This window comes from Herpailurus yagouaroundi, unplaced genomic scaffold (genome assembly GCF_014898765.1).
Source record: "Herpailurus yagouaroundi ecotype Mexico unplaced genomic scaffold, PumYag 199, whole genome shotgun sequence".
Lineage (NCBI taxonomy): Eukaryota > Metazoa > Chordata > Mammalia > Carnivora > Felidae > Herpailurus > Herpailurus yagouaroundi.
Window position 1 is genome coordinate 19,269,648 of NW_024412430.1, and position 142,803 is coordinate 19,412,450.

Here is a 142,803-nt window from a genome sequence, read left to right on the forward strand (position 1 = left end):
GACTTTGAGGCCGGACTGGAGCCCTCTTCACTTACACGTCCCCCTGGCAGGCTGGGTCCTGGGGCGCTAGGGGGTGTGAGTGGAACATCCCACTCACGTGGGAGCCGGGGAAACGGAACCAGCATCTACACCCCACGAGTCACGAACTCCCCAGCCCTCCAGCCTCTCCGTATGGTGGGAGGGGGACACCGAGGTTCTGGGCGCCTGCAGCACGGTCTGCAGCCCTGTCCTCTGTCCTGAGCGTGTCACCAGGGCGAGGAGATGACCCCCTCCCACGTGTGCCCGAGCAGCGAGGCTGCAGGCGCCCGGGCCTCCCCGCCTCGTCCCCCCAAGGCATCCCGTGGAGACCCTGCTACGAGAAGGCCCCGCTCACAGAAGTGCCCCAGCCACTTGCCCTGGGCTCCGTCTACTTCAAGGACAACACCTGCTGACTCCAGGAGGAAGGACATGTAAGCTGGACGTCACGTCCAGCCTCCTTTCCCCGGAATGCGCGTGGCGTCCAACACGTGTGAGGGGACGCCGTTTACTCAGGACAGATGCTGTGGCCCAGCGTCCGGGCCCTGGGACCCTCCTGTGGCCCGCGAGGGAGCTCCGGGCAGGTGTCTGCCCAACCATGGCCTTCCTGATTCTACACGCCTGGTGTCACGATCTTTGCGAGCACTGGGACGGCTGCAGGGCCCACCAGAGCCCCCACCCGAGTCCCTGAGGCCCGAGACCGTGCGTTTCCAGGCAGCTCCCAGAGGGGGCAGAGGCCACTGGCCGAGTCCCTTGCCTCCCCCCGACCCGGGTGGGGGTGACCCAGCAGCCTCTCCAGTCCGTGGGCTGCAGGCCCGTTAGAAGGCACGCGGAAAAGCCTCCGCGACCGTCAGCAGCTATTACCGTGGTTGCCTCACTTATGATACAGAGGGTGAGTGTCCCTAATCCGGATGCAGAGAGTTCTGTAGACGTGGGGACCTGATTCCTGTGCCAATGTTACGGTTAAGCCGTGCGTGAACCGGAACCTGCCTGATTCTCAGTCGTCCGAGATCTGAGGGACCTTGCTCTGTGCACCGGCCACGCACTGCCGTGCGTCACCTCGCCGGGTCTTTGTGGGACGTGGTCGAGGTGGGGGCGCGCCTCCGGGGCGCTCAGGGGAAGGGGCTTGGAGATGGGACGTGCAGGTGGTGCCGGGTTGGTGCGTCTGTGCCGTGGGTCCCGTCCCCGGCAGAGGGCGCCGACATGCGTTCTGTCCCGGTGGCGCAGGGCTGGCGGCGGCCGCGACCAGGCCACATGCAAAAGGCCTCTGTCCTCACACGGCCTCGCGTTCGGCGGCAGCCTAGTCCCCGCTAGGTGGGAGAGGACGCTCCCACGCCCCGTGGGCGCCCAACACACGCTCACACGCGTGCCCACGCCCACAGCCCACACTCGTACATGCCACACGCACTAGGAGTTCTACACAGTGCCAGTGACGACACACTCTTGTCCCTAAACTCTTCCGGGTGCGAATCCCAGCCAGTGGCGTCCCCAGACTGCCGATGACGAGTACGTAAGCTGCAGATGGGTGCACGGCCATCCCCCACGCGTTCACAGGCTCCGTGCCAGTTCTGAGAAACTTCAAGAGCACGTTCTCAATGGTCCCGGCGCTTCAGGCTCCCCACAGGCCCAGCCGGCATCCCCAGTGCTCACGCGCTCTGGTCTCTGGGTGGCCATGGCAGGTGGGAAGCGCCCCAGGATGCAGGGTGACAGGAGGGGCAGGGCAGGAGCGAGTCCCTCAGCGTGACCGGCTCTGCCTGCACTTGGGTCTGGCACCCCAAACAGGGCCATGCGTCGGACGTGCATGTGTCGGGTGCAGCGTTTTGTCTGGCGTGTTCGGACTTCGGTTCATATGTGACCTACATTTCATTTCATGACTGTTGCAGACGGTGGTTTACAGCCTGGCCTGGCGAGGGCCTGACTCTTGCCTCCTGTGCTGCACGGTGGGCTCCACGCGGACCCCCCGCGCGGCTGCAGGCACCCAGCTGAGCCGCCTCGGGAACCGCCTGATGCCCGTGGGGCTCCACCCTGCGAGCACTCCCGGCTATACTGCCCTGCACAAATCAGGGTCTCTTCGGGGGGCTCTGTTATGATACCACCCACCTCCTCCACCCTCACCTTGTGCAGGTCCAGCCCTTGGGCCTGTGTCTTGATCCCCGAAGGCACACGTGGGCTCCCATTGTGGCCCCGGTGGCAATCAGTGGGGTGTACCCAATATTCCCAGGGCTTAGTCTTCCCGGCTCTGGGAGGGAGGGCTTACTTCCCAGCCCTTGTTATCGGCCAATACACCCTGGGCAGAGGGGATGACGCGAGTCGGTTCACGGCGATGGTTTAACTGTCTCCCGAGTCCCTCCAGAGCTGTCTCTCCTCCGGCGGCGATGTGGGTCCCCTCCTCCCTCGGTCCTCCCTGTGTCCCCTCCCTCGGTCCCCCTCGTGTCTCCCTGATAGCCGGGAGCATCCACGGTGCAGGTCCCAGTCTGAGGCAGGAGAAGACCAGTGTCCCAACTCCAGGACAGCCAGGCACAGAGCAAATTCTCCCTTCCTTTGCCTTTTCTTGTCCTTTCTTTTCTCTTCTCTTCTTTTCTTGGTTCTTTTTCAGGCATTCAACTGATTAGATGCGGCCCACCCCCCCTGGGGAGGACAATCTGCTTTACTGAGCCCACTAATTTAAATGCTAATCTCCTGAAACACCCTCTCGGAGACACCTGGAATCACATTTAATCTGGGCTCCCTGTGGGTGGTCAAGTTGACACATAAAATGAACCGTCACCAGGATTTGTCTTTCCTTCCATAGCTTCGTCTTGGGGTGCCTGGGGTCTCCCGCGGGAGGCTGGGGCTGGGGATGCTGCTGCCACACGGGACGGGGAGGGCTGCCCAACGTGCAGCCAGCCCCCCGCCCCCCTCTGTCCCCTTACGTACTTTGTGTTTCTATTAAGGGCAACTCCTGTACACAGTTAGGGAAAGTTAAATCGGAGTGATAAGCTCGCCTCCCCGGAGCGGTCGGGAGCAATCGCCTTGTACACTCTGGACAGGTCTTCCCGTCTCTGCTCGTCGGAACCGACAGCACTTTGGAAAGGATTTCTGCACCGCCCCCCACCCCCGTGTTTAGACTGTCGCCCCATTACTTTCTCTCCTGATCGTGCTTTTAACGATCAGAGCGTGCCTTCCTCAGAGTCTCCTGTTCTTATCGGGTGGATGGTTCGACCCTCCCTCGGTTCTTAGGAGGCCGGCACCCTCCAGCTCTCACTCAGAGGCTTTCAGTTCATTAGGTTTAGAAGGAAAGGGGCTTTTCGATCCTTCGGCAACGCCACCCCCTTTCCTCAGCTGTCACTGTTGGCTTGGAAATCAGAAAAATAATCAAAGCGCTTTATTTTGAAATCTGAAAACACTACTCTCTGTCAATCATCTCAAACTCTGGCTTGGGGTCCGCGGAGAAGAAGAAGCAGCGTCGCAGAGACAGGACCGCTGTGGCTGGACTAGACGCGCAGGGACCGGAGGACCGCTAGGGAGCCGGCCAGCCCTGCACCACGTGCTCTGGACGAGGCACCCCCTCAGGGAGTCCTGGGACGTTGCTGTTGGCTGCAGGGGAGGGGGGCAGTGAGTGCGTGCCCCCAAAGGACAACCGGATTCCTGCATGAGCATGGGGCGCACTCCCGGGACAGGGAGGCCCTGGCAGTGAACCTGAGACTGCCTGGCCTTTGGGGCGGGAAGTGAATCACATCTTCACGGTCCCCACATTTCCAGCTGGAGGTCGGGTGAACCTGGGAACATAAACCGCCTCCCTCCTTAAGCAGATTCACTTACAAAAGGAATGAATGCTCTCCTGGTGGAGAAAAACGTCCTGGAGCCTCCAAGTACCAGTTAATACGGTGTGCATTATCTACTGAATGCATATTAATGATGCATTCATGCATATTAATATGCATTCAACAGAAGTGGTACCAGGAGGTTATGTTTGCACCAACCAAAGAATACAGACACTCAGTCTTTTGAATTTGCTCCGGTGAAAGCCTCCTGGGATATACTAGCTTTTGGGGTTTTATTCCCCTCATGCACTGATTGAACTGGTCGCTCACGGGGGCTGGGTTTGGGTGGTTGCTTGCGTTCTTTAGACGATATTAGCTGTTTCACGGGGAAGATGCCCGTGAAAGCCCCAGCCCCTCGCCCCGGTGAGCAGGAGTCCGGACACAGGCACCATCCACAGAGGAATACACAGATATATCACGGTACGGTGCCCCCTGCAGGGTAAACACTGGGTGTGGCCAGGACGGGGTGAGCTCCAAGTGCTTGACAACATAGATGGGAACCTTGCACACGAACCTGAGCCCGAGCAGCTAGGCAGCAAGTACAAGCCGGGTGACTCCATTCATGCTCAGTCAAGGGAAACTGAGCACTGTTAGGAGTTGGGGTCGGGGTGACGCAGGTGCGGTCATGTAGCCAGGTGGGGGCGACCTTCTACGTCTGCTGCTGGTGTCTGCTCTCGTCCGGGGGCTGAAGACGTGGGACGAGCACGTGGTGAGACCCAACCAGCCCCGCACTTAGGAACCATGCTACATTGGTGCACGTTGAGTCTTAGAGTTAAGAATAAGAGGAGTGAGGGTGGGCTCTGTCGGATGAGCAGATCAGAAGACCCCCCCCCCGCCCCGGGGGGGGTCTGTAGCAGGGAGAGGCCTTCTCCCTCCGCCCAGATGCCACCTTCCTCTGCCCAGTCATGCTCTGGGCTGTGTATCCTTTCTGCACGCGCAAGTGACAAGCTTGGGGACAGGCGGGGACGGCCGGCGCAGACTGAGGTGGTATCCCTGAGTGCCCCCAATGTGGGCTCATGGCTTTGAGGTCACCAACAAAGGGGGAGAGAAAAAGAATATGTCTGTTGTTGTTGTTTCCAACAGTATGAGTCTGTCGGAAGGATCCTGTCCGGACAGGATTGTCTAGAACAACAAGCACTCCCGAGCGCATCTTGTCGCTTGAAGTGGAAAATCCAGGGTTCTCCTAGAATGTATGTAACGGGGGCGCCTGGGGGGCTCAGTCAGTTGAACATCCGACTTCAGTTCAGGTCATGATCTCATGGGTCATGGATTCAAGCCCCGCGTCGGGCTCAGCGCCGACAGCTCGGAGCCTGGAGCCCGCTTGGGATTCTGTGTCTCCCTCTCTCTCTGCCCCTCCCCTGCTCCCACTCGGTCTTTTTCTCTCTCTCTCAAAAATGACTAAACATTTAAAATAATTAGAATGTATGCAGCAAGACAAAGGGAACAGCGTGTAAGGAGGCAGAGGTGTGAGGGGCGGCCCTGGTCCCACGGCTCTAGGAGGAGAGACCCCGGAGGGAAAGACAGCTGCGAGCCTCCCAGAGCCCGGGAAACAGGCTTCCAGCCGCAAACGTTTTGGGGGTTATATTCCCGGATTTGCTATTATTATCCGTGGTAAGGGGTAGTGACAGTGGTAGCAGCAGTGGTTTAGTTCAGGCAAAAGTGATCCTCTGAATCTCCCTCTCAGAAACCCTTAAAAAAAGAACCATCCTCCCCCGATAAAAGAGGACAAACCAATTCAAAACTCTCACTTCCTCATTCCTGTGCCGAATCGCAAGTGCCCTTAAGGAAAGAAAAAGACCACTGAGACACCCAGACCTATTTTAAGAACAGCAGGTATTTCTTCGTGGGTGCTCTGACTTATTTGTAGGTCAGACATGGGATCGCAGGCTCGCAAAGCCCTCCCCACCTGGCGCTCTCTCTGCACGGTGGCTGAGAAAAAGCAGCCGCAGGTCTAGGCAGAGAAGGCCGTTTTGTCCTTCTTGTGATGAAATGCCAAGAATTGACTAATTTATAGCATCTATGTTGATATTATACACAGAGGCCAAGATTGGAGCTTAGCCCGGTCTTTTCTGGAAACGATTCCTTTGAAATCAGGAGGTCCACTTAAGGAAAATAAATGTTTTACGTGTTCCCTAGTGATATGAATCACCACTGCTCTGTATGGCTTTCTTTGCCGAGACTTCATTGGAAGCCTCGGACGGGAGTTCCGTTCCCATCCAGAGTGTGATGGTGTGTGAGTCCCCTCCGAGAACCGTGGGATTTCACAGACATTCAAATCCGGGGATTCCCCACGAGAAGTCATTGCAGTTTTGGAGGTTGAATTGACCGTCTGGATCATCTGGTCCATCAGCTAGCTGTACGGGGACCAGGTCACCTGGCCCAGGAGCCACGGGGCAAGACCCCTCTAGAAGTGAGGTCACCGGGGGGGAGTCCCAGGGCTTTGCACCAGGGTTGACAACTGCTCTGATTGTTGCCGCCCCCCACATGCGCACGCTGCGTTTCCACAAACGTGTTTGCACCTGGCAACATTTACCAAAGCTAAAGAGAGTTGAGAACCACTGACCTCTGGGAGGTCTTTCTTTTACAACTGAGAAAACGGGGGGACATGCCAATCAGGGGGTCCCAAACAGACAGGTGAGCGGAGCGTCCATAGCAGTCAAACATCGGAGCCAAACGCTTTGAATAAGTGGTAATCGAATTCAACCCCGTGGAAAAGCCCGTACGGCAGAGTAAAGTCTTCGGGTTGGTTATCACGAATGTTCTCAAGGGGGTTGGAGGATATAAACTATCCATAAAGCAGGAAAGGCTTTAATAATAGAAAATAGAAAAATAACCAGAGGACTTTGAACTTTGTCAAACAACCATTAGCAGTCAAGAGGCTCCATACGAAAACAGACGCGACAAGAGAGTGAATTCGCGAACGGATCAGGCGCTCACAAGGACAAAGAAACGAAAATCGAAGACGAAAGTGGCCCCCCGGGGGAGAGCTCCTATCTCGGCTCATATTTGCCGAGATTCCTGGAGACGAGAAAGAGTCTCGGGGGATACAGCCAATTAGGGAAGAGAAAAGCATTGTGAGAATGTTCTCCGTTCTCTGCAGGGCTGGCCTCGCAGCCATAGAGGTGAATGCGAAAACTCACGCCAGAAATCTAAAATTTTAGTTTTTCTTTGCCGGGAATGGCATTAAATCACAAGCACGCCACAACAGGTCAGGAAGGACTGTGAAGGCACGTGTTCGACTTTGGAAGCGTTGAGCACGCTGTCGCCCGGCTGTCTAACAAGGGTCGCACATTTCACATCGCACGGGGTCCTGTAGGCGAGGAATGCCTGGCAAATTCCTAGCAGCAGGCATTTTAACATCCTTGCTTTGGAATTTCAAAGGTAAAGAGGGCTTGCTGAGGTTTCCAGAGAGAGAGAGACAAGAGTCCGTTTACAAGAAATGGACGTGTTGGCCGAGCGGGGTAAGCATCCTGTCACTGACCGTGGTCAGGAGCGCTGAGCGCTTTGGGTGTGGGTGCGGGGGGGCCTGCAGGGCTTGGGTGTGGGCGGCTGGTTGTGAAATCCTCCCCCCGCCCCCGGGGCGTCTCCTTACAGAACCGGCGGGGCAGGGCCGGCTCTGGAGCCAGGCCAGGCTCCTGGGACGTGCGTGCAGGACCGTCCGTCCGGTAGGGCTGCTGGTCGTGTGCCCAGCCTGGGGACACGCTGGGACACAGCATCCCACTGCTCCAGCGCCTGGATGCCACGGCTCAGCAGGAACCGGGAGGATGGAGGGGTACAGGGTGGCGGGGCTGTGACGGACGCAGCCGGGACTGGAGGACACTCGGGCTGCCCTGGGACACCAGGTTTCCCGTGGTAGAGGAAGGCCAGGACAGCTCTGGGTGCCCCGGATTTGCACGCGGGGGGACAGCACCTGTGCGCACACACGTATTCAGACATACATCTGTAGATACACAGGCACAGACAGACACAAACACACACAGACAGGCAGACACACACAGCAATGGGAACTTTCCTCTGGCTCGTCAACTACAGAGGTACGCAACTTGCTTTGGTCAACATGAGGAGTTGGTGAAGGACCCAGGGAGTCCGGACGCTGCTGTCGGCTTCTCCCCTGGATGCCCTCGCGCGGACGCTGAGGAGCAAAGCCGGCCTTGCCATCCAGAAGGAGGGGCACGCGGCAACGGAGTCGGGGCACCCAGTCACGGAGTCGGGGCACCCAGCGGGCAGGGGAGAGCTGGCTGGCTGCTAGGTGCCCGCGCACGGTGCTCATGCGGCACCTGCTCCCTGCATGTGTCCAGGGAGGGAACAGAACACGACTCCCACCCTCGTAGGATGTACAGCCTGACGTCCACCACACACGCACCTCAGCTTGGATGGCACATCACCGTCCAGGACCTGCGGAGCCGAGGGAATGTCAAGGACTGGACGGCAGCAGTGGAAGGCGGGGAGGCTCCGGTGGGCTGGCTTCTCGGGCTGGGGGAGCACAGCCAGGGAGGGAGCCAGGGCGGGCAGATGGGGCGTCTTCACTGGGCGGGCATGCAGGATGGCTCCACGCCAAAGACCCCAGGGACACGTGGGGTGACGGGACCGTGAACGGGTTTCTACACCGCAGGAATTCTGTGCAATTTGAGTATGCTTTCTGGGTCTTCAGTAGGGCACTATGATCTACAGAGGTCTCCGTGAGTACGCAGCCACGGGACATTGGCTTGTCCGCTGAGCAGAACCGGTCCGGAAATACCGACGTGAGCAAGTGGCCGAGGCAGGGACGTTCTGGCAAGTGCAGGTGACAGCTGGGAGACAGGATGGGAGTGTCCCGCTGCTAAGGCACACAGAGCTGATCCCCCCTGCCAGGTCAATGGGGGCGGAGCGGGAAACCACCGCTGGCAGAGGTGAGTCCCTCACCCGCCTGCTCACAGCTCTCGGTTGGACTCCTGGAGAAACCCAAGTGTAGGGAGCGCCCCTGGACCTACGGTCAGGAGGAAAGGAAAAGTGGCCTCGTAAGGGGAAAGCAATCCTTTCTAACACAAGCCTTGCTAACTCTAACACAGAGGCTAACACATTGACTGTGAAGGGTCGATGTCTGTGTGCAAAACGGAAAGCCACATGGTGGTCTTCGAGTCTAACTTTCAAATGCCTGGAACCACCCACGTGGTGAAGGAGGTCGCAAAGGACGACTCGCTCTGGTGGAGCGAGTTTTGCTCACGTCTCGTGGGTGGGCGGACTTGTTCTTGGACCAGAGGCTCGACGTGCACAATGAAGTCTCCAAGTCTGGTCACTTAGAAACAGAAACTAATGTGCATTGATCGCCCACTCCATGAAGGCTGTTCTGCCCTTGTGGGAGCAGGTGAACCAGGTCTGCCTTAAAAGTCTGCCCTTCCTGGGGCGCCTGGGGGGCTCAGTTGGTCCAGCGTCCGACTTCTGCTCACGTCACGATCTCACTGTTCGTGGGTTCGAGCCCCGCGTCGGGCTGTGTGCTGACGGCTCAGAGCCTGGAGCCTGCTTCGGATTTTGTGCCTTCCTCTCTCTCTCTCTCTCTGCCCCTCCCCTACTTGTGCTCTCTCTCTCTCTCTCTCTCTCTCTCTCAAAAATAAATAATAAACATTAAAAGAACAAGGCCTGCCCTTCCTCTCCACCTGCCTCGGCTGGACACAGGAGCTCTAACTGCTATCCCTCATGCTGCAGAAACTATGGTGAGGCGGGAGGCACTATCCAGGACACGAGCTAAAGTCCTGCACCGAACCTCCCCGTGCATGGACGGGGACTTTGCTGGGAAGCATGAGGGTTGGAACTCGGCTCTTGAGTGGGTGGCTTGGAACACACCCCGGCGGTGTGCCCGGCAACAGGCAGAGGTGCCGACAAAACACATTTGGGGTCTGCGTGCCTCCCTCCAAGTGGTGCGTCCGTGACTTGTCAGCTGGAGGGGAGAAAAAAAACATAGATTTCAGCAACCTTGACCTTTCTCGCGTGTTTCCCTGGGTGTGTCGGGGCTGGATCAACCTTGACTTCGCTTCTTGTCCGGGAATCCAGAGAAGGCAGGAGCGGGCCTTGTAGTAGGATTCCTGAGGGGCCCTTCCAGCTCAAACACGCGGCTCCCCACGACAAGTGAGCACGCTTCAAGGTCAGGCTGGTGGGAGCGAACGCGTGCCAGGCAGACTGTAACAGGAGGACATAAAGAAACCTTTCCCATTCCCTTGACCGGCCAGCACCTCATGGCGCGGATTAGAAATCGCTTCCCCGAATAGAGTCGCCAGCTGCCAGCCACTTCCTTTGAAAATAAATCACTGACTACATCTTTTTACACCTGTCGAGATGTGATTTCCAGTAGCGCATCCAGTTGGCGGCTCTCATGCGCCTGTGAAAATAGGCAGAACCTAGATGCGTGGCCGGGCCTGGCGAGCTCCTGCCTGGGCGCAGACTGCCCCCTGGTGGGCGCTCGGGGAGGGACACAGCGAGCCCGTGGTCAGGCCAGGTCTGAAAGGGCTACCCCCAAGAAATGAGCCCCCTGGGTGGGTTGGGGGGGGGTTGTGGGAACCCGCTCCACAAGCCACGGGCAGGCCGTGGGCTCCTGTTTCCACGTCCGGCCCTCCCTCCGGGGTGGGACTCGCCCTCACTCCAGCCAAGCACCACCTGCGACGCTCCTGCAGAGATGCTTCTGGGCCCTCTCTGGGCTCCAGAAACTTCCTGCTGGTTTTTTCTTCTCTCTTCTGTAGTTCTCTGCCTCTCTGTCTCTGTCTCTGCCTCTCTCTCTCTCTCTCCCACACACGGAGGACTGAATCCCAGGACGGAAAATCCCCACATTAAACCTACCTGTCAGCCCTCCCAGGGTAGGGTCACACTGGCCTTTGACCTCCAGCGCCTTTGGGCCATACCCCCCTGGGAGGGGCCGGCTGATAGCAGGGGCCTGCATGTTGGGGTTAGAACCAATGACCTCGGGTTTCGGGGGGGCCTTGCAGGGCCAGAGAGCAAAGCCAGAACATGCCACCCGCGTGGGACACGATTGCCCCACAGACCTGGCTGGACACACCCTGTGGAGAGATGGCGATGACCGCCAGGGAGCTGCGGCGTGTGGGGACACGGCCGTGGGAGGAGCTGACTGTCTGGCCTGTCGTTCGTTGTTCCTTCTTCCAGGTGGGCGGGGACCTCAGGAAACACCTTCCAGGGCCTTCTCCTGTCCGCTCCCGCCTTGACGGCCCGTGCCGACCACCCCCGGGTAAGTGCAGCAAGGTTAGGCATCACCGTCTGGGCACATTCGCGCCCGGGGCCTGGCTCCCGCGCGGGCCTCCCCTCTGCCCGGTGGTGGCTCCGTGTCTCCACGTGGGCAGCTGGTCCTGCCGCTAGAAGCCCGTGGTGTGGGGCAGACCTGGAGAAGCAGGGGCAGCACCCTGGATGCTAGCAGAGCCCCCTCCTTGTCCGGGCCACTGTGGCACCGGCCTCCACTCTCAGCGGCGCCTGCTGTCCCCGGGTCCCCGAGGGAGGGCCGCAGGCTGTGAGAGGGGCGCCTGGCTTGTTAAAGCCAGACGCCAGAAAGTCAGCGCCTTAGAGGGCCCGCAGTACTCAGTCCTGGAAGCACGGGGCCTGGGGCGTCCTGGGGGGCAGGACCGACGTGCCCCGCCAGACTCTTTGAGCAACAGCTCCTGGTAAAAGTGATCTGTTTACACACACGCTGAACCGGAGATTGCCCGAGTTCGAACGTTCGTCAGAGACGAGCATTCCTGAGCCGAGAGGCCACCGTGGAGGGGTGAAGGGCGCAGAGGGGCAGAACATACAGGCATGTGCTGCCCGTGCTGTGACCTGCCAGGGCCCCGCACACCCCCGGGGGGCATGTGCAGCGGCCGGCAACCCCGGCCTGTGCCAGCCCCGAGGCACACGAGGGTAATCCAGGAAGACTTGGGTGGGGCAGACTGGCAGAGGGGGGACTATACTTGCTGGGGGTGGGGGGGGGGGGGGGGTCCTGGGCCAGCAAACGTCCCATCACACAGCACTGTGCCTGAGCCGGCCCTGAGCGGGGCACTGGGACACAGGGGTGGGCGGCATCCTTTGTGGTGTGGGTGGGGTGCTGCCCCCCCACACTTGACCCTGACCCTGACCCTTCCAGACTCGGGGGCTCTGTAGGGACAGTGTCCTTTCTTCCGTTTGCTCAGGCTTCTGGAAGCCCCCAAGCGTGGGAAAGAGCAGGAGGGGACAGATCAGATCCCCTCAGTGGCCAACGGTGGTGTCCTGGGTACAACCGGGCAACAGCTCTCAGGATCCAAATGCAAGTGGCTTCTGCCCTGCTGCTGTGCACACAGGAGCGGGTGTCTGTCACCAAGGGAGCATGTGTGTCGGGACTGGACAGAAGGAAGGTGCCCAGCAGTGTCCCCGCAGGGGCTCTGGGGCCGGCAGGGCCCAGCAGGGCCCAGCAGGGCGGCAATGGCCAGACAGGCACAACCCTGTGTCCCTCGGGACCATCCCGGCCTCTCGCAGGAGGCCCAGCTTAGGCCACGAAGCTCCTCTTTTTGGGCACTTCCTGTTCGCCTTTGCCCACACGACCTCCACCCAAGTCCACCCTTCTCCTCCGCCTTCCCCCTCCTGGCTCCTCCTGGCCCCTCTCTCTCTCCCTCTCTCTTTCTCTCTACTCAGGCTCTTGCTATCCTATTGGCCGTTGGCAGAGACGATTCACCAGAAAGCTAGCAAGTATAGTCCTCAGTGCCCAGGGTTCGAATGGGCTCCCCCAAGACCCTGGAAGAGGATCTAACAACACAGTCACATTGTTTACATAAAATGCCCCAAAGGAAGAGACCGTATCTGCGGTCTCTCAAGACAGCTGTCTCCTTCCCTCCGCGTTCCTCGGGGAGGACTGCTAAGATTCTGGGACGGAAAGCTGTGCTGGGGCTGTGGACAGCTCCGGGGATGCGTCTACCTGGCCTCCTGTGTCTCCAGAGCATTCTTCGGCTCCCTCCAGCTGGACCACCACCCACTTTACTGAGCGTCCGGCTTGAGATGGGAAGGTGGCGGGAGATGATAGATAGATAGACAGATAGATGATGGATACATAGATAATAATAAATAGATGATAGATATATAGATAGTAGATGATAGATGGCTAGATGAATAGATGACTGGTGATACATGAGACAGATAATAGATGATGGACAGATGACTGATGATAGAAGGTGGCGTGTCCCCCTGTGCCAGCTCTGGGGATGCGGATGTGCAGGAGGAAAAGAGCGGGCGCGGGCCCATGGAAGCTGCGTCGCGGGGGAGCGGGGAGACCACCCGTCTGGAGGAGGGTCCCCCTGGCGGCCACGCGCCTGCACAGCAAAGGTTACGCAATCAGAGGTGCGCGCTGCTGTGGCTTTTCCTTGTCGACGGAAATCCCACAGGATGGAATTTGCCAGAATCGCCGTTTTCTGGAGCCAAACCTGTAGCCATCCCGCAGTCAGGACCGTCTGCCGGTGGCGTCGCACGTTTTGCGTCTCGCGACACACCGGGCCCCGCTTTGGCTCCGTGCGCGCCTCGGCCGGAGGCGGCAACGGTGGTCCTGATGAAGTGTGCTTTCTCGGAGCCGGCTGGGCACATCGCGTGTGTGAGCTGCAGACCCGCGGGCTGAATCCGGCGCGGCCCGGGGGGAAAGCCTCCGAAGATATTTAGTTCCCCGCTCAAGGGAGTCAGTCATCCGAGGTTTCCAGGACGTCCCTGGTATCTGTGTAAGGGAATGGCTTCGGGCGCAAACTACCCTGGGCTCTGTTCACTGCTGGGCACCCCCCACGCCAGCTGGGGACACAGGTTCTGGTTGTGGCGTTCGAGGCTGGGCTCTCCTGGATTCTTCTCCCGAGCAAGGCCTGGATCCCACGTGCTCCTCTGCGTCATCCTGGGCCGATCACTGAGCCACTGTGGACGCGCCGGGTCTGCTGGCGACCACCCCATGAGCCATCCTGAGAACACTGGGTCGACACCACTTGGCCTCGAACAGAGGAACCCAACCTTCTGGAACTCGGGTCTGGCTCTGATCCTCATCTTCCGGTCCCAGGTCCCCAGTGGTTCCGTGTTTCCCGGGTCACACAGGGTGGTGAGTCACAGACCTACCTCCCGGTGCACCAAGAGACACTGTCAATGCCCGTGGCCCTGGGCCCCTCCCAGACCGGTGGAGCTGAGCTCTGGGAATAGAGGCAGGGCACCTGCAGTTTTAAGGCTCCGTTGAAGACTCTACAGGGCAGAGGTGCCCGGGTGGCTCCATCGGTTAAGCGTCTGACTCTTGATGTCAGCCTAGGTCGTGATCTCACGATTCGTGGGATCGAGCCCCTCCGTCGGGCTCTGCGCTGACGTTGCAGGGTCTGCTTGGGATTCTCTCTCTCCCTCTCTCTCTGCCCACCTCCCCCCCCCCCCCCGACTCCTGCTCTCTGTCAAAATAAGTAAATGTACATCTAAAAAACTCTATGGTGCAGTCAGGCCTAAGGAACAGGGGTGTTAGATCAAGAAAGCTGAGTCAGCCTCTTTTCCGAGTCATGGCCTTTCATTTGTGAAATGAGAGATTAATGATGACAGCTGTCTCAGAAGTTGGTTGTTTTTAGACTTAAACTAGAAGGTACGCCTGAAAGCATTTGCCACCTGTGAAAAGTACCGATGGAGTATCTATGACAGAGCCCTGCGTCCCAAGTTAGTGTCCCAGGCCAGCTCGCACATTTGCCCGCGCGGACAACGCTCAGGCGTTCACGCCTCATTCGGCGTTCTTACCGCGAAGCCCTCTGTGCGCTGGTCTGTCAGTGCCCAGAGGTGCCGTAGGGCATCATTGCTTAGGCGTTTGCCCTTCTGATCCTTGAGGGCTGACCTTGATGTTTTCCAAAAGCCAGAAGCGGGGGGAGGGGAGACGAGAACACCCACGGAGTCCAACGCCACTCTCGAGTGCCATGGACGGACGCGGTGTCTACCTGCTTTCTCTCCCGGCGACGCTTCCGAGAGCCACCCAGTGGCCTATGCTGTGTGCCCAGGCCGGGGAGGCATCCCTTCCTGTCCACCAGCAGTGCGGGGCGTTGCTTCTAAGACCCACTGTGGCCCCAGGGGCCCACGTGAGGGAAAACATATCTGTCGTGAAGTCCGCTCTGCCGGTTGGTCTGGTTTCTCAGGGGCGGGAGGACTGATAGTCGTTGCAAACATCCAATTCCACGGAGAAAATGCCGGCAGGTCTGCAGAGAACGGGCCCCTGTTCTCGGGCCTCTGTGCTGGGCACCCGGCCGGCGTCCCGGGAGCCAGAGTGGGGGCAGGAGAAGCAGGCCTTTCATCGCAGACTGAAAAGGGACGAGCCAGACGTTGGGGGTTGTGCGGGACGGGGGCTCACTTGGGGGGCGGGAGGGGAGACCCCTTCTGCATACCTGGGACCAGTGACCGAGTGGGTTAATAACAGAAAGTGATTTTCGTGCTAAAAGGAGCATTAGGAGCCCAAGAAACTCAGGAACAAAAAGATGCCAGTTTATCACAGTCGCACCCACACGGTCCTGGGGGGACGTTGCAAAACGACGCGGGCCCCACTGGCCGACTCTGGGCCCTGTATTTGCAGACAGAGATAGAGAGAAGTGGGGGCTCCAGATGGACTGACTCCCCCACCCTACATCAGAAAGCAGCCGTGGGAGACCACCGCTCGTGCACAAGAGCGCCCAGGAAAGACCTGGAGGCAGACTATTATGGAATGGGGCGGCGGGGGGGGGGTATCTTACTCGCTTTTAAGGGAAGAGAGTCCCAGAGCGAACACGGGTCTAGGTGTTTTGGTGGCAGAAATAAAGTCAATTAAAAAGGCTACGTGTTCCCCCCAGGCTTTCACTGGGCACTGCTTTTCTTCGGGGGGAATCTCCCCGGCGTGATCCTGCCCATCCCGGGGCTGGTGTCCACTGGTGGTGAGGCTGTGGCCTCCCTTCCACCTCCCCTCGGCCCCACGTCAGGAGGGAAAGGACTCCCAGCAGCTAGTCCCAAGCAGGGAGTGTTTACAGCACTGCATTCCGGCACATTCTGGCATCCTCAACGGCCTCTGGAAATTCACAATGTCCTCTGATACAGACACCGGCCGGCTCTTTATCGTGGTGAACGAGGAAGAGTCGTTTACGGACAATTTGTGTTTTTCCCTCACTGGCCCACCGTTTAACGATAGTCGTGGAAAACTGAGTCATCTCCAGACCTCAAAGGCTGCAGAGGCATCATGTCTTATGACTCATGGCTTTGGTAAAATAACGCCTAGCTAAAAAAATAGCTCCCGGAACCTTCCCGGCTGAGTGGCATGTGGGCAGAGAGCGTCACCTGCTGAGCTGACGCCCCGCCAGGGGGCGATGACCAGCAGCCCCCGGCCAGTGAGACGGACTTGAGACCAGCACAGACGGGTGGGCTCGGCGCAGGGTGTGCTGGGAGCCCGGGCGATCTTACTGGATTGGGTGGTGGCGTCTCCAGAAAAGTGTGCTTTTCCCTCTGGGCGAGTTTTGCAAAACTCCAAAATAATAAGAGCTCTATGTAACGAAACACCACGTTATGTGGCCTGGGCCCTCCAGGTGATCAAGATTTTCTTTTCTGGGAAGGGGTGATTGATTATGTGTGTTCTGGGCTGCGTGTGTGTGTGTGTGTGTGTGTGTGTGTGTGGAGAGAGAGAGAGACAACATGGTGTGTAAACAACCAACATTAGAGATCAGGACGGGGCTGGTTCTTCAGCTAATAACTCGGATAATTGAGCTCAAGGACACGCGCTGAGGGTCCCCGTGCGATGCCTCCGTTGTGCAGTCTCCCAGCGTGTGCGAAGAACACCGGCCCCGTCTTGCTAACAGACACTGAGCACAACAGTGGGTCTGTGGTCAAAGGAGTCGGGAAAATGCCGAGCCGGCCAGAACGTGTGAAAAGGTCTTTGTGGCAAAGTCCTCGAAGTCTGAGTGGGCCACCGGGCCCCGGGCCCCGGGCCCCTTACGCGGGGAGGGCTGAGCTGGGCGTCCCAGCTGTTCCATCAGGGAAAGTTCTGGTCGCACAGCACAGGCTCACAGGTGCAGGAAGCCCCATGGGGGTGCTTCCTCGGCCTCTCTGGGGGCGCGCAGGGGGGCAGGAGGGGGCAGGGCTGGGGCCTCACCTCCGCCTGGCTCACGTCGCCTGAGGAAGCGCGGTGACTCAGGGGGACCCGCTGCCCCCGAAGCAGCGACGGGTTCCGCAACTGCCGACGGGCCTGTGTCTACGCGCTCACGGGTGTCGGCGCGGGAGGGCGGGCGAGCCTCATCTGAGTTTCGGGCCCCACCGTGGTTGGTGCCGGGGACCAGCTGTCTGTTTTGTTCTCTGTTGCCACGTCTTGGGCACGTACTGCTTCCGGAGCAGCAGGCCCCGGGCCGTTTGGCAGTCCGTCCTTCCGCTCTCGTGGCCGTCCTGCTCCCAGGGCCACCAAGGGAGTGTGAGGCCAGCCCACCCAGGCCCCCCAACCTCTGCCTGCCGGAGCACGGGACCGTCGGTGGGACCGGGGGGAAGGCTGGTGGCCAGGAGAGGCCTAGACGAAAAGAGCCGCCGGCGCATCCCGAGGCAGGACAACTGCCCCACGCTGGCGGCGAAGGGGTCACGTGGGGTGCGCTTCAGTGTGCGGTGTGTGTGCGTGTACACGCGAGCGGTGTGCAGGCGTGTATATGGTGGGCACCCGTGTGCCCGTGGACATGTGAGCGGCGTGTAGGCGTGTATGTGGTGTGTGTGCAAGGTGTGTGCACGTGTACATGTGAGCGGTGTGCAGGTGTGTACGTGGCATGCATGTGTGTGCAAGCGGTGTGCACATGTACACGTGAGCGGTGTGCAGGCGTGTATATGGTGGGCACACGTGTGCCCGTGGACATGTGAGCGGCGTGTAGGTGTGTATGTGGTGTGTGTGTGCAAGTGTGTGCACGTGTACACGCGAGCGGTGTGTAGGCGTGTACGTGATGCACGAGTGTGTATATGTGGTGTGTGCATGTGAGCGGTGTCTAGGTGTGTGCGTGTGCATGTGCGTGTGTACACTTGAGCGGTATGTAGGCGTGTACACGGCGTGCATGTGCACATAGGAGGTGCGTGCTGTGTACATGTGAGCAGTGTGTGGACACGTACGTGGTGTGCACGTGCATGTATGAGGCACGTGTAACGTGAGCTGTGTGTAGGTGTGTACATGGTGTGCACGGGCACGTATGAGTGTGCACACATGTGAGCAGCGTGTAGGCGTGTATGTGGTGTGCATGCTTGTGTACGGGAGTGTGTGAGCGTGTGGCACCCTGGAGAAAACGGGGAGATGAGGGCTCCGGAATCCCCTCCTCGGCTCCCCCGGTGCTCCCTAAGCAATCTTCACAAAGACAGAGCTTGTGACCCCGGAGCGCTGCTTTGGCACCCGCCGGGACTTCTGGGTCAGGGTCAGGCCCTCTTCCGTCAGGGTCAGGCCCTCCGTGTGTGGAACCCACAAGCACAGTCACGGCTGGCCAGGGCCCCATTGGCAGGCATCTGCAGCTCAAGCTCACGGACCCGTCCGAGGATTCTGTGTGTGTCCATCCTTCCGGGACGCAACTGGGAACTTCACAAGAAAACGCACACACACACACAGTTGCTGTTTAACAGTTTATTTGAGAGTGCATCCTACCACATTCCAGTAACATCCACGAAAAGAATCATCAAACCAATTTAAAACTTTTATTTAAAAAAAAAAAATCACAGTTAAAAAGTCCAGTGACAAAAAGCAGTTCTTGAGATGGAGGAAGAATACTGATGATCTGGTCGAGTGTGCTCTGCGGGGCGACGGGGCCCCAGAGCCCAGCAGGCACCTCCACGCGTGCAGATCCAGACGGAGCGGCGGCCGCCGGGCAGGGGACGAAGTGAAGTCGCCACCAAGGCTGGTGACAGCCCGTGTGGGGACACGCTCAGAGGAGCAACGAGTAATCGTTTCCGGAAACCTCAGTCCCGCCGTGGGGGAACGCGGTGTCCACGGCATCAGCAGACAAATGGTTCTGGCCAGAACAGGCTGTCTGTCCTCCGTCCGTGAGGCCCCTCTGTTCCCGCTAAACAAGGGCCCCCAGGTAAAGGCACAGGGAGTGCGCGTGACCCTGTGGCAGGGCAGACGCGCGGTGAGTAGTCCTTCCCCTCCAGACTTAGCTCACGTCGCCGAGCCTTCCACGTGCGGCCCCGCGACAGACACGCTCCGGCACCTGAAGGGTACCCGCAGCTCAGCGCCGGGGCCTCTGGTCCAGACGTCACCCCGCGTCATCCAGCCCATGGCAGCTGATCCTAACAGTGACTCGTGTAAGCCCAAACCCTGCTCGGGGGTTCACTATGCCTAGGGAACTAGCAGAGAATTCCTCGTCTCGCACCTTCAACCCAAAGTCACACTCAGGCATACTTGTGGTGAGGGGCAGGGTCTGCGGCTTTATCAGGAATTAACACACTCTTAGGAGGCTCGCGTTTAGAGGGCCTTGGCCACCGGCTTGTCCCCCCCTGCAGTGAACACAGAAAGGGCTGGGGAACTCCGGTGACACCCTCTCTCTGGCGGAGGGGAGCTCGGACCTCACTCAGGAGATGAGGACCCGTGGCGTCCTGCTGTCTGTCCGTGCTCAGGCCCGCGGTGACAGACGTCACGGCCCTCCACCGCCTGCACGACTTTTATTTACTAGTCCCCCGAAAGCACGGTCTTGGGAGAGCATGCGGGAGAGAGGCTGTTTCAGGGGAAAGGAAGCCAAGCCGGTCCGTGCCGAGAGCCCCCTTGTCCACGCCGGTGTGCGTCTTCCGTCTGAGATCACACAGAGCAAATGCCGTCTCCAAACTTTTTACCCCCTTTAACTGGCTACGTGCTTGGATTGTGTTTTTTCAGCGTCAAAGGACTTGTGTCACCAGGGCAGCTTTTCGGTGGCAGGACCGGTTGGAGCCAAGTTCTGGAGGCAGCCAGCTCCCCTCTGCTCCCCTTCCCTCCACCGCAGACGGCAAGGCCAGCCGCACCCCTGGCCGCGGAGAATGGCACACTGGACGCCTCCAGGCTGCCAGACCTGCCGATGCAGAAACAGATCCTGAACGTAACCTGCCACGAAATCACACCGCGCAGACGAGAAACACAAAGGGATCCTTCCCCGGGCCCTCTGACCCTGCTGTCCTTCTTCCCGGGCTCTCCCGGGAGGGGCTGCTTTGTGGAGGGTGTGTTCTGGGACAGGCTTTGGGGACAACGGTCACAGGCGTGCTCCACACAAGGCCGGCTCCCCTGGCAGCAGACGCAGGTGGAAACTCTCGAAATCCACGCACTGGGCTGGCTTTGCTGTGACCCCTCGTCTGCTCCCAAGGCGGCCACGGAGGGCGTGGGGCCGTTAGTTGACCACGTCGTAGTAATAATTGCGTAGACGCAGTTCCACGGCTGCGAATCCGGGCCTGCTCTCCACCCTGGAAAGGGAAGACGCACATTATTGTCCGTCCACGCGCTGTGGCAAAAGCCCCTCCGGCAGGTGGAGTGGAGGTGGCTGCGCCCCCTGCTGGTTCCTCTAGAGCCTGCGCGTCCCTGCTCCCCGCGCGCCCGGGGACCAGGAGCCCCTGGAGGAATACAGTCAGGCCCACGTGGCCTGCAGGACCCGATCCCCAGGTGACTCGTGTCCACCTTCAAGTTGGAGACGTTTTGCACGGGGAGCCGAGATCTTTCGCCCCCAGTTCAGAGACCTGTGATCCAGCAAAATAGGGCGTGCCTAAAAATACTTAGTGGGTCAATGGGCTGAAGACCTATATTTCAAGTTGGACTCATAATCTTGCTAAAAATGGACACGATTTAAGCTCTCCCCCTGCCCCCATCAGATGGCTCTGGGCTTTCTGGGACCGTGGGATGATATGGGTTCATATTAAACTCAAAGCCAAAGACGCGGGCACTGACGGTCACAAACCCACAAGACGAACTTCTCTGTCACTGCTGAGGGTGGGAAATGACCTCAGTTTGTAACTTCTCCTCTGCTTTCTCCAATATGACAAACGTGTAGAGACGCCTCCGCTTTCTCCAATATGACAGGATCAGCCGGAAGCAAGTAGTTCTCAAAACTCTTGAGAATCTATCCCCGTGTGGAACTGATTTTGCTTGCATCGCAAGATTTTTGGCTATAATGCCAGCGGGTAAGTTTGCCCGGTAAGGGAAACAGAGCTTGAGGTTAAACGGGGTGAAGTGTCCACATTGAAACTGTCACTTGCTCCAGGTCCGACAGGGGCCGGGGGGCAGGCTCACGGGGACCCAGAATCACTCTCCACTGTAGGGAGAGCGGTTTCTACAGAACCGAAACGGGTTTTGTCAAACGGCATCAACATCAATGGTTTCGCTTGCAGCTTTTAAGAGCCAGGAAAAACCATAATGACCTGCTGGGACTTATCAGCAGTCTGTGGTCATGGCTGGGGACACAGGCCATCTCGGGCTTCATGGTGGGGGTCATGCCTCTGGCCACCAGGCTGTGTTCAAGATGGGGTGGTGGCCCAGCCCGGGTGCAGGAGCATGTGTGAGACCTGTGTCTAGACAGACAGACAGCCTCCCTCCTCCTACGGTCTAAGAGCACAACCTCATCACCTTTGCAAAACAGAACATTCCGCTGCAAGTATGGGGGCCCAGATGCACAGAGCCCCCTTTGAATCTTTCTCTGGGGGTTTCATCCACCCAGCAGCCGGGCACCAAGCGAAGGAAGCGAGGCAGGGCTACAGGCTGGCCCTCCGCAGACACCTGCTCAGGCTGTAGATGTCTCCTCTACACTGTGGGAGAGGCCGCCCCGGGAGTAAGGATGATGTGGGGCTTCAGCGAGTGTGGCCAAGCGTCCTGTACGTGTGCCAGCTTCCCATCTGTCCCCGCCTGCCCGCATCTGCTTCCCCAGGCCTCAGGGTGCTTTCTGTACTCGGGCCCTCGTGCCTGGGGCCCCTCTTTCCTCGTGGCCTGCGCCCCTGCCCCTCATCCTGCCGTCCAGAACTCCACTCCCTAACAGAGGCCACGGTGGACCTCTAGCAGAAAGATGGTCCCACAACCTCCCACGGGGGCCGCACGGCACCTATCAAATATGCAACCACATGCTCACATGGGGTGGATTTGTGGCTTGTCTGCCTCGCGACAGCCCGTGCTCCCCCCAGCCCAGAGTAGTAACCACCCCGGAAAGTGTCAGCTGGTGTGTATGTGGAGGGGGGTCATAGGTGTGTCAGTGATAAGTGTCCAAGCGTGTACAAATATATACAAGTGTCCTCTCTACCTACCCATCTCTATCCATCTGTCATGTACTGATTGACTCATTTTCTATCAGTCATCCTTGTCCATCATCAATCAATCTGTCCATCCCTCCAACATCCATCCATCCATCTAGATCCTTCTATCACATATGTATGTATATATGTATGTATCTATCCGTATATCATCTATGTATCTATCATCTATCTATTTATCTATCTATCTGTCTATCTATCTATCTATCTATCTACAAGTCTATCAGCCACACTGGTGAAGGTAGCTGACTGTTTAGAACAGAGGAAAGAATGGAAACAAAAAAGCCTCAAAAAGCCTGGAGAATGTACAGGGCTCGTTTGTATTCACTTCACCGACTCCACCAAGTTCTGGAAGCTCCGTGAGCCTTGTGCCTCACCTGCTCCTTCTATGAGTAAGCACCCACACGCATGTGTCCCCTGTGTGGTCCCCCTGGGCCGTGTCCTCAGCCCTGAAAGGCCATCGGACTCCTCCCCTTCTGCGAACACACAACAGAATGCACTAATTTCGTGGCTTACCTGCAGCCTGTTCGCCCCTCTCTTCAACTGCAGGCTCCAGCAGGGGCTGGGCTTTCCCTGAGGCTTGCTGACCCCCTGCCTGGTGCTGGGATGGAGGCTTGCACACGGCACCTCCAGTGGGGAGAGTGGCCACGTGAACACCTGGGTGCTCAGGGGAGGGGGGCGCTCAGAGGAGGGGGCTGTCAGGGGAGGAGACCCTCAGGGGAGGGGACTCTCAGGGGAGAGGAATCTTAGGGGAGGGGGACTCTGGAGGGGGCGCTCAGAGGAGGGGGCTCTCAGGGGAGGGGACTCTCAGGGGAGGGGGTGCTCAAGGGAGGGGGCTCTTAGGGGAGGGAGGCTCTGGAGGGAGCTCTCAGGGGAGGGGGCTCTCAGGGGAGGGGGCTCTCAGGGGAGAGGAATCTCAGGGGAGGGGACTCTTCGGGGAGGGGGCTCTCAGGGGAGGGGGCACTCAGAGGGAATGGACTTGGCCCTGAGCACAGCCGGGACCAGGGACAAGGATGGTCTGGGCAATGTCGCCCTGTTGCTCGTGTTTGCTGATCTTTAAGCAGCACTTGGGGCTCCATCTAGATCATTCCCGACCTCAGACATCCTAAATGTCCCAGACTTTTCTCCATTAGGCCGCCGCCCTGTTTTTCAGCGTGAAGAGCCCCAACTTCTCCCGATTCACCAGGCCTTTCCCCTCTGGCATCTCTACGTACAGGACCTGCAAGGAGTCTGTGAAACCCTTCTAGCTGAAGCCCCCAGCCCCGCTCCCCGTGTGTCCTCCCTGGGTTCCACAGTGCACCAAGGCTCCCAGAGTGACCTCTGCAGGTACCTCTCTGAGCACCCCAGCCCCCTCTGCAAAGCGGGAGGGCTGGGGAGGGATGTCCGCCTACTCAGGGTTCGGTTCTCCACCCCAGACACACCATGGAGCCCAGGGGACAGCCAGGTGAACAGAGATGCTGGCGGCCGGGGGCAGGTGTCTCCCCGGGGGGTAGCCAGACCCGCTCCTGGAGCCACGCCCAAGGAAACGTTGCCTTTCCGTTCAGTGGTGCATCATGGGACTGCTGACATTCAGACTGAGCCTCTGATCATCGCCTGCCCCCACCCCCACCCCCTGCCCTGTTTCAAGTCACTGCTAGAAACACTCCAACCTTCAGAAACACAGCTTTGTTGGAAAAGCAATCAAAGACCGATGAGGAGTCATTTCTAATTTCAGGCTGTGGGCGGTCGTCACTCCCGTCACTCGGCTGATACTGGGGCTGGTTCCGGGCGACATGGGTCTCACCAGAGAGCACGCGGGGATCGGAGTGACGGGGACGAGACATCCCTGCGCGTCGGCCTCACACAGACCCTCCTGAAACCTCTAGGTGAGCACGGACACTGGGGGGGTCGAGCCCTCCGAGAGAACAGGACTCCCTTTGTCACGGCTCCGGTGAGTTCCCAGGACAACTGTCTCCCTGCACGTCCTCCCTCCGTGGACCAAGCCGGCAGAGACCGTGCGAGTGGCTGTACGTGTGCAGGTGTCCAGTGGGGACAGAGTGTCGCCTGCCCCTGATGCCCGGGTCACAGGAGCCACGCGCCCAGTGCTGAGGGGACCCCGGAGCCAAGCTGGTCGTCCGCCTGCCTCGCTCACCCCGCTAGGCACATCCCCTAAGCCCGCACCCGTCCTGATCCCTCCCGCCCACCCCCGCACTCCTTACTGGCGACACACAGGACAACCGACAGAAATAAAGGTGTCAGCATTAGCAAATGCCACAGTGCTCACTTCAACCATCGCCCTGCGAGTTTATCTGAATTTGAGGCTTTTCCATTTGTCTCAGAATCACTTAAAGGGTGCTCTTCCCCGAGGAAGTGAACGCTTCCACAGGAAGGCCCAGGCAGGAGGGAGAGCACATCTGGGAAATGCCCCCTTCTACCAAGTGCCCTCCCCAGGGCTGCGCCTGACCCGAGGCCTCGGACTGTGGCCGGTGGTCACCTGACCCAGCGTCCCCGGGATGGAGAGGTCGCTGAGGCCAGAGGCTGGGACGAGTGCATGGAGGAAGGCCGCAGTGAGCTCATTTCCGACCTGGGCGTCAGCTCCCAGCGGATCCTCGCAGCCTGTGGGGTCCCCATGGCCCAGCGGGGTGCGCCGGACGCCAGGACAAGCCTGCGCCGTTCCCAGCGGCCTCATCGGGCCTCCGCCAGAGGCCCTTCCCCTGCATGGTGTCCGCAGCGGCAGGCTGGGAGACCTCCGCCCTCTCCCTTCGGGGCCGCCCCTGGGTCACTTCCAGAGAACGACGGCATTCCTTCCACTCCCAACGTGGCTGTGGCGGACGATGCTCCCGGGAGGTAGAGAACCCCAGGTGGCATCTGAAAGCACTTGGAACATCCCTCAACATCAGCCGGGTATCTGGGAGCAGGTCTGACCCTGAGGTGGTAAAGCCCGTGGCAGGTACGTGAGCTCCTCTGCATCGTGGACCCGCATCGTGTCTGGGCTGCGAGGGCTCCCAGGCACATGCCAGGGCCAGAGACACGGGGGCCACGGCTCGCGGTTTCCCCACGACCCACTCACAGGCCGCCCCTGTGGGCAAGGTCAAGGGCCACTTCCTGATTCTCAGGCGTGATGCGCTTCTCTCCCTGCTGAGCTGCCTACAACGTCACCTGTGGTCCCCCAGGCAGGACGCAGGACGCACTCGGCAGACTCAGGCCACTTTGCAAGGTCTGAGTCACTTCCGGGGAAGGGCTCCCTCGGCCCATCCACCCGTGACCTGGACAACACCCATGGTCTTGCCGCACTATGAAGGTGGTCAGGAACCAGGCGAGTACAACATTGTCCCCACTGAGCCCCTCTGCCACCCACTGTGGCACGCGGCACCAGCCCAGACTCCCACCGACATCCTTCTGCGGTGACCACCCCCACCCCCAGCTGGTATTATCTACGTTTAAATTCTGACCCCCTGGATGACAGTAACTGCCTAAACTTACTCTTTAGATCGAAGAATACAAGTGCACGGTCCAGGAAGCAAGCCACCCCCACCGTGCTCTGTTCACAAGGGAGCAAGTCCCTAGTTGGGAGGCGGTGCTTCTTTTCGGTGCCTCCCATTTGCCCCAGGGCATTTGCACAAACCGCAGGGCAGGGCGTGCGAGTACTCACTCATACGTCCAGCACAGCTTCATCAGCTCGTACATCTCCCTCGGACATCCCGTGGGGCACCCCATTCTCTCTCCTTTCTCCAGCATGGCCGAAACCTCGCTTCCCTTCATGCCCTGAAACACGCAGAACATACCCGAGCTTGGTGAACATGGTGTTGACTACAACAAAACAGCAGGTAGGACCTACCCCCGCCCCAGAGAAACAGAAGTACACACTGTGCGATTTCACTTGGAAAAAGTACAAAAAACAGGAGCTCCTAACCCGGGATCTAGACATCAGACGGGGTGACCCTTGGGGGACAGCTTGTATGTGCAAGGGGAACCAGGGGGTGGGGGGTTCTGTTCTGTTTCATCGCCTGGGCTCTGGTTTCATGAGCACATCCCATTTGTGAAAATTCATCAAGCTGTGTTCCAGCACATGGGCCCTTTTTGAGATGTAGCCATTCGGATTAAAAAAACAAACAAAAAAACAACAACTAAAATATTTAACTGGACTGCAAATGTAGTTATGGAAATTGCCATCATTTCTATTTCAACTCTAATGAATGTTGATTTGGGTCTGTTTTATGCATACCACCAGGCGTAACGCGTCATGAAAAACACATACACTGTTCAGTTGTTATCAAATACTGCCTCTTCAACTTAGAACAAAACTGAGGTCCTGTTAATGGCTCACTGGCAAAAAGGTCGTGCAAGACTCAGAAAGGGTGCCCGGATTTTATGATTTTCCAAATGGGTCCCGTGGCAATAGCGTGTGGCTGATCTGTCTGATCTGTTGTGATGGCTCAGTGCAGCTGCGGCGGCTCACCCGGTACGGCTTCTGCCCGTAGGAGAACGCCTCCCACATCAACACGCCGAAGCTCCAGACGTCACTCTTGCTGGAGAACTTGTAGTAGTTGATGCACTCGGGGGCGTACCACTTGACCGGCCACTTCCCGTGGGTCTGGGCCTGCGGGCAAAGCAGACGGGGGCACTCCGTTAATGACAGGATCGCGGGCGCCCCCGTTCATGGCAGCAAAAGGCGGGAGCCCGCCTGGGGTCCACCGCCGGAGGAACGGATAAACAACATGTCGATATTCCTATGGTGGAAAGTCACTGGACCTTAAAAAGGAAGGGAATTCTAGCACATGTTACAACAGGGATGGACCCCGAGGACATTATCCTCAGTAAAACAAGCCCGGTCAAGTCACTAAGGTGCAAATACTGCGTGAAAGCACCCCCCTGAGGCCCCTAGAGGGCTCCCAGTCACAGACAGAAAGTGCAGTAACTGTGGCCAGGGCCTAATGAGGACCGAGTTTCAGTCTGGGAAGATGAGAATTCTGGACAGAGGTTGTAACCGCAGGGAATGTGCTTCACATTACACTTTGCGATGGTCAAATTTAGGTTATGTGTATTAACCACCGTTAAGAAAAACAAGAATAGGGCGCCTGGGTGGCTCAGTCAGTTAAGCTCAGGTCATGGTCTCGTGGTTCGTGAGTTCAAGCTCCCCGTCAGGGTCTGTGCTGACAGCTCAGAGCCTGGAACCTGCTTCAGATCCTGTCTGTCTCTCTCTCTTTCTCTCTGCCCCTCCCCTGCTCATGCTCTGTCTCTCTCAGAAAGGAAGGAAGGAAAGAACAAAGGAAGGAAGGAAGGAAAGAAAAAAAGAAAGAAGAAAAGACAATGACTCCCCAAATGCCGTGTGCATGTTTGCACGTATGTATTTGGTCTGGATCTTAAAACTATGACTAAATCTTACATTTTTAAGATTTAAATAAATATTAATTTTTTTACTGTTTATTTTTGTGACACAGAGAGAGAGAGAGCACGAGCAGGGGAGGGGCAGAGAGAGGGGGAGACACAGAATCCGAGGCAGGCTCCAGGCTCTGAGCTGTCAGCAAAGAGCCTGATGCGGGGCTCGAACCCACGAACAGGGAGATCATGACCTGAGCCGAAGTCAGACACTTAACTGACTGAACCACCCAAGCGCCCCTAGATTTAAGTACATAGTTTTAAGATTCAGACCGTATTTCTTGTACCTTTTTGTCTTTTTTCTCTCACCTCTTCCTGGGTGACTCATATTTCATGGAGCTTGTTGTAACATGCAAAGAGTCAAGCATCAAGATCCCATGGTCATGCTCCAAGAAATACTGGGCTGTAGCATCTTTAACTATCACTGTGTTTTTGTCCATGGTTTTAAGCCGACATTAATTATTTTGTTACAGATTGCAAATATTGCTTAAAATCTGTTTTAAACTTTTTTTAAAAAAAGATTTTATTTTTAAGTAATCTCTACACCCAACGTGGGGCTCGAACTCATAAGCCTGATATCAAGAGTTGCATGGTCCACTGACTAAGCCAGCCAGGCGCCCCCAAAATGCTCTAAACTTTCTAATTTCAAAAAGCAAGTGGTAGGGGCACTTGGGTGGCTCAGTCGGCTAAGCGTCCGACTTCGACTCAGGTCATGATCTCACGGCTCGTGAGTTCGAGCCATACATCGGGCTCTGTGCTGACAGCTCGGAGCCTGGAGCCTGCTTCGGATTCTGTGTCTCCCTCTCTCTCTGTCCCTCCCCTGCTTACACACTCTCTCTCTCTCAAAAATAATAAAAAAAAATAAAATAAAAAAGCAAGTGGTAGTAAACAGATCAGAATCGTGCCCCGCGAAACCCTTTACTCTAGGGCTTGGAGTCTGGCGCACGTAAGTTCTGCTACGTCCTGTGGACGGAACCGTCACAAGCACCCTTGTGGGGAGGGAGGTGGTGGGTTGAGAGGGGACAGCCCGGGAACATCGGCCTGAGAGCACAGATACCATGGCCCGTCTCTAAACGACACACTGATTACACTTCCATCTCAATCATGTTACGCATTATTTTTAGATTCTGACTTCAAACGTTGCGAACAATATACTCGTGTGTTATTTTGGTCTTAATTTTAATGTTGAGGTGATACAAAGGAAACCTTTGACAAATCCTATATACATCAAAAAGGTAAATCTCTCTCCACCAATTCCAAATCCTCATCCACGGAGACGGCCGTGTTTGGTAGTTTGTCCTGAATCTTTCCAGAAAAATCTACATACGAGTACAGAGAGGGAATATATACGTTTTTGGAGGTGGAAAAGCTAGGAGCGTATGTTTTGCACTTCATTTTTTAATGGTGCTGCTCAAGCACGTGTTGTAGATATATTTCCACATCAGCACGCGCAAATAGTCACTTTTAGAAGAGTTAATTGCATGCCTCCTATAAATCTAGTACGACTGATGTAACCAGCCTCCTACCGAGAGACCATGAGGCAGTTTCCTGATGTTTGCTATTACACGTCATTCTAGAACGAACATTACTGGCCGTGTGTATCTGTGCCCCGTGCAGGGCAGAGCTGCAGGATCAAAGGGCATTTGTGTTCGGCGCAAGGTCACGTTGTCACGCACAGATGTGCTTCCATTAGTATCATTTCTCTGTAACGTTGTTTAGCTCTCGATTCTGTTCCATTTCACCCTGTCTTCTCAAAGAAATGGTCCACGTCTCTGTCTTTTCAGGAGTGCGTGATCTCCGTGCCGCTTCTAAGATGCACGCTACGGTGACTGAGCCACACAGGTATTGCAAGATGTTTACCAGAGTAAGGTTACTTAGCACATCCTTCATCTGACAAAATTACCATTGCTTGTTGTTGTGGGGAGAACATGCGAGATCTATTCTTGTAGCAACTTCCACGTATATATATAGCATGGTCCTATAGGCTGCAGGCACCATACCAAACACAGACCCCCAGAATTTATTCCTCTGATAACTAAAAGTTTACATTCTGAGACTACCATCTTCTCATCTCCTCTACCCCTCAGTCCCGGACAACCAGAATCTACTGTTTCTGTGAGTTTGGCTTTTAAATTCCACATATAAGTGAAAGCATCCAGTATTTCTCTTTCTCTGTTTGGCTTATCACTCAGCATAATGCCCTCGAGGACCATCCGTGTTGTTGCAAATAGCAGATTTCCTCCTTTTGTTATGGTTGACGTATCCCATGTGGTTATCTGTATTTTAAACCAACACACACACACACACACAAACACACACACACCACATCACGTCTTCTTGATCCGTTCATCCATTGTTTGATATTTAGGTTGTTTCTTTATCTTGCCTATTGTATGTAATGACTGCAATAAATATGAGAGTGTGTAGATATCTCTGCTAGATGGTGATTTCATTTCTTTCAGATAAATGCACAAAAGTGAGATTGTTGGATCACATGGGAGTCCTATTCTTAATTTTTTAAGGGCTCCCCATGCTGTTTTCCATACTGGCTGCACCAACTGACATTCCTACCAACAGTGCAAGAGGGCTCCCTTTTCTCCACATCCTTACCAACACCTGTTATTTTTTATTTTTTTGATAATATTCATTCTGACAGGTGTAAGGTGGTATCTCAACGTGGTTCTGATTTGCATTTCCCTGATGATTTGTGATCCTTTAGATGTACCTGTTGGCCATTTGTATGTCCTCTTTGGTTACAGAAATACAGAAAAAGAATAGAAAATGTTTATTCAGGTCCTTTGTGCATTTTAAAATACGATTTTTGTTTTATTGTACTTTTTTGCTATTGATTGTATGAATTCCTTATAGATTTTCAATATTTATGCCTTGGTTTGCAAATATTTTCTCTCATTCCATTGGTTGACTTTCACTCTGTTGTTTCTTTTGTTGTACAGCAACTTTTTAAAAAAAATTTTTAATGTTTATTTACTTTTGAGACAGAGAGAGACAGAGCATGAACGGGGGAGGGTCAGAGAGAGACGGAGACACAGAATCTGAAGCAGGCTCCAGGCTTCGAGCTCAGCACAGAGCCCAACGCGGGGCTCAAACTCATGGACCTTGAGATCATGACCTGAGCTGAAGTCGGACGCTTAACCACTGGAGCTGCCCAGGCGCCCCTGTACAACTTTTTAAATTGACATAATCTCATAAGTTCATTTCTGTTTTCGTTGCTTGGACTTCTGCTGTCATATCCAAAAAATTCATTGCCAAGACCAATGTCAAGAAGCATTTTTCACATGTTTTCTTCTAGGACTTTTGTGGTTTCAGGTCTTATGTTTGAGTCCTTCATCCATTTTGAGTTAATTTTTGTGAGTGGTAATGATATAGGAGTCCAATTTCCTCCTTTTGCATGCGAACATCCAGTTTTACCAGCACCATTTATTACTGAAGAGACTGTCCTTTCCTGAGCACTCTTGGCTCCCTTGTCAAGTATTATTAGTTGGCTATTATTTTAGGGTTATTTCTGGGCTCTTGGTTCTGTCTCACTGGCCCATGTGTCTTTATTTACATCAGTACCATACTGCTTTGATCACTATAGTTTTGTAGTGTGGTTTGAAACCAGGGAGCATGATGACTGCAGCTTTGTTCTTTCTCAAGATTGCTTTGGCTACTTGGGGCCTTTTGGGTTCCATATGAATTTCAGAATTTTTTTTCTATCTCTGAAAAAAAAATGCCATTGGAATCCTGATAGGGATTTGCATTAAACATACAGATGGCTTTGAGTAGTATGGACAATATTAACTCTCAGTCCATGAGTGGAGGATATCTTTTCATTTTATTTGTCTTCTTCAATTTCTTTCCAGTATTTTACAGTTTTCAGTGTTTAGATCTTTTACTTCCTTATTTAAATTCATTCCTAAGCATTTTATCATTTTGATACAATGGTAAATGAGCTTTTATTTCTTTGTCAGACAGTGTATTGTTGGTGCATCGAGATGCAACCGATTTCTGCAAGTTGGTTTTGTATCTTGTACTTTACTGGATTGATTGATGGGTTGTAATGGTTTCTTGGTAGAATCTTTAGTGTTTTCTCTATGTAAGATCACATCAACTGCAAACAAAGACAATTCTATTCTACCTTTTAGGTATAGATGGCTTTTATTTATTTTCCTTGCCTGATCGCTCTGGCTAGGACTTCCAGTACTATGTTGAATAGGAGTGCTGTGAGCAGACACTCTTGTCTTGTTCCTGATCTTAGAGGGAAAGCTCTCAACCTTTTTCCATTGAGACTGATGTTAGCTGCGTGCCTGTGACATATGGCCTTCACTGTGTTGAGGCATATTCCTTCCATATCCACTTTGTTGAAAGTATCATGAAAGGACACCGAATTTTGTCAAATGCTTTTCCTGCATCTATTGAGATGACCAGAGGATTTTTAGCCTTCATTCTATTAATGCAGTATATCACATTTATTGTTTTGCAGATGTTAAACCACTCTTGCATCCAAGGATAATTACCACTTGCCCATGGTGTAGGATTCTTTCAGTGGGTTGTTGAACTCAGTTTGTGAGTATTTTACAGATAATTTCTGCGTGCGTGTTCATCAGGGACTTTGGCCTATAGTTTTGTTTGTGGCACCTTGGGATCAGGGTAATGATGGCCTTGTAAAATGAGTTTGAGAAGGACTGGTATTAATAGTTCTCCTTTAAATGTTTGGTAGAATTCACCTGTGACTACTGTTGGGTCCATTTGGCCTCAAGTATAGTTCAAGTCCAATGTTTCCTTATTGATTTTCTGCGTGGATTACCTATCCATCATTAAAAGTGGGGTATTAAAACCCCCTACTATTATTGTGCTGTTGTCTATTTGTCCCTCCAGGTCTGTTAGTATTTGTTTATTCAGGTTATATTCAGATGGTTCTCCAATGTCGCACGCATACATATTTAAAATTGTTGTATCCTCATAAAGAGTCAACTTCACCATTATCACGTGATGACCTTCTTTGTTTCTTGGTATGGTGTTTGGCCTAAAGTCCGTTCTGTCTGATACAGCTGCTTCTGCTACTTTTTGGTCTCCATTTTCATGGGGTCTCTTTCCCATCCCTTCACCTTGAGCTTATGTGTGTCCTTAAAGCTGAAGAGACTCTCTTGTAGGCAGCATGCAGTTGAGTCTTGTAGGTTTTTCAAATTTATTCTGTGACTCTATATTTTTGATTGGAGAATTTAATCCATTTACATTAAAAGAATTATTGACAGGTTAGGAACTTACGAATGCCATCTTACTTGTTTTCTGGCTGTTTGGTCGTTCTTTTCTTCCTCTCTTGTTGTCTTCCTTTGTGATTGGATGGTTTCTCGTCGCGGTATGCTTAGATTCTCTTCTGTCTTATGTGCACAACTCAGCTCTTTGTCATTATATTGAGGCTTACACAAAACATCTTAGAAATGTAACAGTGGGTTTTAAGGTGATAACGACTTCACTTTGATGGTACGCAACAATTCTGCCCTTCCTTCCCTCCCCATCATGTTTTACGTTTTTTGGTGTCATAAGTTACATCTTTTAATATTGTGCATCCACTAACAAATTGTTGTGGCTATAGCTATTTTTTTTTTTGAGAGGGAGGATGACACAGAGAGAGAAAGCATGAGTGAGGGAAGGGCAGAGGGAGAGGGTGAGAGTGTGTGAGTGAGGGAAGGGAAAAGAGAGGGAGAAAGAGAGACAGAGAGAGAATCTTAAGCAGGGCTTAAGATGCAGGGCTCGATCCCACGACCTGGGGAATCACGACCTGAGCTGAAATCAAGAGTGGGACGCTCAACGGACTGAGCTGCCCACGTACCCCTGGAACACAGACATTTGCATTTCAGATTCTCACTACCTGCTGCTTTGAATACTGGCTAAGTTCTTCCTACCTTGTAGTAGTTTTCATCAGCACGGAGCGCTTTGGAAAGTCCAAAATCACTGATCTTGGCATAGTGTTGAGTAACCAGCAAGACGTTTCTTGCCGCCAGATCTCTGTGCACAAAATTGCTCTCCTCCAGATACTTCATTCCCATAGAAACCTGATGAACCAGCTCTATGATGTTCTTATCCTTGACGTGCCTGAAAGTTACAGATGTGTCATGAGTGATAGCAGACTGTAGTTCAAGTATGTTCCTCAGGTAAGCAGAGGGGGTCCACGCATTGCCTATTGTCCGTCAGAGTAACAACTGGTGACAAAAACCTTGTTAATCTATGGCTGCCCAAAGCCGAGCACCATTGTCCTGGTCTCGAACCGGTATGCTTTTCAAGGTGTGCTTTGAACTGCGTGAGAAGTAGCACAATGGCATGGGCAGCCCCCACTCATGGAGGGCCAGGCTTCGGTTGGAACCCTTGTTCCAAAATGGGACAGGTAACAAAACCAACTGAGTCTCCATTTCTTACCTGTGGAGTGAGGTTAACGGCGCCTCCCTTCTCTGCAGATTAAAGACACAATCTGAGTAGAGTACAAACGCAATGTAGCCAACGGGACAAAGTAGTCGGTGGCTGTTCGTATGACTTATTCCATGTGAGTTCCTCCCTCTCAACAATGGCTGTAGATGAGCCCAGCAGGAATACCCCACCAACAGTTGTAACCCATTGATAGCAACAGATATTTTCAGAATTACTTGTAGGAATGTAGAGGTCAGCCAGACACATTAAGACATCACTATCTCCCCTTTAAAAATGTTGATTTTGGGGGTGCCTGGGTGGCTCCGTCAGTTAAGCGTCCACCTTTGGCTCAGGTCATGATCTCACAGTTTGTGGGTTCGAGCCCCGCGTTGGGCTCTGCACTGACAGCACGGAGCTTCCCTGGGATTCTCTCTCTCCACCTCCCCCGCCCCTCCCCCAATCACTTAAAGTAAATACACTTAAAAAAATAAAAATGAATGTTCAATATTTCTCTCACTAGGCAGGGCATGTTCTGCCAGCGAGGGGAGCCTGCTTCTATGGTGGATTCTATCACTGGGCAATTCGGAGTGAGCAAAGGACCATGAAGAAGACGAAATTGTTGGACTGGAGGTTTTCTTAGCACAACAAGTGCAAAAAGAACATTTGATCGGAAGACTACCACTCTTTTCCCTCCTCCCTCAAGGCCCCGTAAGGGTGGGCCAACACTGGGAAGGCGTGGGAGGAGACAAAGCCTCCCAGAGAAATCGGGCTATGACGTACACTGGGCTGGTGGGTTTTGCCCCAGCACAGTGTAAGCTTCCGGCCCACGCCAAGTTACCTGTTCTGCTGTAAATACTTGTTGAGCGGACCCAGTTCCGCCATCTCCATCACCAGCATCCAGGACTCGGCTTCACAGATGCCGATCATGCGCACGATGTAAGGGTTATCGAGCTGCTGCATGACGTTGGCTTCCGCTAATAACTCATCTTTAAGAGCGGGGTCGTTAGCCTCGTTCTTCAGAATCTTCACAGCCACCGTTTTCACGACTCTGCGAAAGAAATCGTAACACATAAGAAAGAAAGTTTTCAAAGTGGCCGGGGTTTAGGTAGTTGCCTTCCACGGGGCGTAACTGCTCTGCTAGAAATGGGGTTCTGGAAACAGCTGCAACCACATTCTCTCTGCTTTACAGACAAAGAGAGTCGCCCTTCATTAGTTAGAGGGGGGAGCTGAAGAACAGTCCGAGCAAGCAGAGCCTAAATATTATAGAATATGAGTAGCTTTCAAATAAACCTTACAAACCATGACATGCATGAGTTCCTATACCATCTACAGGTGATCTGTGATGTATGTGAATACAGTGTTCCTTTGATATATGTTTAAAATGCATTTCTGGATGCAGAATTGAAAAGCACACACTGTTCAAGCTCATTGTTTACAAAACACTTTTTAAAACTGGGCACCGATGCTTTTAAGCAAGCTTCAACAAGTTTGTAAAAAATTAACTGTTTTTCATTTTCTCATAACAACATCACATAGGTCACATTTGACCTCCTGAAAATATTCTGATATAATGGGCCTGAAATAAATGGGTGGAACTTAACTGTGGAGGATTTAGAAAACTGCATTTCTCTATGATACAATTCCCACACAGGAATTACACCTCGTTGGTTGAACCCCCAAGTGGGAGAATAAAAATAGGTCTGTCCCACAAAACAGGTAGAATAAGAGAATAACAGAGTAAGTCTAACATACATTCAGAAAGACACAGACACCTTCTGTGCAGATCTTAACAAGTGTTTCCACACTGAACACACACTGTAGTTCCTACACAAACACACCCCCAGCACCCCAAGAGCATGCCTCACCCTTCTGCAATCATGGACATATTTCCCTATGTTATTTCTAGATAGTTTTATCATTGTACCTTTCCACATTTCAGTCCACCATTCGTGTGGAACTGGGTTTGCCTACGACGTGAGGTAGGGATCAAAATGAAGAGCAAAAATCTCTTGATTCTTCCCAACCCGTCCTTTCTTAAGGAAGAAAAAACACCCACAGTCCCCTCAAGAAAAGAAAAGAGGAAGGAAGCCCCCAACTCATCTTATGAGGCCAGCATTACCCTGATGCCAAAACCAGGCAAAGAAATTCCAAGAAAATAAGCTACTGAAATCTCTCATGAACATAAATGCAAATATTCTAAGAGAAGTATTAGTAAATTAAATTCACTGAGTTATGAAAAAGGTAGAACGAGTATGTAATTCACAAACAAGATGTGTGTGTTCCACATCTTGTTGGTTTTAACATCTGAATGAGAGGTGGCTTTAACATTTGAAAATCAATCCGTGTATTTCACCATGTAAACACAATAAAGGAGAAAAACCATAAGGTCATCTCAGCAGAGGAAAACAAGTGCTCAGTAAACTGTAATATACATTCATGATTAAAAATAAATCTCTCAGAGAGTAAGAACTGATGGAAACTTTCCTAATCTGATAAAGAGCAGCTATAAACCTAATAGTGAGATATTTAAAGTATCCCCCTTCACAAAATCAAGAATGAGAAATGAGGTTACTTCCAGTTTTATTCAACATTGAGCCACAATTCTGGGCTAATACAACAAGGCAAGAAAGAAATATCAAAGCATAAGGATTAGATAGGATGAAATAAAACTGTCTTTATTCACAGATGACACATTTCGGGTCAAAGAATACACTGATAAATGACTAGAAATGATTTGAGGGGTAACGGATGAATTCAGTCAAGGATGTTGATGATCAAGTCAAGAGGTGAAACTGGTTCTATTTCCATATCCAAGCAACACTGGAGATTAGCAAATGAAATTCTAAAAACTATAGCATATATATTAACATCTAAAATACTAAATACCTCCAAATGAATCCAAGAAGAAATCCAAGACTGCTACAAAGGAAACTACACCCTACACAGAAACTACACCCTACACAGAAAACTACAACCCACACAGGAAGCTACACTCTATACAAGAAGCTATACTCTACACAGGAAACAACACCCTATAGAGGAAACTACACCCGACATAGAAACTACACCCAACACAGGAAACAACACCCTACACAGGAAACTACACTCTACACAGAAAATTACACTCTATATAGAAAATGAAACAACCCTACTTGAGAGAAACCTGAGAAGTCAAGAGCCACGTAAGTGGAAAAATGGGTTATGTTTATTGATTGGAAGACTCATTATTGTGAAGACATCATTTTGCCCTAAATTGACCTACATGGCCTCTCCTCTCCCCAAATCCTCTAGCTGAAATTACGTCTCTATAGTTATGCCTATGTTAATTCGTGTATTTGATTAAGCAAGGAATGTAAATGTCACAAACTAGTGAAGAAAATTTATGCCTTAATACAGGGTAATTTATATTCATTTCACAAATAACTGTGATATGCATACATGTATCTTCAAATGAGCATATCAGTCGATTACACACACCCAACAAAACGATATTGAAAGCAAGAGTTTCTGTGCGTGCTTTCGCACTTGAAGATTCTTGACGCTTGAATAATGTAGATCTACTTACGTAAGAAAAAACATTGATAAAATGTCTTCAATTTAAAATAATATCTAACAGCTAAACCCGATTATCAGTTAACACACTAATGCCAACACGCACGTTCAGAGATATGGTGTGTCTGGAAAGACCATACAGACCAGTATCTTTACTGCACCGTCTCTGTGGGACACCTTCTAAAGAGCAAGTCACGTACGGCGATCTCAGTGACCCAGCAATTCTGTTTATCGTATGACATGTGCTGTTATTTGAAAATGTAGGAAAAAGCAAATATCATTTCACTCATGATATTTGTAATCAGGAATTTTATGGGTAAGAGAAATAGGACACAATTTAACAAATAAGATAAAATAACTGAACACACACACACACACACTATTGTTAGTTAACAGTAGTGGTATCTGGGGGGCATAAATATGATGTTCTACTTTTATCACATTTTGCTTGTTTCTACCTTCTAATTCTCTAAAAGGCACGCTCACGCCACCCTAACTGACACAGGTAATTAGTATTTACGTAGTTCCCATACGCAATGGATGCTCGCATTGTCACTGTACCAGAAATGAACAAGAATGGACTTGCTAACAAAGACAGATTCAGCTGTGCCGGGTTGTATTTGTGTTTGGGATGTGCATTTACAGGTGGTGCCCAGAAGGTCCGCTCGCAGGAGGACGTGCGGGGTGGTGTTGCAGCCATGACTTACTTTTTCATCTGGTAGTAGCCCTTCTTCACAGTCCCGAAGTTACCAGAGCCCAGTTCGTTGTCCTCCAGGGTCAGCAGCTTGCGGTCCAGGTAGACTTCCTTGGGTCTGATCTCCTCGGGGTCCGCATACGGGCTTTCATACACCTCGGTGTCCATGGGCAAGGCCTCTCTCTGGGCGTCTGCAGGGCGGTCCAGAAAACACAAGCTTGGGGCCGGACCCCCGGTGACACTCCCATCATCTCCCGCCCCCGGCGTCCTGCCCCCCCCCACCTCCCCTTTCCAGACCTTGGTCACCTCGTGCGGTTACGGCGCCAGTGAGCACAGTCTCTCCCAGTTTGTTGGGGGGGCAGTGAAAAGCCCCTCTTCCCCGCCGGGCCCGACCCCATTCTTGCACGAATGTGCATAGAGAAAGGGTCTTTCAATGCCAGGGGCAAAGACGGAGGGAGGCCTTCCAACCGCATGTAAAAATTCTGACACGCCCTCTAATGAGGGGTGAGGTCTATGTCACGCCCCCTCGGCCCCCAGTGGCTTTTGTAACTGTGTCAACGTCAACCAACAGAATATATGGGAAGGGACGTCTGTATACACTCGGGCGAGGTTGTAAAGGACCAGGAACCATCTGCACTGTTGGCTGGAAACATGGCTCTCGAGCTTCAGACACCACGCGAGGCGTCGGGCCGTCCAGACGCTTTCCACGCTGTGAGCAAGCCCACGCCAGCCCACGCCAGCCCCCGCCAGGAGATGGCCCTGGAGGCCCCTGGACGAAGCAGGGGCGAGATGCCGGCCGGCCCCCGTGCTCCAGCCTCACCCCGGCCTCCCCCCTGCCCGGCGTGCCCAAACCCCTGACCCGCAGGAGACCCTTCGACAACCGTGGCCATTTTAAGCTGCTAAGTTTGGGGCTCGTTTCTGCAGCAATGCACGGACTGACCAAGCTCACCGATAAAAATATAACCCGGAGTCACACAGAGAACCCGGAAAGGGTTCCCACTTGTGACAACCAGTCTGGCCGAGGGCTACGGGCTTCACGGAGGGTGTGGTGCGCCCTCGTGAACTGGGCCCTCCTGTGGCCTCAGGTCCCCTGCACTTCCCTCAGTGCGGCTAGAATTCCAGCTACCCAGACATCCCTTCCATCCGGAGCAGCCCCGCGTCACCGCCCCTTCTGCGGAAGCGTGTTGGTGGTAGACGGACACACACCCTTCCAAGGACGTGGTCCTAGAGCCGTGAACTGGCGGTGTTACCGGACGAGCCCTTCTGGAGCAGCATGGAAGAACGCTTTCCGTGAGGCCGTGTCCCCGACAGGGAGGCCTTGGAGACCTCTTCATGCCCCAGAACACCATTGGCCCCAGGCAGGTGACACCCGCCACCGGCCACCGGCCAGCAGCGTCACCCACGCTGAGCCACCGCTAAGCCGGGCCGGCGCGACTGCGGTGTGGTGCGGTGAATGGCTGGCGACCCACGAGTGCGTTTCTCACCTCTGTCCGTGGGCCAGGGCCCGCGGTCCGGCTCGTACGGATTGAAGGTCACGGCGCTCTCTGGCCGGCTCCCTTGGGATGTGGAGGCCTGAAGCACACAGACGACAGCAGGTCACTTTCCTTCACGGGTGCTCTGTCGGACTGATCTGCACAGTTACTTGCAGTTTCAAAGAATCACATTTGAACTTACGCAGAGAAGACAAACGAAAGAATCAGGAAGAGAGACAAAAAAACCACGTGGCTTATCTCATTCTTCGGGCAGCTGTTTGGACCCCGCGAAGGCTAAACAGAGCTCGCGCAGGGGGTCCCCGCTCACAGACCCTTTTCAATCCTGTTTCCACCTATCAAAAGATCCCCTGGATTCGTCTTCCTGGCTCAACTCTTTCTTTTCACTTTTATGTCCTATTAAAGTTATTTAAGAAGAAACACTGAGGGGCGCCTGAGTGGCTCAGTCAGTTAAGTGTTCGACTTGAGCTCAGGTAACGATCTCACCACTCGTGAGTTCAAGCCCCGTGTCGGGCTCTGTGCTGACAGCTCAGGGCCTGGAGCTGCTTCGGATTCTGTGTCTCCCTCTCTCTCTGCCCCTCCCCATCTCAAAAATAAATAAACATTAAAAAAGAAGAAACCGGGAATATCTACTAGCTGCTTCCACGCCCTCCCTGACTCCAAAGCGTCTACACAGTCCTAGTTTCTGCCTGTATCTTACCCTCCACGGAGATCTAGCTACGTGTGGGGGAGATGCCAGAGTTGGGGCACCGGCCAGTGAGCTGTCGGTCCCATGGGGACGCGGCTGCCGCTGGCCAGAGCCCAGTGCTGCTAATAATGACAATAATCACAGACCCTGTGCAGGGGGGGGGGACCTGTTATCCGAACCCGAGGGAAAGGAAATCCGCCCAGTACCCCAAGCAGGTAACGGAAAACGGTTTGCTGGCCGTTATTAACGGCAACGACTCGTTATTTATTTGATGTGCGTTAATTTGCATTATGAAATAAGAGGGTGTGGGGACGATCTACTCCTTACGTCCCTATAAACTTTCCCTCCTGAAAGTCTCCATCTTGAGTCTTCCTGGCCACCTCCACCCTCTCAACTGAAAACAAGGGTCAATTGGTCAATTTGGTTCGTGGAAAAAAAAATCACAATTCAAACTCTTTTTTTGGTTTGTTTTGGTGTGACTTGAATAGGGGTTTACATACCCATGAACCTCATCGGCGCCCAAACACCGGCCACGAAGAAGTGAAATACTGCCAGATTTTGGAGAAATTTAAAGAAACGGAGACATCAAGCTTAATTTTACATTGCCACGTGTTTTGCGTCACACAATGCATCCTTACCCGCCCTCCTGACATCACAGGACCCAGAACCACAAGTACGATAATAGAGTCACAAGGCACCGTGGCCACGCCTCGGCCACTTGTCTCCAAAACCTTGACCTCCTTGTTCAGGCCGACTACCGAGCGCCACGGGCCCACTGCTCACAGTGGCAAAGGCCCAGGTGACCAGGCTACGGACGCCCGCTCTCACGTGTCAACCGGTGGGCCTGGCTCCACGTTCTCCTCTGACTACCTGAGCGTTCCCGCCGCACTCACAGGAGAGGCACCACGTGTCGAGGGTGCAAACGGTGTAAGGCACAGTCGTGCATTCGCTACACCCGGGCTTTGTCTTGCCCACCGCTGGTGCTCCATAAAAATGTGCCAAACACGTACCAACGAATGAATGAGTGAGTGAATGAGTGAGTGAGTGAGTGAATGAATGAATGAACGAAGATAATGCCTCAAAGCTGGGAGATGTGAAGAATGAGTCAGTGTGATTTAAAAACGATTTAGGGGTGCCTGGGTGGCTCCGTCGGTTGAGCATCCGACTTCGGCTCAGGTCATGATCTCACAGTCTGTGAGTTCGAGCCCTGCATTGGGCTCTGTGCTGATGGCTCGGGGCCTGGAGCCTGCTTCAGATTCTGTGTCTCCCTCTCTCTCTGCCCCTCCCCTGCTTGTACTCTCTCTCTCTCTCTTAAAAATAAACATTAAAAAAAATTTTTTAAAAAAGCTTCTTTTAGGTTTACATTTACTATCCTTTCAACGTCTCTGATCTTGACTGCAGGTGGGAAACTGAGATCCAAAGACAAAACTTTGACACGAGGACCCGCCGTCCTGGGCAAGGGGAGGGCACCAGCACCCCTTCTCCTGACCTTGAGACCTGCCCTGTGACCCTTAGAGCAGTATCCTGGGGCTATAACTGCTTCACCCTGAGCGAATGTTCTTCAGAGCAGTGGACTTCACAAATGAAAGGCAGAAGGCAGTGACCTGACAAGTGAATCCCATGGGGAAGGATTGGACAGCAGAGGTGGGGGTGCGTAAGTGACAGGGATGCCAGGGCACCAAGAGCAGGTGGGAACCACCAGTGACGGCCACAGTGACATTGGCAGGGTGGTGCTCACCCCCGGTCTGCCTCGGAGTAAGGACCGACCCGGGTTGGGGTCTCCCTTGGAAGGTCAGGCAGGCCCCCGTTTTCAGCCGAGGAGGCCACGTGGACCACCACTCTGTTACGAGCCTTCACGGCCTGACTGAGCCCCACAGGACACTCACTAACCACATCTGCTCCCTGGCTGGGCCCCCAGGTCCTCCTCATCCTCCCTGGGGGGGCAGGGGACGACACTCTGGAGAATGTTCTTTGGAAGAAATGGGAGATTTTCTGTCGTGTCAGTTACCAGGGCGGCAGTGACACTGTGACGAAAGTAAAGACGTGAAACGAGTTTCCTGTCTCCTGAAGTGTTCGAATACGCTACTTAGTAGGACAACGCCCAACACCCTCTGGGATCGAGGGTTCACAGCTGAAAAGAATTCAAAGACTTTGTACAGAATGGGCTCTGAGGCAGGATGCTAAGTTATAAAAGTATCGATGAGTATTACAACTTAACATTTTAATTTAGCGAAAAACATACTGCGGGCCTATTATATCATCTATCATTATTCTTTCTGATTTGTGTCGGTGGTTTATTCCGCCCTGATCAATATCAGCGCCCTGTCTGCATAGAGAACAAGGTGTAAACGAAATGTTGGCAGGTGCGTTTTCCCCGTGTTTGCGGACCTTCCAAACAGAGCTCAGGCCCGCCGGCCACCACTAGATGGCGCTAGGTCCCTGCGTGTTCTGCGTCCCAAAGACCAACTTGCGCCTTTTCTTCAAGTTTTACACACGGAGGTGAAAACAGGTCACTCCACAACAATAAAAATAAGACCAGATTAGGTCTGAAATTCGAATCCCCCATCTCTCACTGGCCGGGCTTGACCGCAAGGGTAATATTCTCTGGGAGCCGATGTGTAGCTGGGGATTCAGAAGTGAACAGACGAGTAAAAATACATTGTCCTCACAGCGCTGACAGGTAACCCAGCTTCCTGACCCGTGTGTCTGGAGCTGTGTCCTAACATCCATTTCTAGACCTTAATTTTTAGACTCCTTGACAGACATTTTGCAGTCAGGCACAGCAGTAATGAAGGTGGCCCCATATGTGTCACTGTTGCAGGGACTAAGAAGGGGCTGTAGGCCTCAGAGCCATCGCGGATGGGGCTCTGGTCTCTGGTGGCGTGACCGTGGTCCCAGTGGGGAGCAGGGACCCGCGGTGGAAGGCACACTTCCTCGGCCAGGGCACGGAACGATACCGAGTCTGCTTCAAATTCACGTCAACCGACACCTGAACCTCACGATTGATCCTCTCTCACCTTCGGAGCAGAGGTCCACAACGTGGCCCTTGACAGTGACGTGGAAACATGTTTTCTCAAGGGTCTGGGTCACTGCTTCAGCGTTACTGTGTAAGTGGGTATGACTCTACAACCCCTTTTTCCTTTCCTTCCCTCTTGCAACTCAGCCCCAGAGAACTGTGTATTTAAATACGAGACTTAAAAATACCCCCGTCACCAGTGCAGAGGTTGGCATGAAACACGGGTTTCAATGTGAAATTCTGGAACACGTTTCCACCGAGGTAAACGTCCATGCTGTGTGGCGCTTTGAGGGCACGCGCCTTGGTGACACAAGGCTGGGGTGCTGTCTTTTAAAATGCTGCTGTTCAGACTCTGCTGGTTCTCTGTTTGTGTGCTTAGCGAAGCACGACGAACATTCTGGTATCTGGTAGTGGTAGGGGCTTCGTTCATTTAAGGATTTCCAGTCTTCAAAGCAAGTGTGTGGAGGGGTGGGGAGAGGGTGAATCATACTTGCATTCATAATTTGACTTTGTTTCTGTGTTTAGGGGTGAAGATGTTCCTAGCCTCTAAGGAAAATTTTAAAATATCCCTGCTCCAAGTTTTTATTAGGACATCTCTAATATCTGATTAACAAGCTTTTTCAAGTCAAAACACACTTTTCATTAACCACCCACAGGCTAGAATTAATTCAACTTCTGACATGTACTTTTTGTGCCTGCATCATTAAAAACAACTCTGTATGTTGGTCAGATTAACAAACTCAAGAGCGTCATTTGCACCTTAGCTAACCAGACGGGGTATCTGACATAATTCCCCTAAATGCTTCCTCCTGACTGCTTCACGAATAGAAAATTCCTCTTCTATTTACAAAAACATAAATACCAGCTCTCCTAACATATTTCTGAATAGCGATTAAAATACATTTAATCCATAACTTAAATCACACAATGCTTCTTTATTGATATCTTTGGCATCTAGGGAAAATCAATGGATATTTCAAAAATGTTATAAATTTAAATAGGCAATAGCCTTTTTTTTTTTTGCCAGAGACGTATCTTCATAGTATTAATCAGATTAATTAGTTTCTTTTTTAAAAATGCTTATTTATTTTTGAGAAAGAGAGGGTGGGCAGGGGAGGGTCAGAGAGAGGGAGACACAGCATCTGAAGAGGCTCCAGGCTCTGAGTTGTCAGCACAGAGCCCGACTTGGGCTCGAACTCACAAACTGTGAGATCATGACCTGAGCTGAAGTAGAACGCTCAACCATCTGAGCCACCGGGCGCCCCAGATTAATTAGCTCCTAATCCTAATTCTAATTAGAAATTCTTTCTAATTTCCCTTTTTAAAACTATTATTAAATAAATTCAAGAGGTACAAATTTTAAAAGGCACGGCAGGGTTTACAACGAAACAGGAGTCTCCTTGACAGCCCTGTCTCGTACTCTCACAGCAACTGCTTTTACCGGTGTCGTTATTACTGTATTTCTTCCAGAACATTCTATATTCTATCAGCACATATTCGTCACTTGCAACTAACGCCGTATTTTGGAAACAACTGTAGATCTCAGCTGTCTCCCACAGTGTGAGTTTTATTGTAACTGGTTTCTTTCCCAGTGATAGACTTTTAAATGGTTTCCAGACTTTGTCAGTTATACGGTGCTGGAGTGAACGCCTTCACATGTACGTGGTTGTGCATACATGTAACAATATTACACACCTAGAGATAACATTGCAGGCAAGAAGTCACGTGTGCTTTTATTTCTGGTGGATGTTATGAAACGACCTTTTTTTTCAAGGCTGTATCGCTTCCAGCAAAGTGTAGAAGGGCTTATTAGCCTACTCCTACACCATGCCATCAAGCTTTTTACTTGGGTTCATTTCACAGACGGACATCACGGGGCACCAGAGGTTCAACTTGCGTATCTCTCGTTATGAAATGGAGCGACTTCCCCTATGTTTACATTTTCCTATGTTTTCCCTATAAGAGAAATACAAATATATTTGCTTTACTAACAACTGCCTGCTGACATCCTCTGCCGTTAGCCTGTTAGTTAAAACTCTCACTGACTTACAGAATTTCTATGTATTAAAGATCTTAGCCTTACACGTGTGTCATTACCAATACTTATTCCCAGTTTTTTATTTCCTTTGATGGTATTATGTTCCTTATCCATGCATGTGTTTATTTTTAGGTAGTCTTACAGATATTTTAGGTAGTCTTAGTGATATATATTAATAGTTTAAGAAGAGGAGACATGTTTGGGGTGCCTGGGTGGCTCCAACTTTTGGTTAAGCGTCCAACTCTTGGTTTCAGTTCAGGTCATAGTCTCCGATTTCGTGAGTTCGAGTCCTGAGTCGGGTTCTGCACTGACCGTCGGGCTCTGCACCAGAAACCAGAAACTGCTTGGCATTCTCTCTCTCTCTGTCTCTTCCCTCTTGCTCTCTCTCTCTCTCTCAAAATAAATTAATAAAAACTTAAAAAGAAAAAGAGGAGACACATTCCTTTAGTGTGAAGATCTTTTACGTCTTTTCTAGATCTCTCCGTATTCACCGTGAGTGACGAAGCTGGCTTCAGCCTGCTTGGGACAGGGAAGGGGTGGGGGTGAGTTGTCTCCTCCCAGGGCTGGGCTGCTGTTTCCTGGGGTGATGGCTTATTGATGTGTCAGTGTGGCTACTCGGAGCTGTAATCTTCATTATTGAATCAAATTATCATCTTGGTACTGCTGTGGAGGGACTCTGCGGATGTAATTGAAATCCCTAATTCGTTAATTTAAGATTATCATGGGTGGGCCTGGCTTAATCAGCTGAGAGTCCTTTGGGGAGAGTTGAGGCTTTGCCAAGAGAAAAAAAGAGAAAGGTGGAGGGCGGACTGACCCCCGGCTGCGGACGACAACTTTAAGCATCTCCGAAGAGTTCCGTCCTGCTCCTGAAGTTCCCTTCCTGACGGACGGTCTGCCCTACAGACACGGGACCCGCCTATACAGCCCCCATAATAGCATAAGGCGAGTCCTTGTGACAAACCTATGCTCGTATATGAGTGCACGCGTGTAGAGATGTGTGTGTATGTAAATATGTATGTACGTGTGTGTGTGTCTGTTTTGTACACAAATCTCCAGCTGGTCACACTCCCTTGGCTGAACCCTGCGTGGTGCACTTAGGAACCACGTAACAAAGATACGCATAGAACGCTGTCTGTCTACAGTGAAACCACCCATCCCCGGGGCTGCACGGGGGTTGGGGGGCTGTGTGTTGGCACATAGGGTTGGGCCACCATATAGGGAATCATAAATAAACAAATCATGGCAACCGGCCGTGTGGCCCACGTCTACAGGGGATCCCCCATGGCAGACAGGCAGGCCCTGTGCATGGAGGGGCCACGGAAGCCAGCAAGCAAGGGGTCTGGGCACCATGCATGCCACGCATCCTGCCCTGAGCTCTTCTACGCAGCTCTTGTGGGGGGCGGCATCCGATTACAAACTCCTGAATCTTGTGTTTGACCATCAAACCCTTGTAGCAAGGTCGCAAAGTTGACCTACATTGTAATTACAGCCTTGAAAAGCTTACGGCTTGTGATTATGAACACGCACCTTGAAGCAGAATCCGTTTTGCATCACCTCGGTTGATGGGTGCCATCTGGCCCCTTCAGCAGGAAACACTGCTGGACCCCGGGCCTGTGAGCCCCCAGGCGGAGCCCTCTCCCAAGGGAAGGGGCGAATGCCGAGGCCACGCGGGCCAGCAGGCGGCAGTGGGAGAGCTGTGCTGGGGAGCATGGGGGACGCTGACCTCTTCAGGGCCACAGCCTCAATCACATGCCGGTCCTGGGACCTTCTAGCAAACGCCAAGCGGTGTGGCAAAGTGGGCACTGGACACAGAGAATGTGTCACCTTGACAACCTGGTCCCCGACTCCTAAAATGCCACCCTTAGCAAAGGCAGCCTCGAATGTAGCACCCCCCCCCAAAGCACTGCCCCCTCCTAGCTGAGCCTTCCTGCGGGCTGACCCACGCTTCCCGGGCCCTTGACATTCAGAGAGCCATTCCATTTCATTCAGCTCATCAAACGTCACTCTCAACTCCCCTCTCTGGCCTGCCGTCAGCGCGACTGAGAACGCCTTCAGTAGGACGGCTCGCTTGGAACATTCCTCCTAAATGAAATCTCAGGACTTTCATGCTTTTTCGTTTCTGTAGTTTCCAGCAAGTACTGTAGCCAACTTGTATCCTGTGTTGATGCCCCACTGTATGTCTGGGAAAATGCCAATTGATGTGAACGTGGAAAGAATTAGTAATGAAAGAATTTTCTACCACCAATGATAAAAGCACAAAAACCAATCTATACATAATATATGTCTGTGTATCTATACACACACACACGCACACACACACACGCACATATATATATATGGAGACGATTCCTTATAAATGAAAATCATTAAAATAATTCGGCTCCTTTCCTCCTAATCCAACCACACAGCCAAATATAAAACCCCTTCCTCTGTCAACCTTACTGCCCCATAAAGAAAACAGGTATTTCTAATCCTCAAATGTCCACGTCTGTCTTCATGCACGTTCTACCTCCAGTTCCGTGCTGGAAGCCGACAGCCGTAACGCAGGTACTGTCGCACTTGGCGTCCACCAAATAAACCGTCCTAGGCGCTAAACCCTGGCATCCCTCCCGGCAGCGTGTGGTTTGTGCGAGCGGCTCCCATTCCTGCAACACAGGATTCTGGCAACAAAGTCACGCGGCTCGCTTTGAAACGATTTTCCGACACGAGCGAGGCTCCCACTTTCCCCGTCGACCCAAATGACTTTCAAGCGCACATTCAGCAGAGAGGGCACGCTCGCGGCGTGGACTTGGTGGCAGTGACCAGGACCCACAAGGAAAGCACAGGAGGCCCGGGAGGGGGCTGCCGACCGGGGCTGCACACGGCAGACAGGAGAGCAGAGCAGCGGGACGGGGGGGGGGGGGGGGTCAGGGCAGCACACGCGGGAGGCCAGCGGGCACCGGAGCGGGGGTGCCGCGTACGGGACAGTCCTACCACTCAGTCAAGGACCGCAAGCAGGGGACGCTTTAGCACCTTTCTGTGGCCAGGCTTTGGGAAGGAGTATGATTTGATTCTTGAGATAATTCCACCCGCTGACCATGTCTAGAAACCATAACGGCAAAGAGGAATAGTAAATGTTTCAGAAAACGAACACGGGCTACCTTACATGACATACTATTTCGACTTGCTTTACAATGATCACCGCCAGCCCCCTCCACGTTCCGCTAAGAGATTCAGCACCAGCAACACTGGGTCACTGGGGAGGCTTCAGGAGAAGCCCACCACGTGAGCAGAAGGATCGGGAAAAATATTTTGGTAACAGTTTCCATGGAGAGCTGTAAGACCAGGGCTGTTACGTTAAATAGCTCCTGTATCATATAGATTACTGAATCACAAACTCGAGGCAAATCATTCTAAAGAATAAATCAGATGGTGCCCAATTCTGTTACATCTTTGGGGTGTTGGTTCTAAGGTGTTTGTGGAAATTCCAGACTAGGACACGTGGGGCATGTATTTATTTTTTTTCCCTGTATGTGTCTCACCAGTTAATAAAAAGGTTTTCCAGAATAGCAAACGTCCCGAAGCTACTGGGTGATGCGTGGCTACATACAGGCTTGATGTTCTTTTATGAGCTCTCAGCCCTGAGCCCTCACCCATCTCAGAGGAAGAGAAAACTGTTTCATGGAACACACATGTTCCAGTAGACTCTCCAGGCCCAGGAGCCGCGTAAAGCGTAAAATAAAATGATCACTCCACAGAGGTGCTATATTTTAGACGTTGGCGCCAAAGTTCACTGGTACTTTAGCAAATTCCTAATCGCCCCCATCCAGTGGCGGCTACTGGCCCCAGAGAGCCTCGCTGCTTCAACACAGACACAGCCTCTGAGCCGTCAACGGGCCTTACCCGGGGCAGAACATTTATTCTCTGTCGATTTTGTTTTTTAAGGGTTAACAGGCAAATCGGGAGACGTGGAGCACACAACTCAGGATGGGGGAATTTTATACTTTAAAGGACACTGAAGGTGCACACCGAGGTCCCCCAAAAGGAGCAGGACCCAGTCCTGTCTTGAGTATAAACCTGTGTGTCAGCTTGGAACAGTCGGGAGGTAGGAGACTGGCAGGATTCTCTCTTTAGGGGCGTGTGCTGGGCAAGCCCACGTGGAGACATGGGGACAGGTGACATTCTCACCTCCTACTGACATGGAGGGAGAGGCCAGTACCTGCCTTCTCTGGGGGCTTCTCCTCATCTGATGCAGCTGAGCATCCCAGCCCCTCCCCAAACCTCCTCCTCTAAGCTACTGCCAGACCAGCTCTCCTGAAAGGTCGAGTCTTCTGAGAACGATGATTTAACCAAGAGAGCTGGCGGGGGGGCGGGCTCAGTGAGACATCTTGCACCCCAGACTCACTACAGCGACCACGCACACGATCTCATGGATCATGCACATGGCTCCACACAGATGGCTCGGGGCTGGGCCAGAGCTGGAGGCTACCACTCCCGAATCCACTAGGGGGTGTCCTTCTGATTTAACACTGGGTGTCCCAGCCTAACCTACAAATAGCCTCCGCCGGCCTGGAACTAAAAGTAGGCTGATTCTAGCTGACCCCCCCCCCCCCCCCCGGTCGCAGTTTACCAAGGTGACAAAAGCAACAGTCACCTCTACCCTTGAGTGCTAAACCTTGCACTAACATATGGCCTCTTCACCCAAGGGGCAGTTCTGGTAACACTTACTGCAGGATGTGGACCTGGGAGGGGCGCCCGGGCTCCGAAGTTGATATTTCCTGGGTGGAAAGAGCACGGTCGGTTAGGGCTAAGTCCCGGGAAACCCGCAACACGCCTCCCTGCCCCCCACAGATCACTCAGCCTGACTGTCCAACTGTCCTGCCTGGGGCGCCATTTTTTTTCATTGTCTTCTCTTCACTCGCCTTTCTTACCCACGCAGTTAGAATCAGTCCGTTTTCTAAGGTTAAAGTTATTGGCTACATTTTGATTAATTGGACTGATCCGACAACATTTTTTATTGATCTGTAAAAGTAAGTCCTCATCCCACCTGAACCTGGGACAGGCCAAAAGGAACACGAGGCTGATTGTTGTCAACATCTGAGACACGGAGTTTCCAACATCAGGGACTCACCTGTCTGCCCGCCAATTTTCTGACACGGAACTGTAAGAACTCTTAACAGCCCATCTGCTTTATAAGAATAATGCTCCACTAGCTGAAAAAGAAGAAAGGAAGAGCCGTGCATAACAGAGGCAGGAAATAGAGAAATCCCACCTGGGGCAGCCGACTCCCCTTTCAGACCTTAAGTGTGGCTCGAGGACAATAAAACATGATTCCTTGGGAGCTCATCCTGCTCCCTTCCCATGGCCCCTCCCCCCGGCCTCAGATTCTGCACTGAAGTCCACATGCCACCTCCCATCTGGACTTGACCTCACACTCCCCACACCCTTGCATCCACCCATCCACCCACCCATCCATCCATCCACTCATCCATCCACCCATCTACCCACCCAGCCAGCCAGCCAGCCACTCATCCATCCATCCATCCATCCATCCACCCATCCAGCTACTCATCCATCCAGCCACCCATCCATCCATCCACTCATCCATCCATCCATCTACCCACCCACGCAGCCAGCCAGCCACCCACCCATCCATCCACCCACCCACTCATCCACCCACCCATCCATCCACTCACCCATCCACCCATCTACCCACCCATCCATCCATTCATTCACCCATCCATCCAACCATCCATTCCATCAGCCCTCCCTCCCTTCCTTTTTCAATAGCAAACTCCATTTGTTTATTTCTCCTACATCCGTATGATGTTATAAAAACAAATTCAGCATGCTAGCATTTCTTCCTTTATTCAGTCATTCATGCTAAGCCCCAAGGCAGGACCAAAGGCAAACTAAGATGAATGAGGCATACTTCCTATTCCTGAAGTGCTTCCTCTCTTGATGGAGAGACAGGTAAAGGAATCACAATATACTATTAGTCATCGGTTAATGCTGTACAAGGGCTGTGGGCAAAGGCTTTGGAGGTACCAAGTCATTCAGCCCAAAAGTTTCAGGGAGAAGATGTCAGAGCTGGGTCATCAGGACAGGGTCTTCTAGAGAATGACCTTATGTTGACAGAATGTGGCCATCCTTGGCTAACAGCTCCCAGAAAACCATGACTCATGATGTCCAATTGGCCCATTAAAAAATTAATTAATGGCAAGTAGATTTATTTGTATCTCATCAAAATTACACAATAAGAAGACAGCCTTGGTATTTCATATTTTCTTCTCTCAAACAGACATCTCTTCAGACACCCTAGAATCTTCATATCTGGTATCTGTTCCTTCTCTGTTTATTGGTACCTTTTCCAGTTAAGGACCCTGCTCTTGAATCTCCTCTCAAAACTTACTTGCTTGGGTGAATGTTTGTATCTGTATTTTTTTTAAGTAGGCTCCATGCCCAAGGTGGGGCCTGAACTCACGACTACGAGATCAAGAGTGGTATGCTCTACCGAAGGAGCCAGTCAGGCGCCCCTGAATGAATATATTTTACCCTTCCAGGAAGCACTCTCTTTTTACGTCGTCTTTTATTGTGGTAAGATCTACCTCTAAGCAGGTGTTTCAACGAGACCAGCCCTAACACGCTTCTGAAATAGACACAGAGGCTCTGTCTGCTCCATTGAATGTAACAGCGTGTCCTCGGGCTGACAGTATCGAGGTCCCTCCAGCAGTGAGGTGCCTGTCCATCTTTCCAGTGTCATTCAAATATCTTGTGTTTGCTGACACTGTACCAACAAGGGTGCCTGGACGGTGGGCTTGCACATGAGCGTTTCCCTCCTGGGCAGGGGTCAGCAAACTTCCTCTACAAGGGGCTGGACAGAGATAGTTTAGGCTTTTTTCAGGCCACTTTCCCTGTCACACAGTCCTTTCTTAAAAGAAATCACAAAAGCACTTTGAAGTATAAAAACCACTTCTTCCATAACTATACAAAAACAGGCCAAGGGCCAGATTACGTCCTGGTTTGTTGACTCCGTCCCCAAAGTAAGCCAGTCCAGCCAAGTGTAGCAATTCCCAACTCCCAGGGAAACAGCTCGGGGCTCCTGGGGGGGGGGGCCACGAACAGCGGCCCCTCACGTGGCTCTCAAGAAAAAAAACCACTGAAATCACACCTGTCAAAATGGAAGACAGTGCTGGCCTTCTGAGGCTCTTTCTTAAGCCCAAGGGCTAGAAAACACACACGGGGAAAGATATTAACTAGGGCTGGACACTGACATGCTGGAGGAATCCACGAATACGGGTAGAATCTTGGGAAGAAACTCCAACAATTAGAGACGGTTAATGCTGGGATGAGCCAGTGTGCTGACCTTGGCACTGTGCGTGAACTCACACAAAGGAAATGGTCATCCCGGAGAAGTCCAACGGCTCTGTGGCCATGTCCTGGTCATGACACCGGGGTCCCCGAGCAGTCGTGCTGGAGGACAGACCCGGGGCCCTTATGCGCACACCATCCACAATTCTTGTAGGAGGTGAGAAACGCTGGTGGGAATCAATACCCACCAGCAACGTCCCCTACTCATCTCTGAGCTGCATTGGGCACTCGTATCTGGTAGGCTGAACGCTCTCTCAAACTGGTGCTGGTGAGTTAAAGCAGAGCCCGTGGCCACTAACGAGCCACACGGCAGACGATGCCGGTGTTACGACCGATGTGAATAAATACCCAAACACCCGGCATTCAGAAAAGAGGTATTTCTTTTCCAGCCACAGCATTAGGAACCAGAATACATCAGGTGGTGGTTACTGTGCTTTCAAGGAATGAGAATCCTTTCTGCCGGTTTTCAAACAGATGGATTTTGAGTGGAGCCCTTTCCTGCTATCGGCACCGGTGAGGTTTGGGGTGTGGGCACGTGGACACAACCCTCATCGCGTTCCTCACCCACGAAAGCTCCATGTGGTGGCCACTCGGGCCAGCAGAGTCCCTGGGGTTTCTCTGCTGCTGGACCCAGGAGATTACAGGGTGCCTGGATGAAGTGATATGTGCAGCACGGCCACGGCCATGGCCGTGGCCACGTGTCGCTGTGATGGAAATGAAAACAAGCAGTGTGTTCCCACCTCCGCCCGCTGGAAAGTGCGATGGCATCGATTCCCTGCTCCTTGGTCCCTGTGTGTCTCCCGAATCATGAGCCATATTGGGGTTTACTAGAGGTTGGCTGAAAAAGAATCCCTTTTCAGACCAGAGCTGAAAAATCCTGAATCACCCAGGGAGCACTGCCCTTTCTGAGTCTCCTTCATTTCCAGAGCTTCCTTCTGCAGCGAGCAAGCACCCGATGCTTTATAGAGAGAGCGAGAAGTGCTCCCAGTCCCCGAGGCACGGCCTCCTGTTCACCTCTGAGCACAGCTCTCCAGGGTGGCCGGCGGGGGTGGGGGGGCCCTCCATGGTGCCCAGAACTTCTGGATTCTGGAGCCTCGTGCACCTGACATCCCCACCTCTGGCCCGGGCTTCCGGGCACCTGAGGGTTGCAAGGAGCCCCTACGGGGACCCAGGTGGGCTTCCTCCCTCGTGAGGACGGCCCGTACCTGCCAGAGCGTGTCGAACTTCTTCCCGTCGGGGATGGAGAGCTTCCCCGTTTTGTCCTTATCGATGCGGTAGTGCAGTACCTTCCCCTCGTGCAGCAGGCACAGGGCGTAAGACCCGTTGTCGTTCCTGTCCCGGATCCTGCAAGACAGGAGGCGGCGCGTCAAACCCACACCTGCCCCATGTGCCGCCCGCAGTGCCCGACCTGGGCTCCGGGGCTTGGCCCCCGCGCATAGAGAGGCCCGGCCGGACCCTTGGGTGGGCAGCAGGGGGAGCCCGGGTTCTGTGGGCGAGTCTCCGTCCACCTGGGGGAGCCGCCCAGGCAGGCCACCAGCACAGGGCACCCACGGCACAGGGAGAGTCTCTGCGCTGGCCTCTCTTCCCCGAGGTCTGCGTCTGGGGCACAGTCCCAGAAGCCGCAGCACCGCCGGCCGGCCCGGCCCCGCGTGCAGCGTGGACGTGCCTGGGAAGCATCTCACGTCGGAAACTTGCCGACCACAGATGGAGGGGGCGAGGGCCCCCTCTTCCCAGGGCCTTTGGGGCCCTGGCATTTTCCACAACGAGGAAACTAAGCCCCCAAAACGTTTCGCCGCGTGCCCCAGGGCACCGTATTTTGGGAAGAGCTCGAGTGACTCTGCCACGCTGCGTGGGATTTCCGTGCTTTGGAAAAATTCCGGACGCCTCCTTCCGGTTGCAAGAGGTCACCCCCCCCCCCGAGACGGGCGTTGGAAACACGTGTGGTCGCCCTCTCCCGCCTGTGGACTCATGCCCAAGGGTAAGTGGACACAGACGGCCGAGCTGTGTGCCAGGTGGGGCTGGACGTTTGCTCTAAGAATACATTTCTCACGGAGCGACACTTGGTTGTGCATGTTGGCCGGGCGGCCCCCACACCCCACTGCTCCGGGCAGCTGGTGCAGGTGCAGGGACACACCCAGACCCCCCTTCTGAAACCTTCTGCACCTTCAGAACGGCTCCTTCCTCCCAACCCAGCCACGCCACCAGCACCCCAGGCGTGAACCTGTCTTCACAGCCCTGCGGCCGGCTAAGGCCTGTTCGTCATTGTCAAAACAAAAAACCACCACACAGAAGGGGTAAGACCTATTTTCATACGGGAGGAGAACGGAGTCTTCTTTATAAGAAGCTCTTTTATAATGTGGAATGCGGGACTGCTCATATTTTGCTCCCTAAGCACCCGCGGCCAACAAAAAGGGTGGTTTGGAGGGATGAAGAACTCGGTGAAACGAACCCTGAGCGTGAGAAATTGACACATGCGCAGACCAAAGGGGACCGCGGGAGGACCATGTCCATGGGCTGTTCCAAAAGAGCACTCTCCTTGACTTACAGCCTTTTGGATCTTTGACCTCAGGGTCCTGGAAGCAAGAAAAGGGATCCAAGCCCTGGTTTTCTGAATTCGTGCCTAAATTCCAGCACTCCATCTTGCCCGATGCCCGGATTGAAATGTTCTTGTTAAAATTGAGACGGGGGGTGGCGGATTGCCCAGGGGGGATGGTGGGACCAGAATAATCCGGGACACGCAGAGTTAAGACCACGGTGGAAACACCCCTGGGCACCCTTCAGACTGGCCAAAATGAGAAAGGCTGATAATACCAAGTGCTGCCTAAGAACAGGGTGGCAGGTGTCCTCCATGCTGCTGGGTGGAGTATGATTCTGATCATCTCCTTTTGCGAGACAGCTTGGAACTCTCTATGGACCTCAAACCTGTTCAGTCCTTGGGAAGCAGAAGTCCACACTCCTAGGTTAAAAAAAAAAAACTGATGCCCCCTGTGCCCGGAAAGTACGCGGGTGTGTTTACAGCAGCTTTATCTGTGATTGTCCCAAACCGTAAACAACCTAAATACAGGTCCACTGACGGCACACGGAATGAGCACGTAAACTCTGGGGGTATTCGCACGACGCAACATCGCAGAACAATCCGACGGCCGAATGGCAATGACACAGACCACAGGGGACTCCCAGGAGCATGAAACACACGCCACGATTCCATGTGCACGGGTTCCCAAACAGGCAAGAGCAAATGGTTTGTTTAGAGGTGCACACCTAGATCCGAGGTGATAAAACCGAAGAAGAAGAAGAAGAAAAAAAATTGAGGGTACGTCGGACACCAGAATCCAGGAAGTGGTGTCCTCGAGCTGTGAGCGGGGCGGGCCCCCCGCCACATTGGTTTTCCTTCTCTCCCCTGGCGGGGTTTGCTTTGTGAGTATTCACGGATCTGCACCTCAACACGGCGATGCACTCATTCGTGTGTTTTCTGTTTCATGAGAAAAACAGTATAAGGAGAGATCGGGCACAAGGAGGAGATATGGCGGGTCTTGCTTTTGGACAAGGGATTTCTGGAAAAGCACACACCTCCTTCGGGGGGGGGGGGGGGGGGGCCAGCCCCAGGGCGCAGGTCCTGAAGCAGAGTCCCTCTGTCCCGGAGCTCCAGCCAGGCAGCCTGTGGCCAGCTCACGGGGATCCCGGCAGCGACAGCCAGCCGGGCAGCAGACACGCTGCTTGACGGGCCCCCCCATGGCAGCTGGCAGGAAACGAAGGCAGAGAAGGAAACCCACAGGCCCAACTTCTGTAGGTGGCGAGGACCAGAGGCCCGGTGACGCTAACGGCCGGCAGCTGTGAGGCATCTGCTGGCTTCAGGCGGATCCTGGGCTGGGCTATTTTTAATCTAACACACGCAGAAAACTGGTTTGGAAGCCGAAGCGGCCCCTCCTGCTCCCCCAGAAAGCTCGCTCTGCCCCAGCACCCCCACCAGGTTTGCGGCACTGACCCCTCCCCCGCAAAGAGGGGGAGCAAAGGCTCAGCTCCCAGCTCCTCTCCTGCGCTAGGGGCCAGCCAGCCTCAGGCACGTTCGCGGAAGCCCCAGAATGTCTCTTCCCCTGTGGGTCTCTTGGAAGAAGCAAGCCGACAACACATTCGTGTTTTGCTGTCACGGTGCTGTGAACTGTAGCCGGGCCGCAAAGCTGTCGCACGGCGACTCTCCTTGGTCGGAGGGCAGCAGAGGGCAGGAGAGCCCCCCGCCTCCCAGGCTGCGTGTCTCAGGCTCTGGGCTGGGCTGGCCTTGGCCCTCCCAGATGCCGAAGCGCTTGGCCCAGGAGGGGTGGTGGTGGTGGGGGGGGGGGGGGGAGGCCTGGAGCAGCTGCCCCCTTGTCCACCCTCCGACGCCTCCTAGATCAGAGAGGATGTGTGCTGGCAATGCCCAGGCAGTGGCAGGGAGGGGAGGACCACCCCCCTCTCTGCCACCCAGGTCCCGACACGTTGTGCCATGTCTGCGGCAGACAGAACAGGACAGCAGGGCACAGCCTCCTGCGTGGCCACAGAGCCACAGAGCGTGGCTGGCTGGAGGGGAGGAGGGCTGGGGTGGCCGTGTGTACCCGACGATGGCCGTGGCTGGGGTGGGCTGTCCGGACGGACCGGGAGGGCTCGCCCCTCCCGTGCAGGGTAGTGATGTGCTGGGCGGGACCTTGGGCCAACCGTCCACAGAAGAGGAGAGCTGGAGGGCTGGCACCCTCCCGGTCCGCAAGAGACGCACGGAAATGCACCTTCCGGGCACCGTCGCCTTGCATCATAGCGAAAGGAGGCACGTGTACGCTCCATGCAAAGCAGGACCGGCACGGAACGCGGGTCCGCATCTGACGCCTCCGTCTCTCCCCCGGCCCGTGGAACCAGGTCATGCCCCTCCTCTCAGCTTCACGGGCGCCTTGGTCAGATCAACGGGCTGCTACTGCCATCAGCCCACAGCCCCTTGAACATTTACTTTAGACAGGCCGTGCCGTGACGCTGACCCGGACCCACAGAGCCACACGTGTCAAACAACGTGGTGTCCCTTGACCGCTGATGGGGGCACTGGATGGTCACTGCAGCACGTGGGGCTGGGGGCCAGCCACACCCGATCTCACTCATCAGCGGACAAGGGCAAGGGCTTTCCTAAACCCACACCCTGCTTTTCAAACTTAAGTATATAACAAGAAGGGAGGTGGAGCCTGAGCTGGGGAAAGGGGGCAGTAAACACGAAGAGTGACAACAAAAACGTGGGTTTGGTGTAAGGGCAAATACGAGTATGGCCCTGCCGCGGACAGGGCAGCGGGGCCGCCGGACCCGAAGAAGAGATCCTCCCAGGCTCTGGGAGACAGCAGTCCCGACACAGGAGGCTCAGGATTCCCACAGGAGCACGGCGATCAAACTGAGCTCGAAAAGATCACGAAGACATAAGGAAACATGAGTTAGGAGATCGAGGGCAGGGAGGGAAGGAGAGTGGAGGACACAGAGGTTTGAACCCTTAAGGACTTTCATATTGGAGTCACCGATCACTGGAGGGTTGAGCTCCCTGTGCACGAAGTGTTCAAGGAAACCAGAGGGGCAATCGTGGGGCGCCCGGGGGGCTCGGTCCGTTGCGCGTCCCATTCTTGATTTCAGCTCAGGTAATGATCTCAGGGTTGTGAGACTGAGTCCCGCATCAGGCTCGGCACTCACGGTGGAGCCTGCTTGAGAGTCTCTCTCTCTCTCTCTCTCTCTCTCTCTCTCTCTCTCGCCCCTCCCCACTCTCACTCTCCTTCTCTCTCTCCCTCTCTCTCTAAAAATAAAGAATAAAAAAGATGGAGTTGCAAATATGACCAAGCAATAAAATACTCTACACATGCCCAGGAATGTTAGAGAAACCACCACCGCAACAAAGAGAACTGCTAGAAATTAAAAAAAAAAAAAAAAAAAAATGTCATTGGTGGGGGGATACAAAAACAGTGGTTCAGTTTAAAAGCAGATTAGACACACGAAGTGCCATTTAGTGAACTGGAAGGACGGACACAAAGACATTACACAGGCCAGCACATGGAGAAAAGACGACAGGACGTGAGAAACGATACACAGGAGGAATCCAGAAGGTCTATGAGACGTTTAACAGGAGCCTCTGAAGGAATGAATGGTAAGAAAGAAAGAGAGTAGCAGTTGAGGAAAAACTGGCTGAATGTTTTCCGGAACCGATGGAAGAAAAGACTCCATGGTTGTAGGGAGCAGACACATGGCGACCACCGGCTTAACTCCGTGCACGGTACCTTGTTCGTCTCCGTAACAACTCAGACAAAACATCAGTTTCCTTCCCCGTTGTGTCATTGAGCAATCTGAGGCCAGAGAGGCAAATTAAATCACATTTGTTCCTTGTTCACAGGGAATACAAGCGTGCATCCTTATAAGCCATCTCAGTGTCTCTGACGAACGAGCCATATTGTGACTGTATATTTCTTGAATGGCAATGAGTCGTAATTGCATTGAAAAGCATCACTAATGGGGCATCCGGGTGGCTCAGTCGGTTAAACGTCCAGCTTTGGCTCAGGTCATGATCTCGCGGTTCATGGGTTCGAGCTGACAGCTCGGAGCCTGGATCCTGCTTGGGATTCTGTGTCTCCCTCCCTTCCTGCCCCTGCCCTGCTCGTGCTCTGTCTCTCTCTCTCTCTCAAAAATAAATAAACATTAAAAAAAATGTAAAAAAAACCAATAAAAGCATCCCTGATTCCTATTTCCAAAGCGAGGCCTCCACCTCGCTGGGAGACTGCACAGCACTGGTCAGGGTATCCTCTAATATTCAAGGGCGACAGGCCCGCCATCTGGTATCCCCAAGCTTGGGTCCGTACTTGACAAAGGCCACTCAGCTCTGAGCGGCACACCCGATTCTGGCCGGACGCAAGTCTCCTCTTCAGACGGCCACTGTCACTGAACCTCCTCGTCCCCAGTTGTGCACAGAATGCGGTGAGCCTTCGCTGGACCCTCTATGCACGTTGCTGACTGCTTTCTCCGCAGGGACTCCCACAGAGCCGTGAACGTGAGAGGCACGAGGGGGCGTGCGTGTGTGCCTAAGGGAGGGACAAGCAGGGATGGGAAGGGTGTGATGGGAGGATATGGGGGGGAGGGAAGGGAAGGGAGCAAATAACAGAAGCATCACACTCTACCTGGAAGTAGCTGGTAACACGAGGATGACTCTGAGTAAACTGTGTGTTTCTCCTTGGAGGGGACAGGGGAGGACTGTGAGGGGCCACCTGAATTTCAGATGCGAGGCACTTAGGGGGATCAGTGGTTCTGAGGGGGCTGGAAAGGGCAAGCCGCACCTCTACTCTGCACCGGCTCAGAGGCCCCCCTTTGGATCAGGAGGGGCTCCTTGTCTCTCTGCCTGGCCGTCGCTCCAGTCTCTGCTCTGGGCCAGGCCACGCCCAGGTCACAGTGTTGAGACTCTGCAGTTTTTTTCCCTTTCTGCCCTAACTCCCTTCTCCTCACTGTTCAGGGCACTTTTCAATGCCCCTTTCCCCAGGAAGACGGGGCTCGCTGAGACCCTGCTGTGAGCACTGCACCCGTGACGATGGGGGCGGGCCATCCCTGCACTAACGGCGTTCAGAACAGGTGCGACTGAGGCGCAATGGACAGGTGCACAGAAATAAAATAAAGAACATACTGGGTGTCAGCAGCGCCATTCGGTTACACGGGGCGACCGTGACCGATGGAGCCCCACACCCTTTGCGGCATGTCCGTCTTTCTCAGTGTGACATTCTTCGGATGTCGTGGCGAGGGCGTGGCCGGAATCAGTCTTGTTGGTCAGTCTCCATGGCCCCTGTCACAGTGCCTGGCACGTACCTGGCGGAATGCAGGAACATTCTGGTGCAAGGATGACGATTTCCGTAGCTTCTTTCTGAACAGCATGCTTCTAAATGCAGTGGTGATTTTCTGGCTTGCTGAGTCCCCTGACAAATCTGAAATATTACTTGTTCTTTGTAACATTAATCCAACTATTTAGGGAGCCACCATCTGTGCATTTTATTTATTTAAAGATTTTTTTCAGTGTTCATTTTTGAGACAGAGAGAGAGAGAGAGACAGAGTGGGAGCAGGGGAGGGGCAGAGAGACAGGGAGACACAGAATCCGAAGCAGGTTCCAGGCTCCGAGCTGGCAGCACAGAGCCCCACAGGGGGGTCAAACCCATGAACTGTGAGATCATGACCTGAGCTGAAGCCGGATGCCCAACCGACTGAGCCACCCAGGCGCTCCTCATCTGTGTATTTTAAAGGTCGCCTTGAAGTTGCTCTCGGCTCTGTAAGAACTAAAAGGACTTTAAGCCACATATGATCAAATATTTACCCGCCTACTAAATACAAGGAAAGTGAGAATTCCACTTTTCTCCTTTTGCAGGAAATGGAACTTTTGGAGTGTTTTCTTTCTAAGATACTTTACGTGATGAAATGAAGGGCGTCGCACATTACATTTGGGCCCCTGTGATGTGTACTTGGGGGATGCGTGCGGGTGCCCGGGCTCCATGCTGCCTGGACCACGAGCTGGGGCCCATCCAGCCCAAGCAGGGCCCAGCAATGCGACCGCACAGCCTCAGGGTTTTGTACGATGTATAAACGATACTTAACCATGACCAGAGAAGAGCACTCTTCCTCCATTCCAACGTCCTTTCCCAAAGTCGACAATGATCCCGAAAATGTGCGTGCCTTACTAATAATGAGTTGTAAACCCAGAGGAAGGGCTGCGTTTTTTCTTTTTTCCACACGTGGGAAATAATATTACTAAATTATTGTCCACGGAGGAGGCGATCAAGCATTGCACAGTTGAAAAAATGTAGAAAATAAAAGGCACTATTGAGATGTGTCAGGCAGTTGAGTAAAAAGTTACGTTACGGTTTTCTAAGTTTTGTGTGTTTACTGTATTTTCCGCTTTAAAAAATGTAATTTATTGCAATTTTTTTCTTATTCTAAAAATAGATTTTGTATTTTTTTTAAACAAGGATCTCCAGGGGCGCCTGGGTGGCTCAGTTGGTTAAGCGTCTGACTTCGGCTCAGGTCATGATCCCGTGGTTCGTGAGTTCGAGTCCTGCGTCGGGCTCTGCGCTGACAGCTCGGAGCCTGGAGCCTGCTTCGGATTCTGTGTCTCCCTCTGTCTCTGCCCCTCCCCGACTCATGCTCTGTCTCTCTCTGCCTCTCACCAATAAATAAACATTAAAAAAAAAAACTTAAAAAAAATAAAAAGAAAAGAAGATCTTCGAACCGTATACGCTTTGGACCACACCAATCCTGGGTCCTTCCTTTGGGGGAAGGGGGATACAAATTTTGCAAAAGAAATTTTGTTTACCTTTTTGAACAAATTCATTTTTCGGGGAGACCTGGGCTGTGACTAATTTCTCAAAACGGCAAACCCTGTCATCATGTGAGGTTTCAGAGATCCAAAGGGCCGCACCCTCACGAAGCCCTTGGGCCCTGGTGTCCCCAGAAGGCAGACCCCCAACCCGCAGGACCGTGGCTGGGTGCTCACATGGCCTTGCCCTTATGTGTGCATGCACAGAGAACTCCAGTCTCCTTTTCCTAAAAGGGCCCCAATCCCATCATGGTCCACCCTCGAGACCCGCGTGGTCCCGGGTAGGCTGTGTGGATAGGACACGGGACAGGGGAAAGGCTGACATGTCCCGTGGACGCGCCCTGGAGCCATGCCTTGCACGGAGAGCGCGGGGTTAGGATGCAGCTGCTGGTGGTGGGGTCCCTGGACTCTCAGCCCAGAGCCATCAGGACCCTGGAGCCTCGCTCTCAACTCCCACTCGCCTGACCACCTGGGGTAGGCTCCCTCGTGCCTCAGTCCCCCTTTGAAAACCAAGGACTTACACTCATGGCAGTGAGGTCCCTCCTGGCTCAAGTATTCCGCCCCCACAAATGGACTTCCCACTGTCATTCGTGAGGAGAGAAAACTGGATCTGCGTTGGCCAGTGTCCCCCAGATACGGCCTCTCTCGGTGGTTAGCAGTTCCCAAGATTTAACTTCTGCATCTTAAACCGTCATGGCGAAGATTCACGACCTCACGTAGGCCTTTTCGAAACACTTCTGCCTCTTCCTCCGTGATTTCTAGGGGTGGCACGGGGCATGTGTTTTCCCAGGAGAGGGGTCTGGCCACGTTGAACCGTCATGTAAATCGGAGGTTCTAGAATGAACTCTCTCACTTCCCCATTTGACTCTCCATGTTATTACTTAAGCCGAAACTGCAAACATTCGGGATTCCCACAGGTGCCCCTTGGCCCCTGCTGCCTGTGGCCGTTCAAGACTCAAAATCAGCTTGTACGCGCAGTCCCCAAGTCGCGATGGTTCCACTTGTGAGTTTTCAGCTTTACGATGGACACAGAGTGACAGTAATCCGGTAGAAACCATACTTCAGAGTTTGAAGGTGCATCTCTTCCCGGGCTGGGGATGTGAGGCAGGGTTCTCTCTGTGATGCTGGGGAGGGCGCCACGGCCCCCAGGCATCCACGCCGTCAAGATGGCGAACGACGCGTTCAGCACTGACAACGTTGATAGGTTCTGTGTGTCCCCTTCGGCCCAGTGCTCCAGAGACCACACCAGACTGTCAACACTTGACTATCAGATCGGCTTCGGTCGATGACTTAGCCCAACAGTATGTTCACGTTATGAGTTCTGAGTGCACTCACGGCAGGCGAGGCCCAGCTATGGTATCTGTTCAGTAGCGTAGGTATGTTAAATGCATTTTCCACTTACTGTATTTTCCACCTACGAAGGGTTTATCGGGACATAACCCCATCATAAGTAGAGGAGATCTGTATTTATTACCCTCCTACCAAGCACTAGGCATTACACACAGCACACTGACATGTGCCAACTTATCTTAAATCAAGTTCATGATGCCCATTATTAAGAGCCACAAAAATTAGGTTCTGTTTCTGGATCTGAGAGCCTCTTAGACTCTTGTCGATTCTGCCAGGTGCTGCCGGGAGGTCCCAGGGAGGGCAGGCTGGCCTTGGGGTCAAAGACGGGGTCATGAAAGAAACAAGTGCCCCGAGCGAGGCCGTGTGGAGGGGGTGGGGGTGTGGGAAGCACCCGGCAGGCCGCTGACTGGAGCCAGACCGTGTCCTAGCAGACCTGGGAACAGACCCATATAGGACAGCAGCAATGCAGAGCCAGACGGCCAGCCCCGCGTGGGGCAAGTCCGGCAGTAAGACGAGGCCGGACAAGGAACCGTAAACATCGGGGGAACAGAAGGGTGACGGACGCGGCAGTGTTCATCCTAAATTCCCGCCTTCCGCCTCACGGAAACACGTGCCGTGGTCCCCAGCAGACACAGAGGAACCGTGCTCACGAGAAGGGCACGTGTGCACAGAAGAGACACAGAGCCCCGGCCCTGGCCAGGGTGCACAGAGCACAGCACAGAGCCACGGGGCAGGGCCACGCACCAGCACCCACGTCCCTGTGTCCAACAAGCATCCACAGGGTTCCTGCATTCAGGCACCAGAACGCAAAAGCCCTGACGTCTGGAGACTAACGAACACCGCACTTGGGTTCAAGCACACACGAACCACACAGTGTGGCCTCTGAGTGTCCGTACTCCTGCATCTCTGCACGGTCTCTTTTCTACACCCAGCCAGACGGGTCCCACCGAACCAGAGCTGAACCCGCCTTGACACCCTCCTGAAGGTGGACAGCGCCCCCCTTCTAGTGCCCGCCAGTCCTCCCAGGCCCGGCCCTGCGGCACACGTCCACCGGCCCAGGGCACCCACACGCGTGCTCTGTCCCTTTCATTCTGCACAGCCACCTGTTCCACGGCTCCTGTTCTACGGTTCGGTGCCTGTTTCTCCCACTGAGATGTGTGGCTCGGGAGGCAGATGGTGGCGTGCTCACACCTCCTCTCTAACGTGCCGAGTGGCGTCGGCATTCAGTGCCTCCACAGCTACGGATTCTAGTGAATGCTGCTTCGCGGGCGGTAAGTCAACCGAAATGACTGGAAAGCAGCAGGAAAGACGTTCTATAGGAAAACCTGGACGAGGCAGGAGAAGACCCCTGGGGAAGGGACCAGCAGCTGGCTGGGCCCTCGGCTGTCCCAGGGCGGGGCCCCTCGTCTGAGCCGGGAGCAGGCCGCCGTCTCTGACCACAGCTGTTTTCCAGTGAGCCTGGGATCAGGTGCTGGACCCGCGAGGAGAGAGGCCTCGCTCACTCTTTGGATTACATCACTCGGGGCTGACTTCACGCAGGCCCAGACGTTTGTGCTGGAAATGATTCCGAAGAAGATGGTAAAAGTCCAAACCTCAGGGGGAAATGAGCTGACAGGGGCCACCCGAGGAACAAATATCTCCCGCACACGATTTCTGCTGGAGGCTGCTACGGAGGCTGCTAAATCAACATTCCAGCACCCGCTGCGTACCGACCTGGGCTACCCCGCTCTTGTTTTCAGAATCACTTTTCAAAGAACAGTTTTGCGTTTAAGATCGTTTTTCAAGTAAGAGCTATTATGGTAAAATCTGAATAAAAAATTCTTAATAGATGTATACTCAGCAAAAACACTCCTAGTTCTAGGAACAGTTAAAAGTCAGCTGGGTGTGAGTGAGTGCACGTGCCTGACCACGGGGCCAAGTGCCATCTGTAAGGGTCCAAGGTGAGACCGAATGACTGTCCCCTGAGGCACCGGCTTAGCACCTGAGCAGTGACAAACAGGTGGGCACGTCCCCGGCCACAGCTCCTCTGGGAATAAGGCCGACACCTGCCCAAGACAGCGCAGTGCTGTCCTTGACCCCTGACCCCGCCCCAAGGTGGCCTGAGTCTCCAGGATCCCGAGTACTGAGGCCCATCGGTCGCTAAGGTTAACAAGGAAACCGTTCAAACTCCCGACAAATTCTCTTCGATTATCTGCCTCAGTGGCGCCATGTAGTTCCAAGGAAAGAGAGACGTCAAGTCTGAGACCTTGGGGCACTGAGTGAACAGACACGGTGTTTTTATTTCAGATGGACGCCCACGATCGTCACGCGCCCTGTCCTGGCACGTAAAGCAAGCTCTGTGGCTGATACCATTTCTCTAACTCACGTACCCCTGTGCCCGAGAAGAGTGTTCACTTTGGGCTCGGACTGGGTGACAAATGCTGGGTTACGAGCGGCATCTCTGTCTGGGAACGTCTTCACGGCGGGCCGCGTGGGTGGTGCCCTGTGACGGTGTGTGAGCCTTCCCCGGAGCCACGTGGGCTCCAGGAAGGGGGAAGCCAAGTTACCCCAACAGTCCAAGCGGGCCCGTCGGTAGGAGGTGACAGGGAAGAAGACCGTACTTACAAAAATTTTCCATTTGTCTTGGATCCGATCAGGACAATCTGCTCCGATTCGACCCGTGAGATTTTGCCGTGGAACCAGGGCATTTTCTCGTGGGCCGTGGTGGCGATCAGCTTCTCCAGCTGTGGTTTCTGGCTGATAATGGCCTGCTCCAGAGCCTGGCCCTGCCACGAGGAAAAGGGGGCAGAGAGGTACTGAGTAAAAACATGTAAGAGTGTCAGAGATCATTTCTGATCCGTCTTAAGTTCTGACGTGGTCATTCGTTCATTCACCACATAAAACCAGTAAGATCCTTGTGTAGGATTTAAATACCTTCAAGTATGTAAGTGACAACGCAGATTTTAGAGGCTGGCCTTTTAAAGCCGGATGGGGCTTCAGAAACCGTCCGGCATCATCCGTGAGGTGCAGAGGACAGGCCTCCTGCCCTCCATGGATCGCAGCCCAGCACTGACCCTGTGGTTCTGCGTCACAGCCCGGCCCTGCCCGACACCTCAGAAGCCCTGGGATGTGAACCACAAGGGAAACGTGGTTTTCCTGTCTCCTCTGAGCTCTCACTCTCTGTCTGTACCTGCAGGACATGTGGCCACAGGGCGTGGAGGACCCACAGGGCGTGGGACCATGACAACAGTGGAAAACAAAAACGGGAGGGGGCCGACGGCTGGGTGGGTTCCCTTCCCCACCGTGCTCAGTGGGCGGGGGAGAGGTTTCTCCGCAGCCATAAACGAAGACCCCAGCGTGGATTATTGGAAATTAGAAAGAAGACCAGAAGAAGTAAAAATAACAGTATAATGAACCCAGGGGCGCCTGGGCGGCTCAGTCGGTTAAGCGTCTGCTTTGGGCTCAGGTCAGGATCTCGCAGTCCGTGAGTTCGAGCCCCGAGCGGGGCTCTGTGCTGATAGCTCGGAGCCTGGAGCCTGCTTCCGATTCTGTGTCTCCCTCTCTCTCTCTCTTTGCCCCTCCCCTGCTCACACTCTCTCTCTCAAAAATAAATAAACATTAAAAAAATTAAAAAATATATATAATGAACCCAAGCTAGGGGGTGGAAGGGAGGCGGGAAGATAGGCGGGAGCTGAGATGCAAGGTGGGTCAGACTGCACAGATGGCCTGAGAAACAGCAGCTCTGCGTGAGAGGGTGCATCCCACAGCGGCGTCCCAAACACCGCCAGTCGAGGTCTGGGCGCAGGAAGAAGGTGGCCCGAAAGGGTACCGGCTGTGTGAGTCCCCTCACACGTGATATTCTGGAAAAGGCTACACTGTGGGACAGATGGCTGGTGGGGGGCTGCTGGGCGCCGGCCGGGGGGGGGGGGAGGGGCAGCAGACCCTGATTGGGGTGGGACCCACACGGTGCGGGGTGTTGGTCAAAACCCTAGAAATGTACGTCTGACAAGGTTCGTGTTACTGTGCCTGAATGACCTGATCTGCTGCATCTGACTTTGCAAAAAAAAAAAAAGTAAATCAGATGGCCTGGGGCACGTCCACTCCACGCTCATGACAACGACCGCACACAGAGTACTGCTCCCTGCGTGCAAGGTGACTTCGGCGCAGGTTGTATTCAAGGGCAGAAAGCAGTCACTGCACACGACCCTCAGAAAGGCTGTGCCGCACACGTCCGTGTGCAGGGGACGGCACCCCCAGTGCAGGACGCGCACATCCGGGGAACGAGAGAGAAAGGGCCGAACGCACGGGGCCGAGCAGGAGACCGTCAACCAGCCCGGTGGCTCCTGACATCAGGTGCTGTTGACAGTGAGGCTGGGACCCGGCGGTCCCAGCCCCTGGGGCCTTTCCGGATGACAATCTGTCGATACGTGTGAATTGAACACATGCACCCTTCCCTGCGGCCACACCAACGAGCTCAGGGTCACCCGCTTAGAGGATGAGAAAGATGGGCAGGGGCACGTCACTGGCGGATTACGTGCCCGTCCCCAGGGCACCGGGGACGTAAATTGCGGGGCGTGGGAGCCGGCGTCAGGGGCCAAGCCCGGGCTGCTGGAGCTCCGGCTCTGCTCGTCCGGAACGTCCTGCGACGGAGCCCCCGGAGCCGTAAAATCAGGAGCCCATCCATGGGCGCAGAGCGACCCCGTCAGGTCCGCGCACACGGCTGACGCCGCGGCGACCGTCTGGAGGGGCCCCGAGGGATCCGGTGACCGGCGACCGGCATCGCCGGCAGGCGGGGTGCCCCCCGAGGAGGGGCGCTGTCCCCCAGCGGCCGGGCGTGGGCGCTCACCTGCAGGTTCCAGGTCTGCCTCACGTACTCCCGGATGAGGCTCTCCTTCAGGTCCTCGAACGGGCCGGTCTTGGGCTGCACGCCGGGCGGCCGGTGGAAGGGCTTCTTGAGGAGGCAGACGAGGCCGTCGCACTCCTGGGAGTGGTAGTGGCACAGCTCGGCGGGGCTGCCGTGAGCCCTGCCGCCCGCGATGGCGTACGTGCCGTTGAGCTCGCGCTCGATGGTGTAGTGGTGCGCCTTCCTCCCGTGCGCCACGGACAGCGCGAAGCCGCCCAGGTAATTGCGGCTCTGGCGCAGCAGGTACAGCCCGTCGCTCATGCCCCCCTGCACCAGGTAGTCCTCCGCCTCCTCCCGGGTGATGTTGCCAAAGAAGAAGGGCAGGTGGTTGGCGTTGTCGGCCGCCACGCCTCCCGCCATGCCGGCGCCTCCCCGCCACGGGCCGCGGGCGCACGCGGGGGTCCTCCTGGCAAGAGAAGACGGGACATCGGTCAGGACGCGAGCAGCAAGAACGGTCGCAGAACCACGGACCCTCTGGAGCCCGGGCCAGGCCCTCCCGATGGGGCCAAGAGCTCTTCCCTCCAGGGGCCTGGGGGTCCTCCTTCCAAACACACCGCCTCGGCGCCGAGCCCCAAAACACAGCACGGGACAAAGGTGACCCCATTAACTTCCTCTTCCGGTCGGGACAGAGAAGTCTAAGACACGCTACAACGGAAAGTCTCGTTGCAAGACGGCTCAGGCGCCGGCCCCACGGCCCGCAGGTGTCTGGCCCAGCACCCTCTCCAGACGGGGACAGTCATGACGGTCACGCAGTGCAACACAGACCTGGGCGCTGGGTCTACTGCGTCTCGTCTGGTAGACGGACACCAGACGGCTGAAGGAGCAGCCACATTCACACACGTAGCACCAAGGCCGCATGCACCTCGGCTCACGGGCCTTCGGCCTGGGCAGGGGGAGGGCCAGCCGCTGCCCTGGGGCATGAAGACAGACAACCTGTCAGGGCCCCTGGCCTCGGACGCCACGCTGTCCCCTCCCTGTCCTTCTCCAGACCACATCCAGGCACTAAAGAATCCAGGGTACTAAAGAAACGGTGCGGGTTCCACATTCGACAAGGACACCCGTCACCAAGACGGCACTGAACAGACACACGCACTTCAGGAATGGGGTGGATGCTGGAAAAGAGAAGGGTCTCCGCGTTGCCAATCCCCAGATACCCAAAGCAGTGTGTATTTTAACCAAAAGGGCCTGTTGCGCATGGAGAATTATCTAGGCGACCCCATCCGTACATCCAGGGAGGAAAGCGCATGCCCCTGCACGTTGCACTCAGGTGTACAGTCACACACACACACACACACACACACACACACACACACGATGATGGGAGACAGCTTCTCCACCATGGGTTTTCCTACACGTCGCGATAAAGCATCAGAATAACTGCCTGGGGTGCCTGGGGGGCTCAGTCGGTTGGGCAGAGCCCCTGACTCTTGGTTTCGGCTCGGGTCGTGACCTCACGGTTTGTGGGTTCAAGCCCCTCGTCAAGCTCTGTGCTGACAGCACAGAGCCTGCTTGGGATCCTCTCTCTCACTCTCGCTGCCCCCCCCCCCAAATAAATAAACTTAAAAAAAAAAAAAAGAATACATGCCTGACGGAGGGAACGATTTTCTCCAGGCGATGTTGCCCAATCTCCTGAGTGAGCCCCGCAAAAGACATCAGTTTTATTATAATTTAAGGATTAAACAGTCGTCTGGCTTCCTCGTCAGCACTGGACTGTTAATGATCAGTTTTTCTTCGTCCACAGTTTGCTTTGTTACTTACAGCTTACAGTTGCACGTGGTCTAAGGATGCCATGAACAAAAAACACCTCTGGGAAGATATCTTTTGGAAGCAATTATTTCTTTTCCTATTTTTTTTTAAAGTTTATTTATTTTTGACAGAGAGATAGAGAGAGCACAAGTTAGGGAGGGACAGAGAGAGAGGGAGACACAGAATCCGAAGCAGGCTCCAGGCTCTGAGCTGTCCGCACAGACCCCGACGCGGGGCTCGAACTCACAAACCGTGAGATCGTGACCTGAGCTGGAGTCGGACGCTCAACCGACTGAGCCCCCAGGCGCCCCTCAAGCACCATACTTTAAATGTGAACAAACACTCTGTAATTTACCTAAATCCCGACAACATAACAACCATTTTCAAAATTCGTCATTTGTTGCTTTGGACATGGGTGCTGGCTCTCTGGCCTGTAGGGCCCTTGGGAGGAATCAGAACAAGACAGGACAGGGCAAGGCACCTGCTGGCCTGTCCCCCAGGGGAGGGTCCTACACATTCATCTCCCAGCAGGTGGCTCCTTGCAGCTTTCAGGGGCAGAGGGGGTGGCCTGGAGGCCTGGCTGTGCTCGGCGTTAGCAGTCCCCGTACCCCGCCCCCTGGGCTGAGCAGCCTTTTTCTGGGGGTGTGATTCGCCACAGGGGACACTGCCTGGGGACCTCAGGGTTGACACATTTGGCCGGTGGTGGTGGTGCGGGGTTCTGACAGCAGAGATGGCTCCTGCAAGGACAGCTTAGGGCACGTTCTCGGACTATTTAATTTGCGGAACGAACAGTGTCTGTGATGCCCTGTTCCTGCACCCCCACCACCCACCCAGGGCCTTCTCCTGGCCTCCGACCTCCTCTGCACAACACAGGCTGCCTGGCTCCAGCCATCGTCCCCATGAGCTCACGGCCACACGGCTGTTCTCAGCCCTGCTTTTCGGACACCAGCTCTGGCTCACTTGGCAAACCCCAAAGGCTGTGCGTCTTCACTCGGCCCTCGTCCGGGCTGCTCCCGCTGCCGAACCAGGTACCTACGGTGACTTCCCGCCGTGCACCTTCCTCCGTGTGCCCATCGACGCAGCCCCCCTCCCCACCACCCAGCACCGGCTTCCAGGCTAAATCTGCCTTTTCTTCTGACCCCAGGGAAAGTCTGTAGCTCAAACTGTGTTTAACGCCCATCAGGATAGTTTTCTCAACAGTGCCTAGAAACGCTACCTAATGGGGCGCCTGGGTGGCTCAGTCGGTTAAGCGTCCGACTTCCGCTCAGGTCACGATCTCGCGGTCTGCGAGTTCGAGCCCCGCGTCGGGCTCTGGGCTGATGGCTCAGAGCCTGGAGCCTGCTTCCGATTCTGTGTCTCCCTCTCTCTCTGCCCCTCCCCCGTTCATGCTCTGTCTCTGTCTCAAAAATAAATAAACATTAAAAAAAAAAAAACGCTACCTAATGCTTGCTAGTTCAATGATCCCAGTTCTTTCTCTACACGTGCAAAACCACTTTATTCAAAAGCTTTATTCAAAGAAACAAAGAGGGCCTTTGGGGGGCCCACACTGGACCCCCTAAGCCCCCGACCTCGGCCTGAGCACCTGCACAGGTACCTTCCAGGGAGGTGAGGCTTCAGGGTGTTGTGTGGCCAGCTTCTCAAAACACAACAGCATCACTTGCTCCTCTGGGGCCAATTTGTGACACGGGTTCAACATGCATTTCATAATAGAAAAATGTTTCATGACACGAAATCTTATTTTGATGCCTGGGGGCAGCACCTCCCCCTTTGCTGATTAATTCCTGCCCCCTATGGTTCATCTGCACAGGTGACAATCCCTCCCCCCCCCCCATGGCTCATCTGCATAGATGACAATCCCTCTCCCTCCCACCCATGGCTCATCTGCACAGGGGACAATCCCTCCCCTCCCCAATGGCTCATCTGCACAGGTGACAATCCCTGCCCCCCATGGCTCATCTGCACAGGAGACAATCCCATTCCTCCCCACCCCACCCCGCCATGGCTCATCTGCACAGGCGAGGCTCAGTCAACACACCATGACTTCCCGCTGAGGGTGATCCCTGTTTCGTCCCCACACCGGTGTGCTGGCTTTGGGACCGAGGTGGAGACCGGTGTTCACGGCCCCATCTGTGTGTCTGGAACTGTCCCGGGCACATGGCAGGTGGCCAGAAATACTGGTTGATTAACATGAGCAGATTTCAAGATAGTGCAGAGTGATCTCGTTTTGTCTTCGAAAGCTCATGGGCACACACACGGGTAACATGTACGCGCCAGGAGTGGCTGGGAGGTTGGCGGGTGGCTGTGCCCCTCTCTCCTCGGTCCAAACCCCTGCGCCGTCCTCTGCTCTCCCGCCGATGTCCTCGGCCTGGCCCGTCCTCCCACGCCCTTGCTAACGTCGCCACGTGGCCAAACCCAAGGTCACCCCTCCGGCCCTCTCTGGTTTGAGCTTCAGGCAGCACCGGACCGGGCCCAGTGCCTCGACTTCAGGGGGTCGGCCTCTATATTCTTTGCTGACCCCTGATGCCGTGGCTCCTTATCTGCTTATTAACCTGCAACCCAGGGCCGGGGCTGGGTCTCCAACTGCATCTCTCCCTGCACGGCCTCCTCCCCACCCCCCGTCGCCAGCATGGCCACCTGTGTCCCCCGAGCTCCTGACCTGAACTGCCCACCTGACGTGTCCTCCCGAGTGTCCGACAGGCGACCAACCTTCACGTGCCCCCGAGGGGACTTGGGGTGCGTCCCGTCCTCCTGGGGAAATGACGCCGACCCTAAGCAGCTGCTGAGGACGAGACCCTAGAGTGTCCAGACCCCTCCCTGTCATGGCGCACTGACCTACACTGATCCAGAAGATTGCGCGCTCGTTCTCGGGTGCGTCCGTCCCGTAAGGAAGCAGTGAGCTCCGTGCGCGAGGCGGGGCCGGGTCTCCAGGGAGCTCCCATCAGCTTTCCTTTCCATACATCCCAAAGCCACGACTTCTCACCATGTCCCCAGACCACCCTGGTGGCACCCACCGCCTTCCATGCACATCGATGGGTCTCCCCCCACCTGCCCTGCTCCTGGTCTGCTCTGATGTCGATAAGCCATCTCCCTGTCCCCCGTCACATCCCCAACTCTTCCCTGGTTTGGCCCGAGCCTCTCCTCATCTTGGCCCCTTGCACCCGTGCTCGCCACGTCGGGCCACGCCGCCCTGTCCTGATGTGCCGGGGCCTTTCCTGTCCCCGGCTGCTGCACGTCCCCCTGGCTGGTCTTCTCGGCCCACGTCACCTCCTCCGAGAGGTCTGTGCTGATGACACGCCACCATTCATCTTTATCCCATGAAGGGTTTGTCTCCTTCATTGCATGCACCACCAACCAGCTCTTCCTGCCCTCACACGGGAGCTCCAAGGTCTGGAAGTGTTGACCTGCACCCCTAACACCCTGTGCCTTCCCGGGGGCTCCCAAAATGCCTGTTAAACGGGAACGTGCTCGTCTCTCCTGTTTGGAGTTTCCACGGGGAACGCACGCTGTGCACAACACAGACTCCCCACGTGCAGCTGCCACTTTGCTCTCTGGACGGGTCTGCTAGAACAGGGTCTCTCCGTGGACCCACTGCCTCTCCTCCTGCAGCCCGGACCCCCCGTCTGCCCGCAGGACACCCAGAATGCTTCCGGTCCTGCTCCCCCAGACGCCCGTCCGGTGCTCGCTCGCGGCTCCGCTCTCGGTTCACCGTCCTCGCGGCCTTGACGTTACTTCTAGGGCGTCCGCCCTCCTGGTCACTTTGCCCGTGCGATTCCACTTCCCCCAAGACCCTCTTCCAAGTGTGGCCAGCTTGGAGGCTGCCAGCGCGGGGATCGACCCACACGGGGGCGCGGGCCACTCCCGGGTCTGCCCTCGGTATCCCGGTGTGACACGGCCAGCCTCAGCACGCTGGTATTCACGTTGGGCTTCTGGCTAACAACAGCGTCTCCGTTCACGCGTCCCCACCCTCGACGCACACACCAACACTGCCCTTTACTCCTCACACTCCTGTTGGTTCCTCCCGTCCATCTGTCACCCGGCAGCTCAGGGTTTCCCAACGTTTGGGCTGGACCCTTCTGTTCCGGGGGCTGTCCTGTCCATGACAGGCTGGCCTCCACTCGCTGACAGTAGTACACCCCAGTTCCCCAAGTGCGACAACCCCAACCGTCTCTAGGCGTTTCCGAATGTTCCCCGGGGGCAATGTTCCCCGGGTCCCCCGACGGGAGACCACCGTGTTCGCGGTTTTGGCCTGCTCACAAACGTGACCTGTTCCTTCCGTTCCATGAGCATCCTCGCCCGTACGTCCGATGTTCACACCTCCCCTTGTGTGGTTCCCTAGCACCATCACCGTGAGCAAAGGGCAGGGCAGGGCAGGCCGGAAGAGAGTGGAGTCCGTGGACGTAAAGGAGCCCAGGGACCTAGCTTGCCGGCACTTCGGCACATGACTCAGCACCGCGGCACTAAGCTTGGGCCGTTCCCCGCACAAACACCAACCAGAAGCACAAAGAAACGCAAAAACATGGCCCTACACAGACCACCAGAAGGACCCTCGTGTGGAGCGTGAGGCCAGACAAGGAGGCAAGGCGTCGCCTTATCAAGCTTCGGCTGGGAATGGGGTGTCAGGACGCTCACATTTTTCACCGCCCTGCGTGCACCCACAAATGACCACACAGACACGGAGAGCATAGGCTGGGGGCTGCAACTAGGTTCCGGTGAGGAGGCGAATTATCAACGTGGAATCTGTGAATAATGAGGACTGACTACGGGATCTCTCACTCCTCACCTCCACTGCAAAGGCCCATCCTTGTGGCCAGAGATGCACAGTGTTGCTTTGGGATAAGACTATGTTCTCAGGGGCGCCTGGGTGGCTCAGGTGGTTGAGTGTCCAACTTTGGCTCAGGTCATGATCTCATGGCTCGCGAGTTCGAGCCCTGCATTGGGCTCTGTGCGGGCAGTGCAGAGTCTGCTTTGGATCCTCTGTCCTTCTCTCTCCGTCCCTCCCCTGCTCATTCTCCCTCCCCCCCCCCTCTCTCTCTATCTCTGAAACAAAAGTCTATGTTCTTAAACTTGTTATTCTTGTTCCCTAAACCCATGTTCATTTCACTGCTTTGAACCTTGGTGTAGGAACAGAAGAGGTGGCCTGTGTCTCTGTACCTCTGCTTTTCTTAAGCCCCATCTGTCCTGGGTGTCAGAAGCCTGGACAAGTGCTTCAGGATGTCTGCTTTTCTTAAGACCCACTGAGCCGTGGCTCCTACAGGTGCTGAACCTTCGACCACAGGGTGCGTCTCCTTCCACTTCCTGCAGAGAACATCTCCAACAGCACTTAGCATGCTGAGGGGGTGGGTTTCGCGTCACTGGGCCCCAGAGCCTCCCCATATCATATGGACGGAGGCAACAGCGGCAGCGATTAACGGCGCTCTGGGGAGACATTTGCGGACAATCCCTGCCATAGCCCCGCCACAGAGGGGAACAAAATCAGAAAGATGCAGAAAAGTAACAAAGACCCTGGCGTATCACACTCAGAGGCACACGGCCGCCTCGATGCAAAGCAGCCATGATAGAGATTTGCCTGGGAGTTTCCTCTGTGGCTTCAAGCTGAGAGAATTAAGTGTGGGGCTTGAGTAAAAGGAACAACCTCACAGTTCGGTGAATTTGCATAAGAGGAAAGAGTCCAGCCTTCAGGGACAACAGGGCTTCCTGGGGGCTGGGCAGGGGCTGGCCGATTAGTCACAAGAGACGGCCAGGCTGGGGCGGGCACAGCGGGGCTGCCCCCGAAGTCCCCACAGACGACCACCCTTGGCGGGTCTGCAGGGAGCCGTGGGCGGTGCCTTCTGCGTGCAGGATCTGGCCACGTGGAAGGCGACGCGTGGACACAGACGCCGTGGCTCCCGGCCCGAGTCAGCCCTGTGTCCACCAGCCCGCCCTCAGCGAGACCGCCCCGCGGTACTGTCCCCAGCCTCCCCGGGGCCTGCCGTCCAGCCACACCGCTGCTCGTCCGAGACAGAACCACACAGAGCGATCTCTGCCAAGCATTCCCCGATCTGGGTTTGCAGGAAAGCACATTTCTTAGAATAGAGGCACACGTTTCAGAAATAAAACGTAAGTCTAAGGCTGGCTGGACAGAGTGACTTTTTGCTAATGTCTACAGGCGAGGAGAAGTGTCAACACTGGAAAATATCATCCAGACCTTCAAACCAGAGATCTCTGGCCACACATCAAGAGCTGGAAGCCACTACCGGCCCATCAGGGAGAGGCTGATGTGGCTCAGCCAGCACCCGGCTTCTCGGGCCCCACAAGGGAACCTCGCTCTGGGCCATCCCGATGCTTCTCCGCTGACGCGGCCGCACAAATCACAGCTCTTAGGCTCTCATGTCAACATACAGGCTAACTCTCGACATTCGTGGTTGCAACTAAGCGAGCAGCCCACCTCAAGCGATTTAACGTCAAAACAGAAATCACTGAAGGTATATTTATTTATTTTGAGAGGGAGAAAGATCAAGGGAGACGCAGAGGACAGTCAGAACCCTGTGCCGAGCCTGCGGATGCCCGGGCCCAGAAAACCCGCTCCACCTTCCCCGGGGAGGGAGGGCTACCCCCGCGGCCTGTCCGCGGGGGCTCCAGGCTCACGCAGACGTGCGCCTCACGGGTGGGGCTCCTGAATGAGGACGCTTGCTTGTTCACAGGTGAGCTGGTGCCTAGCCAAGAATCCGTCAACACAGGATGACATCCAAGGTGTCACGGGGTCACATCCCGCCCTGCTCTCCTGAGGAGGGAGAGGGTGGGGTTGCAGCCAGCAGGTCCCAGGACGTCCCGGCCCAGCCACTGTGGCCCGAAGGCACCCTGGATGTGGCTGGCAGCTGTCCCCGGCCTCTCCACAGGGCAGACCACACAGGGAAGCAGGACCGGCCGGAAAACAGCCACGGTTTTCCATGGTCCCGCCCCAGGTGATGCTCAGGGAGACCCTGGTCACCCCACAGACGCGTGGCTTCTCCTGTCCCATCCGCAGGGGCCTGGCTGAGGCTTTCAGCTTCTGGACACTCTTTCTTACGTTCCCGTCCCCGCACCTCATTCACACAAACTGCAGGGACCCTGCAGCTGCCAGAGAACCCGGACCACATGATTTCAACCCACCGGGACGCGCTAACGTGGGCTAAGACATCTACGGCAAGTGCTTCTCAGTACACACCCAAAATCACTATGACTGTTTTCTTTTCTTTTTTTAATGTTTACTTATTTTTGAAAGAGAGAAAGATACAGAGAACGAGCAGGGGAGGGGCAGAGAGAGGGAGGGAGACTCAGAATCCGAAGCAGGCTCCAGGCTGTGAGCCATCAGCACAGAGCCCGATGCAGGCCTTGAACTCACGAGCCATGAGATCATGACCTGAGACGAAGTTGGATGCTTCACCAGCTGAGCCATCCAGGCGCCCCCCAACCCTAAGCTATTTTAAGTATCAAATTCCCCTACGAGGCCGGACCACGCAGGAGAGAAACACTAGAGGAATCTTAGCAGGATGGCAATTCCCAGCAGGGGGCTGGCAAGGCTGAGCAGATACAGTCTCCAGGTCAGCAGGGCCGGTGTGCAGGGTCAGGGTGCGGCCGCCAGCTCTCCTTGGGCCCTGTCCCAGGTCTCCTGGCAGACGGCCAGCGCGCACCGGCGGAAGACATAACTTTCCACCTGTCTCGGGTTGCAACACGCATCTGCTGCGTACTCACGCCTCTGTGTCGTGAGCACGACTTTGGATTTCACACTCAAGGCTGTGCTGTCTCCCGGAACACCCAACATGGAGAGACACCCTGTCCCGACACCTGGAGCCGGAAGGAGTCGGTGGACGGTTTACTTAGGTGCGGCCAGGAGACTCACAGGGATGTGTCTGCAAAATTAACCGAAGCCGACTGCACCCCAGACCTACAGGAGGGACAGCTCTGCGCAAGAAGCATCGGCATGCCACAGAGGATCGACCCGATTGAGCCGCAAAGAGCCTGGGTGTGCACCATTTGTGCCTTGAGAGGGACAGTGACCCAGATGGCAGGATAGCAAGGGGAGGCTCGCAAGCACTCGCTCGCGGGGCGTCGGCTGACCTGCCCGCATCACGAAAGGTAGTGGTGCCCAAGCTCACAGACCTGGCATCGGGCTCCGGAGGTCAATGCCCTCCCAAAGGACACACGGGTAGTCACGGTAGAGCCAGGCTGGAGGCCAGCCCTTCCTTAGCTGCAGCCCTTGGAGGCCCTCTGAAAGACAGAGACCAAATTGAGGGTTGACGGAGGGAGGTGGGTGGGGGATGGGCTGGATGGGGGATGGGGACACTTGTGGAGGGCACTTGTGATGAGCACTGATGTTGTATGCAAGTGATGAATCCCTGAATTCTACTCCTGAAACCAATATTGCACTCCCTGTTAACGAACTACGATATAAATTAAAAAAAAAAAAAAAAAAAAAAAGAAAGAAAGAAAGAAAATTTGAAAAACACAAAAAAGAGATACAAATGGAAAAGTCAAGGCCCCACTGGGACTTGCCGAATCACAGCTGTGGGGGCTGGGGCCCAGCGAGTCTGTGATTCCACAAGCTCAGGTCTGAGAACTCCAGCCCAGCAACGCCATCCACGTAGCTGCACAAGACAAAAATCGAAGCCCGGGCAGTACCCTCTCTTCTCTGTGTTGCTGGAAGCAACACATCAGTCAGTCTACCCATTTCACCGGCCACCCTTCCAACAAAACCTGAGCCCTCCACTTCTCTGCTGTTGGTCCACCGTCATCCACCCTCTCATCTCAGGACCGACCAGCTGGTCCCCCCATCGTTCCCACTGGGCTCTCTCAGTGCAGTACCCTCAGATGCTCCCAGACCAGCCAATCCCCCTCAAGGTACACCCCATGCCTTTCTTTCGCAGCGTTGACCACAGTCCTGACTTCATATCCGAGCATGAGTATTGGATGAATGCCTGCCTCCCTGAGGGCAGAGACGGTTTCTATATGTCTCTTTTACTTGTTTTTTTAAATTAGAAAAAAAAAAATTGTTTTAAGTTCATTTCTTTGAGAGAGACAGACAGCACGAGCGGGGAGGGGCAGACAGAGGCAGAGAGAGAGAGAGAGAGAATCCCAAAGCAGGCTCCGTGCTGCCAGCGCAGAGCCCGATTCAGGGCTCAAACCCACGAAACCCCGCGATCATGACCCGAGCCAAAACCAAGAGCTGGATGCTTAATTTGCCTTAGCCACCCAGGCGCCCCTTCTTCTACTTTTTAAATAAACTTTAAATTTTAGGATGTGTTTAGATTTACAGAAAAATCGCAAAGATAGTACAGAGTGTCCATATACCCCACCTTTCTCCTGTTAACATCTTATATGCCTACGGTACATCTCTCACTATTGAACCAACAGTGACACATTATTGTTAACTAAAGCTCATACTTCATTCCTTTCTTTGGATTTCCTTCGTTTTTACCTAATGCCTTCTTTTTTATGTGCCAGGACCCCACCCAAGACACCACTCTGTATTTAGTTCTGATGCCTGCTCAGGCACCTGTGGACTGTGACATGTTCTCAGACCTTCCTTGTTTTAAATGACCTTGACAGTTTCAAGGAATACTGCTCAGGTAGTTTGTAGAACGTTCCTCACCTGAGTTGTCTGATGTTTGTCCCATGGTTAGATCGCAGTTGGGTGTTTTGGGGAGAGAGACCCCACAGGGGAAGGTGCCATCTGACCCATCAGATGGAGGGTACATGCTCTCAACATCACCTGTCACCGTTAATGTTAATCTTTACCATCTGGAAGAGGGGTGCCTGTTGGGTGTCTCCACTGTAAAATTGTTCCCCCACCCCATCCCTTCCATCCCACTCCTTTTGGAAGGAAGAAACTCTGTGCAGCCCACGCTTCGGGAGAGGGGAGGTATGTTCCACTTCCTTGAGGGCAGAGTATCTTCATAAGTTGTTTGGACTTCTTCTGCAGGGTAGACTTGTCTATTCCCCCCACCCCCCTTGTATTTATTTAGTTGTGTATCCAAAACTACTTTATTCTGCTGCTCACACTGTTCTGGCATGGCCACTGGGCACCCTTCCAGCTGCTGCCTTTGTCCTTCTCAAATGGCTCTATCATTGTGGTTTTTGTTTTGTTGGGGGACATTTCCTTATTTCTGGCATTAAAGATACCACAGGTGTCTCTAGTATGTTACCTACTCCACTCCTAGCCTATCATTTCTCTCTTCCTTGGGATTGAGAGTGGTATTCGAAACCAAGATCTGGGCACAAAGTGTGCTCACTGCTACTAGGACGTCACTGTCTCTAGACCCTCTCAGATGACAGAGAAAGTATACATATAAGTATACCTAACCTGTATATGTACACACATCTGAAGTATTTCTCTATATATCCGTCTGTATCTATGTTAACCTAAACATCAAGTCCTACTGTTATCTCCATCCCTCTGCTTCTACTTTCTGAAAGAGAAAATTGTTGAAAACTGATATAATTTCCTCCTTAAATGTATGATATATTTCGTCAATGAAACCACAGGAGCATGGTGCTTTTTGTTTTTCAGGTAGGGAGGAGGCTATTAATTATTGACTTAACTTGAAAAGAGTTTGCAACTTTCAGGAATTAGCCTATTTCATATACACCGCCACATCTGTGAGGACAGAATTTTCCACAGTATTTGGTTATTGTCTCTTTGATGTGCACAGAATTAGCAGTGATGACGTCTCTTTTATTTCTGATACCGGTAATTTGTGTCTTCTCTATTGTTTTCCTGTTTTCAATTTCAAGGATTTCTGCTCTTGTTTTAATTATTTCCTTTCTTCTTCTTGCTTTAGGCTTTATTTTCTCTTTTATTTTGCAGTTTTCCAAGGTAGAAGCACAGGTTATTGATTTTACATCTTCCTTTTATCTAATAGATGCATTTACCTCTATAAATTTCCTTCTAAGCACTATTTTGGCTGCATCCCACAAATTTTGATAAGGGGTATTTTTATTTTTATTCTGTGGGGAACACTTTTACATTTCCCTTTACATTTCTTCTTTGACCCACTAAGTATTTAGAAGTCTGTTGTTTAATTTAAAAATATTTGGGGATTTTACAGAGGTCTGTTACTGATTTCTAGGTTAATTCCATTGTATCCTGAAAACACAATTTATATTATTTTATATTCACATAAATTACACATTATTTTTGATTCATACACATTACGTAAGAACTTATGTTACCATATGTTTTCCAAGAACACTCTCTATCTTGATGGATGCTCCATATGAGTTTGAGAAGAATGAGTATTTTTCTGTTGTTGGATTGAATATTTTATGAATGTTGAGTAGATCAACAGGGTGGAAGGTGCTGCTCAGGTCACGTGTACCGTTATTGATTCTCTACCTACTTAGTCTATCAATTACTGACAGAAGGTGATGGAGATCTCCAACTACAACAAGGGATTTGCCTATTTTCTTTTCGGTGCTATCAGTGTTTGCCTTGTGTATTTTGATGTCCTTTGTTAAGTGCATACATGTTTAAAATTGTTCTATCTCTTTGGATAAGTGATTCCTTTATTGTTAAGTAACACTCCTCTTTATCCCTGATGGTCCCATTTTCTGAAGTCTGTTTTATTGAAAGTTAATATAGCTATTCCATCTTTATTTCCAGTGGTGCTAGCATGGAATATCTTTCTCCATTCCTTTAGTATTAATCCACATATGTCTCTACATTTAAGATAAGTTGTTTGTTTGTTTGTTTGTTTGTTTGTTTGCAACGGGTGGGTCACGTTTTTTGATCCACTTTTATAAACTTTGTACTTTAACTAGGGTACTTAGACCATCTGCATTAAAAGCGATTACTTCCGTGAGTTCGAGCCCTATGTCGGGCTCTGGGCTGATGGCTCAGAGCCTGGAGCCTGTTTCCGATTCTGTGTCTCCCTCTCTCTCTGCCCCTCCCCCGTTCATGCTCTGTCTCTCTCTGTCCCAAAAATAAATAAACGTTGAAAAAAAAAATTTTAAAGCGTTTACTGATTTAATTGGATTGATGTTCGTTAATTGGATACATGTTCGTAGCTTTTTTATTCATAGAATTTGCTCTTTACTCTCCTCTTTTTCTGCTTTCTCCAGTTTTAATCAAGCATCTTACATGCTTCCATTGTAGATGCTCCCAGCATATCTTTAAAAAATTTTTAGTGTTGCCCGGGAGTTTATAATATACATTTAAAACCTAAATTTTAAATCGAACTTTCAAATGACACTATGCCACTTCACATACAGTAGAATTACCTCCTGACAGCTTCCTGTTCTTCCCTCTGAACATCTGTGACAATACCACCATTTATTTCACTCACACGTGAGAATCATTCCGTACACAGTTACTTGTACTACTTTAAATAAATACCTGCCTTTTAGATCAATGAAGAATAAGAAAAGTAAAATATTTTATTTTACCTTCATTTTTTCCTTTGCTGATGCTCTTCCATTCTTCGGGCAGATCAACTTTCAGATCTATACCTTTTGCCTTCTGTCTGAAAAATTTTTTTTACATTTTTTTTGTAAGGCCAATCAGCTAGTGGCAAATTTTCTTAGCTTTTGTTTGTCCAAGAAAGTCCTTATTTCTCTTTTGCATTTGACGGATACTTGAGCTGGATATAAAATTCTAGGTTGGCACTTGTGTTTTTTTTTTTCTTTTTTAACATTTACAATATTTCAAAAGGGCAGTTCTGGTTTGCACGGTTTATGATAGAAAATCTCCTATAAATAACTCTTACCCCCTGTTCCTCTGTGCTTAGGGTCTCCATCCCTCTCTGGCTTTTTTTCAAGATTTTCTGTCTCTAGTTTCTTTCTTTCTGTGAGTTTTCTGGATCTGTGTTGTGGTGACTGCATGTTCCCTTCCCTTTTAGTATGCCTAGTAATTTTTTGCTGAAACCTGGAGTGTTTTGATTTTTTTTTTGACAACCTGTTTTTTTGGCTGTTGAAAACCTAGATGTGTTGAATCAGGTAATATGAACTGAAGTGAATGGACTCGTAGTGTGAGGATTTACATTACCATCCTAGGATTTCTGTAGCTGCAGGTGCCAGACTTCACATTCTTCTGTGCCCTGTTTGTGTGTCCCCCATCGCCTTTGGGTTTCCCCTGAGCCCTCCTGCTCAGAAGAGTGCACTTCCTGTAGTTCTTCCCTCTGCCCGCCATCCACAGTTGTACCACACCCCACTGGAGGCAAGGCACGAAGGAAGGGGAGCACTCCTGGGGTACCTAGGGGGCTCAGTCAGTTGAGCATCTGACTTCAGCTCAGGTCGTGGTCTCTTGGTTCATGGCTTTGAGCCCAGCGTCAGGCTCTGTGCTGACAGCTCAGAGCCTGGAGCTTGCTTTGGATTCCATGTCTCCCCCTCTCTCTGCCCTTCCCCACTTATTCTCTCTCTCTCTCAAAAATAAATAAACATTAAAATTTTTTTTTTTTAAAAAGAAGGGGAGCATTCCATAACAGCACACTAACCCTCAGGCTCTCCCTGAGCCAGGGCCATAAGGCTGTGATCTGCACAAGTGTTTTCTCCAGCGGTGTGGCTTTTTTTCTCAAGCCCCACACTTTCTATCCTGCCTGCTATGTTCCAGTAATTTACTTGAAGCCTAATCCCCGTTAACCATGGGTGTGTGATTTTTTTTTTTTTTTTTTTTTTTTTTTTTTTTTTTTTGTCCTTCAGGTGATATAAGACGTCAGGAGGGCACTGGAGTAGGAGGAATCCCTCTTTTTCAATGGGGACACAGTGGTGACAAGATCTCCCTGGACAAGAGCCTGTTATAGAGAAGGTTCTGGGTGCATTTTTTTTTATTTACTTAAATAAATTTTTCACTATATTGTAAAATAGTTCATTTATTTCAAAATCATGTCGTCCACAAAAATAGTCAAATCCAACTTGATTTTAAAAAATTATTACCCTAGGGGTACCTGGGTGGCTCAGTCAGTTAAGCATCCAACTTGAACTCAGGTCATGAACTCATGATTTGTGAGTTCAAGCCCTGCGTTGGGCTCTGTGCTGATAGCTCAGAGCCTGGAGCCTGCTTCAGATTCTGTGTCTCCCTCTCTCTGCTCCTCCCCCACTCGTGCTCTCTCTCTCTCTCTCTCTCTCTGAAGTAAATATTAAGAAAAATTTAAAAAAATTATTTCCCTATTTATATGAGAAAGAAACAAAATACAGCAATTCTCATGGTGTGTGGTAATGTCTTAAAAAATGACCCTGAACACTAAATTAGTGAATAGGAACCACTGCTTCTAGGGGAAGTACAGACTAGGTTCCTGGGGGTCTGTGGTCACACATTTCCATCAACTAATCAATGCACTGTCTTGTTCTTTTATAAGATGCTATATGTAAGTCTTAGATTCATCCTTTATCCATTTTTTCTTTTCTTTCCTTTTCTTTTCTTTTTTTTTTTTTTTTAAGTAGGCTTCCCACCGAGAGAGGAACTCACCACGAGGCTTGAACTCATGACCATGAGATCAAGACCTGAGCTGAGATCAGGGGTCCGACGCTTCACCGACTGAGCCACCCAGGCACCCCTCATCCTTTATCCATGTTGAGGGACTTCCAGAATATTCACAAGGGCATCCATGGTCACAGATGAGACAGAAAAGTACAGGTTATTGTAAAAATCAGCACGGCAGTAGATAGATACTAATATGTGCAAAATTTATACCTCAATTAGTCTTAGCTCCTGATAACTCCGTCTTGCTGTATTTGTCGGCTCTAAAAAATTTCCTGGCATCTTCAAAACCATAGGTTTTACATACATGTATCAAAAATAACTCCACGGCCTGCGACAAGTCTGTCTGGTCTGCTAGAATAGATGTTCATATTTGCTGTAGACGAGCCACCAGGTAACACGGCAAGATCAGCATCATGTGCATAAACCAGTGCAGCAGAGTAAACAAGAGAATGAACGGCCTTTGCCCCAAAGGGCACCCGAGCTTGATTTGTCAGTCCTGCTGCTCCTTCGCCAGCCCTCTGGTCTGGAGCAAATTACTGTCCACAAAAAGGACATAGCTTTCACCTTATTTGGAATGTTCTTTTAGGAGAAATAAGGGCAAAAAAATAGGTAAAATGGCAAAAAATGGCAACACTTGTTAATTATGAATGTATTGGCACTTGTCTGTATTTGTAAATTTCCTTCCCAAGAGAGGGTTGTCAGGAAGAATAAACGAGGTCATGTCAGATCAAGACCTGGGGCTCCTGTTCCTCCCCTCCCCTCCCCTCCCCTCCCCTCCCTTCCCCTCCCTCCCCTCTCCTTTCCTTTCTTTTCCTTTCCTTTCCTTTCTCCTTTCCTTTCTTTCTTTCTTTCTTTTTAATATTTATTTACTTTTAGGGAGAGAGAGACAGAGTATGAGCAGGGGAGGGGTAGAAAGAGACAGGGAGACACAGAATCTGAAGCATGCTCCAGGCCCTGAGCTGTCAGCACAGAGCCCGACGCGGGGCTCTAACCCACAAACCATGAGATCATGACCTGGGCCAAAGTTGGACCCTTCACCAACTGAGCCACACAGGCACCCCTCCCGTTCTTTCCTCCAGTCTGACCAGAAACAACCTGACTGCAGGGAAGGCTCTTGGCTACTGCTACAGCCCCAGCACCTAGTACTGTTCCTGGCTGGTGGCAAGTGGCCAATAAATCAATGTGCTGACCGGATCAAAGAGTCAGCCAAGCAAACAGCCATGTTTGGCCATGTAGATCGGAGAGGCTGGCAGGAGCAAATAGTGCCACACGAATTTTTGGTCATTAAGAATAGCTCGTCTGTGTATTCTTACCTGTTCCTGAAGAAACTTAACGAAAATGCCAAACACTCTAAGTTGCTCCGTAAGGTAAGTATCAAAACATCAGGTAGTTTGCGCGTTGACAGAGTGAAGAGGTCATGACCCCCTCCTCTCTGAAATAACCCCAAACAAGAACAGGAAGAGAAAGGCCACGGAATTAGCAGACACCCTCTAACCCCAAACGACAACCTGGGGGGAGCAGAGCCCAATGCAGTGAAGGCTCATTCCCAGAGCATGAAGGCCCTCAGGGCAGGTGGTCAAGGAAGGGACCCACCACAGGCCTCAGACGAAGCCCGGAGAGCTGGGGCCCCCACAGCAGTGGGGGAGTCCACCATTGCTTAGGGTGGAGAGATTCTGAATGGCCAATTCTGAATTAGGCCGATTCCTCCTCTCTGTCTCTCTCTCTCTCAATCTCTCTCTCTCTCAAACCAATACCTAAACTTTAAAACAATAAAGGTGACCAGCAACAGGAGAGACAGGGGGCAGGCATATAAAGAACATTCCCCAGAACGTCCCAAGGGGCTGATGGCATCATGGCCGCACGTATGTCTGTGGAATCAAAGGACTTCATGGAATAATCCCGCAGTTAGAGCAGCGGCTTGAACCGGAGACACGAAAGCTAGTGGAGGAGACGGGGAGGCAAGGGAAGCGGGAAAGAGAGCAGGCCCTCAGCTGTGAAGACAGCGATGGACAGAGTGGAGTCGCGCGAGGACGGTGAAAAGGCAAATCAACAAAACGTGAGGGAATGTAGCACGAGAACGAAGGAGGACAACAGAGACCCCGAAGACGCAAGATCAGCCTTCCTGGAGAGGAGATGCTGGCCCAAGGGGTGGGATGCATGTTCAGAGCTTTAACGAAAGTAAATTTCCAGAAACGAGAGGGCCTTCTGCCTGGACTCTCTCACCCGGGAGCCTATCAGTGAGGAGGGGTGGATGATCTCAGCCATCTCCCCGGCCGCCTTCCAGGCCCAAGGATGGGAGCCCACCCCGAGGGACACGCGGGCCAGCCGGGCTGGGGGCTGGCGCGCTGTGGGCAGGGAGCTTGGGATGCCTCCCCCGAGAAACAGAAGGCCCGAGCAGGGCTGTCTACACCACCTTCTCGACACCTGCTTTGCGATCTCTCTGGGCGTTTCCGAGCGGTACAGATGCCCTGCTCCCCCCACCCCCTGACACCAGCCCTGCCCTGCCTAGGTGTCCTCATGCACTGAGGCTATGCGGTCTGCCTTCCTGAGCAAGCTGGATTAGCACAACAAAGAAAGTTCTAGACCAGAACCGAGATTCTCCACCCTGACTACAGCTTAGAATAGCCTGGGTGGTTCTTTTTTTTTTTTTTTTTTTTTTTTAATAGTGCCTGGTGATGGAGTTCTAGCCCCAGATGACTCAGAAGCTCCAAGGCTGGGGCCCAGACGTCCGGACTGTTTGAAAGCTCTTCCCGGTGCCCAGCATGGCCAGGCAGGGGTGGAGGGGCATCGCTGCTCTGGACGGAAGGTTCTGGAGCCCCACGCCGACGCAGACAGAGCCGGCCATGGGAGAGAGCAGTAACACGGCTGGGGAGGTAGAGGAAAGAATCCGCTTTGCTCCGAAATCTAACAAGGTGATGTGTAGGCGGCGTCCAGGAAAAGGCGTGCAGCAAGGAGCATCTCGCCCACATCGGCCCGTGAACACAGCGATTCAGGTGAGGCACCTTGCCCTTGGCCGTCCCTGGCCGAGGGGGGCGCATGCGTGTGGCCAGGCCGGCGAGCTAAATTTAGGAAGCGTGTGTTGCTAGGCTTCCTGACCACAGGCTGAATCATGAAAGGAAGTTCTAGAATTCCCAAACCCTTCCGAAATACTGCTCGCAGGCTGCCTTATCTCTGGCCAAGTTCAGCAGCACGGGAACCCCAGAAACGGACAAACTGCCCAGACGGAGGGGGAGGCGGGGCGGGCACCCCGCTGGGGACGTCCCACCTGGCAGCACGGTCACCTGAGCAGCCCCAGGATGCCCGCCTCTCAGCTGGCCTCGCAGAGCCCACTGCGCATGCTCCCGGAAATTAAGACTTCGGCTTCTAGCACCACAAAGACTACAACGTGCGGAACATCCACACGGCCTTTTCTGCCTCCTGCCTTAGGAGGAACACGTCTCTTTGTAAATGGACACAACCTCGCATTCCAAATATTTTGAGAAAATGTTGGATTTTTTTTTTTTTTTAACCACAGGGAAATGAACAAGTACAAAGGTTTTCTCCATTACCTGAAAATCCTCTTGAATAAGAAACTAGTTTATTCCAGAAACCATACCGAACCAAGAGTGCTTAACTCAAGGACACGTCAGTCAGTAACCTTCTCCAGGGTTGTGTGTGTGTGTGTGTGTGTGTGTGTGTGTGTACATGCACTTGTGCGGGTGGCATGTGCATGTGTGTATGCCCGTGTATATGTGCGTATGCTTACATGCACACGCACGATGCGTGTGCTGTATGCACGCGTGTGATGAGTGTTTTGGCGAACGCTACTGTGTTGAGCAGGTGATGTCACTATTGCAGAGGAAAGGGCCAGGCCAGATCCTGTGGACAAGACTCGGGGGTCTCATCCGAAGGATGCGGGTGTCTTGGGGTCACTGTCACTTCTCAGGGTCAGAGCCATTTAAGGAAATGGGAGGCACCGCGCTCACAGGTGGAAAAGTGGCAAGGGTTCCAATCCACTCCCCACGGCAGCGGCCCTGGCAGCAGGGGTAGAAGCTTGTGTTGCCCTGACTCCAGGAAGGAACAGCTCAGAGTTCTAGACCTTGCTTCCATGAGGGAAAGGCTGTTCGACTCTGCCCCCCACTCGGAGTGACAAGCCACGTGTGGCTACTGACCTTAAAGTCTGGCTGAGGACCGATTTTCACATTTTATTTCCCTCTCGGTACTTGAAGCACACGTGGCCACACGTGGCTGGTGGCGGTGTAGGGAACGCACGTCTCTAGCTCCGAGGCAGGGAAGCTGCAGGAAGGCCTTCTGTCCTCCCTGGGTCACGTGTCAGCGGTGGAGCAGGACACAAGTGACAGGACTGTCGGGAATCATCTTAACAATTCACCTCCGGGAAGTGGGCTCCCAGTTCCTTCCTTCTTACTCAGGACACATTTTACTCCCAGCACGTACACCAAACATCAAAAATGGACTGTACCCAAATCCCATGTGACGTGTCGAAATGTAAGGGACAGTCAGAGCCCGCCCGGCATACACGAAGAGAGGGTCCACGCTGGAAACACCGCGCACCCAACCATGTCCACAACGTGGCTCCAGGCGGACACTTGAAAAGAGCATGACAAGGGCCAAAATGGTACCATGAGTGTTTTAGCGCTTCGTGGTAGGCGTGATGCCGTGACCCCGTGCGGAGGGGGTGTCCTTGTCCGACGATGGCACCGGAGAACAAGCACACCCCCTGGGTGTTTCTTGGTAAAACCCAGCAGGCTTCCCACGCGCGACACCAGGGGATCGTTGGATTGCTTCAGAGTCAAGTGCCACCGTTGGGTAAGAGCCCCTCTTGTTTCTGTGACCCTCCCACTGTCTTCCAAAATCATTTTGCCCCTGAAAAGAACCCCTTTCCCACAACCCAGGCGAACAGAGGGCTCCATGATTTCCCTGGCCCGAGCCACCACCCTTTTTCAGGCAGCCTCCTCTCTGCAAGCCAGGCTGCTGGTGCTGGCTCGGTGCATCTCTGAGCCCCGCGACCCCCGGGAGATGGCAACTTCAGCCTCGTTTTGGAGATGAGCTCACGGGAGCCTAAGAAGTTTCCATGAACGATGGAATCCAGACCCACGTGCCTGGTACGCTTCTGCCAAGCACGCCGCTCCCAGAGAGGGGCTCTAGGAGTGCTTCTGGGAACTGGGCATTTACAGGTCAACGCTGTGGTCCTAAAAGTTGGATTAGAAAGTATAAACTTGGGTGCACGGGAGGAGTCCTGGGGGCCCACCAGGTGAGTATAGCACGGTGCCCCACGTGTGAGCATGGATGGACGGAATCAGCACCCAGAAGGGCACAGACGCAGACTGTCCCCAGATGGCCCACAGCCAGAGCAGCCCCCATGTCACCGTCTGGCTGCAGCCAGCGAGGCCTCACAGCCAAGCCACAGACGCCCAGAAACCATGGCCCCAGCTCTCATGAGAAAAAACCACCCCCACTAAGTACAGGGTTCTAGAACCATGCTAACCAGTCATCTTGAAAACGGAAACCGTGCAGGGGGCCTGGGGGGGCTCAGTCGGTTGAGCGTCCGACTTCGGCTCAGGTCACGATCTCACGGTTCGTGAGCTCGAGCCCCGCGTTGGGCTCTGTGAGGACAGCTCGGAGCCTGGAGCCTGCTTTGGATTCTCTGTGTGTCTGTCTCTCTTTCTGACCCTCCCCTGCTCACTCTCTCTGTTTTAATGGAAGCCGTGCAAGGCCCTCATGGGGAGAGTGCCAGCTTTTCTATCAGTCTGGGGCGTCCGTTCCTTCTCTGAGAATCACTTCGTGTGTGTTTACCTCCTACAGGTCAGACAGTCGTGCAGGGAGCACACAGGCTTTCTGGCTCACACCCCTTCTCCCCCAACTCCAGGCGCGCGGACCTTGTGGCGCAAGTTCGGAATGGAGGGGATGTCCGCGGTGTGACAGCGGGTGAGCTCTCTGGCCCTCTGCCTCCCTCCCTTTCTCACACGCGTGTACACGCAGGGGCACACCATTCTAACGCGCCCAGAGTCTCTGCCGTCAAAGGCACACAGGTCTGCCGTTATACGCGGTGTGCCAATAAACTCGAATTTGATGGCAGGTGCACTAGGCTCTGACGACGTGCCTGTGGGCCATGAAGTGCTACGAACTGGTTCTCAACCTCGGCTGCTGCACTTGCTTGGGGAAGGGGCGGGAGCTTTCATGAACGTCCAGAGGCACGGTCACCCGCCAGACGGCGTCCCAACCAATCTGCGCGGGCACCTGCGGGTGAGCCAAGCCTGGGTCACGGCCGGCGGCACAGGGCGGGGGTCCGGCCAACCTCTGCGGGTCCCCCTCTTCATTTGCACACGGGCGTCCAGACAGTCCTGCAGAAGTTCTGCTCTGAGTGAGCTCTCCTCCAGGCTCATCCTATCACTGCTGTCTCTCCCAAGCACACCTGCTCATTTTATTATGATCGCCGCAGATGCCCAAACCTCCTGTCTGCAGAGGGAAAAGGTGCATTTCACTGTTTCCAAACCAATGTTACTGCCCTCCCCAGGTCAGCTGCTGCTCACAGTTTGGGGCCTTTGCTTCCAGAACACTCAGCATATTTTCACGTGTGCACGCACACACACACACACACACACACACACACACACTTGTAGAGGCAGACTTGTGTGTGTATGTAGTAAATTACGTGGCCTACATCCGTCCACGCATGAACGTGTTGTGAAAAATATAGAGTGATATACTACATGCTGCTTTTCCACCGACGGTACTTTGGACACCTTTCTATTTTGGTTTACGAAAATTCCACATTTGACAAAGAATTCTTTTAATGTTTATTTTTGAGAGAGAGACACGCAGTGCAAGCAGGGGAGGGGCAGATAGAGAGGGAGACACAGAATCCGAAACAGACTCCAGGGTCCCAGCAGGGCTCGCACAAGATTCCACATTTTTTAAAAGACCACCACAAGGGATGACGATGCAGGGACAGACCACCATTTATTCAACCAGCTCCCCTTCCTGACACGTATTTCTTTTTTGCCTTTCCTGGTTTTTTTTTTTTTTTTTTTTTTTTTGCTATTACAAAATGAACCGTTGCAATGAATTACTGTATGCATATACATTGCTTCACTTCTGTCAATTTATAGGTGTAGCAAGTTCCTAAAAGTGAAACTGTTGAGCTAAAGCACATGAACACTTTAAGTTTCAGAAGACGACGCCCGGCCGCCCTGCCAGTGCTCACCTGTGCCAGTGTCCTGTCCTCCCCACACCTGTCACAGAGCTAACCCTTCAGTCAACACTCACTGCAGACACACAGGGCATGTCCATGTACTTTTCCTTTGCTTTTTTTTAACTGCTTATTTGTTTCCTTGACTGAGGTTTCTACCGGACTGTGTTCATTTTCCTCATTGACTGCAAGGAACTCACTGCATATCAAGGCTATCAGTCCTACACCTCAGGCATTGCATGTAAATATATGTCACAGGGTTTGGTTTTTTTTTTTTTTTTTTTGCCACTTATTTATATAGTTTTTCATACCTATAGGGACTTGCTTAAAATTTTAGGGAGTCATACTCATTCACCTTTTTCTTGATTTTGTATTTTCTATCCTATTTAGAAAGGCCTTCTTCACACCATAATTATTTAAAAACGCACCTGAGTTTTTCTTTTAGTCCTTCTACGATCTTCCTGCCATATATATATATATGTTTATATATATATATGGCAGGAAGATATTTATATAATATATTTATATATATATATATATATTTTTTTTTTTTGAGAGAGAGAGAGAAAGTGAGCAGAGGAAGGACAGAGAGAGACAGAATCCAAAGCAGGCTCTAGGCTCCAAGTTGTCAGCACAGAGCCCAACGCGGGGCTCGAACCCACGAACCACGAGAATCATGACCGGAGCTGAAGTCAGATGCTTAACCGACTGAGTCACTGAGGCGCCCCTCCTGCTGTTCTATTTTTATTCTTTGCTCAGCCTGGAACTTATTTTGGTGTAAAAAGTAAAGCTTTCCCAAGAACACTAATACCCCATGTCCCCTTCCGGATGGGAGATGTGCCTCGTGCCTCCCAGGACCATCCCACGTGTAATTCGGGCTGGCTTCTCCACTATCCCCTGCACCTGTGCCCTTACATCCTGTGGCTCCTGTCTCTCCTTTCCACCCGTTTTGCATTGTGTCCCTAAGTTTCTTTTTTTCTTTTCTTTTCTTTCTTTTTTTTTTTTTTTTTTTTGCAAATCTCAAGGCGGAAGAAAAATGATAACTTAGGCATTTCAACTTGCTTAGCTTTGTTTGGTGCATGGGGACACAATGTTCTGGAACCATCTGTCTGCAATGCGCACCTCAGGTGGCTCCCACGCCTCTCCGAGGCCAGGCCCGGAGAGTCCCCTCGTGCTCTTGACCCCAGCATACAAGGCCACCGTGATGAGGGGCCAGACTTCACTTGACCCCCTGTGATGACTGACCTGACATGTCCCACAGATTCCTATGTTGAGGTTCTAAACCCCCAGCACCCAGAATGAGACTTTATTTGGAAACAGTCTGTACAGGGGAGATTACGTTTGCATGAAGCCATTATGGAGGGCCCTATCCAATGTGACTGGTTTCCTCATAAAAAGGGGAAATTAAGACACAGACACACACCCAGAGGGAAGAAGGTGTGAGGACACAGGGAGAGGACACCATCCACAAGCCAAAGAGACAGGCCCGGGACAAACCCGCCCTGCAGGCACTCTGGTCTCAGACCTCCGGCCTCCAGAACTGTTTAAACCACCACTTTTCGCCTCCTCTGTTTGGGCAACCGTAGCGAAGGAATGCCACTCCTCTCTCGATGGATGCCGACCCGATTTCCAGAGTTTCTTAGAAGAGATAAGCCAGGACTACCTGGCCGCCGTGTCTTTGCAGAGACCGGCGGCTCCTTCGCGGGCACCCTGCCTGACCTTCTGCCTCTTTTCTAGGGTGCACGCTCTCATGGCAGACGACCGTGTCACAAATGTGGCCACCATCGGACAACACGGAGCCGGAAAACGTCCTTTCTCGCCTGCTCTGTTCCATCCGTCAGGACACCTCGCACTTTCCCTCCCCACGTTCGTGGCGATTCCTCCCCTTGTGGGGCAGCCTGAGGCACAGACCGCGGCTTGGCGGGCCCCTTCAGACATGCTTCCACGTGGCTCCAGTTCACGCTGACGGTGAACTTGGAAGTGAGTTTACCGTGTGTCGAAAAGAGACGAAACGTAAAATCATCAGATGTTTGCATATTAACCCCTCATTGATTCAGGACTTTTTGGTCCAACTCCTACTGAGTGAGCTTAATTTCCCAACACAAAGCTATAAAGATAGAAACAGCACGGCCCCCTGCGCTCATGCTCTCCCTCTGCCTTCTTGGGTCTCCTCGTATCCAAGACAGGATCCCACGTCCCCTCACTAGGCACGGCAGCAGATCCCTTGTCGGAGCAGCAGGTGACAGTCGCAGTTCTGGATTCCCAACACACCCGTTTGAGGCTTTGCAACGCAGGAACACTCCTGAGCAGCTGGACAAGTCACGTCAGCTCTCTGGGCCTGACTGCTTCTCAGCAGGTGAATCCGATGGTCCCCCAGGTCCCTTCCATTTTAACACCCCGTGCGAAAGTTACGCTTCCGGGCTGGCCACATTCCAGTAATCAGCATGGACGCCACAGCGCAGCCCTCTGCTGGGACACACTCCCTGCCTGAGCTCCAGGCTGCCTGGCCCCGCTCCCAGGGCCACAGGCCACACCGAAGGAGCCCCAGGCCTGTCATCCAGCCCTGCCCTGGCGAGCTCCTCTCCTTCCTCCTCCTCGCTGTCACGTCCTCACACAGCTATGACCATCAGCTGATTGGGGTGGCTAACAACAAAAAAAGGAAGTGGTGAGTTCCTCTTTGAGCGTACGCAGCAGCTACAAAGGCAGAGAAGGGAAAGAAACACCATTAAAACTGTCACATAGACTCTGAGTCCATGACCGTGATAGGAGTAAAGGTGGCCCGCTGCTGGCAGATGGCAAGCTCCTGCCATGGCCAAGAGACAGAGCAAGATGGGCCGAGCCCGAAGGCGGAAACCACAGTCCACGTGCAGGCAGGGAGCAGGGGCAGGCTGGGAGCTGGGAGAAGGCCCAAGGGCGTGGTGTCCGGGAATGCCAGAGCCTTGGGTGGGGGGGGGGGGGAGCGGAGCAACCAGGCGGCCCAGCTCCCTCCAGCCCCTCTTCCCTGCTGAGCAGTCTCTGCAGGAAAGACACGCATTCAGAGAGGCAGGGCATGACCACATCCGAGAAGGACAGAGCACCCCTGCACCCCACACGCTGGTTCCTGCCTTCCCCTGCCCCCTGCATACCTCACCCCTCCTATCTCACGGGGACAGGCTAGGAAAGAGCCACAGAACAAATGCAGCCTCAGAAGACGAACTCATAGGCCACCTTGGAGGAAAAAAAAAAAAAAAAAGACCAGCCACATCCTAGGATCACCAAGCACAGCAGGAAAGCTCGCCCTGCATAAAGGAGAGGCACCAAATGAGCCAACAGATGAGCCCATGCCAAAGGAAGACAGAGGCCACACAGCAAGAAGAGAATGTCCACACTGGAACCCGTAAGAAACACCACAAACACTGAAGGTATCATTAAAAAAATAAAGGATTAACTACAGTCCTTGGCAACTAACCACCGGCTCGCTGCAATATAACAGCTTCGATAGATGAATTTGATAACTGGATGGACAGGGTGAAGATCTTTCTCGAGCCACTTGATGGTTCTGTGAAACACAATTCAAAGGGCAAAAGAGGGGGGAAACAGGAATGAAAACGTGCGGTCACTGCAGCTTTGTTTATAACGTCAACAATTAGGTGGCCAGCTAGCTCGGTTGGTTAGAGGCGATGTGCTAATAATCAAATATCAAAAATTAGCGGGGGGGGGATCCCTAAATGTCTATCAGTAAATGATCATATTTTCCAATCTGTGGAATAAAACACAATGATCACGGTTAGGAAGACCTCTTCACTCCTCGGCATGTTGTCGATTAGAACAAGAAAGTTGCAGAATGATACTGGTGCTAAGAACCACACACACACACACACACACACACACACACACACACACGTGCAGAGGACCGAAGGCTGGAGGCAAACACACTAGGCTGCCCTCCCACAGAGGGTGCTGGTCACACAGGGGTTACTGGTCCCGGTCCTTTCTGAATTTCTCCCTGATGGACACATACCGGTGCACGTTCTGCATTTACCACCTTAGAAAACGCTAGAAGGTTCTCCCAACTTGGAGGTCAGAGAAACTAACTTCAGAAATAGTATTTGGGGGCGCACCTGGGTGACTCAGTCAGTTAAGCGTCTGACTCTTGATTTCGGCTCAGGTCATGATCCCGGGGTGGCGGGATCCAGCCCCACACCGGGTTCCATGCCGAGCGTGGAGCCTGCTTAGGATTCTCTCTCTCTCCCTCTGCTGCTCCTCTGCTCTCTTGCTCTCTCTCAAATAAAAAAATAAATTACTAACGAAATCGTGCTTATTCACCCGTGACCCATTTGGGAGTGCTATTATTAGCCTTGCCCCAGACTGCAGGAACACATTCCTAGAGCCGGCCTCGTGGGAGTGGCTGTGGTGGTCATCTCAGTCCCAACCGCGGGCCAGTTATGGGGGCTACCCACGTGGCTCCGTGGTACATCTCAGCGAACCCCCCTGTGGTCATTCTATTCACAGAGATCGAAACAAAAGCTTAAAAACAATGAGACTTGAACCGAGAGGAACTTTGGACCCCTACCTGCTCTCAACCGCTGCTGATAAAAATACTCAGTGGCCGTGACTCTGAGGCATCATAGCAATCAAGTGATCCAAACATTCTCAGCACTTGAGGTTAAAATAACCACAGCATTCTGCCTCCACCCATGCAAAGCCTGAGATCTTGTAAAGGGGCGGCAGGAGGCCGCCAATCATTTCACAAAGGGGACCCAGGAGCCCCGATCCCCAGGATGCTCAAGGAACCAACGCATCCCACGGCCACGGAGGTGTGAGAGTGCCGGCAGGTGCCCTCCCCGCACACGCCCCCTGTACCACGGCTCCACACCCATAACAGCGACCTGCCTGCTCGACCATATCCCATCCGACACCGCACAACTTGGGCAAAGAAAGCTTCCCTGGGAACACCATTTAAGGTCACATGGCACTGCTTCGGGACCAAGGGATCCAGACCAGGCATCTGAAAAAAGTGCCGTGGGCTCCCCATTCCCAGGAAAATACATACATGCTCATCAACTGGATAATAAAACATCAGTGTCAGAGCGAATACAGAGGTGGTGTGGAGACTGACCTAAAATGTAGACGACAACTATCACATTGGAGTTACGACATATATTATCTCATCGCATATACATATTTATTATATATTATATATGTATACATGTAATATATAACATATCATATATACGTATGAAATACATAATAGAAATAAAATTTCCAAGGAAACGTTTTCCACAATTATGACGAGGGATTTCTAATGGGTAAACTGTATGTGACACTGAAAAGAGGTGTGTTAAGACCCCAAACGGTAGAGCAAAGGTCTGACAGACACTTTGTAGAAAATGTATTTAGTCAACCACCTTCCCACCGCGGGCTTCTGATACGCGTGTGGTGGGGCTGAAGAAAAACCATCAGACGCTGGCGAGAACAAGAAAGACTCCAGGAAAAAAGAAAAATGGAACTGATCGATTGCTTGGTATATTTGACACAGTGAGAAAGCGAGGGGGGCGCGGTGAGTTTTGTGTCGGAGAGTTGGGGAGACCATTGTAACAGGCACAGAGCCAACCAGGAGAACACAAAAGCAATAGTCTGCCCAGGAAAAACAACCCAGGGCAATAAACTGGAACCATATCGCACACCTTGCTTTAGCAGTAAGTATCATCGCAATAAATACCAAAAAGGCTTCTTCACCCCAAATGACTGCACGACTGTCATGGGTGGTGGTCTGGGAAGGCCCAGGGCTCCCTTCACACAGCAGGAAGTTGGCAGACACAGTCTAGAACTGATACATCAAAACCAAAGAACAAATGAGCCTATTGTCAGGAAACGCGGTGGAAAGTTCTAGAAGAAATAGCCAAAAAGATGAAAAGGATTGCTTTGGGGAATAGCACTAGAGGGTGGGAACGTACTGCTATAAACGAGAATTTAATAAAAACCAAACTCAACTCTAGTCACACCTAAACTGCGACAAGTCGGCAGAAACAGCGTTAAGAAATTATCAGACGGACCAGAGCAGAATGAAGATTTCCCAGATCTGACAAACAGCTGTAGTGGGACAGTGAAGGTCACACGTTGGACATTCGGATGCCCTTTGCAGCCCACGCACAGCATAGACAAACAAGCCAATATCTAAATGGTGGCTCTTCCCAAAACTAGGCTCTGGGCCCTCGGCCATCCCTCCCCACTCTGCCCACTGACTGTCCTGACCACGCCTGGGCCTGGGCCTGGGCCTCACTTACCCTGACACCAGCCTTGGGGCACTGTTGCTGGCTCAGCCTGAGTCCAGATGAAGCCTCTCTCATCCAGCGGGCCAAGCAGGGAGCCCCAGGCCCTTTTGTCCCAGGCCCCCGCCAGGGCTCCAGCACAGCACGGAGGGGTGGTGCCTTCTCCGGCTTCAGGAGCCAGGACCCCAGTGTCAGAGCAGGTACCCCAGGCCAGTGGATGCTACTCACCAGATACCATCTGTCACAGAAGCTGTTGCCCACCCTCCTTAGTAACTGGGGCATCACTGCTCTCCCCTCACTACTTACCTCTTCCTCCCATCAGCAGCCCTTGGTAGCCTCCAGAAACCATTTCTGGTGGTTTCCAGAAATGGAAGAATCAAGATAGAGTCATTGTTGATTTGTTAAACCCACTGTAATATGACCCCAAATCGTCTTTTTCCTCCTGGTATCCTTGGCCTTGGCTAATTGTGACTGTGATTCCAAGCCAACCACCTTTCAAGATTCACCGGGCAAAACTTACATAATTAAGGGTCAAAGGCAGTGATTTTCCAATGGACGCAAGCTAACACTTTGTCAGGCAAAACTTCAAGCTCATAGAACGTGTCCCTGCTATTAGGTCCTCGAAATAAGTGAATGAAGTTTTCCTTCAATATCCGCTCTCTAGTTTTGTATTAATCTTCCCACAATGCCTCAGTCAAAAGACAAAACAAAAATCTATTTTCCAAGTGACAAAGATCAACTTGAGACAACATCAAGTCCAAGGAGAAAAAAAAAAAAAAGTTCAGCATGTGACCATTTAAAAAAAAAAAATTCTCGGGGCGCCTGGGTGGCTCAGTCGGTTAAGCGTCCGACTTCAGCTCAGGTCATGATCTCTCAGTCCGTGGGTTCAAGCTCCGAGTCGGGCTCTGTGCGGACAGCTCGGAGCCTGGAGCCCGCTTCGGATTCTGTGTCTCCCTCTCTCCCTGCCCCTCCCCCGCTCACGCTCTGTCTCTCTCTCTCTCTCAAAAATAAACATTAAAGGGGGCGCCTGGGTGGCGCAGTCGGTTGAGCGTCCGACTTCAGCCAGGTCACGATCTCGCGGTCCGTGAGTTCGAGCCCCGCGTCGGGCTCTGGGCTAATGGCTCGGAGCCTGGAGCCTGTTTCCGATTCTGTGTCTCCCTCTCTCTCTGCCCCTCCCCCGTTCATGCTCTGTCTCTCTCTGTCCCAAAAATAAATAAACGTTGAAAAAAAAATTAAAAAAAAATAAACATTAAAAAAACCCAGAAATGGAATAAAATGTCGAAACTTGCGATCGGGGGAGGGAGGTGAGGGGAAAGGAGGTGAGGATCCGGGGCCGTTGGAAAAAAAAAAAAATCTATACAGTGACAGTTGAGAAAGCAAAAATTAGCTTGGATTGTAAAAGCGCCCTGCCATCCTTCAGGCGCAGATAAGGGACAGAGAGCGAGCCAGCTGTGAAGAGAACAAGAAACACGCTTCAGCGACACAGGGTGGCCACACGCTCTGTGTGTTCTCGCTCTAACATCATCGGCTGCCAGAACACTTGCTGCTGGAGAACACGGTTTATCAGCAAGGCTGCCGCGTCCTCTTCTCCCTTGGATCTACACCGTGAGTGCTATCGCTGAAACTTCAGCTCGGTCTTGCTGTTTCAGACCTCCCGAAAAAGGGGAAACGGCCCATTGAATTGCAGGAGGTGTGAGTTACTGGACAGTAGAAATGCAATTTATTTTCAAAAGTAAACAGTAGCGCCAAGGAGTCTCGTAGGGTCCCTGAGTCCTCACGCGAAAACGCTCTGAAAAACACGGTCTTGAGCTAAGTTTTAGGGAAGCTCGCTTAGTGACAACATCTGCCCTAGACGGACACACGGCTATTTATAGTCTGTTTATTCCACTGGGGCAGACGAGTCAGGCTGTTGGTGCAGACAGCCGAACGGGTAAGATTACAAGGTGCTGTCCAGTGGAGTCGCCAACATGGCGGCAGCGTGCACACAGACCTTTCTAGATTCGGAGAAACCTTTTTCTCAGTGCTGACCGTGAGATTCCAAAGTTGAATTCTAAATTGTGGAAAATCCAGGATTCCAAAACATACCTTAGCACGAGGGTTTTGGAGAACAATTACGGACACGCTGTGTGCTGCATGAGTGACACCCTACAAAGAAGTCTTTGGTGTGAAAACAGAGAAATCAGAGGTGCCTGGGTGGCTCAGTTGCTTAAGTGTCTGACTCTTGACTTCGGCTCAGGTCATGATCTCGCAGTTTGTGAGTTTGAGCCCCGCATCGGACTTCACACTGAGTAGGGGGCCTGCTTGAGATTCTCATTCTCTGTCTCTGGCTCTGTCTCTGCCCCCTCCCCTGCTTGTGCTCTCTCTCTCTCAAAATAAATAAATACATATTTAACAACAACAACAACAACAACAACAACAACAACAACAGAGAAACCAGGGGCACCTGGGTGGCTAGTCGGCTAAGCATCTGACTTCGCCTCGGATCATGATCTCATGGTCCTGGGTTCCAGCCCTGTGTTGGGCTCTGGGCCGACAGCTTGGAGCCTGGAGCCCTGTTTTGGATTCTGTGTCTCCCTCCCTGTCTGCCCCTCCCTGCTCATGCTCTGTCTCTATCTCTCAAAAATAAATAACATTAAAAAAATATAAAATAGGGTCGCCTGGGTGGCTCAGTCGGTTAAGCGTCCGACTTCAGCTCAGGTCACGATCTCGCGGTCCGTGAGTTCGAGCCCCGCATCGGGCTCTGGGCTGATGGCTCAGAGCCCGGAGCCTGCTTCCGATTCTGTGTCTCCCTCTCTCTCTGCCCCTCCCCCGTTCATGCTCTGTCTCTCTCTGTCTCAAAAATAAATAAACGTTAAAAAAAATTTTTTTTAAATATAAAATAAAAAAACAGAGAAATCAGACCTGCACTGAGATTTTTCAATATGAGCCTGGAGAAGGCTAACGTGAGTTGTCTCTGAGACAAAGATCTAGCAATAAAATTATCTTTCCATCATTCCGTTTCAGGAAAGGTAAACACCTAAAATATACACCTCATTGTTTATCCTAGCTTCCAACATTAAAAACTTTCTACTTATTAAGACTGCTTATAAAATCCTCCCTATGGAAGTACACCACATACAGAGAATACAAATCAATTTCTATTTCGCTGCAACATTTCTCTGAATACACCCAAGGTATGGTGTAGATGGAACATGACTTGATAAAGTAATTTTAACAGCCAAGATTTCTCATTTAAAACACCTAATAACTCTACAAGTTAAAAAAAATATTTTTTGAACGTTTATTTATTTTTGAGAGACAGAGTGAGACAGAGCACGAACAGAGGAGGGGCAGAGAGAGAGAGGGAGACACAGAATCCAAAGCAGGCTCCAGGTTCCGAGCTGTCAGCCCAGAGCCCGAGGCAGGGCTGTAACCCATGAACTGTGAGATCATGACCTGAGCCGAAGTCCCATCCTTAACCAACGGTGCCACCCGGGCACCCCATAACTCTACAAGTTTTTAAACGTTTTAGCTCTAGGACAAATGTATTCATGCACTGTCTGGACTTTTTTGGGGGGGGGGGGGGGGGGAGTGGGGGTGGCGGCACATCAGTGAATTTAATTGCATTTCACTGACAGCTGCCCGTGTGGCAGCAATGGATCTGTTCTTACTAAAACAAAGACTTCAGAGGCTAGAGCCATCTCCATTTCTTCCAGGAATTTCAAGTCCTCACAAGATGAGCTCCATTTTCCCTAGAAGATTCAGGAATGGACATTTCCCACTCCTTCCTATTCAGGGGCAGGCTTTCAGGGTGCAAGGAAACGAACAGCTAACTTCTGCTGAAGTTTTGCGGGGGATCAGTGGAACCTTTGGTGATTCAGGCAAACTCAGAAACACAACTTGCACCAGCCTGCAACGGAAAAAGATTCCCACTGCCCCTTCTCCGATGACCGTCTTTCCGGTTCTCCAACATTCGAAAACACCAAGAACCGAATCCCCTTTGCAGTCACGGAGGGCTTAAGGTTTTGGAGCCACGTTGCCAAGACCCTGTTTAACGCAAACCTACGCTGTCCTACAGAGAACCTCCTTTCCTTCTCCGAGTCACTGACTGGCTAAGGAAGCTACTTCACCATGAAAAGGTGGCGAAAGGCGCGATCCTGCCGAATTTCAGCGGTGGCTCAGAAAGTTTCATGTTTTTACGCAACTGCCCTTTCTTTCCGTAGGAAAAGCCGCGTACGCGTTAACCCCCACCCCACCCCACCCCCCTCCCCCCGCGGGCATATGAGCATCCGCACTGGGATACATACACACGGTGGAATTTTCCAGTGACTGCGGAGCCGGCCAAACGAAAGCGTGCGCGTCCCGCCCAGGTCCCCCGCGCCCGCGGCTTCCGCACCCCGGTCGCCCGGCCCCCGACGCACCCGGTTGAGCGGGGGGGGGGGGGAGGTAGGGATTCAGCACCCGCCCGTTTTAACTCCGAACATTCGGACTGCCCTCGCTTTTCAAAGGCCGAGGGCCCCCCGCGCGCACCTGCCCCGCCGGGTGCCGGGGCGCAGACCCCGGCCCGGGGTGGGGGGGTGCAAGGAGCGCATCCCCCCCGGCGCGCTGGTGCCCGCGGGCGCCGCGTCCACGCTGCCGGGCCCAGAGCGCGCCGCACACCTACCTGTGCCAGGTGAGCCGAGGGCGGGGCGCGGGGCCGGGGCGGCTCGGGGCGCAGCGCGGGGCCGTCCGCTCCTCCTAGCTCCTCCGGCCGCTGGAGTCGCCTCAGCCGCCCAGCGCGAGGCGCTTCCTCATTTTCGGCAACTTCCTTAACGCGCCCGGGCAGGCCCCGCACTTCCTCCCGGCCGCCGCGCCCCAGCGCCCCGGGCCCGCCCAGCAGCCCGTGCGCCCAGTGCCTTCGCGCCCGGGGCCCGCCCCGAGAGTCCGCCCCGACAGACCCCGCGCTCCCCGACCCTTCCCCGACCCCTCCCCGTCGCCTGTGCGCCCCCGTGCCCGGGTCTCGCCCCGAGCGCCCCCTGCGTCCCCCGGCCCTTCCCCGGCCGCCTGCGCGCCCCGGTGCCCCTATGGCTGGGTCCCGCCCCGAGCGCCCCCGGCGCCCCAGCCGCCCGTGAGCCCTGGGGCCCCCAGGCCCGGTCCCGCCCCAGCGCCCCCAGGCCCAGGTCGCGCCCCAAGTGCCCCGGCGCCCCTGCGCCTGCCATCCAGGCACTAAGGGCCGGCGCTAGGGGCCTTTCTAAGCAGACCAGGGGCGCTACCAACAGCAGGCCACCTGGCCGGCCTGGCCTGCCACCTGGCTGTTTGAAGCAGCGGCCACACTCACGGGCGCGCCCAGTTCGCCTTGTCGTTGCGTGGGAAAAGGAGTGACCAGGCCCTCCTGGTCACCAAGCCAGGGCGCTCCTGCTGATCTGAGAGCACAAGGCCTCCGCCGTCTGGCCAGGTGGCCTTGTGCTGTCTGTAGATGAGAGGCCGACTTCACCGCGCCCCTCTGGACGGGCCCAGCGCGTCCAACGCGGCCGCTTTCTGAAGGCTCTCATTGTTGGAAGGTTCTTGACCGTGAGTTTAACTTGCTTCTTTCTACCCACGACCGACTCTCGGGCCTCGACCTAAAGAAATTAAGTCTAACATCTGCTGTAGTTTAAATACATGTTTTAAAAACACCTGCCTAAACTCCCTCGGCCATCCCCTCTCCCCACTTTTTCTATTGCACAGCCCCTTTGAAAACCTTGCTGTGAAACAGTTCCCAGGTCCTCATCTTCTTGGTAAGAGCAGTTGGCAGTACGTGTTTTAAAAGGCTGTGCCCCGAGCCAAAAAAAATAAATAAAAATAAAGTATACAGTGCGTTAGATTATAATTGCCATGGAAAAACACAAGGTGATAGGAGCACGGACGCTCACCGGAACCCAGTCTCTCCCACTTGGACGTTCTCTTCGGTACATTTTTGTCATTAAATGTGTAACTCAAGTGAAGGATTTTTACTGTATTTGCTGTATTTGTCACGCATTAGTTTTGCTTCCAACAGCAGATGAAATAGTCGCACTCTCCAAACACAGGCTGCACAGCTTGCAGACAGGAGGCTTCCAGAGCGCACAGGCTGTTGTTGGACGTGGACAATGAGGACCAGCTTTGAATCTGTATGTGAGAGCAAACACCGAGCTTCCTAAGATTCTGTGTCCTCAGGGGCCGTTAGTGGAGATGAGGTTCTAGGTCTGTCCCCACACGCCTCCCTTTGGCATTGCTGTGGTCGTCTGCAACTTTGAGTCATTTTAAAGTTACTTAGCGTGCTTCTAGGGATGTTGGAAAAAAATGTTAAAATCATCACACAAATCTCCAGGGAAAAAAAAACCTATCTAAAAGACAATTTAAAAATAGAATCTTTAGGGGCTTGCTCATTTGGTTAAGCCTCAGACTTCGGATCAGGGCCCGATCTCACAGTTGGTAAGTTCGAGCCCCACGTCAGGCTCTGTGCTGACAGCTCGGAGCCTGGAGCCTGCTTCGGATTCTGTGTCTCCCTTTCTCTCTGTCCCTCCCCCGCTAGCGTTCTCTCTCTCTCTCTCTCAAAAATAAACACTAAAAAATATGTATAAAATCTTTATATATGTATAAAATCTTTAAAGTCTTTAAAAATGACTAAATAAATAAAAGTCAACACATTTCTACCAGAACTTTCTTCTCTCTTCCCCAGTGTCTTCTCCCTTTGCTCGCTTGGCTGTTAACCCTTCACGGTAGTAAATCTTAGCTGTGACTATATTCCGGGTCCAGGAGGCCCTCCCAGTGAAACTTTTCACCATGTTGGTCTCGGGGATTCCCCACACAGTCACTGTTTAAAGGCTCCTGTCCCCTGCAGATTCTTTCTTTCTTTCTTTTTTTAAGAATAGCAAATGTGTTCCTTTTCTGGTGTTGCTGTATTAATGGACATCTGAGGTCTCCATAGCTGTTCGTCTTGTATGTTTCCACCTGGTCTTGCTCATGACCAGGCTTCCTAGTGCACTTGGCTGCATTCTCTGTGAACCACTTACTGTCTTTATTATTTTTTTAATTTTTGTAACATTTATTTATTTTTCAGAACGTGAGAGAGAGAGAGAGAGAGAGAGAGAGGAGACAGTGTGAGTGGGGGAGGGGCAGAAAGAGAGGGAGACACAGAATCTGAAGCAGGCTCCAGGCTCTGAGCCATCAGCCCAGAGCCCGACGCGGGGCTCGAACTCCCGGACCGCGAGATCGTGACCTGGCTGAAGTCGGACGCTTAACCGACTGCGCCACCCAGGTGCCCCATTCTGAAAGATTTTTAAGTGTTTATTTATTTCTTTTGAGAAGGAGGGAGGGAGAGTGGGGGAGGGACAGAGAGAGAAGAGAGAGGGTCCCAAGCAGACTCTATAGTGTCAGTGTGGAGCCTGACTCCGGGCTCTATCCCAAACTGTGAGATCGTGACCCGAGCGGAAATCAAGAATTGGGCAGTCAACCAACTAAACCACCCAGGTGCCCTTGGAAGCAGGGATTTTATTTGATTTTACTTTTTTAAATTTAATTTAATTTAATTTAATTTAATTTAATTTAATTTAATTTAATTTAATTTTGAGAGAGAGAGAGAGAGAGAGACAGAGTATGAGTGGGGGAGGTGCAGAGAGAGAGAGGGGGACACAATCTGAGGCAGGTTCCAGGCTCCAAGCCATCAGCACAGAGCCAGACATGTGGCTCGAACTCACGGACCACGAGATCATGACCTGAGCCGAAGTCGGATGCTTAACTGACCGAGCCCCCCAGGCGCTCCGGAAGTAGGTGTTTTAAAGAACTTCCGTAGCCACAAAGTTTCTACCCTCAAGTTTGATGGTTTGAACTGTAAAGAATTCTGGTTTGGAAATAACTTTTGTTTACAATTTTGAAGTCATCGTTCTATCGCTTTCTTGCTTTCTTTCAGTCTTATGTCGAGAAATCCAAGCCATTCTGATCCTTTGTCCTTCACCCTTTTTCTTCTTATTCCAATTCTCTATGGTCTTTAGCAGGGTGACTGCTTCAGTGCTGTCACCTTGCGCTAATTTGGCACTGTTTCTCCGGAACTTCTGTTTCGCTCTGCTCTTCTGCGGGTGACAGCTCCTGGATTCCTACAGCAGGTCCTTTCTCCTCGGCCTCATATTCCTTTTATGCCTAATTTGCTATCGTCTTTGAGCACGGTGCAGGGGGTGGGCTTAGCTGAAGGTCAGGGGCACCGGCTGGGCTCCTCTGTCCCGCAGGACCCCGGGTCGGAGGCAGGAGGCCCCCCGCTCCTCCCCGGCAGAGGGAAAGGGAAGAGCTTCCCCACTCCTTGGAGCGCCATTGGGTGTCAGCTCCGTTCCCCAATCAGCATGGGCCCCGAGGCTTCCCGCTGGTGACACGTAGCCATGCCCGGATGCTGATGGTTCCCTGTGACCCCTCATCCCCACCTCAGCCATTTTCACCGCCCCATGGTCAACACTAAGAAACACGCAGTTACTCCCTTTTGTCCTCTCAAGATCTGAGCGAGAACTGCCAGGACTTTGTAGACTCACCAGATGCGGTTTCTGGGAGCTGGCGGCCTGACCTCACCGTGATCCTCTCCAACTTCTGTTTTTCTTATGAGCTAGCACTTTTCCAAGTTCATTTCGCTGAGGGGTTCTCCTTTTCTTGTTTGGTTGCTGTTAGTAACTTTTACATTTTTGTTTTCCGCCGCTCCCTCTTTTTCTTGGAGAGACGTGAGAGGGAGAGGGAAGTTTCTTTTTCCTTTTTCTAGATAGTGGGGCCCTGAAGATTTCACCACCTTTATCCGGAATTTAATGACACACACATTTTTTTTTTTTTAAGTTTACTTATTTTTGACACAGAGAGCTAGCGAGCGTGAGCTAGGGAGGGGGAGAGAGAGAGGGAGACACAGAATCGGAAGCAGGCTCCAGGCTCTGAGCTGTCCGCACAGGGCCCGACGCGGGGCTCGAACCCACAAACCGTGAGATCATGACCTGAGCTGAAGTCAGACGCTTAACTGACTGAGCCCCCCCCCCCCCCGGGGCGCCCCTAATGACACACATTTTTCAACTTTAGGTAGATGTATTGAATGTGTAGAATATACACCGTACGTTTTAATATTTAGAACGCAGGCTTCACATTTTTCATCTCTTTCAAGTTAAAAAACACAAGTTACACGTGATCCATCTATCAGGATGCTTTAGCTTGCAAACAAAAAGACTTCAACTGCACCTATTGACATGGTAAAATTTTATTGGCACAGGAAGGAGTAAACTCCAGAGGTAGGACAGCATTTAGTGCATTTTGATACAAACTATTTTGACTTGGAATAAAAGTCACAAAACGCGAAATTCACCATTTTAACTGTTTTAAAGGGTAGGGATGCCTTTTTCAAAGGGAATAACTCAACCCTATTTGTCCTTTGAAGCAAGCTAATTTTGACAGACCAGCGCTGCTGAATCTCAGGGATGCCCCCCACTGGTCACCTCTATCAGCGAGAATACCACGGAACATGGAGAAAAAGCCTCCTTCTGCTGGATTTCCTCCACCAATTCAACTGGGATGGGAAAGTGACCTTTGACCTGCAAATGGCGGGCTTCCTCCTTTATTCTGTTGTCAGTGAGGTTTCGAACAACAACAACAACATAATAATGAAATAAATAAATAAATAATACGATAATTAAAAAAAAAGAGAAAAGTAACTTAAGGACTAAGGATAGCACTTGAACTTGGATTGCGTGGATTTATACACAGTGGTGATAACACCGGTGGGGGCGAGAAAGCACAGGCATCGTTCCGAGGCTTTCCCGGGCATATGTGTGGCTTCTCTGGGCACCTCTGACTTCTTATTTTTAGTGACATTCAAATCAACAAACAATTACTGTGTGCCTCTTATTGCCAGGCATGATGCTAAGCACTGGAGATTAAAGAGGATCAGTATCTTGGGGCTCCTGGATGGCTCAGTCGGTTAAGCCACTGACTGGCTCAGGTCATGAATTCGAGGTCTGTGAGTTCGAGCCCCGCGTCGGGCTCTGTGCTGACAGCTCAGAGCCTGGAGCCTGCTTCGGATTCTGTGTCTCCCTCTTTCTCTGCCCCTCCCTGCTCCTTCTCTCTCTCTCTCTCTCTCTCTCTCTCTCTCTCAAAACTAAGTAAACACTTTAAAAATAATAAAAAAAATTAAAAAGATCAAATATCTCAACAGGTGACAATGTATTTGCCTAAAAGGTTACCCTTTAAAAATATAATTACTTAATTGGAACTCAATTGCAAGTCAATTTAGTTAAGTATAAAGCAGCTAACTCGAGCAATATGACATTATTTTAGGATAGTCTTCCAATGCAAAGCATTAAGTGTGTTGGCATGTAATCCTATTAAATATTACTGCTCGGGGCGCCTGGGTGGCGCAGTCGGTTAAGCGTCCGACTTCAGCCAGGTCACGATCTCGCGGCCCGTGAGTTCGAGCCCCGCGTCGGGCTCTGGGCTGATGGCTCGGAGCCTGGAGCCTGTTTCCGATTCTGTGTCTCCCTCTCTCTCTGCCCCTCCCCCGTTCATGCTCTGTCTCTCTCTGTCCCAAAAATAAATAAACGTTGAAAAAAAAAATAAAAAAAAAAATAAATATTACTGCTCTGGGAATCATAATCTATTTTAATGAAAATAGAAAATAGAAAATAATATGCCTAGAAACAAACAACAGAAATGACATTTTCTAGTTCAAAATATGTTTCAGCTCCACGAATGGGCGTTCCCTGCTTGCTCGTGCGTCTAGCCTATTGATTGATAATGTTTGAAAACTTGACGGGTGTGTATTTTCAGATCTCACCTGGGGTTGAGGTCGCTACACTGAAACTCAGTTACGAATGAAAACTTTTCGTGCTTTTCATTTATGCAGATGGCCAACAGACACACGGAGAGATGCTCAACATCACTCGCCACCAGGGAAATGTCAATCGAACCACAGTGAGATACCACCTCACACCTGTCAGAATGGCTAAAATTAACAACTCAGGAAACGACAAATGTCGGCGAGGAGGTGGAGAAAGGGGAACCCTCGTGCACTGCTGGTGGGAATGCAAACTGGTGCAGCCACTGTGGAAAACACTGGAGAGGTTCCTCAAAAAATGAAAAAGAGAACTACCCTATGATCCTGCAATTCTGCTTCTGGGTATCTATCCAAAGCTCACGAAAACACCATCTCGAAAAGATAGGTGCACCCCCTGTTTATTGCAGCATGCTTTACTATGGCCAAGATAGTATAGAGAAAGGAATATTACTCCGCCATAAAAAATAATGGAACCTTGCCATTTGCGATGGCATGGATGGACCTCGGGGGCGTCATGTTGAGTGAAGTAAGTCAGACAGAGAAAAAGATACCTTGTTGATCGAGCATCACACTGCATTAACACTGGGGTCTATTTCTGGCCTTTCTGTCCTGTTTCCTTCGTGGATTCTCAGGTCTCAGGTTCTCCGGTTCGGCGTGGAGGACACGAAGGAGGGTGAGGGAGGGACGTTGTCCTCCAGTTCACGGCTGTCGAGCAGAGAAGTGGGGCCGGTGTGGACACCCTGCCATTCTCTAATGGAGATCTGCTTCGAGTGTTGCGTTTTTCTGATGTTTCCGGTGTCCTACAGGAGGGCGTGTGGCTGAACAATGAGGACAGACCGCTCTACACTCTGCGTCTTCGTGTAGACCCTGCTGGGCACGCGTACGTATTAGAAGTGTGTTAAACCGTAATTTGTGACGTAGGATGTGTTTATGTCAGTGGCCAGTGGGTGTTGTCGTTTGAGTAACGGATTTCACTCGCTTTCCTCCTTTCGGTGTTTGACATTCTAGAGACCCCTTGATAGGAACCGTACATCGGAGCGACATTTCTGTGAAACGAAACAGATGCACCGACCACACGGAACCGATCCTGTTTACCTTGCCCGCTGTTACGAGGACCGCGGCTTGCGGGGCAACATATAAACACGTTCTCTGCTCTGACCTTCTGTATTAGAGAAGGTACGTTTTACAGCGTGCTTGGACCCTTGAGGATTTAGGCGGGATCGCCCCTGGAGGATAGGCAGCTTGGGGCAGCAGGACACAGAGGGTGCACCTGTGTCCTGTGTTCCCGCCCTGCTCCTGGGAGCTGCCCGGGCATCAGCCCTGGTGACCGGGAGGGTGTGGTTTGGGACATCCCAAAGGCGTCCCTCATTCTGCACTCTCCCTACTTGTCACAGCTGCATGGGGGGCTGAAGACGAGAACACCTCAGCATCAGAGATCAGGGAGAAGAGCCACGTTTCCATCGGACTGGACGGTCCCCTGCTGTCCACCGGCCTCGGCATCTCTGCTCTCCAGGTGGGTCTCAGCGGACAAGCGGCGATGACAGCTCCAAGGCCGTTCCTGGGTGTGCAGCTGCGGGAGTGGAGGGGGCCACAGGGGGGGTGGTGAGAAAGGCAGGGAGACGAGGAGGTGGCCGGCCGGCCATTGGGCTCAGGGGAGCCATCATCAGATGGGCACCTTCAGACTCATAGCAGCAGCTGAGATAGGAGGTGGTGGGTCCTCCAGCCCCAAAGCCCGGAGGGCACTCGGCTCCCTCTGGGCCTTGACCAGAGGCTGTGTGAGCCTCCGGCTGTCTGTACCGACCCCGCAAACCCGCCGCCTCCCCGCCCCGGAACTCAGAGGCCTGGGTCAGAACAAGCCCGGCCCCGTGAGGTGGCCCCCACATCTAGAAATGTTTTGTCATCTCAGGGAAAGGTTTTTAACAGGAGCTTTTGCTTATTATTTTTTTTTTTTTTTCCCTCTGAGACATTTAAAGACACTGTCAACGGCATCCGGGATTGGCAAAGGACAGGTGCAGGTCAGATCTGGCCGGTGGCCTCCCTTACCCAACCTCTCGTGGCAAGAATGGCTTTTACATTTTTATTATTATCAGTTTATACATTTTTTGAAGTTTATTTATTTTTGAGAGAGAGACAAAGAGAACGCGAGCAGGGGAGGGGCAGAAAGAGAGGGAGACAGAATCCGAAGCAGGCTCCAGGCTCCGAGCTGTCAGCACAGAGCCGGATGCGGGGCTCGAACCCACGAACCGTGAGGTCATGACCTGAGCCGAAGTCGGACGCTCAACTGACTGAGCCACCCAGGTGCCCTGTTTTTACATTTTCAAAGGGTTGTTAAACACACACACACACACACACACACACACACACACACACTGAACAAAGTAGGCCGTGCTCCAGAAATTCTACATGGCCCCCCAAACCTCCCAGTTTTACATCTGTTTCCATGCAGAAAAAGTGTGCCGGTCTGTGTCGTAGAAAGTCTACATTATTCAAGGAGCTTACCAAGTAAGAGTGCCAGCATCGTGCATCGTCCTCTACCTGAATTCCTTGCCAAGTCAGAGCAGGACGAGAGTGCAGCCTTCCTCATTAAGGAAAATGATAGAAACGATGTAATCGGAAGTTGGAAAGCACGGTGGAGTCATAGGACTGAGCAGCTATGGGGAGCTGAGCTACCCAGGTCTTAGGGAAAAGAAATACGGGTCTCCAGACCCTCAGGGCCCACTGAGGCTGCCTGCAGTCAGACGCCTGCTGCCTTCTGCCATCCACACCTCCTCCGGGCAGCCAGCGATTAGGTCTGGGCTTATATTAAATCTCAGGTTAGGGGCACCTGGGTGGCTCGGTCAGTTGAGCGTCCGACTTTGGCTCAGGTCATGATCTCGCGTTCCGTGAGTTCGAGCCCCGCGTGGGGCTCTGTGCTGACAGCTCAGAACCTGGACCCCGCTTCGGATTCTGTGTCTCCCCCTCTCTCTGCCCCCTCCCCGCTCATGCTCTGTCTCTCTCTGTCTCTCAAAGGTGAATAAACGTTAAAAAAAATTAAATCTCAGGTTAAATAAGAGCTATTTGTCATAAGCTTGCCCACTCTTCCTCTTTTCTATAGAATAATGAGAGGAAGGAAACAAAAACCATAAAGGGCAAACAGTTCTATTTTTCTCTCACTGGAAGGAATGCTACTACATGAACTTTGTAAAAGGATGAGTCTATTCAAAAACGTTACGTGCTTACATAGCAGTATTCGGTTCAAACATCCAAACCCTTAGTTTCAATGTGTGGTGCTCACTTTAAGTTCTCAAAATTATATTAAGGTTTTAACGGTTTTGAAATTGTCCATTTTCTCTCACGGATGGCAATGAGAAGGAGGTTTGTTGATTTGTTTCATCTTTGGGCATCTCGAATGGGGATCCGGATTTGAGTACACACGAAGGGATTAAAAATGCATTATTACTCAGTACACAAAACAAATTTGACTCAGAAATACAGAAATAAATGGAAATCTGTCCTTTACTTATTTTAAAGATTTTATTTATTTATTCATTTATTCATTTTAAACGTTTACGTATTTATTCCGAGAGAGAGCGTGCACGCGCCCAGTGCGTGTGAGCAGGGGAGGGGCAGAGAGCGAGAGAGGGAGAGAGAGAATCCCAAGGAGGCTCTGCACTGTTAGCACAAAGCCTGATGTGGGGCTCAGACTCACAAATCGTGAGATCGTGACGTGAGCCAAAACCAAGAGTTGGATGCCTAACCGACTAAGCCACCCAGGCGCCCCAAGATTTTATTTTTAAGTAATCTCTGCATCCAACGTGGGGCTCGAACTCACAACCCAGAGATCAAGAGTCACATGCTCCACTGGCTGAGCCAGCCAGGTGCCCATCTGTACTTCATTTATAATAAACTTTTCCTTTTGGAATAATGTTATTTATGGAAAAGTTGCAAAGATGGTTTGGACCATGGCCGTGCCTCCTTGTCCCGGCTTTCTCTGACATTAGCCCCTTATAACCGCGGGGCCGTGATCCCCGAACGTTGTCGTGGTCACAGCTCTGTGAACTACTCTACGGCCTTTGTTCAGACGTCCCCGGCTTCTCCACGGATGCTCTTCTGTCTCAGTGTCCAGTGCAGGACCCCACGGTCACTCAGAGAGAGTCCCCTTCGTGTTCAACTGCACCAATGACAATAGGATCCTAACGCTTGGGGTTTGAAGCAGGAAGACTGACCTCCTGCATTTGAAGCTCCCTTTCCAATCTGATTTTCTTTGATTCTAATACAGAAAGACTACATGAGAGAAAGAGACGAAAATTTCCCCTGCTTATGTTAAAGAGCTTTTGAGTAACCAGGGATCGCCGGACGTCCAGCCCATACCGACAGAAGGAAACCCTTAGCTATCTTTCTTAGAGATGCAGAACTCCTGTAGCTGGAAAGTTCTTCCTACATTCCAAATTAAGTCCTTTCTGTGGCCGTGGTAAAAATTAAAAATGTAATCGTGAGTGTGGCTTGACCTGTCCTGAGGGTCAGGGACCTGGTGGGGAGCTTGGTGGCCATCGGAGGAGAGGGCGAGGACCACAGGCGGGTGGTCTCCAGCTGTGGCAGGAGAGACGGTGAGGTCTGGGGTGGTGGGGGGGGCTGGCTTCTCCAGGACACCCCTTCTGCTCGCTGTGTGAGTCGGAGGGAGGCCTGAGGCTGGGGGCGTCTCTGCTCAGATCTGCCTCACGCAGTGTGGATAACATTGGACCTGGTTTAGCCGCAGATGCCTGGAAATTGAAGTCGGGATCCCAGAACCTAAAAACTTGTCAAAAAATCCCCCAAAAAAGACCTCTCAGAAAAAGTGGCCGTTACACCGCAGAGAACACATCAGCTTCCTTGTGCCCGCTAAAACTTCACGTTGAACATGTGCTTTTATATTTAAAATTGTTTCCCTTTTCGTATCAGTGGGGGGAAGCTGGGTTTGAAGACAGCACATGCAGTTTCCGGAAAGCATCACTCTGTCCGTGACCTTGGGGGCAGCCAGCCCCGCAGGGTCCGGGGAGATGCCAGTGTGCCTGTGGGGGGGAGCCCCACACCGCCCCGGCTCTGCCTTCAAAGGGCTCCCCTGGGCTGGCCCGGGCTCTCTGGGGACACCCTCCCCCCTGTGTCTGTGTGGGGCCGGTTCACACACAGGCAGAAGTGCATCCAGCACTTGCCAGAATCTGAGAAGCTCTAGAACCCTGTTCCAGTTTTGGGGAACTCCAATTTGTATAGAGTTCTTTCTTCCACTGATGAACGCTTTCACTTCCTAAGACTTCTCTCCTCCGGGGCCCTGCTGGGGCTAAGACCTAACCCTCCCCTGTCGCAACACGGGGCCTGGAGGCGTCACCACTGCTGGTTATGTGTCTTTGGCTTCAGTGGCAATTAATACCTCTTCTTTTGTTTACTTGTCCTCTCTTTTGTTCTTTGTCTGGGGCTGGTCGGGGGCACCCTGTGCGGTGGTGGGGCCCCTGGTGGGCATATAACTCAGGTCCCCCCCCTGTGCACTTCCTGGAGACCGGACCCGGGGGCCCCGCCTCCCACGGGGGCTGCTGGGGCGCACTCGGCCCTGGGCTTCCAGAACCCCGTTCCCTGGCTCACAGAGAAAGCCCAGCTGAAGAAGGAGGGAAGGAGGCCAGCAAACAGGAGGGAGAGGGGAGAATACAGCTGGGGTGCACAAGGAAGAGGGGGGCCCCTCACAGGCGCTGAGGTTGGGGGCTTGCAGCTGTTCCAGTTGTGGAAGCCAACACCTCATCCCCCCCCACCCCCTGCCCCGCCGTGTCTCTCCCTCCCTTCCTCCTTCTCCCTGCAAACCTCCCCCTCCTTCTCTTTCCCTCCCTCCTCCGCCCTTCCCCCCTCATTCCAAACCTCCCCTCCCTTTCTCCCTCTTCCTCTCTCCCTCTGTCTCTCCCTCCCCCTCTCTTTCTCGCCCTCTCTCTCCTCCTCCTTTCTGGCTCGCTCTCTCTCACTTTCCCCCCCCCTGCCCTTTCTACCTTTTGAGCTAGGTGGACGTCCCTTGTAGTCTGGCAGTGTCTGTCCTGAGCCGTGTGCTGTTGTCACACTGTTGTGAAAGCTGAGGGAGATAGTGTGCGTAAGCCCCTGACATCCGTGAATGTTAACTCTGTTGATACCCCCCAGTTCCTTATTTTCTAGCGTACGTAACAACGTCTATAGCTTCTTTGACTCAAGACAGGGCACATCCCCCTTCTCGCTGAACTTGGAGCATGGCCACGGCCCTTTGCTTCCAAAAGACACCAGATAAATATTGTTCAAAGGTCTGGGCGTTTCGGTAAAATCTTGGCATGCGGTATGTGATCCTTCCTTCCACGCTGCCTGTTGAGGCGGACACCGTTATTATCAACGTTTTATAGGTGAAGACGCTGCGGAGGAGAGGCGGGGTGGGGTGCCCAAGGCCGCGCAGGCGGGAGGTTGGAGGACCGGGATCCGAACCCAGAGCCCCTGCTCCCGATTTTGTTACTTAATGTCCTGGGGCCCGCGAGTGTGCTCATGCCAACCCAGAGGACGGCGTTCGGAGCGAGCGGTCGATCATCCCGGTACACCTGTCACGTGTCCTTACGGTTCAAAACACAGATTAATCCCTTCGTGTCAGTTCCACAAGTGATAGGGATGCTATTGCAACCCCAGACACGGGAGGAAAGGAAAGTGTCCCCTGTGATGGCTCCTCCTCCGTGCGGTCACTCCCGCAGGCAGGTGCCGTTCTCACCTGGGGCAGGCCGCCCCGGTCCAGGGCTGGTGACCCCCCTGGTCCCAAACCAGAAGTGCTCCCTGGGGCGCAGGGTGGTCTAGGCGAGTGGGGCCACTGTCCTCCCTCTTGTGGGACCAAAGACGCACCCAGATTAGAATAACGCTCACGTTCACACTTGGGAGTCCACAGCTGTTTTCACACAGCTGTTCAGACTTGCGCCTGGGAATTACATTTTCGGATCCACTTACCAAGCACTGGGACTGTGATTGGAAAGCACCACTGCTCTTTGTGAAATCTGAGAACGTCGGCCTTGGGACCGTCCTGGGTGTTGCCGACAAGGGGCGTTACTACTGATGCATGCTTGATGAGCTCACCGACTGGCCTCCGGGGCACCTCGCCAGCCACCCAGATGAACGGACGCTTGGCATCTACGGTTCCGTGTGTCTAGGCCACGTCTACCGGGTTCTAAGCTCTGGGGGCGCGAGACAGCAAGGTCTCTGTCTCCAGAAGCTAATGGTTCCTTGGGCAGGTGGACGCTCGCTCGGCCAGTGAGCTGATAAACACAGTGTTGAATTTCGGGTAGGATTCGGGCTCTGGGAATGATAGACCGCGGCAAAGAGGAGGTATCTTGGAAGCAAAGACGTCTGCGGTGTGAACGGCCGAAGAGACTGGTGAGGTACTGATCTGGGGGACGGTGTGGGGCAAGTGTGTGTTGGGGGTGTGTGCGCGCAAGCACCTGGGACATCGAAGCCAGGCTGTCCAGGGTGGAGAGGGAGCGGGAGGGTGAGGGGCAGGCGATGAGCGTAGAGGGGCCAGACGCCAGATCAGGCCCACAGTGTAAATCACAGCGAACACGATTTTGTTGTAAAGCCAAGGAGAAAGCATCGGAAGATTTAGATAAGGGGAGGGGCTTCGTCTGATTAATTTTTAAACCGTCGGACCCAGGAAGCCTTATAAAATTCTGATCTCAACGGGGCTGGCCTTGATCCCCTTGTAAAGTTGACATCTTTGGAGGAGAGCGAAGGGGGCAGAGTAGGAGGGTCCTGACCTCACCTGACCCGCGGACACAACACTCTGCAGCCGTCCTGGCAAAGCCGGCCTTTCACAGCTGCTGGTAGAGAGGAGGCCTCCTGGGCAAGGTGCGAGGGCGGGGATGTGGTCAGGAACCAACCCTCCAGTCCCACTAACCACGAGCAGAGGGGACGTCACGAGCACAGAATAACAGCGAGGTCAGACCCCACACCAGGTGCCCCAACCCTGGGGACCCTCACCGGGAAGAGGAATCCTCCTAACGTCTGCCTTTGCAAACCCGTGAAACTTAACCCTGGGAGCTTTCAAAACCAGCTGCGCTTAGCATGGGGAGAGCCAGAGGGTGGTAGGAGCTGAGTCCCCGCCCTTAACAGGCCGGCACACGAAGTACCTCGGCCTGAGCCGCAGCGCAGAAGCAGCAGTTTGAGAAGCACATGGGGAACACCACGCAGATTTATTGACTAATCTTAGCATGTGTGATGGAGGGGCGGGGATCTGCGGGAGATTTCTCCAGGAACAGAGTCGCTGGCGGGCGTGGTTTTTCTTGCCCTCCGCCAGCCTGGATGGCTGGACGCCAAGTGCTGACCCACTTGGGCCCTGTGCCCACCCCGTGTTCCCCAGCAGGCCCGCCCCATCTGATCTGCCTGACTTGGGGCACTTCTGCCTCTCCAAAGCAGCTCCAGCCTAGGCCAGTGTCTTTCCGATGTATTCCACAAGGCCGGCATTACCCCGATATCAACACCAGACACAGATACTATAAAAACAAACACACACACAATATCCATGATGAATGTTGACGCGAAAACCCGCAACAAGGTGTTAGCAAACTGAATACCCTCAACGCTAAACCCTCAGGTATTAGCAAACTGAATTGAACAATACTTTCAAAGGATCTTGCATCACAATCAAGCTGGGATTTATTACAGGGATGGTAAGGACGGTGATTTCATAGTCACAAATCAATCAATGTGATACATATCACATTAGCAGAGAAAGGATAAAATCATATGATTATCTCAATAGGTGCAGAACGCTAACAACTCTCAACAAATCTGGGTTAGAGGGAATACCCCTCAACATGATAAGGCCCACCTATGAACCCACAGCCAACATCCTACTCAAAGGTAAAAAACTAAGAGCTTCTCTAAGATGAGGAACAAAACAAGCGTGTCTACTCTCCCCGCTTTTATTTAACATAGTTAATTCAACTGGAAGTCTTAGCCACAGCAATCAGACAAGACAAAAATAAAAGACATCCAAATTGGGAAGGAAGAAATGAAACTGTCACTGTTTGCAGATGACATGATACAATATATAGAAAACCCCAGAGACTCCACCAAAATCTATAAGAGCTAAACAGGAATTTAATAAAGTTGTAAGATGCAAAATTAATACATGAATTCTTTTGCATTCTGTACACTAAATAGCAGAATGAGAAATTAAGGGGAAAACAATCCCATTCGCAACTGCACCAAGAAAGAATAAAGTTCCTAGGAAAAAATTTAACGGAGTAGGTGAAGACCTATACTTTGGAAAGCATTAAGACATTGGTGAACGAAGTTAAAGAGGACACAAGCAAATGGAAAGATCTACGATGCCCGTGGTGTATTGTGAAAAGAAGGTGCTACTGTCTAAACCCATCCAGAGATCCAATGCGATCCCTACCAAAATACCAATAGCATTTTTCACAGAACTAGAAAAAAATCATACTAAAATTTGTATGGAATCACAAAAGACCCCAAACAGGTGAAGGGGATTAAGAGGTATAAACTTCTAGTTATAAAATAAGTAAGTCACAGAGCTGGAAAGTACAGTGTGGGGAATACAGCCCATAATATTGTTTTAATGTCATATGGCAACAGATGGTGAGCACACTTACCATGGTGAGCTTTGAATAATGTGTAGAGTTGTAAATCACTATGCCGTGCCCCTGAGATAAATATAATATTCTATCAGCTATATGTCCATAATGACGATTTTTAAAAATCAAGGCATAATTCACATGTAATAAATACACAGACATGATGTGTATGCTTTGATTGGTTTTGACAAACATATGAAAATGTGTATAGTTAGGAAATGGCCACCACAATAAGGACATAGAGAATTTCCATCACCAAGAAATTGCCCCATTGTGGCAAGCCTCCACTCTCCCAGAGTCCACTAAAATTCTGATTTTGAACTTTATTGAAATAAAATCATACATTTATATATTCGTGTGTGACTGGCTTTGCTTCCCTAGTGTCTGTCAGATTCTTAAAATTGCGCCCCTGCTGTTTTTCCGTTTACTTTATTAGCTACATATTTGTTTGTCCACTTTTTACTGATGGATGTTTGAGTTGTTTCCAGTTTGGGGTTGTGCTGAATAAAGCTGCCACGAGCATTCTTGTAGGAGTCTTTTTTGTGGACTTACATTTTTATTCATCATGGGTAAATTTCTAGGATCTAGAGTGAAACTGCCAGATCAGAATCTGTTGAACTTTAAGGGAAACTTCCAATAAAGGTTCAAGATGGTTCCATTTCATGCACAAGATTTGTGCAACGTTCCATTTGCCTCCTATCCTTGCCAACAGTTGATGTTATCTGACTACCTTTTAACTATTCCCGTGGGGGCGTGGGGGTATCTCACTGTGATTTTAGTCACTTTGACCACCAATGGTTGTTGAACACACTTTTAAGTGCTTATTGATGCTTCCATTATTTTTTTTTATAAGGTGCTTGTTCAATATTTTGCCCATTAAAAATATTAGAATATTCATCTTTATTTTTAATTTTTTTAAAGCTTGAAATTATTGACCTGTGAGAGTTTTTTAAATATATTCTGGATTCAAGTCTGCTGTCGTATATACATATGGCAAAAATTCTCCCCTTTTATCTTCTTATTGTTGTCTTTTAAAAGAGCAGACTGTTAGTTTTAAGTCAAATTGGGCAACTTTCTTATTTTAAGGTTAGTGCTTTCTTTGACTGGGATAAGAACTCTGTGACCTCATGAGATATTCTCTTAGATTTTTTGATGGAAACTTTATAGCTTTGGGTTTAATGAAACTCTGATCCATCTGGAAATAATTTTTATGTATGCTATAAAATAGCAGTTGAGGTAGTTTTTTTCCCCCTGTGCAAATATTCAGTTGTTTCAGTATCATTCTGGAAAGAAATTTCTTCTTCCCCTTTGAGTTGCTTTAATGCCTTCATCAAAAAATTACTTAACTGTATGTATCTAGACTTTCTATTTTGTTTTAATGATCTAGTTATCCTTAAATAAATACCATGCTACACATTTACTGTATAACAGTAAGAAAAAGCATGTACTGTGATTTCTTCACTTGGATTTTCGTTTCTTTTCTTTTTTTGAGATTGTTTGGTTTACTCTAGGTTATTTTCATTTCCATATAAATATAAAAAATTTCCTTGTTCTTCCCCCATGGATTTTGATTGGTATTGAACTGACTCTGTAGAACCATATGGGGAAAAATGACACCTTAACAATATTGAACCTCCCAATCCATTAACATGGTATATCTTTCTATTAATTTACTCCTCTTTAATTTCTTTCAGCAGTGTATGTAGTTTTCAATGAACAGGTCTTGCACAACTTTATATGTTTCTAAGCATTTTATAGTATTGTAAAATGGTATAGGTTTTCTAAGTTTTATTGCCTGGGTTTTGTTAATGGTATATAGGTATATGATTGAAATTTGTACATTTACTTTGAGTCCTGAAACCTTAGTGAATTCACTTGTGTGCTATGGTAGTTTCATTGTAGAGTCCTTAAGATTTTCGATGTAAACAATTATATCACGTGCGAACGGAGGCAATTTTATTTTTCTCTTTCTTATCTTTATGCTTTTTAAAAATACCTTTTATTCCTTTCTTTCTACTTTATTGCAATGCTTACGACCTCTAATATAACAGTGAATAGAATTGGTGAGTGTGAACATTCCTGTTTCCTTCCTAGTGTTAGGGGACAAACATTCCTTATGTTACCATGAAGTATGATGTTAGCTACATGTTTTCCATAGATGTTCTTGATGGAGATAGTTTCCTTATTATTGTCAGGAGTAACTTCTCCAAGAGGTGCTGGCATCTATTTTGAGTTGAAGGGGTTTTAAAATGCCAGTAAAGTCAAAAGCATTATTTCACAAACAGCAGTATTGATGTGCTATTCTCTAGGTACTGACAGATTCAATTTTGAAATATGGTTGGTGTGGGCAACGTGGGTGGCTCAGTGGGTTAAGCATCTAACTTTTGATTTTGGCTCAGGTCATGATCTTGCGGTTTGTGAGTTCAAGTCCCACATCAGGCTCTGTGGTGACAGCGGGGACCCTGCTCAGGATTCTCTCTCTCTCTCTCTCTCTCTCTCTCTCTCTCTCTCAAAATAAATGAACTTTTAAAAATATTTAAAAATAAATAAAAGAAGAAATACGGTTGGGTGTTATTGTCTCCATCCATTTTACAGTAGATGAAACTGAGGCACAGGTTGGTGGGCAGTTTTCCCAAGATCAGACAGCTAGGAAATGCTAGAACCATACAGTCTGGCTCTGGAGACCATAGGCTGGCTGCCCCTGGGACCTCATGCATGGAGTTGTGGTTCACTGTGACTCTCTCCCTTCACTTGTGGGTCCGAAAATAGCTGATGTGCCTGCACAGAACCTTCTTTGGGGGGAGGGGAGCAAGGATTGCTAAGTGCGTCGGGAACAGTACATTTCTACAGCACGATTATAACTTCCTGCATTGCAAAAATGTAAGTCAGCCTAGAATACGTACCCAGAGGTGAGACTTCTCTTTTATTTCCTCAAGATACTTAAGAAGGCAAATGAGGAGTAACACTGATTTCATTCCTTAGGACGAGTTTAAATCTCATTTTTATTTAGTGGCTCTCTCCTTAGCTCTTTCCATAAAATATGTTTCCCTTCCCTCCAGAGATGAGAAAGCGGCTGACTTCACAACCCAGAGCAGTGTCTTTTAAGTTTTTTCATTTGGCTAAGTCAACTTAGCCACCCCTTATAATTTCAGGAGTGCATTCTCCTTCCTCTTCTCTGGTGTCAGTAAAATATTTTATTAAAAAAACAAAAATCAACACGTATATTTTTATCCGTGCCAGTGTGTGCGTGTAACCTTATGTGCACACGGTGCCTACGTGTATTTTGTTTAGGTGTGAAAATAAAACAATGGCTACCCTTGACTTAGTGCCCATTCTGGGTAGGAGCCAGGAGTTTGCAGTTTACTGTCTCTAGATCTTTCAACCAATTGGCAAGATAGAAATTATCGTTCTTGTGATCCAATGAGAAGTCAGAGACAAGGAAGACTAAACTCCACCGAAGGTGGCCCAGTTGGGATTATTTCTGAAATTCCAACCCAAACCATGAGTGGTGGTGATTTTGAGCCATCCTTGTTTAAGCGTCGGGTGTCGTGGGGTCCTGATGGGCAGGGGGGGCTGTGCCCGTGAGATCTGCTGAAAGCATGTCCCTGGTGTTGGGACGATGCACGGATGGCCCCCGCCAGCACATATGCAGCTCGGGTGGCCTACCGTCACGTCACCGTGACCCCCACACCTGCTCACATTCACAGAGGGGCTGTTCCCTTTGCAGATCTTCTGAGCATGTCGGGGCGGGGGTTTCAGACACAGTCCTGGGGGCGTGACAAACCACACGAAAAGGGAAGCGGTCCACCCCCCAGGTGCGCGAGGGTGTGCCAGAGGCCATCTGGCGCCCCATCAACGTGAGTGCCGAGATTTGCTCGGCGAGTGTTAATATAAATACTGGCGAATAAATGAATATACAGTGAATACATGACCTTCTGTACGGTTCGGTAAGTTCAGTCCCTGCTCTCGGACCCCGCTGCCCCAACCCGACGGCTCTTGGCGCGTGGGATTGTGTCCGTCCCTTGAGAGCTGTGCTAACCTCACACTGGCCCCTGTGTAGCCCATAGCACCCATGAGCACACTGCTCGGCCGAGGAGAGACCACATTTCCTTGTTGGGGAGATGGGGTTGCTCAGGCAGAGAGTCGAGGCCAGCCGTCCACCGAGGCAGCAACTGGGGAACAAAAGGAGGTCACTGGAGCCCAGGCCTGGAGATCAGGGGGAAGGTGGAGGTTCTCGCCTGGATTACGCCCTCCTCTGTCCCTAAGCAGACAAAGGGCCTTGGGACCCTCAGTCAAGTCCTCCAAGTTTCTGTTTACGGAGGAGGTTGAGTGATAACCAACGTTTAGTGAAAAACACTCGGGTAACGGACGACCCTGCACGCATTTTCTTCTGCAATCCTGGGGCATCCTTATGGATTATCCCATTTCCCAAGATGAGGAACCTGAGACTTACAAGAGTTGACCGATGTGCCCCAGCTGGGACTGGTCTAGCTGGAACCTTGCTGCCTTTGCAGCCCCTCCGGCCCCTCCGGCTCCAAATGCACCAGTGCCCTCCTACGTTTGCCCTTTAAGAGTATGAGACTTCGCAACAGCCTCACTTTGCTCTGCACGCAAAGCTCCTGGATACTTTTCACGGACTCCCAGAGAATGAGGAATTTCCCTGCCTGACCTGGCCTCTGTCGTCCAGCAGAGGGCAGTGCAGGCTCACGCCCGCGCTTAACAGCGAGCATCCAACCCAACGGCTTCCAGCAAAACCCAGTTGTCAGCTGCAAAGGGCTGAGTCTGGAGAGGATAGGGAAGTGTGCCGGGCAGTGGATTCAGACGAAATCCCATCCTGTTAGGAGGGAGGCACAATTTGAACATTGTTCCTTAGAAGGCGTTAGAAAGACATAAAAAAAAAAAAACCCCACAAAAACAAAACCCCAGAGTTCTTGTTTTATTCCATGCATGAAAAAAGGCCAAGGTTTTGTTCTTCCCTTCACCTCTGTTTACAGAGGTTATTAATATGCCGGCCATACAAGCGGGGTCGCCGTCACAGGAGCGGAGGACGGCACAGTGACAGAGCACAGGCATTAGACGCGGCCAAATGTCTCGGAATCCAATGTAAAGAATTTACGCATGTCACGGGCTGTTTTCTCAAACCTTATTATTATTATTTTTTTGTGTGTGTGCAGATTATTTTCATTTGTATCTACAGGCTACTAGGATTCAGAACTGAAGGTCAGAGATCAGAATAAAGTCAGAGGGGGCTCTCTGGGTGACCAGTGGCTTGCACGGCCAGCTCATGGGCCCCACACACACGTACACGCACACACATGCACGCGCATCCCTGGTTCTCCGGAGACAAGCTCCTGAGTGCCCCGTTTTCATTCCCACCCTAACACCTCCGTCCACGGTTGGTTGGTTATAGTGAATACGTTATCGTTAACACCTTTGAGCACCCACGCTGTCAGAGCCTTTATAAACCAAAGCAACTCGCAAAAAGTACGAATAGGAGATGTCTGCGTGCTCGCTAAGTGCTTTCTCTATGTGAACATGTGAGACACTCATAACAGCTTTCCTAGGGAAGTGTTAGCATCATCTCCATTTTACAGAGGGGAAAAGTGAGGCCCAGCGATGCTAAGTGACTTGCTGGAGATCACAGAGCTCGTAGGGGGCAGAGCAGGGACTCAGGCCCAGACCGTCTGCCGGCAGGGCCTGGCTCTCGGTCCCTGCTCCCACTGCCCGCGGTGTCAGCGACAGCGAGCCCTCGGAGGCTTGCTTTGTCGAGGCCGCCTACAGGGAGGGACGGTCTTTACCTGGACCTGCCTTTGGTGGGTTCCAGAAGCTGCTCCCGAAATGTCAACGTGGCAGAAGCTGTTGGAGAGTCACCAACACAGCCGTCTGGCCTCTGGGCTCTGCCCTGATTCTACCTGCATTTTCCTCGTTGCCCGAGAATCGTGTCGTAAACCTCAGGAGGGCCTCCCTGTCCACGTCCGTGAGGTCCGAACGCCCGGGAATCAACGGCCTGGTGACGACCCCCTCCCCTGGGGTCTCGTCTCTGGATGTGCTTTGGAAGGAGGACGGCAAACACAGCGTCTCCGCATCTCACGGTAACGTGGGACTTTCTGAAGACGGCAGAGGACTCGTCGGGAATGCTTAATTCACCTTCTGGAAGGAGAGCTAGCATCAGTTAAATACGCACTAGTAGAAATCACAGTCCCAAGAGGGTAAACAGCATCTCCGGAGCCGCTGGCGGGAAGCTGGTGCTTTCTCCCCTGTTGCAGTGGATAGGGGTGGGGATCCGGGTCACTTCACTCGGGACCCTGTCCCTCAGGCCCTAAGGACCTTGTGGTCATCGGCCTGGCTTGCCCACCTTCAAGGTCAGCGCCTGATTCTGGATCCTGGAACCACTTTTGTCTGCCCTGGCCGTGGCATCGCCGTCCTGCTCCCACACGCGTCCCCGTTCTCACCACTGTGGCCCCCTCTTCCCGACCCCGGACACAGTTCCCAGATGTGGGGACGTGTGGGGACGGTGCCACAGTCTGGGGGGAAGAACTCCTTCTGCTTGGATTCAGAACTGAAAAGCGTGTTCCCTTCAGGATGACTTTTCTGCCCCGGGGCCGCACAGCTGTTTAGGTGACAGTTCCTTCATCGAGTCTGAGCCGCCGTCCCTCTGCCAGGGGGCACTGGCTGTCTCCCGCGCGCTGGGCATCATCCTAAGTGCTTTGCTCACCGCTGATTGCCGCGCGTGTCGTGCCCACTGGGCCACATGCACGGACGCGGGGCGCGCGACGGCTCCCAGGCCACCTGCTCGGTCACAGCGTCCGATGACTGGAGTATTGCAGAAGGCAGAAGAGACTCCCACTTCCTCTTTTCTTGTTCACGCTTGACCCCTCTCCAGTAACACCGCCGACGGTGTCCTTTGCATGTTCTTTCTCCACTAAGACACCTGCGCCTCACAGTTTTAGAAAAGCAAATCGATGCATACGGTGACCATTTTTTTTCAAAAGCGTAGCCTCAGGGGCTGCTTCCTTGAGCTGGTCCTCGAGCGCTCCCCAAGAGTATGGGGCGTGGAGGTGACCGCAGCAGCTGCTGTCACAAGGTTCACGCCCTCGGTTTCGGGACAGCCGAGCAGGCGTGCACAGGGGCGCTCCCAGAACCTCTGGTTCAGTGCAGGTGTCTGAGCACGAGTGCCTAACGCCCCCCGGGCAAAGACCCTGCTGACGGGGACGGGAAGGGCGGACCCCCAACAGCTCGGCAGGGATCGCGGGACAGCGTCATCCGCACAGCGGAGCTTCTCTGGTCTCCAACAGATGCAGCCTGGCTCTGGGAGAGACAAAGGAAAGGTAATTCCCAAGGAGCAGTGGCCCGAAAAGATGCCTCCTGTCTCTGGATGTTTTTCTCCAGCAGAAGGAAAGTGCGAGCAAGCAAACACGCAAACAGGATGGGAGGAAGGGAGGCGGGAGGGATTTTGTGATACAGGAGGGTGATTTTTAATTCTGCCAGTGGTTGGGCCGTCTGGGTGCCTCAGTCCGTTGAGCATCCGGCTCTCGGTTTCGGTGCGGGTCATGATCTCACGTATTGTGGGTTTGAGCCCCCACGTCGTGCTCTGTACTAACAGTGTAGAGCCTGCTTGGGATTCTCCCTCTCTCTCTCTCTCTCTCTCTCTCTTTCTCTCTGTCTGCCCCTCCCCAACTCATGGTTTTGTTTTCTCTCTCTCTCTCTCAAAATAAATAAATAGTTAAAAAAAAAATTTGCCCTCTTTCTCGAATCCCCCACTTTGTTCCTTCAGACCCCACGGACTGCCCAGTCCTAATCGTGTCTCAGCTCCCCCCCCCCCCCACCTTTTTTTTTATAACCTGTTATTTGCTTGTTCTCACTGCCTTCCCATTTTGACAGAAATCCTTCAGTTCCTCTACTGGTTCCAGGAGAGGTCTTGTTTCGGTCCGTTTAGATGTAGCCCAGGTGCCCCGCACACGTCCCCCCTGCCCTCACGCAGCACCGAGCCCTGCTCCTTCAATCCCGTGCCTCCCTACGGCAGAGACTAAGGCCACCTGACGGGTCTCTAATCCACAAGAAGAGAAATTCGGGGGTTGGAGAGAAAATTCGGGGGTTGGAGAGAAAAAGACAAAGGAAACTTCCAAAGCGTCTGAAGGAAGGATGCTGTTTGTCAGTCCCCGGTGATCACCCTGTCCCTTTGGATGTCCCCAGATCGGGGACCTCTTTGTCCTTTCCTTTTAAAGCACCTAAATGCAGGCTGGGCAGGGGGCAGGTGAGCCACACAGGTGAACCATGCATGGGGTGCGAAGGACTTGCCCTCACAGATGTCTCCTCTCTCTAGAAGCTGTCCTTGTTCTGGGCGACGAAGACACCGGGAGCATCCCCGAGGAGGGGGCCTCTGTCCTGAACCCACGTGTCCAGCTCCTCCCGGCATCCTCAGACAGCCCTCTCTCCAGCGACAACACTACCCCTCCTCCCCGATGCGTCCTCCCTGAGATGACTGGGCGCGTCACTCTAACACGAGCACATTGAGCGCCCCCCCCACCAGACCTCACACGGATCACTCTGTACTCAACATCATTATCCCAATAAAACAACCACAGCGGAGCCCCCCCCCCCCCCGCCGCCGTGAGACCATCCAGAATTACCCTCCGCAGCCAATTTTCCCCAATGTTCCCCATGTTCTGCATTCTCACTCAGGTAGGGACTCATCGCTGTCCATTACCCTTTGCACTCAAAACGTTTGGGGAGAAGTCCCTCAGTTTCTCAGGCAAACTACATTTCTTGTAAGAAGTGACTTCCTGCTCCCCGCCCCCCCGCAAGCCTGCCAAGTTCCCGTATTGAGTGTGGCAAGGGCCCCTTTCAGACTGCGGACACGGCTTCTCCACCACTCCACGCTCCTTAGAACCATCCACGCTGTTCTGGTAATAAGAAGCCTGCTGCCCCTTGGCTGTGCAACGTTTTCCCGCTTTGGCCGAGTAAAGGCTTCCTCTCTGCCTGCGCCCTCTCTGGTGGGAGGACTTGACTCACAGAGACGCAGGCTGCTTGACTAGGTTGCCTAGGTTGGCCGTGGACTCCACGCGGGCACGGTTTCAGAACAAACCCTCCCTGAAGGGCTGGGCCGCGGTCAGGGTGAGAAACAGGTCCAGCAGAGCACGGGATCCCCGGAGGCAAAATTCAGTTCTGGTTTTTAGCAAGATCTGGGGACTTCATCTCTAAACTGTTTTGTGTATTTATTTTTCAAGCCTTAGTTAAGAAAAAACACACAAAAATAATGCGAGCACCCCAACATAAGCCTGTGTGCCCCTGTGTGGAAACCAGAAGCTGTGTTCGCCGGTGAAAATGGCCACTGGGCATCCCAATTTCGACCGGGGGCGCCTTTCCCGTCTCTGTCGTCCTTCTTGCAGGCAGAGGGGGAGGGGCACTTTGGAACACCCTGTGCCGCAGCCACTTAATTATGCAAAGATGAGGTGCGCTCAATTTCCTACGGCTGCTGCAATAAATTACTACAAATTTAGGGGCTTAGGGGCGCCTGGGTGGCGCAGTCGGTTAAACGTCCGACTTCAGCCAGGTCACGATCTCGCGGTCCGGGAGTTCGAGCCCCGCGTCGGGCTCTGGGCTGATGGCTCGGAGCCTGGAGCCTGTTTCCGATTCTGTGTCTCCCTCTCTCTCTCTGCCCCTCCCCCGTTCATGCTCTGTCTCTCTCTGTCCCAAAAATAAATAAATGTTTAAAAAAAAAAGTTTAGGGGCTTAAATGAGCACCGACAGGGCTTACAGTTCTGAAGTTCAGAGATCTGACATGGGTCTCACTAAAGCTGAAAGCCAAGCGTGGGCAAGACGGCATTGCCTTCCGGCGTCTCTGTGTCATTCCAGGAGTGGCAGGTGTCTGTGGCTCGTGGCCCCCGTCCTCATTCTTGCAGGGCAGCAGGGGCTGGTTGAATGGTCCTCACATCGCTTCGGGGACTCAGGGACGTGCTCCGTGTGGTGAGCAGAGGGAACGTCCCCACCCCCCCCTCACCCCCCAGCAGAGCTCCAGGGACAGAAGTGTCTGCAGTGACAGTAGGTGCACCTTCCACTGCCGTGTGGACATCTAACACCGGCCACTGGTGCCCTGACATCCGTTGGTGGGACGCCTCCCCCGAAGTGTGACCGAGAAGAGTTACAACCATTAACAAACAGAATTCAAGCAAGTCAACCTGCAGATCTAACTGGGTTTATTAAATGGTTCACGAATCGGGCAGCATCCTCCCATCTTGGCCAGTAGAGGGGAGCCCCTCCCAGCTGCACAAAAAGGAAGGCTTTCAAGGGTGGAGAGGAGGTGGGAACAAAGGAAGTTATTAGCACAGAACTGACTGTGTCGGGCAAGGTCACTAGAAGGGGTCGATCAGTGGATCACCTCCCAGGGCCCAGCAGGTAACTCCAGCTTGGCTGGTTAAAGGTCACCTTTCTGGGGGGAGGCCGCCAGATTGTCTCTGGCATGAGTGCCTCTATTCTGGGCCCACGGTTTGCTTTTTAATAATCCCCGCTTGTGATCAGACTGTCGGCTTACCCGAGAGGTGATCAGATTTAAGGCATTAGTGCCACTCCCTCCTACGATCTACGTTCTTGAAGCTTCTGTCCTTCCCTTGCGTGGCATTCCCAGGACGGGACATTTTGTTCACTCCGGGCGATATTCACCGCTCAGGACTGTTAAGGTTCGGACTGTTAAGTTGTTCGTTTTACCTGTCATCTTTGTTCTTTTCCTGACGGTCCAGTCTCCGGGTTGTCATCTGCTTGGTGGTTAGTGGCCACGAACATGCATTTAAAGCTTTTGAGAAAATACAGTGCCCCAGGGAGATTGTTATGATTGTTGGAAGGAAGCAGGCTAACCCCCAGCATCTGGGGTGCACTTTGGAGCCATGGTCCCCAGACCCAAGCCAATCACAATCGAATCAGTGGCAGAAAGACTTTGCTGAAGGAGTCACTTTTGAGAGCCAGGTGGCTCGCTCAGTGATGTTACGTAACTGAGATTCAACCTTCCCAGAAGTGTTAATCCAGGCACAGGAGGTGGTGTTGGCCAGGACCCAGACATGTCCGTGCTGGGCTCGAAAGTAATCTGGCGCTGTCCCGCTGTTAAGAACGACTTTGGCCAGGGTCTAAGGTCTTTGTTGGGCAGCTGTGGTCTTAGCAGCGACTTCTGCAGTCTCCTTAAGAGTTAGAGAGGGGTTTCTGGTCACATTCTGATTTCTATTTATTTCTAAAGGTTTATTTATTTTGAGAGAGAGAGAGAGAGAGAGAGAGAGAGAGAATCCCAAGTAGGCTCCATGCTGTTAGCTCAGAGCCCAATGTAGGGCTGGATCTCAGGACCGAGATCACAACCTGAAGGGACATGGAGTTGGACGCTTGACCGACTGAGCCACCCAGGTGCCCTTACTTCTATTTATTTCTCGTCAGGGAAGTATGGCCAAAGGAAGTGGATTCTAAGTCGTGAATGCCTTCCAGCATTCATTTCCATTTTTTTCTAATTCAGTGATGTAAATCCAGGGGACTCGGCCAATGAGATGTCTCATATCTGTTGTGAAAAGTCAGGGGCACACTTAGATAACGTAAGAGGCATTGCCCGGTCGTGTGCCAGCCTTAAGCGTTCGAAGGTGCAAGGGAGGGTGATGACCATGACCGACAGACAGACCTTGTTGGGACACATTCTACGTCCACTAGGTGGCACTGTTAACAGACAGATGGGAGTTTTTGACCAGCCACCCAAGGGTCTGAAAGGCCAAGTTACCCCCTTGGTAGTAATGGTCTGGGAGGTACAGGTGATGGCATCGATTTTCCAGGCCAACGTCAGAGCAAAAGAAAGGAAGAGAAGAGGAAAGCGTTTCACGCTCGATCCAGTGTCTTGGGAGAGAGCCATCTACCTCGATGTCAACTACGTCTCTTCCTCGTCAATTTGACCTGAAGACCTCCAGCCTCCTTCAGCTGTCAGGTTCAAGGCTGGCTGCTGTCTGGTGAGTGAGGAGGACTGGTATAGTGCCTTCCAGGGACACTCCAGGAAGTCTTTGCTCTTACCAGCTCAGTTGTGTGGTCTGACAGGTATCAGACATCTGTATTCTAGACTACATGCCAGATTCCTTCCCTGGATTTCTCTCAACATGAAACACATTTGCAGGAAGCTTCTGTGAAAGCATCAGAGTAAAACAACAGCCATCCGGAAATGACAAAAGCCTTTAAAAAATGGACATGGATGGGGCGCCTGGGTGGCGCAGTCGGTTTAGCGTCCGACTTCAGCCAGGTCACGATCTCGCGGTCCGTGAGTTCGAGCCCCGCGTCGGGCTCTGGGCTGATGGCTCGGAGCCTGGAGCCTGTTTCCGATTCTGTGTCTCCCTCTCTCTCTGCCCCTCCCCCGTTCATGCTCTGTCTCTCTCTGTCCCCAAAATAAATAAACGTTGAAAAAAAAATTTTAAAAAAATGGACATGGATAGAGATCTGATGAGAGTTCATTATAATGCCATGGACAAGGAAATTTGGTTATGTTGGGAGACACGCATTTTAAGACCGTACCTAGAATTACAAGTGTTGACATTCTATCAGGACGTATCAGATTCCCAGAAAGCTTTCATGATTTCTGGAACACTTATACACACACAGTACAAAGAAGGCTTAGAATGACCTCTTATTTGATCATCCTTTCCATGTAATTTAACATATCGAATATGCCTAACTAGTTTAATATCTTCCTTTTTATAAGGAGCCAAAACAAATCTTTGAAATGCTGTAGGAATTCCCTGGAAAAACTCAAAGTTGAGGGTCAAAAAGACTTTATTTAGAATTCAGGTTTTTGAAAGTTTGTCAAAACTACGTTTTTTTTTTTTTTAATTTTTTTTTCAACGTTTTTATTTATTTTTGGGACAGAGAGAGACAGAGCATGAACGGGGGAGGGGCAGAGAGAGGGAGACACAGAATCGGAAACAGGCTCCAGGCTCTGAGCCATCAGCCCAGAGCCTGATGCGGGGCTCGAACTCGCGGACCGCGAGATCGTGACCTGGCTGAAGTCGGACGCTTAACCGACTGCGCCACCCAGGCGCCCCAAAACTACGTTTTTTAAGCACTTGGTTAAATAGGATCATAGGTCACCGTGACACGATACTTCATTACCCATCTAACCAAAGTGACAATTCATGACTTTTCAGGAAAATATGGGAAGTTAAATAGCATAAAAAGAATCTTGGTCTTTCCATGCAGATTAAATTAAAGGTAAAGAAAAATTTTGGTTTACAATTTCTTATTAAGAGTTGACCAATGAATCCAAAAAACTTTGTCCTTTTAGCAGAGACAAAAGCCAAATTCTAATTTTGTATGAATGTTCTTTGGACATTAAAACTCATTTTTAAATAAACTCATTTTAATTTTAGCTAACTTTACCATCCATCAAAAGTTCTTTTCAAAGATTTCTTTTGCACAAACCTTCTACAACATTTTTTTTCTTTCTGCATTCGGATTCCGCCCCCCCCCCCCCCCCCATTTTCTCTCTTTAAATAACCAGCCTCTCTCTAGGACAACATTATTTCCTTTTTCTGTTAATAAAACCTCTCCATACGTCGTAGCTTTTATGACCCAAAACATATCCTATTTTCCTTCAGTCCTTCCAGTCCACTGCTGTTTCGCTTATTATTTCTATTAAGTTTAGCCACATATAGAAATTAGAATTTTTAACCCTCAGCAGCTAATCCCAGTGAAAATGAAATAGTAAGCAGTTGTGAACTGTCTTTTATACCGGCATTTCTTAGGCTGGGAAATCTGTAAATACGTTTTCTAATTTCTAGAAACATATGCTTCTTCATAGCACAATCTTTCAATAAAGCACAAAACAATGTTTACTAACAGACCCAAATGTATCTTTAGTTTCTCTGTAACAAGGAAGCCGAAAGTAGAAAAATCTGTATTCAGTAATTACCATTTCTTCATTTAATCCTACTTGGAAATAATCTAGACACAGAACGAATTTCCATCATTTAACTTAGCAAAGCTCTAAAGTTTCGGATTACCAAAAAGATCCTGGAGACTATCTTCAAAGACGCATACCACAAAACATAATCACTGCTAAAAAGTTCACCTAAAAACTCTTACCTCACATGCGTTGATGAAGACCGTTTGCTTCCAGCGATTATATTTGAATTACTCACGAAAAGTATAGAAGACATCAGACAAAATCACCCATCATTCTAAGTTATTTTTTGGCTGACAAATTTTGCAATACAGAGAACATGAACTCATTTGGCTAATAAACCAGGTAGAACAAAAAGGTGTGTGTATGCATAATACTCAAAGTTGATGAGTCTAAGACACACATGCCTATTTCAATCAAACCAGTGACCTTAAATTAGCTTTAATACCAACTATGTCCCAGATCATGTGAACCTGGGATTCATTTGGATTAAATTCCTGTTTTATTCTTGAGAATTTTTATTCTCAAGTGCCAAATTTGTAGAAACACTTGATTTTCTTTAAGCCCATGGAACGGAGCTCTTCTACACGTTAATTTTGGCAATAACCATCTGGGGGTAGAAAGTGCCACAGGTTACAATAAACGTACAAAAACGTGTCATCGGACTTACAGTTACTGTTTCAGACATTTCAGCGTTGAGATGGATGTGATAATGCAAAACTCACGGGTTCACAAAAAAACAGTTGGATCCAACCTATTTTTCTCTCAGATGGAGTAAGTTAAGGTTACCTGTGGAGGTGGCTAAATTTTTTCCAGTAATATTTGTGGAGAAGATATCAGATTTTTCATTTGTCTCCGTTTCAAATAAACTTTTCCCTTTCTGTTCAACTTCTGATAAGAATTACCTCCCTGAGATTGGTGCTTTTAATATTTTTATCTCCAAGTCACCGGGAAGGAATGTGAATTCCTCTGAGAAGGACTTTGGTTTCTTAAGGCCAATCATTGACAAGCTTTTTGAGACAAATAGGAGAGGTTTGGGGATGGGTAAGAGGGATAGGTCAACTTTGAACGGCCTCTCCAGTGGCATTTCTAGTTTGGTAAAGATTTGTAAGATAATATGCTTCTATTTCCTCAAAGAATTCGACTCTAGTGCAAACGTTACAGGACTGATATACATCCCCATCTCTGTCGGATTTGTTTTTGTGTCTAAATTTTAGTTTTCCCTTGGCTGCTAAAGGGAATAAATAGTAGTTTACTATTTGGGGCGCCTGGGTGGCGCAGTCGGTTAAGCGTCCGACTTCAGCCAGGTCACGATCTCGCGGTCCGGGAGTTCGAGCCCCGCGTCGGGCTCTGGGCTGACGGCTCAGAGCCTGGAGCCTGTTTCCGATTCTGTGTCTCCCTCTCTGTCTGCCCCTCGCCCGTTCATGCTCTGTCTCTCTCTGTCCCAAAAATAAATAAAAGTTAAAAAAAAATAGTTTACTAGAGAATTCCTCGGAATCCTGTCAACTCCCGGAGGGGCTCACAGGGGCTTCCTTTAAAGGTAGATGTGGGCGTGTCTGCAAAGGCATTAACTTGGTGGACTATTGCTGGTGGTCCTGTAAAGGTAATTTAGACACAGGGTAAGTACAGCAGGTGTTCAAAGGGAGACAACAGAGGAAGCAGTAAGAGTGACACCTGTCTTACAGTCTCTTCTATCGGGTATCTGTTGTGTCTTTAAATTGTTTTTATTCTTTTCTTTTCTTTTTTAAGTTTTTAGGTTTATTTACTTATTTTGAGAGAGAGAGAGAGAGAGAGAGAGAGAGAGAGAGAGAGTGGCCAGGGGAGGGGCAGAAAGTGCGCGAGAGAATCCCAAGCAGGCTCCGCACTGTCTGTGCAGAGCCCAACACAGGGCTCGAACTCACAAACTGTGAGATCATGACCTGAAATCTAAGCCTGGGGTCTTGGACAACACGACCCCACAGCAGTGAGCAAGGGTTGTGGGTCTGTGCAGGGACAGCCATTTGCAGTGACAGAAGCTGAGGGACGGTGGGTGGGGTGCGTTGAGTTCTCCCTCCAAACTTGGCATTGGACATGGGTCTCTCTCCCCTTTGGACTGAGTATGTCCAAAACCAACCCAACCTTGGGATTTTGAACTCGAGGGGAAACCACAGGAGGGAGCCCGAAAGGGAGCTACTGAATATCTTGCTACCAGCTACCTACGATGTTACACACGCAATTGTATGAATAAACCAAGAAATCTGTTATCCCGCCATAGGTAGCTTTAGTCCAGCTCCCAGGAATCAGATTCATTCAGCCACTTACTGGTAACACACTTCGGATGTTGTTGAGCATTTTCTATGAAAAGCAATTCGTGTCTGGTTTCCATGACTCTTGCCTACCGTGACCTTTCTCCTAACACCGTTATTGCAACGCTAAATGTGGGGGGTGATTCAGAATCCAGACCTCAGGCTATGCTCGATCTCCTCAGCGGGCTCATTTCCCCCATCACCCCATGACTTCAACTGGCACATGCACAATTTTGACTTCCAGATGTGGCCTCAGCCCTGACCTGTCTCCTGAGCATCTCTTCTGTATCACCAGATGCACTCTTGAGAGTTCCATCCGGACACCCCATGACCTTTAAAACACAAGAAGTCTGCAAGACCCAACTCCACAAAGACAAGCTGAACTAGTCGTTGGCAGATCCAGGTTGTGGTCAGAGGTCTAAGGCGAAGCTCCCTGGGGACTTCGAGAAAGGGGTTTATCCCTGGGGAAAGAGAAGACCTCGGTGGATTCATGGCTCTTGAGTGCTGTAGGAGCACAGGTGTTCAGTGAGAGCACTGGCCCTGTGGGTGGAGGACGCATCGTGCGAAGGACTGGGTTCCAGGCTGCTACACCTACTTCCACCAGAGCAACTGTGGGCTCATCGGCTGTCCTTCCTTCCTTCCTTCCTTCCTTCCTTCCTTCCTTCCTCGAAAATCCCAAGCAGGCTCCGCAAGACCAGTGCAGAACCAACACCAGTGCAGAACCTGACATGGGGCTTGAGCCCGCGAACCACGAGATCTTGACCTGAGCCGAAGTCCAATGCTTAACCAACAGAGCCACGCAGGTGCCCCCATCAGTCTTTCTTATTGGACTGTGCCCTAAGATTTACGTAAGTGATGCTCATGTTTTTGACATGTGCATACACATATAGAGCTCACAACTTTGCAACGCAGATTTTCTTCAAATGTTCTGCCTTTGAAATACACATATGTCCCTCAAGAGCACATATCTTTGAAATCAAGATGTGTATTTGAAATACACCATTATGAACCGTGGAGGATTGAAATAAATTATACAACAGACATTTGTTTTCCCACAATTCTGGAGGCTGGAAGTTCAAGGTTATGGTGTCGACAAGATTCATTTCTCTTAAGGTGTCAGCTCCTCTGGGCTTGAGGGTGGCTGTCTTCTCTCTGTGTCTTCGTGTGGTCTTCCCTCTGTCTGTGTCCTGACATCAGCCATGTTAGATTAGGGTTCACACACACAAGCTTATTTTAACTTAATCACCTCTTTAAAAAAGGCCCCATCTCCAGTCACATTCTGAGATACCAGGCGGTTGGGACTTCTGTACAATTCAGCCCATAATATCTCCCCAACTACTTGGCTTGTGGAGTAGACAGGTAGTTGAATCGAATTACATTTAGCAAAGAGTTAGTTAACACATATTCTGTTCCCAAGGAATCCGAGCTGATCTTTTTTTAATTGAAGTACAGTTGGCCTACAATGTTGTGTTAGTTTCAGGTGTCCAATGCAGTGATTTGACATTTGTATACATACTAAATGATTATCACAATAATCCTACTTATCATCTGTCACCATGCCAAGTTATTACAGTGTGAATGACTGTTTTCCCTATGCTGTATTTTTCATCCCCAGAGCTTGCAGACTTTATAATTGGGAGTTCATCCTTTTTTTTTGAACGACGTTATTGGGAGTTGGTACTTCTTAAACCCTTTTACTTTTTTCACTCATCTTTTCAGCCCCCTCCCTTCTGCCAACTGCCACTTTGTTCTCTGTTTTTATGAGGCTGCTTCTGTTTTGTTTTGTTTGTTCACTTGTTTTATTTTTTAGATTCACATATTGGTGAAATCATATGTTTGTCTTTCTCCATCTGACTTATTTCACTTAGCGTCATGCCCTCTAGATCTGCCCATGTGATCGCCGATGGCAAGATCTCATTCTTTTTTTGTGGTTGAGTAATATTCCATTGCATGTGTTTCTAGATGTGCCACATTTTCTTTACCCGTTCATCCAATGATGAACACTTAGGTTGTTCCCATATCTTGGCTATTGCAAATAACGCTGCAGCAAACATGGTGAGCATATCTTTTGAGTTAGTATATTTGTTTTCTTTGGGCAAATACCCCGAAGGAAAATTCCTGGGTTATACAGTAGCTCTATTTTTATGTTTTTGGGGAAACTCCATACTGCTTTCCAAGTGGCTGCACCACTTACCTTCCCACCAACAGGACTGGACGGTCCCCTTTTCTCCACATCCTCCCCAACCCTCGTTCTTTCTTGTCTTTCTGACCGTAGCCATTCTAACAGATGTGAGGTGATATCTCATTATAGTTTTGATTTGTGTTTCCCTGATGATTCGTGATGTTGAGTATCTTTTCATGTACCTGTTGGCCATCTCTATGTGTTTTCTGGGAAACAAAAAGTCTATTCAGATCTTCTACCCGTATTTTAACTGGATTTTTTTTTTTTTTGGCTATTGAGTTGTATGACTTCTTTATATATTTTGGATACAAACTCCTTATTCGCTGTATGGTTGGCAATTATTTTCTCTTCTCATTTTGTCGATGATGGCCTTTGCTGTGAAGGAGGTTTTCAGTGTGATGTAGTTCCCTTATTTATTTTTGCTTTGTTGCCTCTGCTCTTCACATCAAATCAAAACTTCATCACCATGACCGATGTCAAAGAATTCATCAGCAGGGCTGATGGCAAAGAGCTTACCCCCTGCTTTCTTCCAGGAGTTTTCTGGTTTCAGGTCTTACATTCAAGTCTTTAATCCATTTTGTGTATGGTGGAAGACAAAGGTATAGTTTCATTCCTTTGCATATAGCTGCCCATTTTCTCAGCACCACTGCTTAAAGAGAATTTCTTTTCCCCATTGCGTGTTCTTGGCTTCTTTGCCACACATGAACTGATCGCATATGTGTGGGTTCATCTGTGGGCAGCTCTCCATTCTGTTCCATTGACCCGTGTGTCTGTTTTTATACCAACACCACATTGGTTTGATTATTATAGCTTTGTAATATAATTTGCAATTAGGGAGCTTGATGCCTTCAGCTTTGTTTTTCTTTTAAGGTATTGTGTGTTAAATCTCTAATTCCAGTCGTTCACTGCTGATATATAAGAAAGCAGTCGACTTTTGGGGCGCCTGGGTGGCACAGTCGGTTGGGCGTCCGACTTCAGCCAGGTCACGATCTCGCGGTCCGGGAGTTCGAGCCCCGCGTCGGGCTCTGGGCTGACGGCTCGGAGCCTGGAGCCTGTTTCCGATTCTGCGTCTCCCTCTCTCTCTGCCCCTCCCCCGTTCATGCTCCGTCTCTCTCTGTCCCAAAAATAAATAAACGTTGAAAAAAAAAATTAAAAAAAAAAAAAAAAGAAAGCAGTCGACTTTTTATATGAACCTTGTATTCTGTAACCTTGCTGTCATTGCTTATTCGTTCCAGGAGTTTTTAAAAGATCTTCCACATAGATGATCACGTCACTAGTGAACAAAGACAGTTTTATGTCCACATTTCCAGTCAGTATTCCTTTTATTTCCTTTTCTTATCTTATTGCATTAGCTAGAACTGTTGGCATGGTTTTGAAAAGGAGTGATGAGAGAGCGTATCCTCGCCTTAGTGGGAAAGCTTCAAGTTTCGCACTGTTACGTATGCCATTAGCTGTAGGATTTTGTAGCTGCTCTTTGTCATGTTGAGGAAATTCCCTTGACTTTTTAACATTAAGGGCTTTCGGAAGACCTCATGAGGCAGACGAGTGAGGATAGAAACAAGTCAGCAGAATCAGAAACGTAGAGGAGGCTGGAGGTGAGGGCTGTAACTCCAGCAGCTGGGGCGGGAAGGTGCTAGAGGGCCTTCCCTGACAGCACCCGTCCTCCGAGTGGACAGCACTCCCAGGACTGCATGGCACCGCTCTAATGGCACAACCGAACGTAAGGAGGTACTTACTTAAGGCTACTTGAGATCAAGATCAGTTTTCCCTACGAAGTGGTCTGAATATGTTCTTTCTGAACAACATCCTAGAGACCGTGAAGAGGAGTCTTAGCTGTTGTGACAACGCCCAAGCATACCCTGGGTTAAACCCAGCATCAGCTTCAAAAAGAGCTCTAGAAACCAGGTGCCGTCTTCACGACCGTGCTTAGAAAAATGCCAGCATCGGCCATCCACCTTGTGCGACTCCAATGCCTGTATCGGTTGCTGAAATCAAGGTTCAGGGGTTTGCTAAGTGTCTGCAGATGCAGGTTGTATCCATCACGTGACCGACGGGCTGCCAATGTTTATTCCTAAGTCGGTGATGCCCCAGTCCAACTTGTCAATTTGTACCCGAGCAATGGCCCTCGCAGTTTAACATATTTTACGTAACGTGCTGGGGTTACAATCACAATGCTTATTAGGCTATTTCTAAGTGATAATACACCCAGAATTCTAGGATAGGATTCCACAGAAAGGGCGCTCTGATAACCATACGTGACTGAACAATTTGAGTTGGTGCTATTGTTAGAATCAGCTTCCCCAGCTTTGGGAATAAGAAGCCCTGGGAGAAAAACGGAGGATCTCTGTTCCATTCGGTCCTCTGTTACCCTGGGTCTGAGAACCCACTGGGCTGTGCCCGTGCGCACACGGGAGGCGGACAGGGAGGGTCCGTCTCTGCAGGATCAGTCCTTTCTCCACCAGAGAACTTCTCCTTCCGGATTCAGTTTCTCAGCCCATCGGCAGCTGCTCTGCACTGGAGGGGGCTGAGAAAGCAGGACGGGACCTGGGGGGCGGGGGGGGGGGGGGTGGGGGGGGGGGAGCCGGGGCACAGCGGTGGATGCGATCTGAAGAGCTCGTGTAACTCTCGGGGGCCCCCTGTGGGTTACCGTACTCACTTTCTGTTGGTTTTCTTTCTCTTGCCACTGAAAGCACGTGCAGCAGTATAGACAGAAGAGGGCAAGTCTGGAGGACAGGCAAAGGAACGCCACCACGAGTGTAATCGTGTCCCAGAACAACTGAACAGAAAGCAACAACTATTAAAGATGCCACGAGAACCATCTTCTCCGAAACCAAGAGTCTGAAGCAGCGCAGTGTGTCCTGAGAAGGGCACAGAATGGCTAGCCCACACCGTGAACTTTAACATTGACGGCCTTTTCAGTACACGGAAAGAGTGTGATGACCGATGAGCCCCTGGCTCTCCTCCCTCCTGAGGGATGGCATCACCTGGGGTGAAGCTCGGTCGGCTGCGAACTTTCTCCACAGTGACATCCGATAAGGAGATGGAAGCATTCTTGGCACGTTTTAGGAAAAGAAAAATTTGACCGAGAATATTACCCGTATCTCTGGTCGTTAACTCACACACACACACACACACACACACACAGATGACCCAAACCAACTTTTTACACAGATGAAAATTCAAACACTAACAAGCAGGGGTGCCTGGGTGACTCGGCCGATTAAATGTCCCACTCTTGGTTTCAGCTCTGGTCACGATCTCATGATCTCACGGTTTGTGAGTTTGAGCCCCACATCGGGCTTTGCGCCGGCAGTGCAGAGCCTGCTTGAGATTCTCCCTCTCCCTCTCTCTCTCTGCCCCTCCCCTGCTCACTCTCTCTGTCCCTCTCTCAAAAATAAATAAATAAACGTAAAAAAAAATTTCAGGGGCGCCTGGGTGGTTCAGCCAGCTAAGCGTCCAACTTCGGTTCAAGTCACGAACTCACAGTTCATGAGTTCGAGCCCCGCGTCGGGCTCTGTGCTGACACCCCAAAGCCTGGAGCCTGCTTCAGATTCTGTGCCCTTCTCTCTCTCTCTGCCTCACCCCACCTGGCGCTCTGTCTCTGTATCTCTCTCTCTTTCAAAAAAAAAATAAAGATTAAATAATTTGTTTTTTTAATTTCAAATACTAGCAAGCATGAAATGTTGAGGTGCGGGTGGGGGGGAAGCTAAGGGGAGCTCCAGGAAACCAAGGGATAAACAGGAAAGAGGAAAGACTGGCAAAAAGCCTGGGACAATAGACTGAGGCTACATTGTGTGGAAACTATGGTTACGGAATGAAAAGTAAATGTTATAAAAGAGCGTCGTGCGTAAACCGTCACAGAGTTAATGAAAATGCAGAAGTGAGGGGGAGAAAAAACGGCAGCGTTCTTAGAAACTGTCATCGTTTATAGTCAGCAGACATATCTCGAGTGACCCCTCAAGAAACTGAGACGTGGGTTTTGTGACCGTAGCCAGGGAACCAAGAGAAAGACGGCCGGCCCACCGATCACTCCAGTTCTCGGAAAGTCAGACCCAGGTAAACATCTATGAAAAAAAAAAAAATAATACAGATCAAACAGCAAAAACATAGAAGTGGAAGCTCGAAGACAAAAATCGTAGCACGAAACGGTGGGACTGACGTTAAGCATACTTGTCGCGTGAATAAATAAAAATAGATGCAATGAAATATAAAGATATAAAATATAAAGGGAACCTATTCCCTTTCAAAAATTGTTCAAACCGAGTAAGAAAGACAAAGCAGCCGTGTGCCGTCTACGCCCCAGAGGCTAAGAGCACGAGGGTGAGCGGACACGCACAAGCCGGCCATGCTCAAGGTCGCAGGTGGCCAGCAAGGTGGCCATCGAGGCAGGACGGCAAAGAAGGCAAAGCGGGAGGGCTCATCGCTCGGCGGATATTTGCGCGCAGAATATGGAGCATGGGACGAAAGCCGGACACACGAAGCGTAAGCTAATGGCTGCTGCGGGGACCCGAAGTCCCCTCCCTGGGCCGGAGCTGCTGGGTCACGATGGAAGGAATCAAGTTGGTGGCTTGATGGAAGGAGTTGGGTTTGGTGGGGAGGGTTCCGGGGAAACTCCCGTATCTACTTCTCAGGGGTAGTGGTCTTTTATCAGGTAAAGCAAGACTTTACTGATGGATGTCTCTCCGGGCGCTAAGCAGGCATGGTCCCCGGGCCACAACCTGTTCAGAGCAGAGGCGTCGTCCAGGGACTGGCCGGGTCAGAAGGCCACGCCTACACCCTTTCCAGGGGAGAAAACTGAGGCCAACTGCAGGGTGCCCGGCTCTGCCTTAAAACCGCCACCTGTGAGTTTGAGTCATCGGGCGCTCTGTTATCCAGGATCTAGCCTCAGTCACTTTTGCTGGTCACTTCCCCTCCTCATTGAAACCTCAGTGACGGGATCCTTTGCTAAATTACGTGAACACCCATGTCAGTTTGGGTGGGAAGCTTTGGCTGAGAGGAAACGCACTGCGAAGCTACGATTTTGATACAGAAACCGTTTCGGGGAGCCTGGGTGGCTTAGTCAGTAAGCATCTGCCTTCGGCTCGGGTCATGATCTCACAGTTTGTGAATTCGAGCCCCGCGTCGGGCTCTGTGCTGACAGCTCGGAGCCTGGAGCCTGCTTCGGATTCTGTGTCTCCCCGGCTCTCTGTGCCCCTCCCCTGCTCACGCTCTGTCTCTCACTCTCAAAAATGAATAATAAAACCATTAAAAACCCAGAAACCCTTTGGAGTGCAGACAGGCTTAGGATGGGGTGGCTCTCCCCAGTGGCTGTGGGGGGTGGGTCTCAGCTTTCGTGCAATGTGTGGGCCTGAAGGAGGTTTTGCAAAGATATGCTCGGGGGCCCCAGGGGCCTTAGAATCCACCCAATTCTTACTCTGCAAAGAGAAAACTGAGGCCAGGGAGGGGAAGAGACGCGGCTTGCCTGAAGGTGCCGCCCTGTAGGCTGGAGCAGGCATCGGCAGCCGGGTGTGCAGAGATCTGCGTAAGAGGCACACGCAGAGTGGACACGCACGCACGCACAAGCCCCCATGCCGCAAGCGTGCACATTAGATTGCTTTTCCCTCATTTAGTCCTAATGGCCCACGACACACATCCCCGTTTCCTTCCCGAGTTTCTGCACGGAGAACACGCATAGCAATCACGGAATAAACGGAGGTGAGGCCTCGTTTGTCGCCGGAGAGCCCACGCTGGTGGGTGAGCAGCAGTGATGGTGATCTGTGCCTACTGCTTTAAAGACCAAAGGTCTGAAACGAAAGAATGTCCACTGGTGGAAGCGGGGGGGGGGGGGGGCGGTCTGGGCCGGGGGCGGCCGACTCTGGGGTGCGACACGTTTGCCGGCTCTGAGTACTGGTGTTCTAAAGCCAGGTTCCCGTTTGCCTGCACACGTCCCAGCCACAGCCTGCTTGGGCTCACAATGGTCAACACCGCTGCCCTTGACCCCTCGGCCGAGAGCCCCACCCTTGGCGTTCAGAGTTTCTCGGTTAACATTTTGTCGGCGGTTTTGCACAAGTAAGGAGCGCCTCATGACCGTCCTATTAATAGCCCAGATTTCACACTTTTTTTTTCAACTCTGCTTTGAAAAACAAGAATTTTTTTTTTTTTTTATGCTCATTAGCATGGAAACTCCGCATTCATGGAAACGCCTTGAATTACAGAAGCCAGCCGCCCTCTGACGAGTGGCAGGCAGTCGCGTTGGCAGAAAGCATGCACCAGCCAGCGGTCCCAGGACCTGGAAAGGTGGGTTTCGTCCCAACGTTGGGTTTCGTCCA

General features: G+C 51.9%; 1 protein-coding gene and 1 long non-coding RNA gene across 4 annotated transcripts; one reads left to right on the forward strand and one right to left on the reverse strand.

Moving 5' to 3' along the window:
- Nucleotides 1–18,360: 18,360 nt before the first annotated feature.
- SYK (spleen associated tyrosine kinase) lies at nucleotides 18,361–102,507 on the reverse strand. Of its 3 annotated transcripts, XM_040449525.1 has the most exons (14): nucleotides 102,413–102,506; nucleotides 68,097–68,559; nucleotides 65,876–66,036; nucleotides 53,798–53,936; nucleotides 50,353–50,434; nucleotides 49,950–49,999; nucleotides 48,255–48,323; nucleotides 39,495–39,582; nucleotides 38,024–38,201; nucleotides 34,603–34,812; nucleotides 33,266–33,455; nucleotides 26,440–26,580; nucleotides 25,633–25,745; nucleotides 18,361–20,174 (listed from the first exon to the last, which is right to left on the reverse strand). In XM_040449525.1, exons 2-14 carry the CDS (start codon nucleotides 68,511–68,513, stop codon nucleotides 20,102–20,104), a joined length of 1,911 nt encoding a protein of 636 aa, XP_040305459.1. In that variant the 5' UTR covers nucleotides 68,514–68,559; nucleotides 102,413–102,506; the 3' UTR covers nucleotides 18,361–20,101. The 3 variants fall into 3 exon arrangements, with proteins under 3 accessions (XP_040305459.1, XP_040305460.1, XP_040305461.1); XM_040449526.1 differs by lacking the exon at nucleotides 48,255–48,323 and having other exon boundaries at nucleotides 102,413–102,507; XM_040449527.1 differs by lacking the exons at nucleotides 53,798–53,936; nucleotides 65,876–66,036; nucleotides 68,097–68,559; nucleotides 102,413–102,506 and having other exon boundaries at nucleotides 38,024–38,227; nucleotides 50,353–50,410.
- A 6,327-nt stretch (nucleotides 102,508–108,834) lies between these two features.
- Nucleotides 108,835–110,674, forward strand: LOC121013737 (uncharacterized). Its single transcript, XR_005782894.1, has 3 exons — nucleotides 108,835–109,415; nucleotides 109,544–110,048; nucleotides 110,499–110,674. It is a non-coding gene; the product is annotated as an uncharacterized LOC121013737 (long non-coding RNA).
- The last annotated feature ends 32,129 nt before the right edge of the window (nucleotides 110,675–142,803 follow it).

Coding starts and splice junctions, on each gene's coding strand:
- SYK (XM_040449525.1), bottom strand. CDS start 68,513: ATGGCGGGAGGCGTGGCGGCCGACAACGCCAACCACCTGCCCTTCTTC. Junction 48,324..49,949: donor TCCCAGGTCCACATCCTGCA/GTAAGTGTTACC, acceptor TATGGTTTCTAG/ACATGGTCAGCGGGTGGAAT. Junction 26,581..33,265: donor CTGATGAAAACTACTACAAG/GTAGGAAGAACT, acceptor CTTTGCCCGCAG/GCCCAGACCCACGGGAAGTG.